This window comes from Rattus rattus, chromosome 5, assembly GCF_011064425.1.
Source record: "Rattus rattus isolate New Zealand chromosome 5, Rrattus_CSIRO_v1, whole genome shotgun sequence".
Taxonomy (NCBI): Eukaryota; Metazoa; Chordata; class Mammalia; order Rodentia; family Muridae; genus Rattus; species Rattus rattus.
Window position 1 is genome coordinate 51,815,244 of NC_046158.1, and position 144,179 is coordinate 51,959,422.

The following is a 144,179-nucleotide window of genomic DNA, read 5'->3' on the forward strand; positions in this document are numbered from 1 at the left end:
ACTTCCTTTGACGATGAACAGCAATGTGGAAGCGTAAGACAAATAAATCCCTTCCTCCTGTGGTGGTTCCACCATGCTCTGTCCGTGGGAAGTGACACTGTTAGGAGGTGTGGCCTTATTGGAGGCTGCATAGCCTTGTTAGAGGAAGTGTGTCACTGTGGGGGAAGGGCTTTGAAGTCCTGTAAATGCTCAAGTCTGGCCAGTGTGATTCAGACTCCCCATCCCCCTGGCTGCCTGCCGAAGACAGTCGCCTCCTTGCTGGGCTTGAATCAAATGTAGAAATCTTGGCTCCTCTAGTATCAAGTCTGCCTACACGATGCCACGCTTCCTACTATGATGATACTGGACTGGACCTCTGAAATTGTAATCCAGCCCCAATTAAATGTTTACCTTTATAAGAGTTGCCTGGTCACGGTGCTTCTTCACAGCAATGAAACCCAAACTAAGACACCTTTTAAGGGGAATTTCAAACAAACCTCACCAAGAGTGATGGCTAGCACAGAAGAAGTCATGGTATCCAGCCACATGGGCCAAAGTAACTGGAGAAAGAGAAGGAGCCAATGTTAGCTCCTTTCCCCTGATGGTCTACTCTGAACATTGAAGCTAAAAGTGAACCTGACCTAATAGCACTGGGTACAATCCCATGTACTCAAGGGACCAAGGCAGAAGACCACAGGTTCAGACCAGTCGGCAATATGGAATGAATGCAAGGCTAGCCAGGCAACTAAACAAACAAAAGAGTAAAAAGGAGGCTTAGGATATATAGTTCAGGGTTCACAGCTTACCCAGCATGTTCAAGACCCTAGCTAGGTTTAATCCCCAATTCGGCCAATCGATCAAATTAAATAGCATGGTTGTTCTACTAGATTGAAACCAAAAGCTGTTGGGGTCAGAGGGTAGAAACCGGAGAGATGGCTCAATGATGAGGCACTTGCAGAAGATCTGGGTTCAATTCCCAGTACCCACGTGGTACCTCATAACCATCTGTAACGCCAATTCCAGGGAAGCAGACACCATCTCCTGGCCTCTGCAGGCACCAGGCACATGAATGGTACTGAATTCATTCAGGCGCTTACACGTACTCAAAAAATAAAAAATAAGTCCTTTTTTAAAAGGTTGAAATAACGGACTAAGTGCCTTAGTCCATCAAAGCTATTAAAATAAAATACCACCTTCTGGTTAGCTTATAAACAACAGAAAGTCATCTGCACATAGCAGCAAAGGCCGACAACCCCAGCTACTCAGGAGACTAAGGCAGAGGAAGCACTTGAATTCAGGAGTATAAGAGGTTTGGGTGTTACTGTGAGATTCCATCCCAAAAAAGGAAAAAGAGGGAGGTTGCTCACAAAGACTCCATGGTGCCCTTTTCTTACACAGTGGAAATAATTACCTCGCCCTCTACAGCCTCTTGTATGGAGCTGCTAACTCCAGCCATGAGATCTCTGCTCTCATGGTTTATTTTCCCTGAAAAGTTCTCGTCTCCTAACCTTACAGGCTGAGATTTTAAACATATTGACTTTAGGGGAGACTCGGATATTCAGACCATAAACAAACACTTAATGGTGAGAAAGGTGCTATGTGAAAAATATTCTTATTTGCAAGTGGGGGATCAAACTTGTAAATCAAACAAAGAAACAAAACTTTTAAGTAGCCAAAATATTGATTAAATTTTTTGGGCCGGAGCCCTTAGAAACATCTTTTTTTCCCTCTCTTGTTGCTTTATGGGTTTTAGGGCATCACGGATGTCAGACCTCTGTGAATGAACCTCTGTGTTCCTCCAAATTCAGTATTGAAAACCTACCCCATAAGAGATGAGGTTCCAGATGGGATTAGGCAGAATCCTCGAGGATGGATCTGGTGACCTCCTTAAAGAGATTGCTGGGTATCCCATAGCTCCTTCCACAATGTGAGGATGAAGTCCCTTCAGATACCCGTGTCTCAGTATCTTTCCTTAGGCTCCACGTCCTTCAGAACTGTGAAAAAACCATTGCACTGGTCATAAGCCGGTCTCAGTTGTAGCCCTACACCTTGAGTGCCTTTAAAGCAGTCCTACTAAGTCTTATATTCCACTACCAGAGCCTTGTATCAACCACCTTGATACAGTCAAGAACAGAGAAGGACATCGAACACATGTTTGGATTGAAATAATTGAATTCTATATCCTCAAGAATGAGACAGATGGACTTGTTTGTTGGTTTGTTGGTTTGTTTTTAAGTAACCCAATCCCTAAGCAGAAGTCACTTCATCTGGTACTCAAGCCAAAGCCAGTCATATATTCCAATACTGAGGGCAACTGAGTCAGGTGTTAGTCAAATTGTAGTCAAGTTGACGGGTGGCTGTGTGATGGCTGTTGGGAGCGATGCCCTTGAAGCCCTCCATTATTGATGTTATTATTATGGTTAGAATTAAGTATGACTGGGTTCATGGAAAATCCCCAGTCAGCTGCAGAAGACTAATACAAATATGGTGGTCAGGATGAATAATGATATGATAAAGCTCTGACCTTGCTGAGAAATACATGTGACGTCAAGATGCCCAATGTGATGACCTATAACCTTTCTAAAAAACCAACATCCTGCTGACCAATAGATATGACAAACCTGTGACCTTTCTAACATCCTGTCAACATCAGCTGACCACACGAATATTGTGTCCTTGGCCTGCATAAATGTTTCTTACTTCCTCCCTCCCTCTGTTACCCCTGTTAAGGTATAAATTCAGCCTTGGGAAAAAATAAAATTGTCTCCTTGATCAGACTCTTGTCTTGGCATCCTTCTTCGTGTCTCTTGTCCCCCATTCTCTTCCAGGTACCCTCAGCACTCCCTCGTTGACAGATGGCGAAGACTACGACAAATGGATCGTCTCCTTATCGGTTGATCTTAAGATCTGATCTCCCTCCATCTGTGTCTCTTTACTTCAAGATCACACCGATTGATACCAGAGAGAGCTAATGGCTGATGATAATGTGTTTCTTAAAAAGAAGTATTTGCATTGTGAATAAGGACAGTGGAAGAAGAATGGTTTTTCCACCGGGAATAACATGGCTGCTGAAACAGGGAGATAAGGAAAGAAAATAGCTCTTAGCCAATTTCTTCTTCAAGTTAGCCTTAGAAACCAAGATAGTCCAAACGTAGTGCCCATTATCTCAGACGCTCTTTTTCTATTCTGTGTATGCTTTGGAAATAATGTCATCCATGAATATAGTTCAGCAAATGAAGTCTGCATTTACTAAGTTAGCATGCATCAGGAACCTTGCTGCATAAATGCCCCATTCATTTGATCTCTATGAGGAAGCTCTTACTTTTGTTAGAGATGAGAACGTCAAGGTTCAAGGAGCCTTGTGGTCAGCTTGGTAAAGCAAAGGTTTAACCTCAAGTCTGGCTGATGACTCCCACTCACTGTAACAGGACCATGGTTCACACCCCCTCCTGGGCTATGGAAATTTGGTTGCAGCCTCGATTAGACTACAGTGTTTCCAAGACCTTTGTCCTCATAGTACATATTAAATAATACCTCCTTAATCTCTCTGCCATTTAGCAACTTGGCACTTCCTTTAGGCATTCCATCTCATTTGATTAATAATATTTCAACAAGCAACCATCATTTTTCATTTTATCAAAAAATAAACTGTTGACTAGAGTGGTTAGAACTAAGTTAATATGGTCAGAAATGATGAACACTTTGTAGGCGAGAAAGAAAGGACATGAACTCTGGCACACTAAGTAATACAACAGGGACAAAGTTAGGGTGTCCATTCCCATGCAAGCAGCCATGCTTGTGAGAACACTATCAGAATCGGGTCTACCCATACATCCAAAGCAAAAGTGATAAACAGAGGCCCGGTCAGCTTTAAGGAGCCCACATCTTTCTCCTTTGGAATCTATTTTTGGCTCATGATGAACAGATTAAAACATTCCAAACTCATAGCAGGACTTAAGTCAGAATCCAAAATATTTCTTTTCAATTTCCACAATGTTTTTCTCCTTTCAAAAAAGTTTTTCACTTACTTAAACGCCTGCCTACTCCTGTGCTTCCTCAGTTAGTTTCCAAAGTACAAAAAAAAATTGTATACTCATTCTTGTATCCCTTTCCAATTTTAGATCTCTCCAGTGTATCTGTTTTTTTAAAGCTATATTCTTGGTTAAGGGGAAATTAGATGGTATTTGGCTACAGATCCAAGGGAATACAAATTCTAGCCTTTCCATAGGGACTAAGAGGCAGAAAAGACACAAGGAGAAATGGTGCAGATGAGATGTAATACCACTTCCTTATTAGCCAGATGTGTATGTCTTAGATGAATCCTATTTCCTACAGCCCACTGCCGACCATGAGGAAACCCCTCTGGCCATTATGCTATATTTATATTCCAGGAGTAATAGCGACAACCTTGGATTCCATTCCTGGAAATTCTCCTGCTGTCGACCGGCCAACACATACCAAATGACATCTTCAGAGAGCATAAAACTGAAGTTCAGTATATAACTTCTACTGTGGCTACAGTAGAGCTAACACTGTGCTCGCCCCTTTTAGTCCACTCCATCCCGTGGGCAGCTTCAGGCAATTGTAAAGGAACCAATGAAGCTACTGGAGGAAATGTTCACAAGATGGGGTTGGGCATATGTGAGGGAAGATTCTTCCTCCTCCAATGAAACAGACAGATGGGACTGGAGTGTGAACAGCAATGAGAGTGCTGAGACGCTTAAATGCAAAAGTCAGGGGTTCAAGTAGAGCCCAAAGACTTCAAGGCTCCTCATACCAGTCTACAACTTAACAGATAGAAAGCACCTCTTTTTCCCTCCACAGAAAAGATAAGCGTGAGAAATGCAATATCTACTCTACAGTGTTCTCTTCTTACCCCTCCACCAGGTCTACACATCCTTCTCCCGGGTCTAGCCTGATAACTGTAGTCCTTGGCCTTCATCAAAGACAATTCTCTATACAACAGTTACAGAAAACCACAAACACTCAAAATGCAGAACTGTGGAACACAGTCTTCACAGATACATTTAGAAAACACTCCCACATAAGGCTCAGGGATTATTTTGGTAGAAGGGGAAGACAAATTGGAATCCCAGGGGATCGGAATTTGTTGTAAGAGTGTGTCTCTTAGTGACGTCAGAAGTTGTATCCACAAAGTCTCACCAACATGAATGCCTAAACATAGGTTGAATAAGGATAACAGCAATGCACCATTAAACAGCAATAGAACGCTAAAATGTAGACAGAGAAGAGCCCAGGAGGTCTCTACACAAAGGGTTACAGGCAACTCAAGACTGCTCAGAGTGGGAAAAATAGCCTTCCCCAGGATAGAGCACACCAACGGATCATCCCTGAAAAATACATCTAAGTAACTTAGCACAGTCTGAGCAAGTCGTATTTATATATTTAAGGAAGACGTGTATGCATACATATATGTATATTATACAATAACAATCAGTGAAAGAAAAGTCCTGAATTTGAAAGAAGAGCAAGGAGAGGGATACATGTGAGGGTTTGGAGGAAGAAATGATGTAATTAGATGGTAATCTCACAAAAAGAAGTAGATAAAATAAATAAAATTTTAAAACTGTAAAAAAACAATATCTCTTTTCAGCCATTTCTCAGCCACCTGGTTCTCAAATGTTAAAGAAATTAGATACTATGATAATTCAAGATGCAGAAGGACCCAGTCAAGTCTGAATACTGAAAGTCTAGTAGTTGAAGCTCATACCCTGCAAGTTTTAAGTAACTGGTTTTGAAGTTCTTTTGTGGCTAATCTTCTACAGAGATTTTCCCACCCTCTATCTTGGTAATTCCCTGTACTAAAAGCTGAAATGTATCCAGTTCTCCCTTCCAAAGGAACATGGTGTACCAAAGATACTTATTATGTTAAAATCTGTTTGTTCATAAGCAGGAGACTCAGATGTTTAAATTACCATTTTAAAAAGTTAGACAATGGTATTTCTCCATGGCCCTTATGTCCCTTGGAATCACAATTCTGGAGAGCAAAGCCAGGTCATTTGGACATATTTCCTAGAACTTAAAATAGGTTTGAATGTCTCTTAATAGAACATCAGGAGAGATACCTTGAGTAACAGACTGAGTACCCACAGATATTCTCTGGACATACTATGTAGTGTTCCTCTGTGACAGAGAAATGACTCCATGCCCTCATTGTCCCCCAGCCTGTGTCCACTCTCCTAGTCTTTGGAGGCATTTGAGTTTGTGAACCCTGTTGCCTTACTTTTTGGAGTGTTGCATTTTAGGAAAAAAAAGAAAAGAAAACTAAAACTAAAATAAATTAAAAGTCTAACCAAAGCAATTTGTCCCATAGGTCCATCTGTGTGATTTCTGGGATCTCAGTATCTAAGAACAGCCACTTTTGAAACACACTCTAAAACAAGCCAAGTTCCCAGACTTGCTCTAGAATGGTACTGCTCAAGGTGTGGCCTGAAAGATCTATTTTTAGTTAATGTGTATGAGTACTTCGTCTGCATGTGTGTATGTGTACCACCTGCATGCCCTTAGAAGCCGAAGAGGGACTTAGATCCCCTGAATCTGGAGTTGTGAGTACCATGCGGGTGCTGGAAACTGAAACTCCTAACAGTTGAGCCATCCCTCCACCCCAAAGTGCGGCCTGTAGACCAGGCATCTGAATGTCACTGGAGAACCTCATAGACATGCCAGTTCTCAGACTGGAACCATGACCACTAACAACAAGTCTAGAGATCGAATCGGGCAGCCTGTGTTCTCAAATCCCTTCAGGTGATTCTGATGTGCGTACTAAGTTTCAAAAATCACACATAAGGCTTCAGAATTTTCTGGAAACTGAACAAAATCCCAGATTCATGTCTAACAAAGCCCAAGGTGACATAATCCCATCCCATCACAGAATCCCACTTTGAGCAGCACAGCTCTGAACTTCAGGAATCTGAAGAGAGTGAAAATTCTCTTGGGTTGAATTGCCGACCGATGAGAAACTTTCAAGTATGGGACCAGGCCTGCCGCATTTTTCAAAAGCTCCTCACACAATTCTAATGCACAGTTAACTGGATAACAACCTCCACCGGGGTCTTCAGCTCCCCCAGGCCACTGAGGTCCTCGTTCTCCACTCTGGAAGCATTCTGAACCCCTTCCTACCTTAAGAGTTGGAGCCAATGAACTCAACTTGTTTTAGTCACTTTTCAAAGTGCAATCTCTCATCAGCTCAGTGAGATTTGTAACAACAGCTGTTGTCCAACCCTTCTTGGAGTCACATCTGACAATAGTGTTATTTGGGGATTACCACTAAGGTCGGTGCCAGTGATGTTTCTGCCAGTAGAACTTGCAGCAGTGAATGTCACATACTCTCAAGAAAACACAGTCCCTGGCTGAGGACGAACACAACCTAATAGTCTCAGTGTCACAGCAAGGCCCTTCCAAGCAGCTTCAACAGTGACCAAGGAGATGTTAAACCCATTAACCTAAGTCAGCACAGGTACTGGGATGGCACCAGGGGTCAAGGCACATGGTACAGGAGCGTAAGACATCTCTGGGCAACCAATTCTCTGGTCTTGAGGAGATGGTCTCCCACTATATGAAACCACTGTGGTGACTTTTGAAGAGGAATGTGGGTAAAGGATAATATTTGACCAACACATTTATAGACCCAATGGCTAAAAATCTGTCTTGACTCAAGACTGTTTTTTTCCTCTGGAGTGGCATCATCAAATTGACAGCTCATCAAACAAAGGGAAGCAGAAGAATGGGAAATGCATATTCATGTGTAATAACAAACTAAAAAGACAATGCAGGAGCAAATATTGATAGACAAATATTTTCCTAGAGAAAGTGGTATGTATATCTTAGCTTCATAAAAATACACTTGAAAGATGAAAAAAACTTTGTTTTTTCCATTTTGGCTTCATTAGAACAACAAGAGGCTTTGTGTCTCCCATCAAAGTACACCTAGACCCTTCTGTCATGTCTGAGAAACTATTGATTCCTCTATTAAATTGTGCTATATGGAAAAATCTTGACAAGAGCAATATCATTTATTAGACTAACAAATATGTTAGTTGAACCAGCTTTGGAGACTTCTAAAATCCATTATACAACTGCAGCTCTTTTTCAGAGACCAGGATGTATTACAGAGACCAATTCTCAGGACACAGGATGACTAATTTACTGGCACATTCCAAGAGACCATTATATCTTAAGAAGTATAGAAAAATTATAACCTTCAACTTTGGAGAAAATCACCAACAGCTGATGTGTCTGTACTGAAAACCTCAACGAGCCAGGCCCACAGCTCCGCGTATTTCCACACTCAGCATTTTCAAACACGAAAGAGGGAACAGGAAGAGGAACAATGAAAACCAAAGTGGACCAGAAACCTGAGCTATTTTTGAGCTGATTAATATGCATGAGGTCATCAACCCCCACCCCACCCTCACCCCACCCCCACCCCCAGCACTCTCTGTTCATTCTGAACTTTCCACATAACCCCGGCCACCCTTTCCCTGTTTCACTCCTGTTTTGTTTCTCTGATGGACAATGCACCCACAGAGCCCCCTTTAGCCCCTAAAATAATACACCCTAGTCCTAGATAAACACGTGATCCTCCCAGAGCTCACCTTATTCAGCCTCTTCCCTTTGTAGAGAAGGGAACTGAAGCCCAGAAAGGAAGCAAGCCTTACCCTACAAGACATATGAACACCACGGCGAGGCCAGCTCCCAGTGTCCGTGCCTCTGCCTCCCAGCTAAATAAACTTTGCCTGCTGTAAACCCGGACAAAGAAATCCCACCCCATCTTAACTTATAACACTTCTATGGCTACCTAGAACCCTCACCTGTACATCTTGACTGTGTTAAGACACTCATCTCTCCTCTACAAACAACAAATGCTGCTTGGTCAGTGCCCAAGGTTGAAACAGACAACCAAGTCCAGAAGTACAGCCAGCTCCTCTGAACCATGGGCTTGGATGGGGGGAACGGTGATCTTTGAAAGAACTGGCTTTTGGAGGGAGTTAAAAGATATCGGGGAGTCACTCCAGAGCACTCAGCCCTTACCAGTCCTCTTGGCCTGCAGACAAAATGGAGCTTCCTCCATAAACCTCCACGGGGAGCCAGAAGAAAAACTGCAGTACCTTTATCCACCCCAGGGCAAGAGAGGGGCTTGCCATCAGAGTGCAAAAGTCCGCCTTGGTAGTCAGCGTTCTTTGCTAGTGTAATAGCGGCTGGTGTGAGACAGAAGATGCAGGTAGGGGACTGAGGAGAGGGAAAAGGAAAAGCCTCTGTGAAAAGAAGAGTCATGGTAGAGAATTCTAATGTTCACCCAGAAGCAGGTCCCTGTGCCCGCCAGGACTTTATGAAGGGACTGCTCGTCCAAGCCTTTAGGTCGGTCCATGTGACCAGTTAGGCCAAAGTGGGCAGCAGTGATGTGCAGTGTCTACTACAAGCCCCTACATGACACCCTACCCGGATCAGGGACAGCAGAAGCTCCTGCTGTAGGAGGCAAGCTCTATCAACACTTGGAGGACTTTGTCACCAATGCTGACACCAAGTGTCACCCAGATCTCCAGACCATTTTGCTTCAGGAACAAATAAATTCTACTTTGTCAAGCCACTTAGCTTGAGAGGGTATTTATTACTAAAGCATACCCTGGCCTCGGCCAGTTGACGGAGCAAGGGGTAGGAAGCAGAGAAGTGGTTGAAAATGAGAAAGAACAGAAGCCAAGGAGAAAGAGGGAGAGAGAGGGGAGAGAGAGGAGGAGGAGGACAAAGGGGAGAGCCAACCATAACAACCCCTCACATAAACTGCCTTCTGTTAAAGCGACGGAGACATGTGTTTCATAACAACTCCCAAGGGAGAAGGCGGTGCTCAAGGGTCACCGCTTCAGACTGTGACGCTCGTGTGCACTCGTCTTTCATTTGAGTCACACCTAATGCAATACACACACACACACATTAATTATTCATTCTCAAGCACCCGCCAAATGCCGGGTATCACAAGACAACAACAGAAGAGACCAAAACACAGACGTGGTCACTGGCCTTATGGAGCCTATAAACTACTGTTTCCTCCCCCTTTAAGCTGTCGGGAGCCCCTTCCAACTGCACCTGGCAGACGGACAGAATGATTAAAAACTCAGACGGCAGACAGTGATAAGTTTGGGGCAGAGCTCCGGAAGCTGCTATGGTTGGTTCTGCAGGAATCAGCTAATTGGTCTGGGTGCGTTCAGGAGTTACTTCTCAGCTGCTGCGAGGAAGTTACCTGACATCAATATAACTCTGTGAAGGAGAGCTTCGCATAGCCTCACAGTTTCAGAGATTCAGCCCTTCCTGGTGGTTTCAGTCCACCATTTAGCCCACTGAGCCCAGGGTGTGGCAAAGAGGAGCAGCTCATAGGATAGAAGGTCAGGAAGCCGGGAGGTGGGATTTCTCCTTTGATTCTGTGCCCTTGGTGCATGGGACAGTGCTCCCTATCTCTTCAGTCAGTATTCTCTGGAAACATCCTCACAGACACTCACAGATGTGCCACAGCAGTGCAGGTGATTCAGTCAAAACCGCAGCGAAAATTAATCACCCAGGAGCCTCCAGCACCGTGGGTCAATTTTCTCATCTCCAACACAGTGAAGTTAGGTGTAATGACCTCCACACCACTTCGAGTCTAAAAGTCTATAAAGTCTAGTAATAATAACAGCAATAGCGACTGATATTTATTGACTACTTATTACATGCCCGGCACCCACTGAGCCTGGACTATTGCATTTAATTCTTTTTAATCAGTCACCACAGGAAGACATTATTTTTTTCCAAGCTTGCAAATAAGGCTTAAGCAGGGAGGAGACCTTTTAGGCCCATAGACCAGTAAGTACCACATTGGGACCACGACCCCGTAGGAAAGCTGGCAAGATCGTGAGCCCACACCCTTAACCAGAATGCAGATGGCTATCACCATCAAATGTGTCCTTTACTGTGGTCCAAAGGAAATTAAATTTGGGAGCTGGAGAGAGATGGTCCAGCAGGTCAAGGAGCCAAACCTGAGTTCCACCTCTAATATCCTCAGAGTAGAAGAAGGAAACTGACTCCCGCGGGTTGACTTGGACCTCCACATACGTTGTGACACGTGCACGTCCACAGGCATATAAAAAATATGCAATAAAGAAAAAACAATGCTGTTTAAATGTCCATTCAAAAAAATAAAACATTCTTCTAGAAAACTTAAGAAAATTTAACACGGGAGACAATGCAGCTGGGTTTTGTGGGTGTTGGGTGTTTGGTTTTTAACTTTCTCTTGGAGATATCAATGATACGCCGCCCCCCCTCCCAGGTCCTAAAAGAGAGCAAGTGCCTGTGGAAAATGTTGAGTCATTGATTTACAATCTCTGCTTGGGAAAGAAGCACTTTTGTGTGAGATGTGCCACATTCCTGCCCTGTGTTCATCTTCCTGCCTCATCTAAGGCCCAGGGAAGACAAGGTGAGCTTCCTTTTTAAACCAGGCCCACCCTTCTCAGTCCCTGCCACCTCTGGGGCAGGACAATCCTTCGCTGCCCTTGGATGGGTTGGATTGCTGGTAAGCTGTAGTCTGGGCTCTCGGGTCTGAGGGGCCAGACAGCTCTTACCTGATGTACAGCCACCATCACTCTTCATTTCGGCCTCCGTTGGTTACTTGTGTTCCTGTCTGTCCTAAGAACTAAATAAGAAAACAAACCAACAAACAGGTATAGACATTTTTCTCTAGGCTTGTAATGGAAACTTCAGGCCGACTGGGTATTTGGTGAATCTTGGAGATCTAACTTTTTAATTTAAAAGTTGTTTCGAAAGAGCCCTTGAGTAGAAAGTCTAAATAACTGCCTGCCAGTTCCAACTAGCCTGCCTGGGACCCCAACAATGACAGAGGCTATGCGACTGTCGGCAGGAATGAGACACCTTCCAACACAGAACCCGGAGGCTGGGCCACTTACACACAGTGCAATTGAACAACGTATTCTGCTGGGGAGATGCCCCTGCCAAAGGCTATCACGCACACTCTCGCGCTCATTCTGTTTGTCGGGAACAAGTGACTTTACAATGCTTCCATGGGCACTGAGTATTTTATGAACACAAGATCTCATGTAGAATGCAGACTGTACAGCTGGTCTTGAACTCAGATGATCTGGGAAACAGGAAGTGTCCCCCTCCCCTCAGATTATCCTGTCAGGTGAGGAGAGAGCAGCAGCTGATCTTGATGGGTGCTCAACAGTCTTATACACCGGCCCGTTGCTGGTTTGTTCCCTGGATACTTTAGGCTCCTTAGTCAGTCTGTTTAATCCAGGTTGCTTAGTAACACAAAGAGATTATGCACAGGCTATGTGTGTCAAAAGCCTGTCTATACTCCTGACCTGGTGGCTTCCTCACCCTCAGCTCCACCTAGCACTACATCATTGACCCTAGAGAATAATGCTCACCAAAATATGTCTATGCCTAACATCCCACTCTTGGAGTATACAACCATTCATCTCTATGAAAACCTCATTTCTGATTCTGGATGCTGACACCCATGATTCCTTCAGATGCTGGGTCAGTGTTGCAGGCAGCGTACCCAATCCATGCTTCACTAAGTTCACACTCTGCATAGCTCCAAGGGGCTCCTGTGCACCGCTCCAGTTATGAAGTATGTCCTTGTGAAGTTCACCTCCAGTCGGGGTAAAGACACAATATAAAGCACATGTGATGCACCAGATGCTGCTGTTATGAGGAAAATGAAATGAAGTCGAGGGATTAGAGATCGGTGCGGGTCTTATTTTTGATACAGTGATGAAGGAAATTTTTTAAAAAGTGACATTTGGACAAAGGCCTAAAAGGGATGAACTCAGAAGCCACACCCATACTTGTGGGAAGAGTGTCTCAGACAGGCAGGAGAGTGTCAGAAGCCCTTGGGTGTGATGTGCTCAGAGCCAGTGTGGCTGGAACTGCACATGCAAGGGCGATGGGGAGCGGCACAGTGAGCGAGCAGAGAGTCGAGAGGTGACGTAACCCATCAGAGAATTGCTAGGTCAGCCCGGGAAAGGCCTCGAAGGCCACAGAGGGACTTGTGGCTTCTAATCCAAGTGGAAAGAGAAAGCAATGGAGACTTCAGAGATAAGATTGGCCGGATCTGAATTAAATTCAAAGAAAACATTTGGTTATGTCTACATGACATGTACATGAACGTTCAAAACCTTGTTCTCTGTAGACAAGCTTGAAGACAAATCTAAATGTATATCATCTGATAAGGGAATAAATAAATGTAGTATATCCATACAATGCAATGGTTTCCAGAAATTCTAAGGAATGAAAGAATCGTGACTTATGTGCATAGGAGAAAGAGGCACAAAGATTGCCAGGAGTCTAACCTGGGCTATAGGATGAACTTCAGGCTAGACTGGGCTATAGAGTAAAATCTTGTCTAAGAATTGAAACAATGGAGTTATCCTATAATAGGGAGATAATACCTCCTCCAGACATCATAGACCATCCAATGAAAAGTCCAGTGCCACATACAAGTTACCTCTTTCCAAGTTGTTGGTCCTCTCTTGTTAGACTCTTACAAATATTACAGGCTATTGTCATACTCATATTACACTGCAGAACTGGATGATCAGATCCCACATAATGTATCACAGGACATGGAGAAATCAAGCTGGTACCAACCCAGAACCTTCATTCTGGCTAGAGTTCACAGTGCTGGGCGGGTCTAAGGATGCTACAAGAGGGGGGTATCATCTACAGTTCTACCAAGCTGTAGACTACAGCACCCATTAGCCTGTCCAGATACCAATAGCAGCATGGCTGTTACGGAAGTAACCAACCACTTTGAGTGGACTTAAAACCCACTCTACAAGATAGAACCCATGCCTGGTACCATTAACCAGAAAGAAACCCATGGCTAGCTAAGTCATAGTCTCTAGGGTAGAACCTGATACTATTATTCTGTTAAATGGACACAGCTTGAGCTACCTAAGTTCTTATCTTTATACAAAGCTAACTGTGTCTCTCAACCCTCATCAGAAAAGATTCTTTTTCTGGTAAATGCTAACACAGAGACCACAACTGATCAAGATGAAGAGAAAAAGATATTTTGGAACACAAGAGAAGAGAGAAGCCGATGGCATCAAAGACTCTGACCGTGACTGGAGCCTAGTTTATGACAAAATGAAAGAAGCTTATGACAGCATGTTGGCCATTCAGGTCAAAACGTTAAATGTGTACGATTCCAACCCACTGAGGCGACATTTCAAAATGTAAGCCAAGGAGATATTAGTACATATTGTTTCTCACACTGTTATTCTAATAACTTAAAATACTAACGTTAAGTTATTTTAATAAAATAACTTAAATAACTTTAATAAAATAAAGTAACTTTAATAAAATAAATTGAAAGTAAATGAAAAGTCTATAAACAGGGCATTTTAAACAAATTAAGTGGAGCCGGAGAGATGGCTTAGAAGTTAAGAGCTGCTATTCCAGAGGACCCGGGCTCAGGATCAGCACCCACAGCTCACAATTGTCTGTGACACCAGCTCCTGAGAATCCAGCGTCTCTGGCTCCCAGGAGCATTTGCACTCACGTGCACATAGCCACCTACATACGCATACATGTAATAAACATAATGAAAATAAGCCATTAAGCCAGGTGGTGGTGTCACATACCTTTAACCAGCACTTAGAGGCAGAGCAGGTGAATCTCTGAGTTCAAAGCCAGCCTGGGTCTAGAGAGGGAGTTCCAGGACAGCCAGGGCTACATAAAGAAACTCTGCCTAAAGAAAAAAAATAAAAAAAAAACAAACTTTAAATAAACAAATTAAGATATATCATTCTGTGTAGATACTAACCAATCACAAAATATAGTGATGTGATTCTAAATTTATTAATATAAAAAGAAAATTAAGGTATATTGCTAAATGTGCAAGAAAAATTTAAAACACACTACTGAGATTTATAAATTTAACAAGAATTTTTAAGTCCACAGCATCTTAGATAACTCTATTTGAAATATAGAAAGTCACGTATGCCAATTCTCAATTTTAAGATTATTTAACTGTGCGTGTTTATGTATGTGTGTACGTGTGTGTTCATGCGTGCACACGTTCTTGCATGTGCACTTATACACCATGGTATATCTGTGGAAGACCAAGGACATGTGTAAGTCAGTTCTCTCTTCCTTGTGGGTCCCTGGGATGGGAGTCGGGCTGCTGGGTTTGGCAACAGTGCCTTTACCCACTGAGTCATCTCGACGGCTCTGGAGCGGTAATGCCTAAAACCCCACAACGCAGCAGGACCTACAGTTGACAACAATTATAGTTCAAAAAAGCTCATGGAAGGAATTTATAATTTTCCAAACACAGAAAATTGAGGAATGGTGACTTACGTGCATTGAAACGTCATGATGTACCTTGTAAGTATATGAATTACCATGCATTAATTAAGAATTTGATTTTTAAGAATAACGGTCAATGGTTTCTCAACAGCTGCTATGACTTTACCTCAGCCGCCAAAGCCTGGCTGTCAATGGAGGGTGAACTTTGCCACATGCAGGTAGAAGTACCTATCTCATTGCACTGAACGGCTGACTCAGGATTCACAGTCTCTGTTGCTATGAAAAGGCATTCACAACACACAAGCAACCCTTTAACTCAAGGTAAAGTTCAGGTTCAAAGTCCAGCATCCAGGGTCTCTCCAGTTCAGGGACTCTGCGATTCTGTGATGTCCCTACTCTGCCATTGACCAGATGACACACCTGTGATCACAGGTGGCACAAAGCCACTTGTACCAGATAGCCCAGACCCTTGAATGGCCCCTGAAAAAAATCCCTTTGTCCTTCTCTCCCAGTATGTTGTGTTTTCTTCTCCCACCCAACCCGGTGGGAGAACTGGAGTACAGTCATCCTTCCATATCTGTGAGGGATGGATTGCAAGACCTGCTCCCCCAGAGATACTGAAATATGTGATGCTTGAGTTGTTCATATAAAATGATATGTTTGCATATGGCCTACCTACTTCCTTTTGTAGGATGACTACAAGTCATCCCTGGGTGACTTACGGTGTCTAACTCAACGTGAATACTATGTAAATCATTGTTGTACTAAATTTTGCAGAGAATAATGGGGAGAACAAAATGTCTACATGTGTTCAATACAGATACAATTTTTAAAAAGACTTGCAGTTCTCGGTTGACTGAATTCAAGACTGATGATCAAATGTGTTTTCTACGGCACTAAAACTACTCATGTTCTATCGTGTAAGCCCTGCCCTCTGTTTTACTAACTGTTCCTACCAAAGTCAAGAAGAACTACCCGGACTCCTTTCTGTGAGCTCTATCATTAAAGGAAAGGTCACTGGCAGCCAGTGCTGTGCCCTCCAGAAAAATTTCACAGTGAGCGGCGCAAGAGCGAGACAGCCTGACCCAGACAGGTGGTTTCCGGTGATGTTCTTGTTGCTGAGGCTGGGGGAGGGAGCAAGCTCCTGCTAGCTCTGGTTCCCAAGGCTGTCTTTGCATAAATGAGTTTTGAATCCGAAGCGTTGCAGGAGTGTTGGTGCCTGGGCACTGATTCCTGTGAAAGGAGGGAGCCAACAGGGAGGGCTGTAACTGTGCCCGGAAACCGTTTCAAACTGTGTTACAAGCCAGCCCCGCCACACAGAGGGCCCCTACTCGGCTCTCTACGTGGTTCTGAAGTCTCTTCAAAGCGCTCAATTAAAAAATGTTGCTTCTATAAAACTCAGGGCAGACTATTACGGAGCAAACAGCTACCATGTGATTAGAAACACAGGAAATGTTCTGAGGATGCTTGGTGTTCTAAATCTCTTCCTCTGCGTCCCAAGTATGGTACCCAGAAAACGACGCAGCCTGTTACCTGGTGCTGTTGATTTTGTTTTCAAAATACCATGATAGAGGGAGCCTATGCTCGGCAGAAATGTCTGAACCTGCAGGAAACTGTAGAGAAAGGTCAGAGTGGAGAGCTTAGCGCTTGTTTTCCTCTTTGGTGTTTCACAGTGTGTTCCGTAGCCCATGCTTTCTAATTCTTGACGACGTACTTCAGACAATGCACCCAAAGCTTGAAAGTCTGACTTTTTTTTCATAACACTGATCTGTAAGCATTTCACCACATTACTGATGCAACACCATTAGCCCACAGTATTGTCCCGGGAAATAATTCTGTGATAAATAACTTCTTGTCTCTCCTGATGCCCGTTAGATCGCCTCCTGAGGACGGCTTTGCAGCGACAGTGAATGAGGAGTAAGTGGCGGTTTGGGTTAGTCAAAACGCAAAATAATTGTTAGGAATCCTTACTTAAATTCCTACAGTGTCCCTTTAGTCTGTTCTGCTATTAAATATAGTATCAGTTATTAACATGCTAGCAAAAGTAACTTTAATCTCCTATAGGAGCTTTCTGAGTTATGGATCTATTTCTTTATAACTCATAATCCTGTTAAAAGTGTCAATTGTTCTACCCTTAAGAAATGAAGCTTGGGGCTTTTTTTCTACTTTTTTTTTTAATTGCATTTCCCTGGTTTTCTACCACACACATAACACCAATTTTACAATGTTTTGTAAGATTTTCAAGTCGTGTATGCTTTGCTCCCTCACAGTTTTAGAAAAAGCCACTATAGATTGTAAACAATGTTTGTCTTCCTGCCTATTCAAGACCGAGATAGAGAAAGTTGAATTCCAGATCTTTAAAAAGTCTATTTAAGTCTATTTACACAATGAAACTTGTTTATGAAGCCATGTAATCACTTCTTTAGTTTTCCCCCTGTGATCTGCATGGACTTCAGGTAGCCACGCACTCCTCTCCCTAACATAGACAAGGGACCGCACCCACAGCACAGGTGACACTCGGTTTCGTTTAAAGACACCTCCTGGTTTGAAAAAGAAAAAAAAAGTGAAATTGATCGATGTTCCAACTTTAATGCATTCATTACCATCATGGATTTGATAAACAGCAGAGGTGCACAGAAGGGCTTTACAAAGCCTCGTGCACAGAAAGCTTGGGGAGAAGAGTTGACTTGGGCAAGAACCTTCTCTTGACAGGAGGAAGAAGGAAATCATTATAAATGTGATCCTGTGGGAGAAAAGACATCTCTGTAAACCAAGAGCGGGAAAGGAGCCATCAAAATACAAAACGTTCGGGTTGGGGATTTAGCTCAGCGGTAGAGCGCTTGCCTAGCAAGCACAAGGCCCTGGGTTCGGTCCCCAGCTCCGAAAAAAAAAAAAAAAAAAAAAAAAAAAATACAAAACGTTCAGAGAAAAACGAAGGCACAGTATTAGTGTTAGCCTTCCTCTGTGACGCCTGGCGTTACAGGAAAAGCACACTTCTTCCCAAAAACTCAGAGGAAAGAGCTTTGAGAGCAAGCAACAGAGAACTCTAACGTCTAATAAAGTCAAATACACTCACTTTCCAGTTTGGTCCCAGCAAGGCTCACCAGGCTTAGATTAAATACACATTGTAATAGTCGAGGCTTGGTGAGCAGTGCTCTTTAATCTGTACCTGAGCATTTTATATTTACTCATACACTGTTCTACTTTTAGTCTATTGTTTATACTTAAAGTTAAATTTATTTTGTATGCTCTTATTTTAACAGTATGAGTCTCTGGAGGAAAAGTTTTATTGACTTGGTTTCTAATATAGCGTTCTTTTATGTGTGTTCAGTAGATGCCTATAAGAATCTATAAGCAAAAGAATTCAGCTGGTGGCAGCGTACCCAGATCTTAGGCACGGTCTACAGAGAAGATAGTCACTAACGGGCTATAGCGACAAGAGCAAGTCTAGTCATTAGACGCAAACTCGAATCACCCTAAATACTTTGTGCCACAGGTAATGCCTGCTTCTTCCTCTGTTGCCATGGAGATGAAGGGCAGCTAGTAGGCCCTGTGAGTGTGGTTCCCCAGCTAGCCATGGCTGCACATCACAGTTGCCTGGGGATCTCTTGAAAGTTCACGCTCCGACTTCACTCTCCCCTCCCTGAAGTTCTCACTGGGTGTCCACACTGGAAGGATCATCAGCTAGGTTTTGCATATTCAACTCCAGCATTTTCAGGAAGATTTATTATCTCCAAATTATTTCCCAGTCTAGGGCCATCAAAGAGGGACATGATGTGTGAAACATTCAGTCGATGACATTTTCTAAAACTCTTACGGCTGTCCAGATGTTTGAATTGATTCAAATATTTAACAAAAATAGTGTTGCATTTAGATAGGAATCCAATAACAGATCCTATGCCAGCATATTCCTGCAAAACCAGGCTACTTTACCCTCTCCCATCCAACCTCTTTAGCAACTCATGTCAATGACTACAGGGGTTCCCTGAGCAATTTACAACATTAAGTAAGTTTGATTGCTTATTAATTGATTTGGCTTTTCTGGCTGTCTACCCCATGGAAGAGTCTATAAAGACATTTTTCCCATTGTAATTCTTTTCATTTTTTTTCTCATTTGCAAATAAATAAAATTAAGCACTAAGAGACCAAAACAGACCAGGAAAAGAGAGGGGTGTAACTACAGTGTTCTCCAAATGAACAGCCAAGCCCAGCTCTCTGCTCTGGTGTGAGGTTATGTTTAACCTTATTGAGAATTGGAATTCTCCCATTAATGTTTGGGCTGAACCTGTAAATACAAGAAAAGTAAGTGTCTGCTGCAGATTGAATGCCTTTTCCAGCAGATGAGAACACATTGAGAGTTTATAGCCTGTACTGCAGATTTAGGAACTCATTGCTTTTGTTGATTTGTCTACAAGGCTGGGTAACCAGCTCCTCGGAGACTAGCAGTATTAGCACCACATGGAGGCCTGTGAAGCAGGATTAAATTAAAGAATGAGCCTAAGTCTGTAAAAGTTTTGTACCCACAGAGGTATCACAACCGCTTATCTGAGTGAATACCATTTTGGCTACAGATGGGGTTTTTAAAGGCATCTCAGGTCTTTACTCGAGGGATGAGGCTTGGCAGGCATGATGCTGGCATCCCGTCCTACGGATAGACTGAGCCTCAACTCGGCTCATCAGTCCAAGGAGAGGGAGGAAAACCGGAAGTGAGTTCATGCCCAGTAGAATCCCCCTAGGTAAGTAGAGCCTCTCCACCCCCTTTCTCTGATGTGGTGGGCATTTGAAGGGCGTGAGGGGGCTTGTGCCCTCGCCCACGCTGCAGGTTCTGAGAGCACTCTTCACACCTCCCATTATCGCCGAACCCTCCGAGGTTCCCCTCTCCGGAAGTGAAACCGTCTCCTGACTCCCGGTGAACCCTGAGCCGAGCCACCTCTCCGCAGCACGCCCGTCTATGTAAAAACGCTTCGAAGAGGATATAAGCGGTGTAAAATCTTGATAGAACAAAATAAAATGTGCACCAATGTGCATCTGATAGATGTAGCAATTGATTTGTGGATTAGGTTTTTATTTTCAGCCCATTGAAAAGAAATAATGTATGGAGGCAATCTAGTACTAAGCATTTTAGAAAATCTATTTGAGATCATTTCTGCAGAAGCCCTGACAGTTTGTCATACGAGGGGAGGAGAGCAAAGGATAATTGTCTCCAGTCTAGTAAAACACAGCATAACCGCCATCACACTTGAGTGAGCTTATAGCCAGCCGGTCCCAGGGCCTCCAGAAGATAGAGCAGTTAATGTTCCCTTTTATTTCAGAGGTTATGTCACTTGTATCGCAGATTTATACCATGATACAGCAATTTCATCCAAACAGATGGATAATGGCGTCAAAGGCAGAAACCCGGTTTTTATTGAGTTTTGCAAAGATTGCTCAGATAGCTGCTCCAATTGCAAAGCCCCAGCAGTACTTCAGCTCTTAATCTTTGTAATCTCGGTGGTATTAAATTTCATCATTTTTGTTTGAAGGAGGAAAATTCTGCAGTAATGGCTTCCTAATAGGAAACACAGAGGCGGCAAAGCCGGGGGGGCTCTCGGTGCGGCTGCGCCATAAGCACTGCTGATTTATGGGGCTGTTTATGACAGAAAGGAAAATTATCTTCTGCAGGTATAAATCAGGTAAAGAGTAGGAAATTGAACTTAGATATCATCTTGTCAGATGCTTAATGCTCTTCCTCCTGTCACTTTGGATAGGCCCAATTTGTAGAATACTGCACGGGTAAAGGATGACAATTAACAGTGACAAGGCCGTAATAGATGAAGCCATAAACCCAGCCTGCCGGTGCGCCATGCTATGTATGATTTTAAGATGAAGTGGTGCCAAAAGTATATATTAGCTCAAACCAACCATTTCCTGTGTTCAGCAATACCCAGTGTGGCACTTGTTTGTCACTTTCATTGAGATCTACATACTACAGTTTACATATTAATGAACCCATAACACCTCACCTTTCCTGAAAGTCAAAGAACTTCCACAGCGGCTTATCTGTTGTTTACTTTATCAGAAATACGAGGACTGCTCGCCTAAGGAGCAAATAAGGAGGGCTCTCATTATGGTGATCACATTTCTGGTGACCGCCCAGAGGAGGGAAGGGAACATAAACTCTCCAGACCTTAAGAGGCAGGGGATGCAAGGGCAGTGCCTGGCGTGGGGAAGCGGCCCGCAACTTAGTCCTCAAAACCACTCTAGGTGAGCATTGGAAATCACGGCCCAGAGAGCCAGGGAAGAGCTAGTCTTCGCCATAAAGGTTGCAGAGGTTGGGGCCGAGGTAAGGGGAGAAGCTGACCGACGACCTTGGGGCTCGGGCCACCGGAGGCAATTATCCTCAGAGGTTATGAACAGGACCTGAACTCAAGTTACGGCGGTGGTTTTAGCAGCTATGTTAAGGCCAAATGGAGAATCTGGCTGCCAAGAACGGAGGGCTTCTTGTTGTGGGCTCTGTTTTGTTTTTCCTTCCATCAAAGCCTCACAGGATATTTGGTGTGACAGGGAGATTCTATTTAGAGCGAGCGAGGCACGGTCCTCCAAGGATCCCCCCGCCCCCATCTCCTGATTAAGTTTCCACAGCTGGTAAATGAGATTCAGTTAGACATTGGAGCCCGGTCAGTAAGCTGGCAGATCCAAGGCAAAGAACAGTTCCAGGGTTAGAAAATCTCCCTCAGCTCTGATAAACAGTAATGGCTAATAGTAATGATGTGCAAGAGAAAAATGAGTGCGTGCTTCCCCAGAAGAAGCCGATCTAAGGGATTCCGAGACGCTTACAAACACGAGGAAGTTCTAAACCGCCATTGCTAATAGGTGCCACTCCCAGAGGACTCTTGGCACCTGTTGCGATGTACAAGGAGAAATATTTCAACTAAAATTCCATGTCAGAACTCAGTCTAAGCACGTTGGTCTTCATCTGCCCACGTAGGCTGCCTATTAAATGCTACATCGACGTTGAAAGGCAGCAAGCAGTTCATACTCAAAGGATTACATTTGAACTACTGCTTGTTTGGAACCTATGTCTTTAAGGAAAGAATGTTCTGCACCTCAGACCCTCAGGCGTTCTCATCTGGTAAATCAAGATTTTAGTTTTAGGTATGCATTGGTACTTGACATCTGGCTTTAAATCTACACATTTCTCATTGCTGGACTGGTTTCCAACCAAGCATTCGTCTGCCTGACACTCAAGCATTTAGTTAAGTTCCTGATATCAGTGAACAGTTGGGAGAGGTCCCACTGGGAAAGCGGACAAGTGAGCAAGTCAGAAAAGGCAGGCCAAACGGAGAGGGGTCGGAGGGTTAGAGGTCAGTGCTCGTGAGTCCTCTTCCTTTGGAAAAGTGAGGCAGAGAGAGCAAGAGCAACGTCAATCACTCACAGTGAGGCAGAGGGGCAAGTCAGCCATTTGCAGATTGAGAAAGGATGATCATAAACAGGGCAGGGAGAGTTGCAAACGGACCAGAATTTATGGAGAAGCTATGATGACAGCCCCTTACTAAAGTAGGGCTGTGGGGAACGACCATCTACAGGACATCGAGTGGCCATTTGGTGAGTTTTTAAAGTGGAGTCAGAGGTCAAACTGCAGAAGGTGGAGGAAGCAGGAATAGACTTTCCCAGATGCGAGGGTAGGAAGAAAAGTCAAAGGAGTGGCATAGGAGAGGTGGAGAAGAGAAAGAATTCTGCGGGGAGGTTGAACGCTGAGGCCTCTGGGCTGGTATAGGAGTGGGCGGCTCAGGCAGGAGTTGGAAGAGAAAGGTCTCTGACAGGTCTTGGGATGGGAGCTAGAAGATTCTTAGCAAGACAAAAGGATCCATCTCTAGATATCTGTCAGATCACAGAGGTAAGGGATGCCAAGAAACACCAAAAAGAAACACAGCAGATGCACATTTGTGAAAGCACAGCGTGTTATGTTAGGCTTTGAGGGTCCAGCAATAACACCTAACTAAAAGCCAGCCAATAGAATAAGAATAGGCTGGCACTGTTTTAAAATATCTTCTTTTTAAAAGTTATTGCCTGTATATGAATTTTTGTCTGCGTATAGGTGCGCCTGCTCCCTGTGTGTGTGCTTGGTACCTGCAGGGGTCAGGACAGGGAGTGCAGTCTTAAGGTTGGGAGCTGCCATGTGGGTGCTGGGAATCGAATCTGGGTCCTCTGAGGAGCAGCCAGTGCCCTGAACCTCTGAGCCATCTCTCCAGCCCCTTTGAAATATTTTCTTGCTGTTAAGTAAACTAGCCTGGAAACTTCAGCAGTGCTTGGAGAAATTTGCAACCCTTAATTTTTTTTGTCATTTAAATGTTTTTTAAGATTGTTTTATGTATAGGGTAATACAGTAAGCCATCTCTCTAGCCCCAATTTTAAATGTTTAATGTAACTGCTGACGTGTTCAAGACACTTAGAAAAAATATATGTGACCAAGAATGAATGGTCACTACTAAATGTCAACAATTCAAGAGAAAACTTGTTTGTGGGGCTAAGGATCAAGCCTTAGGTGCTTGAGCGTGCTTGGCATGCTCTCTGTTGAGCACCACTAGAGCCCCTCACATGCTGTTGCTGAAGGATACTGTGCCTCTCAGGTACACACCCAGATCCTATGACCCTGCATTCTCACCAAGGCAGAGGATCTCCTTTCAGACACAGGCAAGGGCCTCAGCATATGCAACTAGAATGGAGTCAAAGTCTTTTCCTTATCTATTGAATTCAGTATCTTCTATCGGTGAGCAGGGAAGGCAGGCTCACAAACCATCAAAAGTACAGATAAGCAAATATGTTTAACTAACCTGCTACCGCGAATGCTACCGTCTATAAACTCTGCACAGCGAAGTCCGCTGAGAAATCAGATATCCCCCATGGCGCTTCACGTTTGTAGAGCCCGGCAGCTGGGCCTTTTCCATAGACTCTCCTCTCTTCTTTAATCTGATCACTGACACCTACGAGGAGATAGCATAAATCACAGTCATCTCTTTTCTTGGCAGTTTTCTCCGGACTTCTTAAGCTGTTTGGCTTCTCTACATTTAACTATTTGGACTAAGATAAAAGTCTAATAGAACTAGGAATCCTAATTTACAAAATAAATCTTTCAATAAGTCCAGTCTTTTTTTTATAAAGATTATAAAAAGTCTTAGAGTAAGTATAGAAATATAAGAAATGAAAATACTCCTGGCTTACCATAAAACACAAAGCCTTGTTTAGAAATTATGAGGCTAATAATTTCAAGGCCTGGATTAACGTATACTCCTCCTGTATAAAAGAGATGTGCACTAATTTGACTTTGTAAGGTCTTCTCATGCAACTCTAAGAACAAAACCTTAGGTAAACCTGATCTCTAACACTCATGATTGTGCCTTGTGTCTATGGGGGAAACTGAGCTAAGAGAGCTGGTTGGCTATTCAGAAAATACCTAACTGAAAATATAGTACTTGGCTTGAGCTTTGAAGGTTTTTAGATCTTTGATAAAAATAAAGATGAAATGAAGGAATCCTGGTTAGAATGGCAGAGGTAATATCAAGAACATCAGTTTGATGTGGATATATTGTTATCCCATCAACATTTTTTTTGCCTTAACAGAAAGGATTATAATCAAATTCAGTTAGTTAGATAGATAGATAGATAGATAGATAGATAGATAGATATAGATAATAGATAAAATTGTCAATGAATATATATTTTCTAAAAATATTCAAAGAAAAGGTTAAAAAAGATGTCTTTTCATGTACTAAATTCTGAAAATATGGAAATGCATAAGGCCCAGCCCTCAGTCTCACAGTTATGACACTCTGTGTGGAAAGGCATCAGCAACCCAATGAGTAGTAAGACATTCTTTGTCTGCCTTTAAAATGCTTTGAGCAACCAAAAGAGCAAAGCCAGACTCACAGCATCACACGAACTTCGTGCATCAGCAGAGTATGATATCAAGCAGGCACCCAAGCAGAAGAATCAGCTTACCAACAGCACGACATTTTCCCCTGTAGACCTTATTCTTATAATTATGTAATTACCAAAAGAATGAGAAAAGTGTAAGCTAAGTCCTTAGATTTTCATCAGGTGATAATGTTGGCCTCTCATCAAATCTCCAGATTTCCCCGAAGTAGGAATTATATCCAAGTAATACAGGACAATGAGTTAGGCACTTGCCCAAGATGACACAGAGGACAGATTTCAACTCTGGAAGGCTGGATCTATTCACATGTTGTTAACTGAAACATCACCACAGATATTTTAGTGGATGAGATGAAGGAAATGTGCAGGACAAACTCCACCAATATTACAGTTTGGAGAACATCTGGGTAACATTTGGAGGAGCCCTCAAAGTCATCAGGAAGGTAGTCATTCTCAAATATATGTTGTCGTCTACAGTGCAGCCTCTGGGGCACTACTGGTTATACCAGGGAAGCTGAATTTCTGTTTGGAAATTGTAGTGGATGGTTGCTGTGTTTTCCGCTCGAATTTTCCATTCTCTTGAGAACAATACCCCTAAGTTCCTTCTGAGCCATGTGTTCCATATAGGGACAGCCAGGTTTATACAAGACCCCCTTGGTATCTGAACTGAAGTGGTAATTGATGAATTTCACTGTGTTGTAGGTTGGCCTGGTTGACATTATTGACTGTTTCCTCCACCACGTAGACAGCACTGCCTATAACTGTTGGTATGACTCTTGGTAAAGCCAGCGGGTTGAGAGAAATACAGCTGGAAACTGAAGAGAGCAGTTCTGAGGGGATTTGGATACCTAGATACTATTGGCCCTGAGTTCTAGTCACGTGCCTCTTCTGCTTGAATTAAGGCATATGAGGCAACTCTGGACTTCAGAAATAGCCTTGTTTACCTTGAACTAATTTAACTTCTGCCACTTAGAGTAAACAAAAAAAATGCTCTAACACGAACATAAAACAGTCATACATAAAAAAATACTCAGAATAAACTTTATTAAAAGTTGCTGTGTCATTGGATGATTGGGTAGATTGGTAGGTAGGTAGGTAGGTAGGTAGGTAAGTAGGTAAATATGTAGGTAGGTAGGTAGGTGTACAGACAGACCAATGGATGGACAAATGCCAGATTGATAGACAGATGATGGATGGAGATAGATAGATGGATAGATAGATAGATAGATAGATAGATAGATAGATAGATAGATATGCAGATAACTAACTGATCAGGAAACTCTTTTATGAAAGTGATTAGCCACTGAAAATTCAATTATTTTTGCCAAACTTCATCTGAAACTCTTAGGGTTTCTCTGCTGCCAGGACTTTTGAGTCAGGAAATTCTATGAACGAAAAACCATAGCTACTTCCTCAATAGCCTGAGCTCTTAAGAATCTGGGAAAGATACATTCTGAATCCAAATGGTATATGAGCTCCAATTCCACAGTAAAGAAACCGACTTTTAACTAATCATGGCCGAGTATAAACCCCACGTGTGTAGTCATTAGTCTACAGCAGTGCCCTTAGTCTTCAGAGGCTGTGATTTCTCAAAGCAATACGAGAACTCTATTTCGAGGTAGTCTTCCTGGATTACCACCTATTTCCCTGAGCATTCATGATGGCACCCAGTTTTTACCACGGAAGCGAGTCTGGAATGAGCCAAGCGCTGGGAGCCAGCGTTGCTGATGAAGCCGAGTGATTGAGCTTAAAAACCATTTGGCATTAAAACGGTATTGGATATAAAAATGAAGATAGGTTTTTTTCTTTCATTATTTATGAAACTGCCTTTGACAGGTACTTTTACTAAGTTATATGCTGTTTAAATTTTATATATAATTTACCTACAAAGTAAAACTTCAAATTATGGGGGCTGGAGAGATGGTTCAGTGGTTAAGAGTACTGGCTGCTCTTCCCACAGGGCAGCTCACGACGGCCCGTAACTCTTGATCTAGAGGATCTAACGCCCTTACATCAACATACATGTAACCAAAGCACCAATGTACATAAAATAAAAATAAATATTTTTAAAACTTCCAAATATTATCTGTGTGATTTGGCTAATTTGTCTAATCGATTCATAAATGTAAGTATAAAAGACCACTTTCCTAAGTCTAAGATCTGATAATAACACCAGTATCATATGCTTTTGTATATATTATGAACCTGATTTTTTAAATCAAAATTTTAACTTAAAAAACAACCATCACTTAGCCAGGTAGCATTTTATTAGGAAGAAGAGGGAACAATATGCAGAGATTCTTTAAACTAAATGCAATTATTTCTTCTTTGAAAAATAGAGCTGTTGTGGCGTTAATAATGTTGGTTGTCTTTTAAAACATTTGTTCCCTTTTCAAGACACTCACTGGAGGACTGTACATGAGCAGGAGGACTGTACATGAGCAGGAGTTCAGGCGCTCCTCATGCCTTCAGAAAGGCTGTCGTGACAGAGCGCTTCCAAAACTCCTTTCCTCGTGTTCTGTGAAGCCATCCACACAAAGGTTTCAAAACAATCTCCCAGGTTCCCCAGAAAATACATAGATCAGATTTGAAATATCTCCTATCGACAAAACTGTACCAGTATTATCTTTACTAGTGATTTCATAAATAAATAAATAAATAAATAAACAAACAAACAAACAAACAAACAATCCCAAATCTTTTTAAAGCACCACTTCCAGCCCCCCAGACAGAAATGTCACATGCGTGGCCCAGATGGCTGTGGCGTTTGTACTGTTTCCCTGTCTCACATTCTGAGCAAACACAAAGGCTATTTTCCCCAAAGGGTTCAGAGGGCATACGATTTCATTTCTTCAGAAAATTGTTTCTCAGGATTTCAATCTTCTTAGCTGAGGATGAGAAAACATAATATCAGAAACACTTATTCCTCTTATCTACCATATTTTCAAAGCATAAATAAAAGCTCAGTGTACATTGAAGACAGGTGGACTCCAACTCGGGGGTAAAAACAGATACGCTGCAAAAAGAAGTTTGGTAATGGGAGAACATTTAATTGCGAAAGGTTTAAGGGAAGATCGATGCGAAAGCCAAACCCTTTAAAAATATTTTTTTGAATTGTCAGTCTCATTTTATTCAAATGGCATTTGATTTCTCTAAATCTGGGGTTAATGAGACAAGCGACAAAAAAATTAAATTGGATTTTTTTAGCAATGGGGATTCAAATGAACGCCGTTTGGCCGAAGCGTCTTCTTTTTCTATTTCCGAGCACAGTGGTGAGCTCTCCTTTGGTCTCCAGCCTCATTACACTCTTATTCATAAGACATGGTATAAAAACGTTAAACCTCAAATGTTTTTAGAATAAAACAAACCATGCATCTATGAAAAGATGAACGTAATGGCTTTCTGTAACACGCCTGCTGCACTTCGCAACTGGCCTTGCACGGCCCTGGCTGAGCAATCCCCATTAACATTAATACGTTCTTAAGCTTCTACTGTTCTATCATTTAGGCAATAATTCGAGGATCAATTTAATTTCATGGGAATGTCACTATTCCAGGCTGACTTTGTGATTCTGTCATATAGAAAAAAAAAATTTAGTTCCGATCACCTAAGATTTCCTGGTGACTCTTTTCCAGAGTAAGGGACCACGGCCACACTCGCGCATCTATTGCGTGTCCGTCACCCCTCACGTCATCGTGGACGAAAGTAGATGTAAAATAGGATTGCTTCTGGGGTATTGATACCATCTGTCTTGTCTCTGCCTCCAGCTGATTTGCAAAAATCAAGACAAACTCGGCCATCTAGAATCTTGCAGCTGGTCCCTGAAGGAGCTCCAAGGTACTTAAGAGCTACAGCTACACTGTTCCATTATGGCTGCCATCTTGGGTTAAGGCACTGCCCTAGTAGGTCTCTTACAATGCATTGATTTTTAAAATCAGGAATGTTAGCAAAGTGTGTCCCACGTGGGGTTACCTTTAGATATCAGGCATTTCGTCTGTGTCGAGGTAAGATCACACTCATAGGATCACGTGAGTACAATCGCTCCAGGCTCTTAATTATGAAAGCAGCAGCAGCCAGAGCGAGAGTCTTGAGTGCTAGGACAGCAGCCCGTGGGGAAGGAACAAAACTAAGATTCGATTTCAGAATTATATTCCATAGGTCTGGGCAACTAACTATATCCTTAGCACCAAGAAGTGCTTGTAATGATTGCAAGAAAATTCTACTCCTACACTTTACACATTCTCATTCACGGGCAAGGGGAAGGCGAAGTAGGAGCATTACACTAAGACTCAAGCTTCGTGAAACTTCTTGACTTTGATGAGATGCATGGGGAGGGTATAACACATGCACCAAACAGACACAAATGCGCATGAAACTCAGCTAGGATCTGATATAATGACAGTGGGTGGTGCTCTCAACTCTAGACAGGTCCCCTAAAATAAAAGCCAAGGAAGTCTCGGAGTTAAACCACACCACGGAGGAAATCCCTTAATGGAAACGCTACAGAAAACACCCTCTTCTCAATAGCCCATGCACTGTCTCTAAAATAGACCACATTTTAAATCACAGATCACCAGAAATTGAATTTTATCAGATTACACTGCAATAAAACTAGGCTTCAATAGCATGAAAAAACTACATGCAGGTTGAACAATATACTCTTGAAACAGCCAGTAGATTGCTGAAGAAACCGTGGAAGAACTTAACAAGGATGAAGTGTAACTTACCACAACCTGTGAGACACAGCCAAGAACAGCTAACGCAGCGGTGAGTGTGTAACTGGGCGTGCCTGCATTAAGAAGGCAGAGGGATCACAAATAAACAGATTCACGTTGGGCCCAGGAGTCCGAGAAAAACAAAGCAGTAAGCGTCAAGAAATACAGAGCAGAAGCTACCGTCACGAAGACACACACACACACACACACACACACACACACACACACACACACACACACACAGAATCCATAGAATTATCCATTTCATCCCCTTCCCCCACCTCATCCTCTTCCCCTTCTCCCTGCTTCTATGAAGATGCTTCCACTCCCACCCACCCGTTCCCACCTCAGTGCCCTGGCTTTCCTCTACAGTGGGGAAACGAGCCTTCACAGGACCAAAGGATTCCTTATTACAAATGCTCAAGCTTTGGAAGTTTTATGTTCTCAAGTCTCCCCACCCCCACCCAGATTAATTTATTTATTTACTTTACATCTGGATCACAGCTCCCCATCTCCTCCCAGTCCCCCTTCTCACACAGCCCCTCCACCTTCCTCTTCTATGCCTCCTCTGAGGGGGGCAGGAGCCCCCACCCGGGTACCAACCCACTCTGGAACCTCAAATCACTGTGACACTGTGTACATCTCCCAATGAGGCTAGACAAGGCAGCCCAGTTAGGGGAACGGAATCCAGAGGCAGGCAACAGACTCAGGCAGTGCCTGCTCTAATTATGGATAAATAAAATTATCCATAGAATCCAAGAGTTCATTCTGCAACAATAAATTCAGAGACAGAAATGAGGGGTTATCACAGATTCTCGTGAAATGCAAATGACATTTGGATTTTGAAACTTTGAAAGTATTTTTGCAATAGCAAGGAAACGTCACTGTCCTAAATGCCCACCCACAGAGGAGTGGATAAGGAAAATATGCTTATATACAGTCCTAATTTACATAGCTATAAAGAAAAATGAAACCATGACATCTGTAGGACTATAGATAAACTGTACCAAGTGAAGTAAGCCCCAGGCAAGAACCAGTTCCTGGCACTATTAATGATACTCCATTATGCTTGCAGACAGGAGCCAAGCCTAAACTGTCCTCTGGGAGGCTTCACCCAACAGCTGACTGAAACAGATGCAGAGACCCCAGTCATTAGACAGAGCTCAGGGAGTCTTGTGGCAGAGTTGGGAAGGATTGAGGGGCCTGAATAGGTTAGGGACTCCACTGGAAGACCAACAGAGTCAACTAACCTGGACCCTTGCGGGCGCTCAGAGACTGAACCACCAACCAAAGAACATTCACAGGCTGGACCTAGGCTCACCCACACATGTATAGCAGATGTACAGGTTCTTCATGCGGATCCCCCAACTACAGCAGGGCTGCCTGAGTCTGTTGCCTGCCTCTGGATTCCGTTCCCCTAACTGGGCTGCCTTGTCTAGCCTCATTGGGAGATGTACATAGTGCCACAGTGATTTGATGTTCCAGAGTGGGTTGGTACCCAAGGGGGTTCTCCCCCTTCTCAGAGGTGTAGTAGAAGGGGAAGGGTGTAGTGGAGGGGCTGTGTGAGAAGGGCGATAACATTTGAAATGTAAATACAGAAAATATCCAACTAAAATATAATTTAAAAAAAAGAACTGGGGAGAAGCAATGTAATTATATTTCAATTAAAATGTATAAAATGAATTTTAAAAAGAAAAATAAAAGAATGTAACTGAATTAAAAAAACAGAAATCAACAAAAAGTAAGCCTATTAATCTATTCTCACAAAAGTCAGCATCCTGATTTTAAAAGTACTATAAAAATAATAATTTTTACTCTGAGGAAAAAGTGAGTACAGCACCACAGTAAGACAATAGGTAGGAGTAGGCAGTTTGAATGAAGGGCTAAAAAGGGAGAATTGGGACTGATTTGAAGAAACAAGAGGATATGCCTAAAGGGTACAAAGAACCACAGAGCAAGTCCGTCTGAGACTAAGCACAGGGCTGCTATTCTCTTAATCGTTAGCTAGAAGACTTAAACTCTGTGTTCTTGTGAAACCCGCTACAGGAGATATCTAAGTGTCCTATGTGCATTAGTTTTTTTGACAATCTAAAAATGAAAGAACCCTAAACAAAATAGTCTCCAATATTAACTAGCTTTTCTATTTTAGAAATGCTTCATTATAGATACTCCAATGCAGCTGAATATTTTTTACACTTCTTTGTGTGTGCACACGCACTCATGTACACACCACTGCACACATGTGGAGGTCGGAGGATAACTCTTCAAAACTGATTCTGTCCTTCTAGCATATGAGTCCCAAGGATCAAACTCAGGCTTTCAGGCTTGGTAGCAAATGCCTTTACCCAATGAGCCAACGTGCCAGATTTAATTTAACTTTTGAATGATGAGTTAGTTGAAATAACTATAGATATTATAGAAAACAGTAAATTTAAATAGTAATATGTGAGCGAATATTGCCCGTTGTCTCAATAAAAGGACCATTCTCTGTTTTAGGATTCCATTATAAACCATAAAAACTTCCGAAACCTGGGCTATTGCCGAGGCTACTGGTTGCTCTCCACAGACTGATGGTAAAGCCCCATTGCTGAAGACAGCGCCTGCATGTCTCAATGAACACATCGAAATCTAGCTGGTGCTCATGTAGAGCCTTCACCCCTGCTGACCGGAGTTCACGTATTGGAAGGTACTTTGCACTCTAGCAGAGAAGAAAGAAAGACACCAGCCCTGCTACAAAGTTTCCAGTCTACAATGCCACAGAGACTGTGGCAGAATGCACCGGGCACCGTCACCGGGCCTGCGGGCCTGCGGGCCTGCACAGGTCTAAACCGGATCAGGTCCCAGCACTGAGATGGGGAAGTAGACACAAGCTCCGATTCCTGATTCTAAATCTATCTCCAATTAACAAGAGCTCACAGAGGAAAACTTCGTTTCTCCAAGGAGTTTCACGCGACACATAAACCACGTAGAAGGGCCGGCCCATGCCCAGAAGTAAATGCCAACACAAAATGAACTCAAAGGTATTTTTGAAGATTATTTCTTGTCTCATATTGCTGTCTGGACATTTTTTTTTAAAACCTTACTGCTATTTTGCTTGTATATTGTGGTTTTTAATTTTGGATTTTATGGTATGTGTGTGTGTGTGTGTGTGTGTGTGTGTGTGTGTGTGTGTGTCTCATATTTTCTTTCTTTCTTTAGTTTGTTCTTTGCATTTTTATCCTGCTTTTTCTTGTCTTTTTATTTGCCTTAAGAGAATGTGAGAGAAAGTGTGAAGTTGGAAGGGTGAAGAGGTGGGGAGGAGATGAGAAAGAAAGAAACTGTATTCAGAATATAGGGTATAAAAATAACTCTATTTTCAATTAAAAATTAAATTAAAAAAAGAAACTCTAGCATAAGGCAAGGCATGGGAAACATGAAACTGTAATCAAGACATCTATTAGGGGATGACCATAATGTGGAGAAACGCACCCAAGAGGATGTCTTCATTTATAGCCCTTTAAAGATACATTCGTGAGCGTCAACCTTTCTACCTTTTTGAAATCGTTCAGTTAATGCATGAACAACAAACAGTCCGTGTTCTAATCCATTGCTTTGAAGAAAGAAACTCTCCCCAGACCTCGTCTCGATTTAAGTAGCCGCCCTGATAATCTATTTTACTCAACACAAAATAAAAGCGGTGGTTGACTTCCATAACTGCCTTTGTTCTGCCTTGTTGGCCCCCTTTTGCCCTATTTGAACAGCACTGTATCTCCTTCAGAGTCCATCCTTAATGAGGTTATTTACCTTGCATACCCAATGAGACTGTACCTTATGTAATAAATTCTCTGCTTCCAGGTATGTCTGAGGGGGCAGCCCATTCAGCTATTAAAAGGTATAACCTTTTAGCTGAGATTGGTCTTACAGCTGGACACAACTTCTATACTGAACTTCCAATTTTTTAAAGATGTCACCATAGCACGCAGAGGTGTTTACATTTACATACACTGGTGGATGGGCCTTGCAAACACCCACTTACTACAAAATGACTTTTAAAAGCTCATTTGCTACCACATGTATAAATGTTCTTGCTTATGTATGTTAATGAAATACACGTGTGCTAATAATGCAAGCTGGGCATTAAAGAATAATCATTTTAGAACATTAGCATTGCTATCAATTATGTGTGCTAATGAAATGCATGCAGCTACAATCCATTTGGACTGTAAATTTCCTTTCTGTCAGTAATGGTCTTTCCCCCTCCACCCAGCTGTTTACCAAAAGTTGTAACATTGACGACTTTAATTTCAACTCCTATTATTACCACGGTGAGATATAGCAAGCTGAGAAAGATCTGAAAGTCTAGAAGCAAACAAAGGATAACGCACCATTCTGACAATAAATTTAGCCTACCATCACTGATGGGGTGGTGATCAAGACTGTTAGTAGTTGAGGAGAAATGGGGGAGGGGTTCGGGTACTTCTTTGAGTCTATGTACCATTTGAATCATGTACCATGAGCCATACTATTTGAAGATATTATTTTAATGTATTTTAAATAAATATATTAAAAATAATTATTTTAATTAAAAATTGTAATACAAATTTTCCTCAAAATTCTGACTTTCTCACCTTTTGTCCTATTTTATTCTCTCTCTCTCTCTCTCTCTCTCTCTCTCTCTCTCTCTCTCTCTCTCTCTTTGAAACAAGTTCTTACCCTATAGACCAGGCTGGTTTATAACTCATAATGAAGTCCAGGTTGGCCTCAAAACAATGCAAAACAACCTTAATTCAGCCTTAGACAATGAGACTATAGGTGTAATCCACCATATCCCTGGACTTTCATACATCTTTCCCTCACACCCCCAGGGGAGTGTGTGGATGCAACCCCCCTACTACTGTAAATTATGCAGTTGAATTTCCCACATTTGGGAAAACTGAAGAAGTCAGCACATCTTGGGTGCAATGGATAAATCGTGGCCTGGGTAAACCACCTTCATGATTATGGTTTCTCCCCTGCCCTTCCAGAGAACCTGGGTTTCATTCCCAGGACCCACATGGTAACACTCTGTAGCTTCGGTTCTAGAGAAGTCAACAGCTTCTCCTTGCCTCTGCCAGCACTAGGCACCAGGCACGCACATGGTACTCATGCAGTCACAATACCCGCATACATAAATAAAAAATTTAAAAGACCAACAATCAATAAATAGGACCTCATAAAACTAAAATGCTTTGTACAGCAAAGGACACCATCACTCAAGTGAAGAGACAGCTTACAGAATGTGGGGGGGAAAATCGTTATCTCTGACAGAATATCTAAAATATACAAACTCAAAAAATTAAAATCAAGAAACAACTCAGTTTTAAAACCAGTTGCATGGAACTAAGCAGAGAGTTTTCAAAAGATGAAATACCAGTGGCTGAGAAACTTTTTTTCTTTAATGTTCAACATCCCAAGCCATCAGTAAAATGCAAATTAAAATTACTTTGAGATTATCCCAGCTTGGATAGATAAGATTTTTAAAAAATAAATAAAAATTTTAAAAAGCCAGTATGGATGAGAGGCAGAGGAACATTCATTTGTGGTTAATGGGAGTGCAAGCTGGTGCAGCCACTATGGAAATCAGTATAGAGATTCCCAAAGAAACTAAAATAGATCTACCATACGATCCAGCCATCCCACTCTTGGGCATACACCCCCAAAGACTAACATGTCTATCCATGTGCCTTGTTTCTCTAGATGCAATAACCAGGAAATGCAAACAGCCCAGATGTCCATCAGTTAATGAATGAACAATGAAATTGGTATATTTACATAGTGGAATATTCTTCAGCAGTTAAGAAAAATAAAACCTGCCCTCGTGGCAATGAGCAAAGAGACACCTTGTTGGTGGTGTTATTCTTACGTCTGGCAAGGGCAGCACAAATGACTGTCCTTTGTTCATCCTAACTGGATGTCTGGCTTGGTGGCCACAGCAGTCTTATGCCTAGGATTCATAAAAATCAAGTCAAATCAAATCCAAGCAGCACAGCACAGGAGGAGGAAGACAGACTAAGACATGCCCTGCAATGCCTAGCACATTCAGGCCATAGACAACCATTTGCCACCATGCCACACACACAGATGGAGGATGTCACCCAGGGGCCCACTAGTGTGTGGCCAACCTGCAGTGGGAACCCCCACAATGTGCAAGTGTGTAGTGGTCAGATGGGACAGACAGAAGCGGAACAACTTGAACATTACGAAGAGACATGGAACTGGAGACTCGAGGGTAGAGAAGAGCTTGTTGTGAATGACCATTCCTGCCACACGGATGGTGAGGTCCCAGCCCGAGCTGCCACTGAAGGCCATGTCTGAGACCAAGGCAACAGAGCAGCAGGGGTCAGTGTCGATGTCCTTGGCTCATATTACTACTAGAGAACATGGGGATGTCCCTTGTTAGGGTAGCCACCAGGGACCACATGGGCTGTACATAACTGGTCTTTCTTCTCCATGAGTGCAGTGCTCTGGAGAGCTAGCCCCATCTCTCACCAGCAGCAGAACTTGGAAAGCAGGTAATGTGCTCCCCCAGGCAGGACACTGGGGTGTGGGTGACCTGGTTCCCGAAATGAGTGTGGGAGAGCGGACCCTGCCACTCATCTGCTGTGCGGTGGCACAGGCTCAGAGATGTTGCCCCCACCACCACTCCCTCCAGCAGTCAAGAAAGCTGCTTACTGGGTCATGAGCTTGGGAGAGCTAGCCCTGCCCTTCACCATCTGGCTCTGGTTGAGCAGGAGTGAGTGAGCCAGCCTGGAGGACAGAGCATGGGAGAGCTGGCCCTGCCACTTGCAGGCTGCAGCAGATCAGAGACCTTGACTGGGCAGCACAGTGGAGCTGCCTCAGGAGGCACAGGTGCAGGTAAACTGGCCCTGAGGATATAAGAGCAGGAGAGGTGACCCTGCCTCTTCCTGAGGGCTTCTTTGGGTGGTCTAGCCAGAGCAGTGCTGAAGAGCTCACTTTGGTGGTGTGGGTGAAGGAGAGTGGGCAGACTGACCAGCTCAGATCCAGGGCTCTGAATTGGCCCACTCCAAAATCTGTATCATTTGTGAACAGGTTGGGACCAATGAAAGGGAAGGGCCAGTCCTGCTGATCCAAAGTTACAGGATCTCCACTACACCAGGCAAGAACGGGGTAACCAGGAGAAGTCCCAATGAGGATCCCATACTGAAGCCAGAGATCTTGATACAGACTCTGACTCATTGCAGTGAACCTTTGCAAGTGAGTATGAGTGGAAAGCCGGAATAATGTCTGCCCTGGCAAAACAAGAACCCTAGTGTAAAAGTGGTGTCACAGGAGTGACCAACCACCTTCTAATTAAATCTAATTGGATTTAAATTCCACTCCCCAAGACAAAACCCCTACCTGGGTACCACTGTCAAGTCACTAATGTGCGGTTAGACAGGTCATAGGCTCTGGGGGAAGAACATACTATTATTATTCTAAGTGGACATAGCATCAAACCAACTCCTAATTACTCACCATTATACCCATAGACTAATGTATGTCTCACCATCATAGAAATTGATTTGCCTCTGTTTTCACAAAAGGTACACAAAGTCGATAGGTTGGGAAGCGGGCATGGAGCTGAAAGAAGCTGGAGGAGGACTTTTTATTTCTGCAAGAAGTTTATATCAAGCACTGTTAATAAGTGAGCCATCTCTCTAGCTCTACAGAATTTAAATAGGGTGAATGAGCACCTCTAAACAGAGGCAGAATGATTGTTGTGAGCCGACACCCAAGAACTGAGGTCCGAAAGGAGTCATAATCTTATAAAAGTCAAAAGTTAAGGTACAAATTTGGTCTTTGTTCACTCACATTTGTGGTATTAGGGATGGAATCCAGAGCTCTACACATGCTGGCAAGAGCTCTTTACTCTGAACTACATCTTGTGCTGTATCTTTTTAATAGTGTGAATGGTTGACACAAAACACAAGAAAGTTCTCAATATAGGTTTACTGGAAGGTGTTTTTAAGCATTTGTAATTTTAGCTTTCAATTAGGAGTCTCTTTAACTTTATTTTACATTATAATTCTTATGTAATAGCTACCCTTAAACTATGAAAGATACAATCCTCTTAGGGAAAAAAATGGGCCAAATGTTTGAGAAATAATATATATCGAATCTGGTGATTCTATGAAGCACAGCATAAAATTAAAATAAGTTTTTAAAAAAAAAAGTCCCTGACTTTTGGAAAAGATGCCATTCCCTGCATAGACTGACTGTCAGGTCCTAGGACCGCTCATGAGAATGTCAGCAGACGTGGTTGGAAAAGGGCTATTCACTCCTCCTTGCTCTCCTGAAGTTCTTGGCAGAGCTAGAGTCTCATGCTTATCCATCTATCAAACATCTGGCAACAATCTGGCAAATACGAATTTGTACAAAGTATGTGCTTTGCAACTACCACAGTACAAGAACTACATTTAAATAGGAATTATGAAAAACACATGTAAGTGCATAAAGAACTAAAGGGAAGGTTGATCCTTGACCCCGAGTCAACAGAACGCACCAAGCACTGCAGATGAAAGTGGTGGGTGAACACAATCTAGTAACCTGCAGATGGCATCCAAGAAGGTAAGGTGCAAGCGCCAGGCACTCAGACTTTACAGATTCACAGATGACACCGAGAAGGCAACTGGCCATCACCTGTTCCTCTAAGTGAAGCTCTGGGGTTGAGGTTAGCAGCCATCTATACTCTTCCCTCCTTAGCTTCTACTGTACCAAAGCAAAGGCCTGGTGGCACAAGAAAATCTAAAACTAAAATTTTACCATTCTAGCAAAAAGTTTAAACTCTCAATGTGGTGAATATTGATATTGGAGCACAGTGTCATATCAAAAAAACAAAATTCACTTCAACTGTGGAGAACCACATTTTGCTATGCACTGTGATAAACAGTTGAAACTACCTAAGGAACACTGATTCCCTAGTGAACATCCAGACAGTATAGAAGTCTGCAGTTTTTGTAAAAAACAAAAAAAGCAAACGAACCACACACACACACACACACACACACACACACACACAGAGTGTGGACTGAGAACATACATTTTGATGAGATAATGAATGCATAATTCTTTTTATGCTTTCAGTGAATATCTTATTGAAAATGTGTTCCCTTGTGACTGGTCAGTTGTTTGGTAGTTTGGTTGATTGGTTGGTTGGTCGGTCAGTTGGTTGGTCAGTCAGTCAGTCGGTTGGTTGGTTGGTTGGTTGGTTGGTTGGTTGGTTGGTTGGTTGGTCAGTTGGTTAGTTGGTTGGTTGATTGGTCAGTTTGGTTGGTTGGTTGGTTGGTTGGTTGGTTGGTTGGTTGGTTGGTTGGTTCGTTTTTCAGACAGTTTTCTACTCTGTAGTCCATTCTAGCCTTGGAACTGTAATCCAGACTGGCCTGGAACTTTCAATCCTCCTACCCCAGCCTCCCAAGTCCCAGGATTACAGGCTTACAACATCATGCTTGGATGAAAGACAATTGATTAAATGACACAGAATCAAAGAATGTAAAGGTTTTAGAAATTTATTCAACATCAAGAATGGAGATGTAATTTATGTATTTGTGCACAGAGCAACTTCAATCATCTTTTGTGTTTATACAAACTAATTCCATTTTGTGCTATCTTAGGAAAGTTCTAGGGAGTGTTGCGAGCAGAAAGAATACAGTACTTCTTATTACTAAGTAGAGAAGCCAATAGGCAGTAGACTAATCTTAAGTTTCTTAATCTCTGCAACGGAGCTTCAGAAACCCTAATCAACAGATTCTTTGGCAAATGCTTTACTTCTTCAAATACTGAATAACATATTGCTATGAGTCATTATCACAGTATATTTTAATCATTTTAAAGTACATTAGATAAAGGAAAATGTTAGTAAAAATCTACCCTTATCAAATGCTTAAGAGCAAAGGAGACATGACATACTTACACAACAGATACCTAAGTTCAGATCTTGCCTCTGCCACTTACCAAGAGATCTTTCATGAGTTACTTAACTTTGAACATCAGTTTCTTTATCTACAAGATGGAGACAAAAATTTATTCCAAAGAATCCTTCTAAGCTGAATGTAAAAAGTCTTACAACAGGCTGGATAAATATTAAGTACTCAATAACAGTTCTGCACCATAGGAAACTAACACAGCCAAGTGCACATAGTCAGACATTTAAAACAAGTGACTTAAGTATTACCCCTACAAAATCTCATATATACTATATATAAATCTGTCTGCATGGTCATCTCCTAAGTGGTGAAATTAATTTTCAAATCTATTACAAATCGTCATAAATTCTCAACTTGTGAGGTTTCTGCAGTAACTGTTCTTTGTTGCCTGAAAATTCTAAACTAGACTAGCATGCGTATTATAGCAGAATCGCTTCTAGATTTATATCCAAAGCCAGCTTTAGAAAACTATTTGAACACACTTAAGAAGCGGTCTCCATAGAGCTCAGTGGTGAGATGTCCAAAAAGTAGTTTAAGAAATCAAAGATTATGGTGTCATATTGAATATAAACATAAGTACTTATTAGAAGACAAAAGCTTTGGTTTATTTCTCTTAATTAGAAGAATTAATGAGCTGTGCATGTCTGTATATGAGCACATAAAGGAAGGCAGAGGAGATATGCAAATGTGGGGAGAGGACCTTCATAGCGCCAGACAAATGGAGAGTGCTTGAAGCTACTAGAAGTGATCTGGGCTTCCTAATTCTTAACTCTGTGCTGTTCATAAAGCATTCCTTCCTCCTCTCCATTTCCTGGGTAACAAAGGTCTCTAGACTTTATTGCTCACATAAACTCTTCTCCTCAGACTGATTCTCTCCCATGTTTAAAGCTGAATTAAAGATAACTCTTTCCCAAAAGACTTACTCATATAAAAATGTTCTGAATTTGAAACTCAAGAGTGTTAACTGAGATCTTGTGATCTTTCTTTAACAGTGATTTGCTATAGGCCATTGCTCTCGATTTGGAATTTATTTTAAAATAGTAAATGTAGATAAAAATAATATTAGAAAAATTTGATAGTAAATTTAAAAAACAAGTAAAATGAATAAAAATATATTTCTTTCAAGTTCTTTACATGTGCAACATCATACACATACACACAATTATCATAGATAAGATCAAACCATATGCACTATGTAGCACTGTATCCACTTTTCTCTTAATACTGAACCAGCATTCCTCACATTTTAAATTTTAAAAACTATTTTTAAAGGTGTTACTCTCTCCTTCCATTCTAAACATTCTGGTATATTTTTTCACTATAATAAATACTTCAAACTAAAAAAAAAAAAAATGCAGGAAATTAAGGAGGGGAAACTGGGGTAAGAATGGAGACTATGCGTCCTTGCACCCATGTCCTGAGCTGCCTATATGGGATGAGAAAAGTCCTTACCATTGGCAGCTGCTCTGTGTCTGTAAGAAGTTGAAGGGCTGCCGTCTCTTGCTGGTGGCAGGTGTCTACAAGGCCCCAGACAACAGCAAGTGGACTATGATGGATTCTAGAAAGTGCTAACAGCAGTTTCCTATGGAAATAGCTACTTTGGTTTTGTTTTTGTTTTTTTTTTTTTTTTTTTTTTTTCGAGCTGGGGACCGAACCCAGGGCCTTGCCCTTGCTAGGCAAGTGCTCTACCGCCGAGCTAAATCCCCAACCCCGGAAATAGCTACTAGAAGCCAATTCTACTCCCACATAGAGAATTAGCTTGCTCAGACCCAGATTTGCTTTAAGAATATAGCTCCATATACAGCTGTTATTATGTAATTTATAAAGTGTACAAACTGAATGGATTAAAAACTAAAAAGGAATCCCATGGGAGAGAAAACAATGTGTCAAAAAGAGAAAACTGTCAAATAGCTTTGCAGAAAGTTTCAGAGCTGGGGATGAGGCTCAGTGGTAGAGCGCTCACACTAGGGATGAGGCTCAGTGTAGAGCGCTCACACTAGGGATGAGGCTCAATGGTAGAGCGCTCACACTAGGGATGAGGCTCAGTGGTAAAGCGCACACACTCGAGATGAGGCTCAGTGTAGAGCGCTCACACTAGGGATGAGGCTCAATGGTAGAGCGCTCACACTAGGGATGAGGCTCAGTGGTAGAGCGCTCACACTAGGGATGAGGCTCAGTGGTAGAGCGCTCACACTAGGGATGAGGCTCAGTGTAGAGCGCTCACACTAGGGATGAGGCTCAATGGTAGAGCGCTCACACTAGGGATGAGGCTCAATGGTAGAGCGCTCACACTAGGGATGAGGCTCAGTGGTAGAGCGCTCACACCAGGCCTTGGATTTAACCTCCAGTACTGAAAGGCAAAATCAAAACAGAAAAAGACATGGATGAGAAAAAATTAATTTTATGGTATGATTACAGAAGCAGAAGATTCCTAGGAAGGGAAGAACTAGAAACAACTAAAGAATAAAATAGAATAGAATGAGTAGAAATACAGTATTTACAACCAAATGTATTATGCTTCCTCACAGTACTCCTCAAAACTTAACTGACACACTTGAAGGTGTTCTTCCAAACAAAAGTAGTCACCAATAAAGCCATCATGAGTCCAAAAACACACTGAACACACTTTTACATCCATTGTACCACTTAATACAGCATTACTTCTTTTGGGCCTAGCAGAGTGGCTTCATCCATGAGGAAAGTTTACAGAATTCCCTATTGTGTGAAGAAAGATCCACCCAATTTTAAACGATACTAAGTAATCGTTCGGTAGTTAGCATTCTCCGTGGCACAATGGCCTCCCTCTTTTGATTTCTGGTCCTCTTAGGAAATTAAATGAGATCTGTGTTCTCTTCCCAGAACAATGTGTGCACACATATAAAACTGTGCAGAAGCATTTCCAGAGGCCTCTGGGCTCCTTGAGTCCCTGTACCAGGGAGTGGGGGTTGAAGAGAACGAGCGAAGTGGCGGTCTTGGAGCAATAAAGACAGGATGGGAACTACTGCCAAGAGCTTCACCATTCTGGGCCACACTGGCCTTCTCTCTTTCCATTGTCTCCCAATGAATGAGCCTTCCAAGAAGTCACATAATTTCCTCACATCATTCTGTTGCATAGTCTCATTTCTGTCTCCCATGCCTGGCTCATAGGTAGCATTCATTAAAGGGGAAATGAATGACGAAATGCACACGCTAGGACAGAAGTCCTACGGATGGCAGAACCTGTATGCAGCCTGTATTACCACAAACAGGTCCTTGTTACCACTAAATACTCTTTCAGCCAATCACTGACATGTATTTAAAAAAAAATTGGTAAAACTTCTTTGAGTTGTGTCTTAAAACTTATTCCTAAAACACAAAGTAGTATATTAATAGTAGTATATTAATCTGTTACCAGAGCAATAATTAACAATTTTTATTAGTGAACAAGTAGATCTTATGGAGACCAAGCTTGTGCTGGTACTAAATCATAAACTATTTGTTTATTGTATAAATTACAACTATTTCCAAAAATACTAAACTTCACAAATTTCACAAATGGAAATTTAATGCTTTAAAAAAACATTTTTTTTTGCAATAATTGCACGGAAGATGGCAACTAAAGCACTATTCCAATACACTAAAGGTAATGGCTGCCTCTTCTGCTCATGTCATGTTGATGTATGACTGTGAAACAAAGGTCAACCTTCCACACTCATGCATTATCAAATTTGAAAGCACAATATTTGATTCTGACCAACCTTTAAACTGCCCACAATATGCCCACAAAAAGAGATGGAGTTTTACCTTGGTTTTCAAAAAGAAAAAAATGAATCCATGTTTTGGAAGCAGAAGGGTCAAGAAGTCAGTGGCAAGGTTAGATGTCAACACCATGAATCTCACAGTGTCTTAGCTTATCAACGAGGTCCAGTACAATGATTACAAGCAAAAATTGCCATACTAATGAAGACAAAGACCTAAAAAATTAAATAGTCCAGGTCCTCTGACAGAGGGCAGTACTTGGTGGGCAATAAGGGAAAATTAAGGACATAAATCACGCTTTAGAGCTCGTAAAACTTCACAGTGCACAAACGGTCTGCACACCTGGGGAACGGACTGTTGGGGACAGAAGTGGCAGCTGCCAGACCTCTCACTACTCATCAGGAGTGCAGCAGCCTGAAACTGAGCATCTTGATCAGAAGTCATCACTTTCATGCTTCTCTTCCAACTCTGCATGTACTACGATCCTCTGACAGACAATTTAGTATTCGAGTGGCATATTGGATTCTAAACTTGGGTTTGTTGGGTGGACAAATTGGTCTTATCAGAATCTACTGAAACCTGAACCATTTCTGCTCTCTCCGTCAGTGGCCAGGACGCAGCAGGAGGGGGAGGGCAGAGAACAGCGGAAAGCAAACCTCTGCTTTTAGTAGACTATGGTTTGTTGTTATGTTGTTTATTTGGGGTGGGAGCACATGTGTGAAGTTCCTGTGTGGAGGACAGAGGAAAATGTGAGCTGAACTCAAAGTCAGGCAATGGCAGCAACTGGCTTTACCCACTGAGCCATCCTGCCTGGCTGTTGTTTTGAAAAAAGCTGAACTATAGGAGATTACCATAATTAAGGGGAGAAAAGGTTGGGATATGAGCTGTTCTCATGAGAGCTGTCTCTCTCTAAGCCAGCCCTCCATAAGGACGAAGCCATGTTCAGCTCGAGCACCGATTATGAAGCCCAGTGGCGAGGAGCCACACGAGTTCGAGCCTGGCGTCTCTCGGGGGCTGCTCGAGCTGGAGATGGACTCAGATCTCAAGGCGCAGCTGCGGGAATTCAACGTCACTACGGCCAAGGAAATCGAAGTCGGTGGTGGTCGGAAAGCTATCATGATTTTTGTACCCGTTCCTCAGCTGAAATCTTTCCAGAAAAAATCCAAGTCCAGCTAGTTTGTGAATTGGAGAAAAAGTTCAGTGGGAAGGAAGCATGTAGTCTTCATTGCTCAGAGGAGGAGGCTGCCCAAGCCAACTGGAAAAGCCTTACGAAAAATGAGCAAAGGCGCCCCAGAAGCTGCACCCTGACAGCAGTGCACGACACCATCCCTGAGGACTTGGTCTTCCCAAGTGAAATTGTGGGTCAGGGATCTGTGTGAAACTGAATGGCAGCCGGCTCATAAAAGTTCACTTAGACAAAGCACAGCAGAACAACGTGGAGCACAAGGTCAAAACGTTTTCTGGTGTATACAAGAAGCTCACAGGCAAGGATGTTAATTTTGAATTCCCAGAGTTTCAGTTGTAAAGAAAATGACTGAATAAAGTGTCATTCATACTTTAAAGGGGAGGGAGGGTTGGTTCATGAACAATCAAAAAGAATTCAGATTTTCAAAAACTAAAAGGGAAATGTGCTGAAAAGGAACAGCAAGAATCCATACACAATATTCAACCAAAATAGGTCTCAAGAATATCAATTTTATTCCAGTTCATACTCAATTTCAATTACAGGACTCAAAGTATTCTACTCTGAAAAACCATACACTGTAGCTATATGAATACAGAGCTGAGAATAACTTTATTCCAAGTATATTCGATTTCTTTTGAAAGATTGTTTTTATAAAGCAAACCATTTCAACTTTTAAAAAAAATGCTCCCCTTTATTAGAAGGTGAGCAAAGCCTTTGGAAGTCTTGCTAATGGACAGTAAAACATGAATAGCCAGTTTCAGTTTTAGGAAACAGCTTATAATTCATAAAACACACATTGGAACATCTTAATAAAAGCACAGGAACCATTCCTTTCCTCTGTTTTGCTTTGAGGTAAGAACCCAAGTTTAAAATCTATATACTAGCCTATATATAGAAAAAGAAATATCCTTAAATTATCCTGTGTAAAAGTGTGTGTGTATCTGGGCCCCACTAGGTCCAGATGTCAAAAGGTAGAAATGTAAGTTCTAAGACAACATCAGTCAGTGTCAAATGTTAGAAACAGGGAAGTGAAAGTCAGTAAGTCAGTACAGGTGACTCTAGGGGCAGGCTGAGCACTGTGAGTTTAAAGGCCAGTGTGGTCTTCACTGCAACTCAAGGCCAGCAAGAAATACATAGTGAAACTGAGTGTATATGTATGTATGTGTGTGTGTACACTCTTACATACGGATCTTTACATATCTCCTAAGAAGTAGGAAAAGGATTACCGAACTCAAATGATCTTACCGCAATTCTTAAACCCAACCTAAGTAGCAGGCTCTCTGAGCACTGAGCAACTCTCCCACCGCATCACATGGGTTTAGATCATCTTAGTTCACCATGTCATTGAGGTTCTATGTCAGGCACCAAGAGAACAGAAACAATATATCCTAGCCCTCAACTAGTGCTTTGGGCAGTTCTCCCTCTCTAGTCCCAAATCTATCATTCATAGGAATTTCAGAGAGAAACAGCACACCAACCTCTTGTGTAACAGGAATCTAACTTTCTGATTATTTACATAATGTGTCTGTGCCAAGTTCTGGTTTACTTTGGTTTGAGGTCAAGAGGGAGACAAGAACCCAGAAACATAGTCTATGTCCACTATTCCATGAAAATTGAGAAGCAGACCTATCAAGCCACCAGGTATCTCCTGTACAAATGATGTGAGATACCACACGACCATGAGAAACTCAAGGGCTTTAGCCTAAGTCCTTCAGCTACCGAAGGAGCGCACACAGGTAGTAAAGAAAGCAATTTTAGTCGCCATGTTTAAAATCTATTTGCAGCTCTATTTCCAGCTTGAGGAAATGAATTCCGTCTCCATGGAACACTTGTCTCTCCTGAAGTCACTGGAAGGTACCTAGATCATAAGCCTGACCTACAGGTGGGCATTATGTGCACCAAATGCCCTGCCTGCAACACCCTTCAAAACAGACGAAGAAGTATTTATTTCCATGAAAATTATTTTTTTCTCAGTTTTACTAAAGCAAGAGCCAGGGATCTGGTAAAAACCTTCAGTAGCTAAAGATTTGGCCTCTTTTCACAGAATTCTGGACTGAGGGAAGTTTTCAAGAATACTTTTTAATCTTCTCAGAGTGCTTCCAACATTTATCAGTTTTGAAGCCAAAGGAAAAAGGCAGGGATGGCCAGCGTGCGCCTGAACCCAGCTGTCACCACCCCTTGATGATGGGTGACAGCGGCAGGCAGCCATATCCAGACCTTACGCAGGTGCTGCAGACCCGAACTCAGGTCCTCCTGCTTACACACTTCTCTCAGCTCCACTGCAGCAATTTTAGAGAGTATCTTATTTTCACATTGATTTCATTAGTGTGTGTGGGCACACATGTGCCACAGCAGGCACACAGAGGTCAGAGGACAGCCTGAGGAGGTCGGTCCTCCTCTTCCTCCGTGTGGATCTCGGACATCAAATCAGGTCATCAGACTTGGCAATGGTACCCTTACCTGCTGGGCCATCTCTTGGGCCCTAAGAAGGTTAAAGGTAGTAGGTGTTTTTTTGTTTTTTGTTTTTGTTTTTTTTTTTTAAAGTTGAAAATGCCCTAAAAAGGTGAAAGGTAGTTTACAAAAAGGTAGTAAGGAAGCTGAAACACATCAATTGCCTATGGATTGGTGCAATTCAATAAGGTTTTAATTCTGCACTCGTTTTAGTTGTTCTTGTTTCAAAGACACTTTTCCATATTTATAACTGTCTGTCTAAATTCGGAATATTTTTATCTGTTGGCCAGAAATTTAATAAACTTGAAATAAGTCAAATTCTAAAAGGTCTCAATTCCTGACCATTTCTGTACTGATTATTACTTGGTACTTGAATTATTTTTGATAGTTCATTTGTGAACTGTATCTAATGTCTTCTACAATTTTTATGCCACATAGAAACTCGCTAAATTTTTTTCTGCTAACTTCCTAGAGCAGTTCCATTGCCCACAACCACTCGAAACTGCTGTCCTCTTCAGTCTACCCTTCAAGTAAAGCTAACTTCTAAAAAGCTAACATGTTATATACTAATTAAGGTAGGTACTGTCAGTTGGAAACAGAAATAAAGTTGTTAAAGAAATCATAAACATCAATATTGAATCAGTGAAAAATTTGAGCTTCAATATAAATAGTCCTTCATTAAATCTGACTTGGCTCAGATGCCCACTATCCCTGACCTAAACCTGACAATCATTTAACATTCTGGAACTCATCATATATTACCTAATGACAATCATTACATAATTAAAATCCAATATTATATATCCAAACAAATATAATCCAAACAAAATGGACAAATAATATAAACGTAAATGTTTAGAGGAGAGCAAGGCACAGCATTTCTTGGGAATGATTCCAGCACCCAGGAATCTGAGGCCTTAAGTCACAAAGTCAAGGCCAAGCTGGGCTACATTGCAATATTCTACTGGGATATAGGGGGAGAAATTGGGAATGAACACTTTGAAGACAGAGGGAAAGAGGGACTATATTTTAAGTTCTGGCTTGAATACTTACACTATTTGGTGAAATGACAAACAAGTTTGAGCAAGTGTTCTTTTTAAAAAAAATACTGACTTCACAACGCCATGGCAGTAGATGGGTAAAATACACAGCTATGAAGCCAAAGAAACACCAAGCTAGAGATCTGAATTCATACACAGACAGTGGTTAAGTCCCTGGGCACTGATGAGAGCTCCCAGAGAATGAATGTATAGCATAAGAACTACAATAGGTGGAAGCCAGAGAACACCAACATTTAAGGATGGCAGAGGAAGTCTTCAAGGGACACTGAAAACAAGAAGCCAGAGAAGACAACGGCAGTACACATCCAGAACCTAAAGGGTAAAGGTGTCTCAGAGAAAAAGAACACTCAGCCAAGCCACTCTGCCAAGCAAGAGCATGGCTAAGTACCGAGTAGTCCCTGGATCTGGCACGTTATTCACATGAGATATAAGCAGGGCACTGCTAAGACTCTCCACATACAGAGAGAAGAAAAGCAAATCCTGAAGACAGTTGATGGGAAAACAAAATACCCTTGCAGTAAGAATTCAGAGCAAAGACAAAGTGACCCAAAACAGGACTAAAAGGCAGAGGGTTAGCTTCAGACAGGGAGAAGAAGAGGGTATCTGTCAGACAAAAAAAGTTAAGCTGACACTTGAGGTAGAACGGGCAAAGCATAGGCACAGCCCTGAGACGAGAGTCCCAGAGCCACAGGAGAAGGATGTGGGTAGGAGAGACGGAGAGGGAAGCTAAGCTCTGTCTGCAGCCCACACTGGGGACATGACGACAAGCTGAGCATTTGTGGACAGGGCAGTCCCCTCAAATAATCTTAATAGTCGGAAATGTGGGGTCTCGTTCACTTCAGCCATTGTCTACTATAACATCAGAAGAGGAGTCTGTTTTAAATACACCAACGATTGCCTATCTGTTGTGCTAATTTTACTGAGCTCCTTTTAAGATTTGGATTTTTATTTGTAGTTATGTGTATCCCTGGGGACGAGAATGCACATTAGGCTAGTGTCTTATAAGGAGGCCGGGTAGAAGGCATCAGATCTAGACCTGGAGCTACAGGAGGGAGGGAGCCCTCCAACTGTCATTCTTAACACTGAGCCCCCTCTCTAGCTCCCCTGTTACATTTCTTTTGGGGGATGTTTTTATATCTTCTTGGTTTCATCATTAAATTCCATTTCTCTGAGGTACTCATTTTTGAGCAGTGCATATCAGGCATTTTAACTCCTAACAAGGTCCGTCTCTCTCTCTCTCTCTCTCTCTCTCTCACACACACACACACACACACACACACACACACACACACACACACACACCCCTAGTAAAATTTACAAACAGAAAGGTCACATGAAGCTGGAGAAGTGGCTTAGTGGCTAAGGGCCCTTCCTGCTCTTGCAGCCAAGTTTGATCTGTAATTATCATCTCAAACGACCCAGGTATCTGGCCTCCAGATACCTGCCGACACACTGGAGACAGACATTTATGCAAGGGAAACATTTATACTCATAAAATGAAAATAAACACATCTCTTTTTTTAGAAGATTATATTCTAGTTTCAGTTCTCCATCTCTTTAATCTATCATTGACACATGCATATGACATTAATGCAGAAATTTTCTGTTCAGAGCAACTGAATTGAATGTTCATAGTTTTCTTTAATTGCTTATCTACCAAAGAAATGATCTATGGCCCATCCATAATAATAGTAATAAATTCTACCATGAAACCTACTATCTATTAATTATCCAGCAAGAAAGCTAGGCACATCATATAAATTATTTTTAACTTCCCAGTACCTATGGAAAACATATTATTCTTTTCACTTTACAGATTAAATTAAATAAATGCAGAGAAGTTTGCCCAAGAGTGCAAAGCTGACATTCAAGTCCAGTTCCACATGCTTGAATTTATGGGCACCAAACTAAAATGCCTCAGAATAGTAACAAACAGGGTTCTTTTATATATGTCAGACGAAATATTAAATTATAAATATAAACTTTTAAATGATAAGTATATTTAGTTTAAATAAACATTCAATAGCCAAAAGATTAGCCAGATACACTATCGTAACATGTCTCCCCTATGATGTAAATTCACATCAGCTGTTTCAATATAAGACACATAAAGGAAGCTAGGACAAATTGTCATATTATGTTTAAGAATAGTTACATCAAGAATCTTCCCACCTGATGATTGGTATACATATCTAGTGAGTTTCATTAAATTTAACTGCCTTGTCTTCAAAACTGTATCTATTTCTCTCAAAGTTAGAAACTACCTATGACATAATATGTTTCAAAATCAGAAAAATTTAACTTCTGATTAGAAACACTAAACCTCTTATGTCACCGATTTTGAAAGTCTAAATGAAAAGAAGAACATAATTGGTTATATAGTTATCACACAGGGACTTCTCCCTACCAAACTGTTTTTTCAGATAGCCAAGTTATCCATCAAGACACTATGTGAGAAAGTCTAGAGATTTAACAAAGAAAAGACGCTGCCAGGTCGTCTTTATTTTCCTTAACAAAACATACACACACACACATATAAAGGCCATTTATATATCATCATTATATTACAAATATAAATAATACCAAGAATTCAAGTACAGTCAAGTGCAGATGTATTTCCTATTAATATGTAAACATAAACTAACTATATACATCATGTGCCTTTGGCCCAGTTGTAAAATAAAAGACATCAAAGAAATACTGCACTTGACTGTTGAGTTGCGTTCTTATTGAGAATCGTACCAATGCATATGTAATTAAGGTTACAGCTTTCAGCATCACTTAATGTAAACACCTAAATAGATATTTCCTTCCCACTGGCAAATATCTCCAAAGTCAAAATTTACTGGTGAAGTATTCAAAATCTTAATTATGTTTCAATCCTTAAACACCATGGAAAAAATTATTCCTAGCCAAATTTATTCCTATGTCAAAACTGGTATTATTTACAGGTTATACGTGTAGACAACAAATTTCTTTTTAAACTTTAGAATGCACAAAGCATCTATCAGCCATGTCTCTGCACATTAACTGATACCATGTGCTTTTACTTTTAATACCTAATGGTAGGGCTGGGATACACTGAACTTGCAGGGCAATCTCATTATGAATATTAAATGTATATCTAGAGAGCAAATTTTTCTTGAGTACCACAAAAAAAGCAGTAACTGACGTCAACGCGACTACAAATATCCAGTTGAAGGCACAGGGAAGTATTTACTACTTTGTCACCACAGAGTCTTCACTCAGTTCAAGATTAGAAACAGAATCAGATCTGAGAACAGGTGACTTGGCTTCATTTGTCGATGTTTCCTCGTTCTCAGTCTCTTCTTGGTTCTCTTCTGGCCCCTCTGGACCAGATGTTTCTTCAATCACTTGGTTTGTCTGCTCTGTAACTGGTATTTTGTCATCTTTCTGCTCAGTACTATTATCAAGATCATCTTGTTCTTCTAAAGAGTCTGAAAAGAGAGAAAGACATAAGACTGCAGGGATATCCAAATGTCGAAACTGCTAAATGAGACAAGTCAAAGATAAACATGCAAACATACTAAAAACCTTAGAGTGGTCTAACGTACCTTTTAAATTTTCTATGATAAGTACTTATACTCACTCTGTAACTGCAGGAATGAATGTGAACTGAATAACTGAAGGAATAAACCCATGCTTTAATACTTTCATACACAGGGTTGGGGATTTAGGTCAGTGGTAGAGCGCTTGCCTAGCAAGCGCAAGGTCCTGGGTTCGGTCCCCAGCTCCGAAAAAAAAGAAGAGAAAAAAAATACTTTCATACACGATAAGGCTCTAAGGATACATCTACAAGCACAATGTCCAAAACCCAAGGCTTCGACAGGGTGAGATGCTCTTAGTGTACTGATCTGTGAGAACTTGACACAAACTTGAGCCACCTGGGAAGAGAGAACCCAACTACCTCCATGAGACTGGCCTGTGTGCCTAGGGCATTTCTTGATTACTGGTTGATGTGTGAGGTCCCAGCTCACTGTGGACAGTACCGCCCTTGGGCAAGTGAACTTGGGTTGTATAAAAAAAGCAAGTTGAGGAAGTGATGGGGAGCCAGTGAGCAGCACTCCTCTGTGGCCTCTACTTCAGTTCCTGCCTCTGACCTCTTGCCTTGAGTTCCTGACCCAACTTCCGTCAATGATGGACTGTGACCTGGGAGTCAGAGTTGTAAGAAGAAATAAACCCTTTCCTCTATGGTTTGGGTGTTTGGTCACAGCAAGAGAAAAACCTAACAAGAACAAAAGTTGAGAAAAAAATGAACATACAATCACCCAGGTTACTGAACAGAAAATCACTTTTCTTACACCTAAGCAAAACTGTAAGCAATGTATAAATGTATACTTTTGTGTGTATGCATATATGCACTAATACATATATCTATGCATGTATGTAGTATGTATGTATATGTAGGTAGCACTCTCCCAATTCTACATACATCTCTATTACTCAAGATGAAGGAAGTGAAGATCCACATTTGCTATCTGTATGCTTATCTCCCCTTATCCCTATCTAAGTGCTCGCCATTTAAACTTAGAGATCAGAATATGCTGCATACTTTGTGTGCTAAGACAAAGAAAAGGGTTTCTCTATAAACAGAAAGTCCTTACCTGAAAATCTACTCCCTTTAAATTCTATTTTTGAATTTTAACTTAAATCACTTAATAATTTAATAATAAATTTACTAATTAAACTTTCTTTAATTCTTTAAATTTTAAAAAATGAGACAGAAGAAGTGAGTGATAAAAGCAGATACTTTGAGTCTCCCATTTTCAAGTCAAAGATTAAACTTAGCTTTAAAGTATTTTTTCATAGTAAATCTAATATTCTTGTGAGCAAAAAAACAATTAAAGCACATGAGCTTAGGAAGGGCAAATTTTCCTCATAATGTTCTTTATGGATTAACTGTGTGTTACTGATACAAACAAAACAAAACAAACCCTGGGGAAGGCCAGCCTGCTTAAGAAAAGATTCTAGTTAAATGCCTTGTAACATAGTCAAAATTTCACAAAGTAAATAGTTTTGCAAAGAAATTATGCATGTTATGCACATACTGTATAGAAGTATTAGAAATCCATGGTTTTAGCACAATAGTTTAATAAACACAAATCTTGTTTTTGACAGAACTTGTAAAATATTTTGTAAGTATTATCTCCTTAAACAGCTATCCTAGTCTCCCCACCTACAGGAGCAGTTACGACTACTCTCTTCTTTTACAGAATAAAAGCCTGAGACTCCACAGTTAGGGGCAGCACATAATGATGTCTTACTGTATGACAATCCAAATAGCTGATCACAAAAAGTAGTGTGGAGCGCTCATAAATCATCCTGTGACACAGAGTATGGGAGCCCTGCCTTGTTATCATACGGAACTTAAATGGCACTGCTGTACTACTTGAAATCGTCACAGAAAGGATGAAAAGTAGTAAGTCACTCAGGTTTAGTTAAATAGGCAGGACAGAGAGGAAGAGAGAAAGGGCAAATAAAACTGAATATAGACAAACCATTTCTGCTATAAAAGCCAACAAGTTCTTCTGCAGGAAACTTACAAACTGCCAAACATTCGTAATACAAGCCTCACAGAACTCAATCACAGAATTTTAAGAGTCATGGTTTTCTGGCCATGAAACAATACTTACTTGGCAAGAACTTTGCAATTTGCTTAGTAAGCCTTCTGAAACCAACCTATTAAGTCATATAAAATGGAAAAAAAAATCCTAATAACAGGACACAACTCACAAACAACCACTAGCTAAATTGTAAGAGAATGACACAACAGCAAAGGGGTCAAGGTTCAAAGTTTATTATATTAAACTTTATTAACTTCAAAACTTTACCAAGTAAAAGACAATTTAAAAATTCTGTTTGTATAAAAAAGCTAATACAAAAAATGGAACCATACTACTAGAAATTTCAAACATCTGTAATACATGAACGAAGAAATAATGTGTATATCAATTATTAGAAAATATGAGTTTCCAGTCAAAATTATATTTTAGAAAATATATAAAAAAGTAAAACTTGGTGAAATGATGACTAGGGCTTGAAAATAACTGATATGTCTATCTATTTATAAGGACTTTCTTCCCTTGGGTTCATCTGTAGGAAAATAATCTTGATAAGAACAACACACACACACACACCCTGACACGTGATAACCGATCAGGTGCATAGTATTAACAGATCTAAAACAATTTCACATCTAAACATTAGAGCATATAATAAGACCGTGTGTTAACCATCTACTATCTCAAAATATTTATTTCTATGGGACTAGTTTGATTAGTCTAACAAAAAAAAAAAAAAATTGGGGGAATTTGTTGTTGTTTGTTTGTTTTAAATATCACTACAATTTAAAATAGTTTAGAAATATAAAAAAAAAGTTTAAAAGATGTTAGTATTTGACCATAAGATACCAAAAAAGACTCAATATAGTAACCTGAATGACCTAATTATATATGCAAGAAAAAATAATTCAAATCAGGTTTAGCTTCAAAACAAACAACAAACAGCATACCATAACGTAATAAAACAAAAACAATACATCGCTCTGTTTCATTCCCCACTCCTATCCACTACCCTCCACTCCAATATTACTGAGAGCAGCATTTTTCCACCTAATAAGAACAATTGGTAATTAACTGTTCAGGCTAAGCCTTAGACAATTTAACTCAAAACTTGTTTCATCTCTAAACATACACATGCAAAAACATATAAGATCCTTATCTTAGCTCTCGATTTTTCTCCTCGCTCTTAAGAGAATTACAATTTTAGTCTTTAAGTTCACAGGTAGCAAAGATGGCATTTTTCATAAGATTTGTCAATATTTTTAAGGAACAAAGGCATAAATTCCACCTCAATTCATAACAATGACTCAGTTAATAATTCCACTAAATGATAACCAGTTTTTAAATCTGCGCGCGCGTGCGTGTGTGTGCATGTGTGTGTGTGTGTGTGTGTGTGTGTGTGTGTACTAAAATTCAAAACACAGAGTACTATTTAGCTATTTATCATTGGTTAACAATTCAATTAAACAAACAGCTTTATTACATGTCAATGAAATGATTCCTAGTGATATTCTGTTATATTATAGAATCAGTGTCTAGCCCAATCGTCATCAGAGAAGCTTCGTCCAGTATCTGATGGGAACAGATACAGAGACCACAGCCAGACATTAGGCAGGGCTTGGGGGAACTCTACAGAAAATGGTGAGGAAGGATTGTAAGAGCCAGAGGGGTCAAGGATTCGAGGAGAACGTGGCCCACGAATCAACTAAGTGGGGCTCACAGAGCTCGCGCAGACCGAAGCGTTCACGAGTCTCTGTGCAAGGCCCTCTGCCCACACTGCCCACACGATGCAGTTGTTTAGCTCGAGGGTCTTGTGGGACTCCTAACAGTGAGAGTGAGGGTGTCTCTGACTTTTTTGCCTGTTCATGAGACCTTTTTCTTCCTGCTGAATTATCTCGGCCAGCCTTGATATGAGGGTATATGCCTAGTCTTACTACAACTTGCTATGCTGTGTTCAATCAATACCACTGGAAGGTCTGCTATTTTCTAAAGGGAATCAGAGGAGGAGCAGTGGGTCTGGGGAAAAGGGAGGTGCTGAGAGACTGGGAGGCTGTGATCGTGATGTATTATATGAGAGAAGAATAAATTTTAAAAAGTTTCATTGCAAAGCAATAAATGACCTAAAACTAAACCATTATTCGAAAATGTTTAAAAAATGAGTCAAAAGATAAAATTATATCTATCTAAAACAAACTACAACAATATACTATTCAGAGAATTCAACATAAATAAAGATTGAAGCTTTGGTGAGAAGCCTGATACATACACAGGAGCCAATGACATTTTCATTATCAAATAGTATAGTTTCCTAGAGCATAAGAGAAATAATGAAAACAGAATTCTTATTCATCCAAAATAACCTAATAGTAACAGTACTCTGCATATAAGAAAAAGTAGGTATCAGATTTCCAGAAAAATTTTATATTATATAAAGCTTATTTAACAATTTTTGCCAATATTGAATAGAAGCCATGAATTTTCATATTATCCTGTGAATGCAAGCTATTTTTAACTAAAGCAATTACATGAGCTCTAAACAAACACAATTAACTGAGAAATGGAAACAATTTTCAAACATGGTAGCAAATGACAAATCACTAAACTTATAACTTAAGAATGCAGACCTCATCGCTCTGATTACCTCTATGAATAGAATGCTATTCGTTTGAATAGCACAGTACTTTGGAAAGCATTTTCTTTATCATCATTATTAACAGTGCTGGGGTGATGCATGCCTGTAAAAGCCAGAGGCCAACACTGGGGAGCAAGTTCCTCCTTCCCGCCTTTCTGTGGACTCAAGGGATTCAAACTCAGGTTATCAAACCTTCGTGGCAAGTCCTGTTACTCACTGAGTCATCTTGCTAAGCCCAGTTTTGAGTGGGGGAAAAAACCAATCAACCACTTTAATATCAGTTAGCAGAGTTAATTTTTACGCATTTATATATTATGTATTATTCACTATCACTCAATCATAAAAGGAGATAAAGATTTTAAAAGCAGGTCCTTTTGGCATGCCATACCTAGTACAGATTTAGAAATAAAGCAATTAATGCCCCTCATTTCTTGTGTTTTTGTTACATTATCAAAGTATCTGTATGTACAATTCTAGAATGAAAAAAAATTCAAGGATTAACAGTAATTTCTTCTAAGTCGCTGATGAAAACTTGTCAAGATTCTGTATGCTGTTCTAAAACGTGATTCCGAAATTTTAAAAACCTTATCCTATATGCAAATTCTACTATCAGAATCCAGACCAAACTTCAGTGCACAGACATGTAGGACAGAGTGGGAGGAGGAATCCTCAGCTCTAGCTCACCTATATAAATGTTTGCTGACATTTGTTGAAATAAAAACTTCAGAAGGAAGTTACCTTTGCAGAGTACCTGTAAATCCAATGATATCATCTGTACAGTTTCTGCTATTAAGAAGCTATTTCAATGTTTAAAGATACAAAACGAAAACAAAATTTTCTGACCAGTTCTCAATTTTCTACAATGCTGATGAATTTAGAAATCAGAATTTTAATCTCCCAGCTACATTGGCTATTCGCACAAAATAGATGACTGAAAACACAGTCTTAATAGCTCAATTTAACTAACTACATGGTGTACTACCAGTGTTTAAAATAAATGCAGCTTCCTTTGTCCACCAGAAATACTTGGCGTTGTTTACAATAGGATCCAGCTTTAGACTGATATTGTGTCGTAGTGTAACAATAGGAGTCTTGGCAGAAAGTTTCTGTCTTCTGAAGAACCAAACAGAAAAAAGATGGCTAGCCACTCTGATGAATCCAAAAGAAGTGTGAAAAAATTACTACTTTAAAAACATCCTTAATGAAACAGAATTTCTGCTTCAGCTTTTAGTATTACGGAGTCATCAGACCCTGCTTCAAGTTTGGTCTTCACCTATTAACATTACCTTACTGGGGTTCACTTTGAGCCAGTTAGACTTCATTCCGGAGATTTCAGATAGAAAATGAGACATCTGAGGTATTGTTCCTCCTAGATTAGATGAGAAGGAAAGGTATAGCTGTATGTTGTTTGCTAACTATCCATCTTGACCTTAGTAGAAGAAATAAAAAATAGGACGCATTATCAAGATTTATATTTTGTTGGCTTTTTTTCCTCTTTGAAAAAAAAAAATCAAACCAAAAATACTATTGGTTTTCAAGCATTAACTTTGGCTTTCATAAGCAAGGTTACTCGTGGAACAGACTTCAGTTTTTCCTCTAGGCATCTTCAGTATAAAATCCTTTATTCTCAGTTCCAAGAGGCCGCAATGCCAAGGCAGATGGTTTGCATGTGTCAGCATGCAGCTCAGAGCGTGACTTAAGCAAAAAAGAAAAAGGTTGACACTGTGCTTGGAGTTGACGCTGCAGACTTCCAGATGAAGACGCATTCACTCAGCGGTGGAGGTACACAGGCTCAGTCACAGCTGTCTGTGCTCGCGCTCACACTGATACTTGTTAGTAAGCCAAAGCCAAGCCCCAATTCCACACCTACTTTGGGGTCATTCTTCAAAGTTAAAAGAAAAACTTGAATCTCATACTAACCTTGTGATATCTAAAATATTCATTGTTTCACATAATCCAGCTAAAGCAATTTAAATTCTTTTATGAAAATAAATCAAACATGTGTAAATGATAAACATATGTAAATGCTATTAAATTTGTGAATTTCCAGTATGTTTTTATATAATAGGCACAGCACCAAAATATTAGTCTATTTCATAATTTTAGCCATCTTCACAATTTAGAACTGAGTAACAAAAAAATTGAGTGATACTAGTAATAAGATACAGTTGGCAGTTTTCTACTTCACCTTGTCCATTTTTTCATGAAACTTCTTTAAGAATTTTTAAGATAGAGTTGCAAAATGAATTCTAAAATACAAGTTCTGATCATCTTATGTCTGTACCACAAAGTGACTCCTTTATCACAGGCAACGTTAAAGCTCATGGGCCTCTAATAATAAACTGTCCAAATGAAACCCAGTATCACTAACCCAGTTGTCCACAACATGCAAAGATGACTTTCCAACTCCTAACTTTGCTGATTTCTGGCCACTTCTCCCAGTTTGAGTGGTAGACACACATGTACGCTACGCACACATATTCTAAATATCTTGTCCTTACAGCAGCTGTTTCAAAATGCTTGAGTTAGGTACATCCAAACGACCCCAGAAAAGCATCACTAGCTACTCTCTCACGCTTCACAAGGGCTCATTCCAATGGCGATGCTTAACCATCTGGTCTACGCACAGCTGATCCAAACGGGGTCTGCATTTGGAAACTGACGCATCATAGCAGTCACAAAGGAAGCCATCAGAGCATCAGCGGACATGTGCATGCTTAAGACTCTCATAAATTAATCCACTGTCATCTTTAATAAATACTGTGCTTAGATTATTAGGCTACACACATTACCAAAACAAACAGCTAACATATTTATACCTTCAGTGAGCTGGTTTTCTGGTGAGGGCACACTTTCTAGTAACATGGGACCAGTTGAACTTGAGCCTTCTACTGCCTGCCTCTTCTCAAAACTAAACTCTGGAAGCCGTGGGGCTTGAGGTCTCGTTTTTCTTGCAGGATTCAAGAAAAAACAGTAGGCACATCGAAAAGCTGCATAGGAAATTTTTTAAAAGAAAAGAAAAATCAATCAACCAAATTTCAAAAATTTATCAGACAACTCACAAGATTACGTTTATAAATAGCCAGACTCAAGTAATAAATTTATAACATGAATTTTTTACCTCATTATATAATAGGTGTTCAAATCAACATAAATTTTAAAGTATATTGCATAATGACTATGAGAATGTAAGTATTAATTTTAAAGTAGAAAAGGTATAAAAAGTTAAATAGTGGTATAATAACAAAATTATATAAATAATAATTATTTAAGTACTTGAACTTGTATTTCTAGTCAATAAAATAATTATATATTTTGAAATCCAAAATTGTGTCCAAGATGTCATGTGTCAAATTTCTGAAGCTTAATTTATCATGTGAGCATTTACTAGCAACTGCATGTGAAAATAATTGATGACCTTAACTGTCTTAACCTAACCTTAACGCTTAGATCTCACCCCCAATAATTAATTCAGACTCCTGGAGATAGAAGAACATCTGAGAATAGCTGGCCTAGAGGCTGGGCAGTACAAGAGAGAGCCTGCGCTGTTCTCTGCTTTGTTTTTAGTATTAAATAAGAAGTCAGTGTAGTTGGTCCATATGTATAGGCAGCACCTAAAATAAAGTGGCATTACATGGGCTTGTTCAAGAATGATAGAGTTCAGAGCAAAATGTTTACACCTAACTATCCACAAAGTCCTTACCAATATATTCAAATTCTTCCTTCAAAGCCATACCATTGTGAGAAAAACACTGCTGACATATGAGGGCGTACCTGTATCACAAGGGAAAATAACACTCCAGTTACAAATACAGATAAAAGCTTACAGGAGAGGCCGCTCAGCTGAGCCTTAATAGATGAATGTTACCAAATCATTAGCAATCAGTGTGGAAGGCAGTTTAAGAGTTGGGAGAATAGCTCAGTGATAGGGTGCTTGCTTAGCATGTGCAAGATTCTGAGTTCTTTCACCAGCACCTAATTAATTAAATACTTAAAAAATAAACACAGAGCATAAAGCATTTAAAAGTATACACACACATAGATATGTATTATGTATGCATGTATACATATAGACATCTGTATATACATCCAATTATACATGATATTAAAAATAAACTACGGAATAGCTGAATATGCCCTAAGTTCACAGAAACAAGTTTAGTAGCCGAGGGCTTGAGTGATGGATGGCTCAGCAGTTAAGACCGCAGCACATGCTGCTCTTCAGAGGACTTGAGTGTGATTACGGCACCCACACCAAGCACCTCACAGCCACCTGTAACTACAGCTCCACTGGACTCATGCCTCTGGCTTCTGTACGCACCTATATTCATATACTACAATATAAAATATTTTTTAAAAAAATTTTTTTCAAGTTCACCAACAGTTTTTTCAATGTTTTATTCCTGGGGATAATGGCTTCTAAATTTGTGATTAGATAAGACTGGAACTGATGGGGCCTTCTTAGAGATTTATAACAAATGTTATAAAAAATTAAAAATGGGGAAAAAAACAAGCCCTAAAGAATCTTGAAAAAAATACATTTAATTCTACATAATTGGGGCCAATAGTAAATTTTTATATGCTGTGGTTCCTGTGTGTTTCTCGCTTATCAGTAACACTTACATATTGCTCTCACTTTCTGTTCTCTAATCATTATAGAATCATTCATTCTGTTTTCAATAATACACAGCTTATAGAAACATTAAACTATAGTCCCTTTATGAAACTGATACTAGCTAGTAAAGCTGTCGAATGTGTCCTCATGGATTTTTTTGAAAGTCTGCATAACGGCGAATGCCCTGCACACTCATAACTACTGTCCTGGAGTTAGTAAGGACCAAGTAATATAATAACCTGAGAAACATTTGAAAAAAGTAAAAGCTAAATGGTGCAAATTGTTTTCACTACTAGTGCAAGGGTTTCCATCACTACCAACAACAGTGATTCGTATTCATATAAAAACCCACTGCGTATAAATAGTTTGAACAAAATAATTCAATTCTCTAATATAATAGCATAACTAAAAGTACAAACACAAGCCAAACATCACATGCACACATGCAGTAGCCAATGTTTTTTCATGTTTCTTAACTACCAGTGTAGCAAACATTACCTGTTCTGTGGACCATCACCAACTAAATATTCAACAATTCTATCCAGAGCACCTCGTTCTCGAGGGAGAACGGGTCTTGCTAAAGGTGGGCCTGGAGGATGAAGGCCTAGCAAATAAATAAAAACACATGAAATTTGTATGTATAAGATATACAAGATTTAATTCAACTTCCAAAAGCAGTCTAAGTATGTTAGAGCATTTAAAAGATTTTAACAAAGCAACGAAATACTCTTATAAATCTCTGTACAGCATTAAGTATTCATTAACACTACCATACCATAAAAATCTACTACATATGTACTACATTGAAACTATCCACATAATTCATTAGGCTATGAGACCATGTTGGGCTCTAACTAAATTAACTAACTAACTAAATTTTAAAATAGCCTACTCCTGAAAGCCTAGGATACTGATTTGAAGACTTCCACTTTGGACTCAGGTAACAGACCAGGTTTATCTTCTTAAGACTGTGAGAGAAATATATGAAGAATTTAACAACACGTGTGTCAAGCAATACAGGTTAAATTTCACTTACAAACTAAAAGCCAAGACAAGTCCTTGAAGCTGCCCCAGTCTTTTCTTTTGTTGGTTTGTTCTGTTTTTGCTGGGTGTTTTCTCCATTAATTTTACATTGATTTCTTTTACATCCCAATCACTGCCCCCCCCCCCCAGCCTTTTCTTACAATTTGTAAGCAGAGGAGCTAGAGCTGTCTCCAAGAGTTGAGAAGACAGCGCTGGAATTCTGGGGAAATCAATGCAGCTCAAATTCATGACAGTGCCAAAGAAGAGGGTTAACATGAAGGGGAGAAACCCCTCCAGAGGGATTATGAAAACACTGAGCAGGTCACAGACCAGCCCAAGCACCCACGGAAACTATCTGAGAATAGAAAATTTTCCATCAAAAAATTAAAGGAAACTATTCACAAAATGATTGCCTATTTCCAAGAGTTAAAGAAGAAAAGCTTGAAGAAGAGGAAGAGGAGGGAGGAAGAGGAGGGGAAAGAGCACACCTGTTAAATTTGCAATGTCTGGCATTCAAAAGATACTAGCCATGTAAACAAACAAAAATACAAAATATAATAAAAAATAGAAATTGTTTCAGATATGACTGAATTGGCAGGCAAAAGTACTAAAATACTTATTATATTTATATTCACGCTTAAGACTCTAGTGGAAAGGCGAGGTATATTAAGACAGAAAAGAACTAAAATACCAAAACTAAACTTCAAACATGAAGCCTACAATATAGAGTTAAAAAAACCAACTGATGGGATAAACAAGCATTTAGACCTTGAAGACACAGCAATAGAAAACATACAAAATAAAACAAGACTGAAAACTAAGGGGCAGAGATCAAGTAAACAGTTCTCTAAAGAAAAATAATACATAACTAAGAAATACATATTTTTCCAAATTTGAAAGTTTTAAAACTACATATCAAAGAATCTTAACAAATCCCAAAGACAAGACATAGAATTTTGCACCCCACACTCCCAAAATGAGCAAGCTGCTTAGAAGTAGGCCAAAGGGTACATTACAGAGGAGAGGAATAAGAGTGGCAGCAGACTGTCATCAGGCACAAGCCAAAGGGAAACTTATCTTTAACGTTTTGAAAATGAAACCTCTCAGACTAGAATATATATCCAGCATAAATATCTTTTTAAAATGAAGGCAATACAAAATGAGGTCTTTTTCCAGATGTTCAAAACTCAAGAATTTATCATTGGTCAAACTACATTACGAAAAAGTCCTTGAGGCCAAAGAAAGTGACAACGGATTAAAAATATAATGGATGTGGGCTGAACTGGAGCTTGGTGTCTGTTAGCTCTCCTATTAGCATGGGTGGTTCCTGCAGAGGCACTGGATTTGTTTTCAAGGTCCCACACAAAGGCTCACAAGCATCTGTAACTCCAGACTCTCTAATGCCTTCCTTCTGTCCTCCATGGGAGCTAGAGTCACAAACATAGGCAGAGCTTGGGGGTGAACACCTTTGATCCCAGCACTTGGGAGGCAGAAGCATGTTTACTCTAGAACTCAGAGCAAGTTCCAAGCCAGTCAAATTTACATAGTGAGACTGTATAACTGATTAAAGAAAAAATAATAGGGATATTTATTATATGTATAGAAATTAAACGTAAAAATAAAAGCAAAAGGGAAATGAAAAGTAGCAGACTAACTGTAAAAAGTGAAAAATATAAAAGTAATATCCCCAATAATATCTGAACATCCAGTAAACTTTTTTAAAAATATTAAATAAATAGCACAAAGTTCAGGAAAGGAAAAACCTAAGTATATTCTGTCAGACCTTTAAACCTGTATGCTAGACGGCCCTGCATCACTTGAACAACTGTGTACAACCTCAGTACAACCACTGAAACCACATGCCAAGACAGTGTTAGCAACAATGCGGCAGTAAAAAAAGGTTAAATGTAATCATAAAAAAAGTCAATTCAAAGAAAAAGAGAAAATGAGGGACAGGGAAGCACACCCATAGGACTAATGAGTTTACTTCATATGGAACATTTAAACTCACACTCACACACAATCACGGCATCAACTCTGGTGTTCCAGACAGTCCCATGATGAAACAGTTTGTCTGAATAAAAAAGCAACTGTTCACTGCATTATATGCTCTCTGTGACTTTTCAAATAAAAACAGGGAAAATAAATAAATTTAAGTAAAAAATTATAGGAAATATATAAATATGCTAACACTAAGTATAGGAAACCATGGATGACTATAAACCTCACAATGACAAAGGCATCAACTTATCAAAAACAAGGGCCCAGCAAGACAGCTCGGGGGACAGAGGTGCTTACCAGCAAACCTGATGACCTGAACTCAACCTCTGGAACCCACATGGTAGAGAGAACCTAATACCCCAAGTTGTCCTTGAGCCTCCATACACAAGCACACACCCATGCATGCCCACACATAAATGAATAATGTGACACTTTTCACTGAAGGACAACATACCAAACACGTAGGTGCATCCTAACAAAGCTTTACACACATAAAACAAAACTAACAAAACTTTAAGAAAACGACAAATATAAAATTATAGTTGATGGTTTTAACAATTTTTTATCAGTAATTTGATTAAATTAAATCTGTAAAAATTAGGAAAAAAGAGAAGACTTGAACACTACTACTACCCGCCTTACCTAGCGGACTTGTATACCTGCTCTGCCCAGCAGGAATAAATACATGTTTATTCGAGCAGACAGAAAGCAGTTACAAAGACATGACATAATGGGTCTTAAAACAGGTCTCAATACATTTAATCAGTTCCAAACAGCACAGTACATTTTCTGACTACAGAAGAATTAGAATCAGCAACAGAAAACAGCTTAGAACTCAACCAAACATTTAGGACTAAGTTATATCTAAATAACTCAGTACGCAAAGCAAATCAAAACAGAAATTAGAAAATACTTAGCTAAATAAAAAGTAAATGAATAAAAAATATTTTTAAAAACCTATGTACAGCTAACAGAGCACTGAAGCAAACATTCTACCACTGACCTACATTCCCAGTTAAGACTTCAAAGCATTTACATAACCCTAACTTGCTGGAATATTTTACTTTTTTACATATTTAAAGTGAACATGTCCACAAAGCAATGTGGGCACATAAAAGACTTTATTACAATATCTTAAGCTTTCTGCAGCCTGGTAATAACTTGGTTAAATAACCTGGTAACTTTAAAAATAGTGTATCTTAATACTCATGCTGCATGGGCAACAGTAAACAAACATCAAAAGCAATTATTATAGGGATACTGAGCATTTTTACAGTTTGGCAACCCATCAAGTACCTGCTGGTTATTAATTTTCAAGCATATGGGAGCACCATGATAATATAAATTAAATTGATTCTCTTGCAAATAGGTTAAAATAAGAAAATGAATTATTAACCTTCTCTATGATAAATTATTTAACCCCTTCACATCTTTTGGCAATGTGCAATACAAATAGTTCTTCCACAGAAGCTAATTACAAACTTGGGCAAAGCAAGCTTTGTTTATACACACATGAAGTTTAATCTACAAATGCTTGTACAGCACTATGCTACAATGTGTAATCCTTACAACTATGTGTGGTTAAGTTGATTGCGAGTTAAAGACTCTTACCAAAGTTCTTACATTAAACAACCAAAACTTGAATTTATAAGTTATGGGTATCTCAAATTAATTTTAATCCACTTAACTTTCTCAATTTCACACAATATATGACTATTTTTATCATTATACCTAAAAATGAGGCATTATTAAAATCATCTTAAATGCTGTAAAATTTTTATGCATTTCATTTGTAGTCAGTTTTTTAATTTGTAAATCAATAGTTTCCTAGTCTTTTATAATCTCAGTTGGGTTTGTAAAGGAACATAAGCAAGAATCTACCATAAGTAACATTGTTTTTTTATATTTATATAAATCCTTTAATTACCTACCTGATTTAAGTAGTATCTAGTCTCAAATCATAAACTCTAGTTATATAGTAGTAGTCATGAAATATTATAGTACCTGAATTAGAATTAAATACCACAAATATAGCTTATTCTTAGTTAATAATCTGACATTAAATCTGAAATACACATGAAATAATGACACTGCTAAAGCAGAGAGTAAATTTCCACGACCCCTAATCACAGAATAATAAAAACAAAGTATGCTATACCCCTGAATAAAATCTACAGGTCTATACACACCTAACAGAACTTAAAGGGAACCTATCAGAGAATGCCTCAGTTCCATGACTTAGAAGGAAAAGAACCTACTAGCTCCTATTTACAAAAGTAACATCAGGCAACACAGTGCTTGGATATTTTTCCTGAAATATGGTAATTGTCATGTTTTACTGTCTGTATGAGAAATTAGCAAGGAATATAAGTACTTTCTAAAGTGTTCCCCTCTATCCCTACCGTATATAAATCTGGAGCCATTCTAAGAATTGAATATAAAAAGATAATGCTACACTGTAGACTACAGAATGCTACAAAGTTTTATTGCCATTTAAACAAAGAAGCCATAACAGTTAAATGAGCTCAAGAAATAGGTTTTGGTATCACAAGGTGCCAGCTGTAAAGAGTTATAGCTAATTGAATATGGAACTCCTGCTTAATCAGATAACTGCTCTGCTATTTCCAAATGAAATGCCATTTCCATACTGTCTGAAAATGGCCCACTTTATTGGTAACCAGAGAAAACAATATAAACTGTAAATAACATTAAGTGCTCTGTTTACCCATTCCAGGAACTGAAGTAGCAGGGGATCCAAGGCGCCTGGGTAAGGCTGGAGCAACAGTCCTTTCTGGCGGTCCCCCAGGAGCTGAAGCGTCCTTTGATGGCCCAGGAGATACTGGAACTTGTGGAGGAGGACCCTGATTAGAGTTTGCTGGTGCTGGGGAAAGGTTTCTTTGAGCTGCAGTTCGCTGACGAATCTCTGAGAATAATAAACATATTTTAGACTTAATGTCCAATATACCCTATTAGCCACAACCATAAATGATTCTGGCTAAAATTCTGTGGCACTAAGAGACACTGCATCTGACCACTTATAATGTTAACTCTACGTAACACCAAAGGTAGGGGACTCTTTCTTTATGAACACATAATTCAACTGTACATTTACACAGCAAAATTTGATTTGCCTATCTACTGACATTTTAAAAATAAATTCGATAAAATCACCACTCGATTATTTGTCACATTTTTTTTATAATAAGCCCTCCTCTGATTAAAAAAAAAAAAGGAAAAAACATCAAAATTAGTGAAATTTCAAACAGTTGATTTGCTTCAAAAACTAAAAATAGTACTTTCAATAAGGGACTATATGACATATATTCTGGAATAATAAAATATTCCAAGTAGTCATAAAAATGCCATTAAAAAATTTACTTTACTATTTTGCTACCTATTTCTTCATACTGTGGTTATCTTTTTGCCATATTTATTTGTACTAACACATGTAGAGAAGGAAAACTTCCATTTTGAATATATAGTGCTTTGTCATACTGGAAACTTAGCTTTCAGCTCTAAAAATTACAAAATGCTCTGTAGTAGACTAGTCAAATGTGTTACATTTAAGTTGCTTCCTGGTTTTGTAGTTTTCTTGGATAACAGACTGCTGCACCCTGCCCCCCATATTGTCTATAGCTGCTTTCAAACAGTTACAAAGTTGCAAAAAGGACCATATGGCTCTCAGAGCCATTTACTAACTAGCTACACTGAATATTTCCTGATTCCTACTAGATGACATAAATGAAATTCTAACAGTCCCTTTTACATGTTAGTGGTAAATATCATATAAAGAAACCCTTTATAACTTTAATTCTGCATATCATATTAAACTGTCACGAGCCTAAATCACTTGGTTGAAACTACAGAAATTATATGGTTATTGGCCTAAACAGTAAAAGTGCATGAAACACTTTGGATGTGGATTCTACCTGACAGTTTTTTAAATTTTTCTTTGTTTAGACAGGGTTCATATATCACAGTCTGGCCTCAAGCTCCCTACGTAACTGAGAATGACCTGGAACTTCTGATCACTCAGAGGCACGCGGCATCAGGGCTAGCACTTCACACAGACTAGCAAATGCTCTACCAGCTGAGCTTAGCCTTAGAGTAAAGTCTTGCCAGAAGGAAGACTTACTATTTCATTAATAATCAGGCAACAAAATTCACCACCAAGTGGTAACATTTGCATATTTATTCTAGTTTTAAATTCAAATTTTAAACCAATAGAATCAAACTACTATATTAGAATAAACAAAAGAAAATTTAAACGTAATTATAAAACATTTTATGACAAGAAGATTATATTTGAACTTTTATCTCTATTTTTTATTTCATATGCATGCTACCTTTACTAAATCAATGACATCTCTTAATTTCACTTCCTCATTATGTAGCCTAGGTTACATGGGAGACCCAGGATAAAAAGGAAGATCAAAGGCTGAGGCTATAGTTAAGTAGTGAAACATCTGCCAAGAACGTGCAAAGCCCTGAATTCAATCCCTAACAACAGAAAAACGAAAACTAAAAACTAACGTAAGCAGCCTTAAGCAATCTAGTTTCCACAGTGACTACTGGAATGGAAAGATGGCTTAGCAGTTCACAGATTTGCTGCCCTTGCAGAGTTCAGTTCCTAGCACCCATATGGTAGCTTGCAACTGTCTGTAACCCCAACTCCACAGGCACCAGGAAGGCATGTAGCACACTTGCACAAATAAAATGTGTGTATACATATGAACATACATATGAACATACATACATACATACATACATACATAGGATAAAAATAATTTTAAATTAGTTATTTTATATTTAAGTTTTGCCTCTATGAATGTAGGTCCACTATGTGCAGCACGCCTGGTATCCTCATCAGATCCCCTGGAACTAGAGCTCCAAATGGTTGTGAGCCACCATGTAGGTGCTGGAAACAGAGCCTAGGTCCCCTGTGAGAACGAGCTTCTCACTACTAAGCCATCTCTTCAGACCTTAAACATTCCTTTAAAGTACAGATATTAGGGAGATTGGAGAGATGGTGGTTTTGCCATAGGACCTGGGTTTGAGTTCCAGCACCCATGCTCACTCACATGCTCTGTAACTCCAGTTCCAGGGAATGCTCTCTTCTGACCTCCTTCACAGATAAACATGCAGGTGAAATTAAATAAAATTAAATAAAATAATAAAATACAAATATTAATATACATATTAAATATTTCACAAGTTATTTCTTAGTTTCTTTAGTGAAAATCTAACTGCAAAAAATAAAATCTGCATCTGTAGCATTCTGTTAATAATTCTTGAGATGGGGGTTGGGGATTTAGCTCAGTGGTAGAGCGCTTGCCTATCAAGCGCAAGGCCCTGGGTTCGGGCCCCAGCTCCGAAAAAAAAAAAAAAAGAAAGAAAGAAAAAATTAATTCTTGAGATGAATATTCTATAATGAAAATAATTGTAACTTTATTTTTTGAAACCTACCTAGGAATTTTCAATAGTGACTTGAATATCAACTCCCAGCTTATGGAAGCTATGGCCTATTCACAGAATTATCTCCTTAGCAGTAAGAGATGAGACTGTGAGCAGACAGTTGCTTGCAGATTCTCATGGAAAGGGTAGCATGGCTAAAGCACTACACTACCAGGCACTGTTTATAACGCCTCTCAAGAATCTGGGTAGATAATCTGGGTGATCTACTGATGACACATCCTGCCCTCTACTTTCCAAATTTAATCACCATCAAACTACATCAATCCACCCTTGAGTCTCAGTCTCAGTCAGAGTCAGTCAGTCTCCCCCCCCCCACCTCTCTCTCTCTCTGTCCCAGTGGTTCTCATCTACCTAATGTGTGACTAACACATTTCCTCATGCTGTGGTAAACCCCAACCATAAAATTATTTTTATTTTGTTACTTTATAACCGTAATCTTGCTACTTTGATGAACTGTAATGTCAATATCTTATAAGAAATGTATCTAACCTGTGACTCCTGTAAAAGGCTCATTTGACCCCCATATGTTGAGAACCACTGCTCTCTTCTCCATCCTCACATTGCTGAAACTGTTTAGTGCATGCCCTCCTCTCACATTTATACTGGATGATTTATAATCCAAAGTCTCAGCTTTGTTCTCTGTTCCACCCACTCTCCAAGCTTAAAGCCATTTTCTTGAGTTAGATCTCATCTTACAGCCATCACAATGGCTAAGAGCAGCAAAACAAATTACAACTCAAGCAAGCAAGGATATGAAGTAGGAGGAACACTTGTCCACTCCTGGTGAGACTGCAAACTTTACAACCACTATAAAAACTCAGTGTGGCGAAGTTCCTCAGGAAGATGGGAACCGATCTACCTTAAGATCCAGCTATACCACTTTTGGCATACACAAAATACTCATCCTTCCAGAGACACTTGTTCAACCATGCTCACTGGTCCTTTGTTCATAATAGCCAGAGACTGGGAACAACCTAGATGTCCCTCAACAGATGAATAGAGAAAATGTGGTACATTTATAATGTGGAATATTACTCAGCTGTTTTAAAGAATGAAATGATGAAATTCCCAGGTAAATGGGTAGAACTAGAAAAAAATTCTCCTGAGGTAACCCAAGAAAGACAAAACTGTTGAGTCAATGATAACCAAGCTATAATCTGCAGAACCACAGAGGTTAGGTATAGAGTAAGGGACAAAGGGGACAGATTTCTCCTAGGAAAAGGAAATAGAATAGTTATAGATGGATGGGAGACCTGGAACAGGAGGATCAAGTGTGGATGGGGGAGAAAAAGAAGGATGAACAAGGGAGGGAATATGAGGAGAGAAGCTAAAATTAAGGGCCATTATGAAGGTAATCTAAAGGAATTGACAAATAATGGAGGGAAAAAGCCCCAACTGAAAGCTTCTTGGCCAATTGGGTCCTATGGGAACCCCCAAAACCACAGGGTGCTGCCAACACTGTAAATTGTTCCTTACACACTCGTGGCAAGGCCCTGCTGCTGAAGACAGTACCTACATGACTCACTGTGTGTGGAAAGTCCAAGGCGGTGCCTACACAGGGCCTTCACCCCTACAGACTATCACCTTTGGTACAGGAAGGAACTATACATGCTACCAAGTGAGAAATGTAAGAACCAACCCAGCTTACAAACCCTTTGATTTACAATGGTCTCCTGCCTGCGAGATGGTAGTATGATGGTGGGGCAAAGCTTAAGGGAATAACCAATCAAAATCTGATTTGACTCAAGGACCACTCCACAAGATGAAGCCCATATCCTACACTGTGTGGTAACCAAGAATCTAAGACTAGATAGCTCACGGACCTAGAGAGAAACCAAATACTACTGGTCTACTAAAAGAACATAGCAATAAAATGACTTCAATTGATATTCTGCTATACCTAGTGCCTTGATCAGCCATCATCAGAGAAGCTTCCTTCTATAGAAAATGGGAACAAATACAGAAACCAACAGCCAGACAATATTCAGAAACCGAGAGACTTAAAACATTCAGCCCTAACCTGGCTCCTTCTATCAAATCCCTCCCCGTTAGGGATCAGGGAACCCCCATGGAGGAGGAGGAGGAGGATACAGAGGCAGAGGGTATAGAGGACACCAAGCAGCAAGGCCTTCCAAATCAGCAAGAGTGATGTGCATACGAACTCAGGGAGAAGCAGCATATCTGCAGTCCTTCAAGGCACCAAGTTTTGACCTTCTATCACTGTCCATGGAATGATCCCTTTACTGAAGAATATGCTCTCAAACCTGTTCTCAAAGAAAAGTACTGTGCTTTGCTTCTACCTTCTACGGTGGGCCTAAGTATACCAACTATTTCCATGAGCATACCATATCCCTCCAATGAAGAGCACGTAAGTAGGAGCTGCAACCTTATCCCCTCAAGATATGATGAGGTAACTGCAAAGAGCATAAGCCTAATAAAGACCTGCGAAGATGATCCACTTCCTCCTACATTTCCATTAAAATTCCAACTCCCCATTACTCAACCCACACAGCATGATAAACAGAATACCCACAACATCGACAACAGCATTCCCAAACCATTTAAAACTGAAACTAAAATTACAAATCAGCTCAACTTTTCTTTGCTCACTACACTGAAAATCTCAGACTAACTAGAAGGCTCTCACCTCACTGGCCCTTGTTCTGGCACTTCAAATTAAGCGTGTGTCTTGTATGTTATTTCTTTATCTTAACATTTATTTTTTTTCCTCATGTTGATGTCTTATTTCTAGTCTGATTTGTTTTTTAAGTCAACTCTGTACAACTTACACCTTGTAATTGATCAATATCCCATTTGATAATTTTTAGGAAACTTTAAACAAAATTTGGAAATTCTAAAAAAAAAGAAGTTCCCATTTACTTTTATCAATTGACATACTAAAGGTAATTTAATCTCTAAGACTAAGACTATATGATTAGCACTAGGAAAGAGATTCTGGATTGCACACAGTGGAAGCAAAAACAAGATAAACTACTACACATAATGTCATAAACAGAGCTAATAGAGTGCAGTACAGAGTCTCAGACAACTGGGGTAAGCGAAGTGATGCACTGTAGACAGGACTCTTGCTACTGCAGGTGCTTGAGACGAATACTGAAAACACATGGAGAAAGAACTCTCTGCTATCTATATTAAATATATGTGGCAGTTTTAAAATAAAGACTTATAAATATAAAAAATAGGTAAACAAATCCCTAAATCTGCCTCCCCAAAAATGGGGTGGAGGTTATCTATATGCTTTTCTCTTGAATCTGCATTCTGTGACTGTTTGCCCAAGAGAGTACAAGTATGCAAATTCCAACAACTACTTGTCCCTGGGACTCTTGGCTTGAGATCCGAGCCATTACAGGAGGACATTTACATCTATGTGGACAAGAACCAACAGACAGCACCAATGTACCAGCCATGCAAGTAAACCATCTAGCCCCAACCAAATAGCCACAACTCAGGGTGGAGACCAACCTCAGTCTACTCGACAAAACCAAGGGCAAACTCAAAGTCTGTCTGAGTAAAATACATAAATGTTAAAACTAAGTTTTAGGACCAGTCATTTATTATTGATAGTTATAATGGTACAAAATTAGCAATTAAGAACTATCTTTTTATTTTATTTCTTGGATATTTTGTGTATTTACATTTCAAATGTTATCCCCTGCCCCCCCTCTCCTAAACCTACTTCCCCCTTTCCCTGCTTCTATGAGGATGCTCCCACTCCCACCCATCCTCTCCAACCTCAACACCCTGGCATTATGCTGCATTAAGGAATCAAGTCTTCAAAGGACCAGGGGCTTTTCCTCCTATTGATATTGGACAATGCCATCCTCTGCTACATAGGTGGCTGGAGCCATGGGTCCCTCCATGGCAACTCTTTGGTTAATGATTTAGTCCCTGGGAGCTCTGGTGGGTCTGGGTGGTTGATATTATTCTTCCTATGGGTTGCATACCCCTCCAACTCCTTCAGTCTTTTCTTGAACTCCTCCATTGGGGTCCCCTTATTCAGTCTAATGGTTAGCTGCAAGCATCCTCATCTGTATCAGTAGGGCTCTAGCAGAGCCTCTTAGGAGACACCCATATCTGACTCTTGTCAGCAAGCACTTCTTGGCATTAGCAATAGTGACTGCATTTGGTGGCTGCATATGGGATGGAACCCTAGGTAGGGCAGTCTCTAGACAACCTTTCCTTCCATCCCTGTTTCACTTTGTCCCTGTATTTCCTCCCGTGAGTATTTTGCTCTCTCTTCTAAGATGGAATGAAGCATTCACATTTTGGTCTTCCTTCTTCTTGAGCTTCATATGATCTGTGAATTTTTTTAGGTATTCCAAGCTTTTGGGCTAATAGGCACTTATCAGTGAGTGCATATCATGTGTGTTCTTTTGTGACTGGGTTATCACACTCAGAATATTTTCTAGTTCCATCCATTCACCTATGAATTTCATGAAGTCACTGTTTTTAATAGCTGAGTAATAATATTCCATTATGTAAATGTATCACATTTTCTGTATCCATTCCTCTGTTGAAGGACATCTGGGTTCTTTCCAGATTCTGGCTATTATAAATAAGGCTGCTATGAACAGAGTGGAGCATGTGTCCTTATTATATGTTGGAGCATCTTTTCAATATATGCCCAAGAGTGGAATAGCTGGGTCCTCAGATAGTACTATGTCAAATTTTCTGAACTGCCAGATTGATTTCCAGAGTGATTGTTCCAGCTTGCAATCTCACCAACAATGGAGGAGTGTTCCTCTTTCTCCACATCCTTGCCAGCATCTACTGTCACCTGAGTTTTTGATCTTAGCCATTCTGACTGGTGTGAAGTAGGATTTCAGGGTTGTTTTGATTTGCATTTCCCTGATGATTAAGGATGTTGAACATTTCTTTAGGTGTTTCTCAGCCATTCTGTATTCCTCAGTTGAAAATTCTTTGCTTAGCTCTGTACCCCATTTTTTAATAGGATTATTTGATTCTCTGGAGTCTAATTTCTTGAGTTCTTTGTATATATTAGATATTGGCCCTCTATCGGATGTAGGATTGGTAAAGACCTTTTCTCAATCTGTTGGTTGCCATTTTGTCCTATTGACAATGTCATTTGCCTTACAGAAGCTTTGCAATATTATGAGGTCCCATTTGTCGATTCTTAGTCTTAGAGCATAAACCATTAGTGTTTGGTTCAGAAAATTGTCCCATGTGCCCAGGTGTTCGAGGCTCTTCCCCAAGTTTTCTTTTAATAATTTCAGTGTGTCTGGTTTTATGTGGAGGAACTTGATCCACTTGGACTTGAGCTTTGTACATGGTGATAAGAATGAGTCAATTTGCATTCTTCTACATGCTGACCTCCAGTTGAACCAGCACCAATTGTTGAAAATGCTGTCTTTTTCCACTGCATAGTTTTAGCTCCTTTGTCAAAGATCAAGTGACCATAGGTGTGTGGGTTAATTTCTAGGTTATCAATTCTATTCCATTCAACTACCTACCTGTCTCTGTACTAATACCATATAGTTTTTAATCACTATTGCTCTGTAATACATCTTGAGGTCAAGGGTGGTGATTCCCCAGAAGTTCTTTTATTATTGAGAATAGTTTTCACTATCCTGGATCTTTTTGCTTTTGTAAATGAATTTGCAAACTGCTCTTTCTAAGTCTATGAAGAACTGAGTAGGAATTTTGATGGGGATTGCATTGAATCTATAATTGCTTTCAGCAAGATGGCCATCTTTACTATATTAATCCTGCCAATCCATGAGCACAGGAAATCTTTCATCTTCTGAGATCTTCAATTTCTTTCTTCAGAGACTTGAAGTTCTTATCATACGGATCTTTCACTTGCTCAGTTAGAATCACACCAAGGTATGTTATATTATTTGTGGCTATTGTGAAGGGTGTTGTTTCCCTAATTTCTTTCTGAGCCTGTTTATCCTTTAAGTAGAGGAAGGTTACTGATCTGTTTGAGTTAATTTTATATTCAGTCACTTTGCTGAAGTTGTTTATCAGGTTTAGGAGTTCTCTGATGGAATTTTTGGAGTCACTTAAGTATACTATCATATCTTCTGCAAACAATGATCTTTTGACTTCTTCCATTCCAATTTGTATTCCTTTGACCTTTTTTTATTGTCTAATTGCTCTGCTAGGACTTCAAGTATTATATTGAATAAGTAGGAACAGTGTGGGCAGCCTTGTCTAGTCCCTGATTTTAGTGGGATTGCTTCAAGTTTCTCTCCATTTACTAGTTTGCTGTATATTACTTTCACTATGTTTACTTATGGGCCTTGAATTCCTGATCTTTCCAAAACTTTTATCGTGAAGGGGTGTTGAATTTTGTCAAATGCATTCTCAGCATCCAATGAAATGATCATATGCTTTTTTTTTCCTTGAGTTTGTTTATTTAGTAGATTACATTGATGGATTTCCGTATATTAACTCATCCTTGCGTCCCTGGGGTGATGCCTAGTAGATCATGGTGAAAGATCGTTTTGATGTGTTCTTGGATTTGGTTTGCAAGAATTTTATTGAGTATTTTTACACAGGTATTAAACTGTCTTATTGGCACAAATCAGGTCGCATTAATCCTTTGCCTTAAAACAATCAAAATTCAAAATAAAAAACAAACTGACAACAGAAGTCTTATAGTGATCTACATTCTAGAAGGCTCTATCAGAGATGGATAGAGCTGCTATTCTCTTGCTGTCTATTTCCCCCTCTCTCAGTCTAGCCCAGACCTACTGGGCTTGCTTTTTCTAAAGTATTCTAGGCATGTTCTCGTCTCTGTGTCTTTGTACTTACTGTTTCCTGGCTATGCTATTCTTCCTTCAGGTATCTACATAACTCATACCCTCACTTCTTTCCTGTCTCTAACACACTCTCAGTGAGATCTTCCCTAGTAACTCTACCTAATAATACTATCATCTGCCCTCCTGTAGGTATTTCCTATTCATCAACCTTTATTTAACTCTATCAATACTAACCTATTGTCTACCTCTGTACAACATGGAAAACAGAAAGGCTGTCCTTTTTGTTTACTATTGTATCCCCATCAGCAGATGGACACTCAGTAAACACTTGGTGAAAGAGAAATAGATATTAGTACATATGCTGGACAGTTTTATGTCTACTTGATTTAAACTGAAGTCATTTTAAAGGGAAGCTCGACTGAGAAAAACGCCTCCATAAGATCAAGCTGTGGGCAAACCTACAGGGCATTATTTTTTTCTTAATTGGTTACTGATGGTGGAGGGCCCAGCCCATTGTAGGTGGTGCTACTCCTGGGCTGGTGGTCCTGAGTTCTATAAGAAAGCAGGCTGAGAAAGCCATGATGGGCAAACTAAAAAAACAGCACCGCTTCATGGCCTCTGAATCAGCTTCTGCCTCCAGGCTCTGGCCCTGTTTGAGTTCCTGCTCTGACTTTGATGAACAGTGATGTGGAAGTATAAACCAAATAAAAATAAACACTTTCGGGATTGGGGATTTAGCTCAGTGGTAGAGCGATTGCCTAGCAAGCACAAGGCCCTGGGTTCGGTCCTCAGCTCTGGAAAATAAAATAAAATAAAATAAACACTTTCCTTCTCAACTTGCTTTTGGTTATGGTGTTTTATCATAGTAATAGTAACCCTAACTAAGATAGTATATTAGAATTAAATTCAGTCCTGTATTTCGAGATCTTGAAAATGAAAAGGGTTAGTCCTTAAAAAAAAGCTTAGTCCTGTATAATCAAAATCTTGAAAGAAATTTCATTTTTCATCTTTCTCAAACACATATTTCTACATGATATAAGAGTTTGCAGGAATTTGAATAGTAACAAATTTCATTTTTCATTTCCATCCAAGCCTTATTGCTTTTTAATATGAGACAGAAATCTTTCCATCTTCTAGCCCATGACAACGCGAGCATCTAAGCAGCAGATAGCTCTGTTTAGTGTGCACATGCACAGGTCCCGACTTTTTTACTCTTTATGCTTATTCCTTCCTATCAAATGATAATCATTTTTAAAAAAGATCAAACACTCAATAAAAATTCCTTGCCAAAAAATATTAGGGAAAGATATTTCAAGGTATCAAAAATAAAGAAACATCCAAAACCCCTTCCAGTTAAAAGTCTAAGGAGAAAAGACAACTAAACATAGCATAAAATTCCAATGGTGTCACAGAACAGAAAGGATAAAGAACAGCCTTTACCCCTCCATAATGGAGCAGAGGGCTATGAATATGCCTTCCTGTTATGGTAACAGGAGAAGCTTGGCACAAGAACAAACAGGAACTCTACACTGTCTTTGCCATTTAATAAATCAAAACTGTTCTTTAAAAAAAGACATATACTTGAGAAAGATGGCTAATAATCCAGTAAATATATTTTTAACTTATGTTAATGAGTGTTTGATCTTTAAAAAATGGTTATCATTTTATAGGAAGGAATAAGCATAAAAGTAAAAAGTTGGGACCTGTGTGCACACAAATCAATACTACCCTCAAAATTTGTAACCAGTCTAAGCACAGTAAACATCATTAACCCAGTAACACAAAATTAAAATATCGATTATGCACACATCAGTTACAGCTCAGCAACTGCAAGAGAGATGGTGAAGTGAGAACAATTAAGTAAGGGATCTTTTTGGAGAGTAGATCTTTCCAAGGGCCAAGGATGAATGCTATGTATGTATTCAGTACTTATTCTTTCTGTTAACCATAAAGCAAACTAAAAGAGAGAGAAGGGAGGAAGAGAGGAAGGGAAGGCTAGCATGCAATGGGGCAAAAACTAAAGACTCAGGACTAACAAACATAAAATCAACGGCTCTGTGACTACGTCACCTATAAAAACCACAGGAAGCAGGAAAGGTGGCACACACCTGCAAGTCTGAGGCAGGAGAACTGACAAGTTCCAGACTGGTCTGGGCTACAGAGCAAACCCGGCTCAAATAATCAAAAAAATAGGAAACTAAATATTAAGTAAGATTAAATAGCACAAGTATAATTTTCAAAAAGTAGAATAAAATTATAACATAACTTAGAACTTTTAAAGGTAAGAAAAAATCCAAAACAGTAATTATATGCTAAGAATAAGACAACCTAGAATATACCCAAAAGAAATACTATTTTTTATTTAAAGTTGTAAATTTTTTGAAGGGGATGGGACTGGGAAAATAGTTCGGTAGTAAAATGTGTGTAGTAATACCAGAATTCAATCCCCAGAACCCACCAAATGAAAACGGGGGCGTGGAGCGCCAGGGCTGGGAAGCAGAGGCAGGCTCCCTGGAGCTCCTTAGCCACCAACCTAGCCCACGTGGAGAAGCTGAGAGACCCTGCCTCAGAAACCAAGGTAAACAGCACCTGAAGAATGTGACAGCATGGGGGTCTTCTGGCCTCCACAGGCATGTGCATACACATGCATGCACAGTTTCACACACAACAGCATCCCCCTACACATACACAGTTATTAATTTTTAAGGTTAAAAACTGATACATCACTGAGGTATCTGCCTATTAAGTATTCAGCACATTTTAGATGTCTACTAATTTGCAGTGATGGAATTTACACATGTATGTCATGGTGCATGTGTGGCAGTCAGAGGACAGCTTGCAGGAGTCAACTCTCTTTCCACCATGTGGATCCCAGGGATAGAACTGAGGTCATCGTGCTTGGCACCAGGTGCTTTACCCACTGACTCGTCTTGCTTGTTCCTTCAATGTATGTTCTTAAATGACTGATCATAACAACTAAATATGAATTCTCTAAGACTAACCAAAAGCAGTACAAGTATCCAGAGCAAATGAAAACAGCAGCAGCTTTTCTATAATTATGATTCAGTGTCAGAAGAAAAATTTTATTTGGTTCTTGAAAGTTTCTAAGTAACACTTAAATTATCAAAATAACTTACTTTAACTCAATGATAAAATACCTAAGAAAGTTTTTTAAAGTAACAACCACAGCTTCCTGTAAAGTACATTAAGAAAGATATTTGCCATTTTTGTATTACTTATTCAAAAGATTTCTTTTTTTTTAAGATTTATTTATTTATTTTATGTACAGCATTCTGCCTGCATATGTGACTGCAGGCCAGAAGAGGGCACCAGATCTCATTTCAGGTGGTTGTGAGACACCATGTGGTTGCTGGGAATTGAACTCATGACCTCTGGAAGAGCAGTCAGTGCTCTTAACCACTAAGCCATCTCTCCAGCCCTTCAAAAGATTTCTTACACACTATTAAATGGTTCCTCCAGTCAAGCTAACCAGCCATATCCATCAGACCAGTTTTTCTCTATGTGGAGAGAACACATAAAATCCAGTCTTTCTAAATTTCAAGTAAACAATACAGCATTGCTAACTATAAGTATCCTGTACATTAGCTGTCTAGGCATATATTCACCTATATAACTAAAGTTCTATGTCCTTTGGCCAGTCTCTCCCTATTGCTCTCATCAGCTCTCTCTCTATCTTGGGAAACAATTTACACTCTGTTTCTATGAATTCAGGATTTTTTTTAAGAAGTAGTACTATATACACAAAATTGCTTGGGTCTGGAGAGATGGCTCAGGGGTTAAGAGCACACTGTCTGCTCTTCCAAAGGTCCTGAGTTCAATTCCAAGTAACCATATGATGGTTCACAACCATCAGTAATGGGATCTGATGCCCTCTTCAGGCACCGAGGTGCACATGTAAGTAGAACAGTCATATACATTAAATAAATAAATCTTTTTAAAAATGCTTCAGATAAACAAAACTTTTTCTATGATTGCTTAACAGATGTACAAACTATACTGATTATAAAATGGGAATTTCACTAGAAACACACATAGTTTATTTTAATGGTATATGAACTTTTACTTTTACCAAAAGAGCAGCCAAAAAATAAAATAAGAAAGAACAAACTCAAAATCCTAGTTATCAAGGCCAAGAGAGTAAATCTTCCTACTCAGCAATATCAATTAGAAAACCTAAAAATGTAACTCATTTAATCTGCATGGACCTTGTGGATATTTATAAAAGATTACCTTCGCAAAGTCATAAATGCTACTGGAACTTTAAAACCAGCCTCCAATTCTACAAGGATGAGAATTGCAGTTTTCTATTTATTTAATATTCTTCAAGACCACAAAATCTTAAAGACTTACCAGATTCTAGTGAAAACAAAAATATAAAAATTAAAAGCTGATGCAAACTTTTATCCTTCACATTCTACTTTAGGAGACTTTTTACGTAAGCATTTAAAATGACTTCTGGGGGCTGATGAAGTAGCTCAATAGGTAAGGCACTTAATTCCTAAGTCTGAGAACCTGAGTTCAATCCCTGTAGCCCACACAAAAGCAGAAGGACTAAGTCAACTCCACAGAGCTGCCCTCTGACCTCTACATGAAAGCCTTGGCACATGATACACACAATAATAATAAAATGACTTGAAAATTTACATAATACGTAATGTAATGGTGATGATTTGTATGGCAGATAATACAACTTCAAAAATTTGTTGTTATATGAAATTCAATTTTCTTTTTTTTTTCCTCATTTTTTAAATTATTTTACTTTTTTACTCTTTTAGAACAGACTTCAGCCTTGGCAAAAATCTTCATTCTCCAGAAGAAAATCATAAAAATGAAAAGATATTAATAAGATATTTCTTATTATTTACAAAGTAAAATGTAAAATATAGGTGAAATAGTTAAATTTTCAGATTGAAAGCAATTATATACTTTAATCTCAATATTCAATATTCTAATTTATCAATATATTCCCACAACACAAAAACGAAATAAAATTAGTGTTATCTACCCAAAGTAATATGTCAGATTACCAAGTATAAATTAAGATAAAAACATTTAACATTTTACATTAACATAAAAGTTTAAATTAACATAAAAGCATTTAACTTTTTACACACCACCAACACACACTTGTAAACTCACTTGGATAAATATGGATCTTTCCAACAGCAGCAGCAGTGTCTACAAAGTTATTTACCTTGTCCTGGCTTTGCAGTTGCAGCTGCTCCAGCAGATGGCGGCTCAAACTCCTGTCAATTACAATAATGTTTAAATTATACATTACCCTATTACAATGTATACGTTGTAATGGAAAAATAGTGTTATCAGTTTTACCTTTGCTTTCTTTGAGTCTGGATCAAACCTTTCAAGAATTAATTTTGCTGTCTTATAAGTTTCTTTTTCCATGACTTCTTCAAGCTACAAACAAAAATTTCCATCAATTATTGTATTTTGAAACATGTACTATTTATTTTTTATAAATCTATTCAAATTGTATTAAAGTATCAATCAGAATTAAGGAAGATAAAGTCACCCCCTCCTTTTTGTACTTATATCTAGCAAATGTATCTAAATTGATAGATTTTCCTGCAATCAAATAATAAAAATCCAAGCTTTTAAAATAGTGTCTAACCTCTAATATGTTACTTGTATTTTAACAGCTTTACTGCAAGGAAATACCAAATATCGCTAATTGTTTACATATAATGAGGAGAATAATTACATGCACCAACTTCAATAATGGAATGTGCAAAAATCTATCAGCCATCATTATTGGAAGTTATTAGACATGACAAGCAAATGACAGGCAATTCCTCAGATTTATTTCCTCACAGCACTTAATGCTATTAATTTAAGAAGGTCGTTAGCCAAGAGCTTTACAAAATAAAATCTCTGTGCCAATTAACTGCTGTCAGCATGGATTTTAGATTATTTATTAGCAGAAGCAATTAGCTCGCTGCAGACATGGTGGGAACTGTAACTGGGAGAACAGCCCTGGAATCTGCTCAAGTGGCTCAGAAGCCTCTCCCCGCCTCTTCTCTTACATCCAAACACCTTTAGAAGAAGTCAATCGCAGAATTTAAGTTTTCACTGACTTCTAGGCTCACACTAGGTAGGGACTGTAACTAAAAGCCTCACTGTTGTAGCACTTTATTTACAATGCTCTTAAGACACTTTATAAGCCTAATACAGGGGTTCAATTTTAAAAGTAATCACTAGCAAATATCATTCCAACAGTTATAGTCCAGTATTAGAAAAAGTTAAATTTTAGTACAAGACAGTCAGTTATGACAAATAATTAGCGTGCAATTTAAAATGCTTTGGGAAAAATTGGAACATGACTCTTTCCTTCTTGGTGACCAATAACCACTTATATTCGTTATATGTCCTGTTCATTCCAAGGACACTTATCTTCAAAAGTGGCCCTCACCACATTTACTTAGTTAAAGCATATGTTTCAAAGAAATGCCTTGCCACAATTATAGCTAATAGATTGCCCATTAAATGTTAAAATTTAAGAATCTCAGTTCTTAGAGGAATGATTTATAACTCTCAATTTAGTAAAACTAAAATATTTTACTAGTTATTTCAAAATTATAACAAATTCTCAAGCAATTTCAATTTTCTTATATAAAATTCATTTTGGACTAGTGAAAAATTAGTAATGGAGGTAAAGAAAGAGCATCATGCAATACATCCCCAAATCAACATCATCATGAAATATTAAAGAACTGACTCTCTCATTAGACTTTACACCTATACTATCCAGTAGACCTCAGTACTGACAGATATGCTCCTACACTGGCACGATAAAGTCACGAAGATGAATATGGTAAATGGACACTTAAAATGTTGCTTTGTGACCTAGAAATTAAGTTTGTAGGTTTATTTCACTATAAATAATGAAAACGTAACTAGTCAAATATGACAAGTAGTTACTGATTTAGTCAGCATAGCTACAGATAAAATCTATTGCTAGGTTTATGATTAGCATAATACGAAAATGAAGTCAGTCTCTGAAAAACACTGTGGATTTTCTCCTACATGTGATTCCTAAATTTGACACCCACACAAAACCATGTCTATGTCCATGACATGAAGACAGAGTGACTGTCTATGGGAACGAAGGAGAGCAATGGAGGCAGGGCCACAGGGACTCTGAGAGGGCATGTGTTCAATGGACAGTACATACTTGCACCAAGTGACCTATGTAACATAGTAAATATAACCAATCTATGTAGGGGAAGGCTTTAAAAGATAAAAAAGGTTTAAAGTTTTAAAAAGATTAGATACAATGATAATCTTTAATGGAGAACTCAAAGTCAAAATGCTATTTCAACAACGCTATTCCTAACAGATCAGTAAACGATCACTTGTGTGTCTGTATTTCATTTACCTTAAATAAGATTAAATTTTTAAACAGTAATAAACCAATCCCATTCTCCCCTTTATGATTTCAATTTTATCTAAAATTATTTTTATATAATATATATCCCTGTCATAAAATACGTGCCACCACAGGCAAGTGACCAAGGGCTAAAATCTCAAAAGCCAGAAACCAAAATAGATTGTCAGTTTGATTACCTCTGCTACTTGTCACATCAACAGAAAACTATATACAATATATTACACGCTAGACAAAAGTACATGAAACTGACCATATATACTTTAATTTCATTTTATGAATTTCTACATAATCATACAGTCAGCAACTATCACTATTTCCATATTTAATACTAAGAAAATAGGTAAAATCACTAAGACAAACACCAAGATTAATTCGCTTATTAAAGACTTTAGATGTCCGCCCCCCTTCTCTCTCTCTCTCTCTCTCTCTCTCTCTCTCTCTCTCTCTCTCTCTCTCTCTCTCTCTCTGAATCACAATACTAAGGAAACCTAAGAATTAACACGATCCATGTTTCTTCCATTTGGGGCTCTAACACAATCTAGGTACTAACCTTTATACCCTTTGTGCCTCATTTAGTTCTCTGTTGGGAATTATTTACCTACTTCCTGTCTCCCAATTAACATATATTCTCATAATCTCAAAAATCCACACACCTAAACTACTTTTTCCTGTATATTAACTCTTAAATATTCATAATTTAATTTCAACATTAAAGTGCTATCAAAAAGTATTCCTTGGAGAATCACTGTTATAATATATAAGCATTACTTACCCAATTCTTAACTGATTTACATAAATTAACTTTAAATAAAATTTAACTTACTATCTTTTTCTTCTGGGATTTTAAATCATCCAATGCTTCATCTAGAAAAGGAGATTTAAATCACATATTAAAGTGAAGAGATACAAGAATCATCATAAGTACTATATGTGAAGCAAATGTAAAAAAAGTTCATGATTTCTCTAAATTTATGCCATAAGTAGAGATAAAAATTATCTTAATTTTTACTCATACATTTCATATTCTTCCTGTATTATATATTTCAAGATTCAGAAAAAATTTAAATGGACTTTATATAGGCAAAATTCTTCATATTTTTCTCAGAAATGATTCTTTTACTTCTCCTTGAACATTTCATTCTCCTTAATTTACAAATACCAAATCTCCTTTTACAGACTGATAATAAAAATATTCTTTGTTCATAAGAAGCATATTGCTTATTTCAATAGACTTTTGAAAATCTTTTATTATACCTGAAAATTTCCAAAGTAGTATTTTCAAAATTAAGTAGCTTTTCAAAATTAAAGACTGCTAAAATTTACATGCTTATTTTAGTTAGCATAATGGAACATGAGCAATCATTTCAAAAGATATCCCTTAAGCCAGGTATGGTGCTGCATTTAATCCCAGGGAGAGTCATAACAAAAAGATTTCTGTGATTTCAAGTCCAACATGGTCTATAAAACAATTACTAGATGTCAGGGCTACAAACTGAAACTCTGTCACCAAAAATAAATTTTTAAATAAAAATAAATAATTTTGGAGAAAAAATAAGGAAGGGTTAGAGAGATGGCTCAGAGATTAAGGGCACTCGCTGCTCTTGCACAGGACTCAGCTTCAATTCCCAGCACCCACATGGTGGCTTACCGCCACCATGCATTATCCCGGTTCCAGGGGATCTGATACCCTCTGACCTCCACAGGCACCAGATATTCATGGTGCACATGCATACATGAAGGCAAAACATTAAATAATTCCTTAACAAAAAGGATCCATTTACAAATGTATTGTTTCTATTTTTCCGTAGAAATTCTTAATTAGCAAAAATAAAAAGTAACTCCTGCAAAGTTGTTATCTCGCCTCCACATGTGCACTGGACCAGAGTTCGGTTCCCAGCTCCTACACTGAGCACATCACAACTACCTGTAACTCAAGTTCCAGTGATCCGATGACTTCTTCTAGCCTCTACAGACACCTGTACATACACGTGATGTATTAACACATATAGGCACAAACATATATGTGTAATAAATAAAGCTGTTTCAAGTGAAAAAAGTGTATTTAAGTAGTGTTTGTTAGAAATTAATTACATTTAAACAGAAATACATTTAAATAAGTAGAGAAAAAAATGTGAAAGAATCAAAGATGTCTGCAAATAAGTGGTTATTTGGGCTAGAGCACATATCCTAAACTAGACAGAAGTGAGATTATAGGCAAGGAGCATACATCAAAGGCCATCTATTCATACAACTTACATACCGAAGCAAATATCTTCAAACCATGTAGTACTTATAAAACTACTAGAAATGTGATATTTTACATTAATACTTTAATCGTATATCTAAGTATGATAATATATTATATTTTTATTTTTATTTCTCTAAAATATACCTCAAAATAATAAGCAGTGAAGAAGGTGAAGGCAAAACAAAAGAAGAGAGAGCATGAGTTGATAACTAAGTCAATCACAGGTACAAGAGTTCAGTAGACTATACTTTTGTACAGTGGAAAAAAGAAACATACCATATAGAAAGTTCATTTCAGATAAACCATAAATATTTAAATCATATATGAGATAAATATATATCTCGTTGAACACGGAGAAGTCAAGCTGGTGCATAACTAGATAAAGGCTTCACCCCTACTAGTGTTCATGGTACTGGCACACTACAAAGAAAGGCAAACACCAACCCCTGCCTCTGCCTCCCAAGTGCTGGGATTAAAGTTACTACCGCCCAGCAAGATACTTTTTAAGACCTGAAAAATCTTTAAAACTTGCACATATATAAAACATACAGAAGCAAAGTTTTGTATTTATATATTTCACTTAAGACAAAGCTAAAGGGTTGTGATGTTAATGAGAGTAATACAATTAAAAGAAAAAGCGAGAGAGATGGCTTGGTAGTTAAAAGCACGCGCTGCTCTTCTAGAGGACCCAGGTTTAATTCCCGGTACCCACACATCTGTAACTCGAGATCCATGGGGACGCAGTGACCTTGCCTGGACTCCACAGGTACCAGGAGTGCACACGCAAGTAGAGCCCCATGTACACAAATGAAATGGATAAGAAACAAGCATGTATGTACTATATTTTACTCTGTACCAATGTTGCCCACAAAAATTAATTTAACAAATACAATTTGCTTTTACTTAAAAAAATGTTTGTATAGAAAAAAACTAAATAAAAATTGACACATATTAAAGACAGAACTTTCTTACACTCATGACCTTTGTTATGTAGGACAGCAAACAATCTGACACACCACACTATCGTCTCTGGCTTATAAAACACCACACTGTATGATGAGTTTATTTACTATAGATTTATAAAAAGTATTCAAACTTACTATTTCTCTCTGTTCTCTTGGAAAAGAAGAAAATAAGCACAGTTCTTAATGTCCAGATGCTAGAAAGGAAGCAAAATTCAAAATAAAATCCATCATTACAAGAGGTGAATCAGAATCTAAAGGCAAAAATCAACAGTTCCAATAGAGTTAGGCATTTCTCCCTATGTATTGAGAATCAAAAATCACTGTTTTGTTAAGAAACACCAGAGGCTCACTAGATATTTCAATAGATGAGCTCTCAACTAAATTCCACGGACATTCATAGAGTTCCTCCTGGAATTATAAAACCACCTTTCTATGTGTGAATGCATTTCTCTAGAGAAACCATAGCTTTTGTCAACTTCTATAAACCCCCCCAAAGCATTAAGAACAGTATTATAGAATGCTTTCTTTTATTAATTCTATTCTATTTTTATTTATGTGTATGTGTCTGTGTGTTTATATGTACATATGTGTGGGGATGCCCAAAGAGGCCAGAAGGTGTGCAATCACCTGCAACTGAAGTCCCAGTTGTAAACTAACATAGATGCTGGGGACTGACCTCAAGAAGGAGCAGCACAAGCTCTCAACCACTGAGCCATCTCTCCAATCTCAAGAATGCTGTTTAAGTAAATATTGGTTCCAAAAACGTTTCCTATCTGTCCCCTTGTGTTAACAGGTAAGCATGTTTTGCTTTTCCAAACAAGAGTATTATTACATGATCCCTACCGTTTAACACTGACGAGATTTTCATTATTCAATAGAATAAGCTATCCAGAGAAAGAAATTCAGAGGGGGAAAAAAACCTTACTTTCAAATAATAAAATTTAGCTAAATAACGCCTTTCTAAAAATTTCTAGTAGTAACTCTTTAGGCTTTTGCACTATTAATATATCCAATAATATTAAAAGAATTAAGAGAAACTCAAAAAATAATCCTATCTCAAGGTTGTCAGAGTCATCTCTAATATAAAACCAGGAAACTCTGGGCCTGCCAGATGGCTGTGGGTCAATGTGATGTGACTACCTGACAACTTGATATCAACCACCAAAAGCCACATGTAATCAACCCCACAATTCTGTCCTCTGTCCTCCATAGGGTCTGCAACCACACACACACACACACACACACACACACACACACGTACTACACACCACACACAAATGAAAAGATTAAAAATTTAATGAATCATAACAAGCAATGAAATTGTGTCAATAATACTAATAAAATCTCCCAAATCAAAGAGACCCAGATGGATTTACTACTAAATTCTACTTGACTTTTAAAGAACAAACATCAATGCTTCTTAAACTACTCCATAAAATAGAATGGGAAATAACATTACCAAAGTTTTTATGAAAGCAGTATTATCTTGATACAAAAAGCAGAAAACAATTATAGGACAGTCTTCTTAATGACCACAGAAATATAAAAATTCAATGAAATATTTAAAAGCATCAAAAAGATCATCTGCCATGCCAGCTGATTTTGTTCCATAAATATAGGGATGGTGCAAGAATATATACAATCAATAAATATAATACACCACATTAATGGACTCCAAGACAGAAGTCATATGATCATCTCAATAAACACAGGAAAAGCTTTTAACAAAATCTAATACCCTTTCATGGAAAGATTTTAAAAAGCTCTGAGGAAGTAGTAATAAAAGAAATAATAAAGCTATATAAAACAAGCCTATAGCCAATACTATACTAAGTGGGAAAAAACTCAAAGCATTACCTAAAATCAAGAGCAAGAAAAGTTGTCTACTATCCTACTCTGATACAATCGAGTGCTGCTTAAAGTCAGCTACAGCACTCGACAAGAGAAGAAGACAAAAAGGGTACAAAGAGAAAAGGAAAAGGCCAAAGTCTCCTTATTTGTATTTGATATCTCTATACATCAGAGATCCTAAAACCTCCCTCAATAAACTGGTAAACATTTTCAAAGAAGCAGGATACAAAATTAACATTAAATATCAGCCTTCCTAAGTACAAAGACTGACAAAGAGTTGGGAAAACAATCCCATTTACAATTGCTTCAAGAAAAAAATTAAATATTTAGAATAAACTTAGCCACAGAAATGTATGACCTCTACAGTAAAAACATAAAACTGAAGAAATTTAAGAAACTAAAAAGCATGATGATATCCCCCAGACCCATGCTCATGGACTAGAAGAATTAAGATTGTGAAAATGATTATATTACCAAAAGCAATTTACAGACTAAGTCAATTCAATCCCTACCAAAATTCCAACATCGCTCCTCACAAAAATATATGGGTGTGTACATGTGCCTTTGTGTGCACGTGCATGTGCACTACATGCGCATGTGTTCACGTGCGCATGCGCAGGCACCAGGGGTATCATCATACCTAATTCCAAATTATACTACAGGGCTACAGTAATAAAAATATCATTAAATGGGCACCAAAACAAAGCATATAAATCAGGGTGATAGAGGAGAAGACCCAAATATAAACCCACACAGTGGCAATACCTACCTGACTTTTGACAAAAAAATGACAAAAATATATATTGGAGAAATATAGCCTTTTCAGCAAAAGACACTGAAAAAAATTGAACATCCACAAATAGAATAGAAGCTATTAATTATTTCTCATATTGTAAAAAAAAAAAAAAATGAAAACCAACACCTGGAGAGGTGGCTTAGTAGCTAACAGCACTGGCCGCTCTACCGGGAGGAAAGGAGTTCCAATCCTAGGGCCGTATCAGCAACTCATAAGCACCTATAACTCCAGGGCCCAGGAATGCAAATCTCTCTAACGTCTATAGGCACATGCGCAACCAAATATGCATGAGCGCATGCACACACACACTAAAACATCGATTCCAAGTGGGCCAAAGAACCTTTATAAGACCTAAAGCTCTGAAACTATTAAGAAAAAAAGACTTTCTGAATAGAAATCTTGTATAAGAAATCATGACAACAATTGACTAATGGGATCTCGGGAAACCAAAGTTTCTATTCATACAGCAAAGAAAAACAACTAAATGAAAAGACAAGCTACAGAATAGGAGGAAAATCTTTGCTAGCTATACATCTGACAGAAGATTAGCATTTACAATATACAAAGAACTCAAAAATGAAAACAGTAAGAAATCAAACCACAAAATCAATAAATGGGCTAGAATAAAAATGAATAGGACAATTCTCAAAAGATGATACAAAATGGTCAATAAACATAAAAAATGTTCAACTCAATAGCTATCTGAAAAATGTACCAAAAGGCCATAATTCCATTTTCTTCCTAGTCAAATCCGGCAGTCACTAAAAAGCAACAACAAATTCCTCTGACAAGAATACAGATAAAGGAACCCCAGACATACTGCTAGTGAAAATGTGAGCTAATCCAGCCATGTAAATCAGCACTACACTAGGAAACACTACAGATAGATCTATCCTAAGACCCAGGTCTCTCAATCCAAGGTTCTACACATCATAGAGATGCTGGCCCATAAGTACTTACTGTACACTATTCATAACAACCAAGGTGTAGAATCAATACCTAAATGTCCATCAACAGAGAAGTTAGTAAAGTGTGGCATACATACATAATGGAAGTTTTCCGTCATAAAGAAGAACAAAGTATATGTAGCTTTCAGGAAAATGAATGTAGCTGGAGATAATCATATCAAGGGATTAAGTCAGTGTCAAAACGACAAACACGCTGTTTCATTTATTTTATATACATAAACTACCAGCACCCTATACAACGAATATACACTCACAAAAATTAAAACACAAAAGATACATTGTCTGGATAAAAATTTAGAATGTAAGAAAGAAACTTAGTTCTTTACTCCAAAATATAGCATTGCTATTTAGAAACTTCAAAAAGCCCTCTCACTACCACAGCTGACGGGATGTGACAGAGGTGGTGGTAAAGATAAGGTCAGACAGAGCTCAGATTTGGGTCCCTCTCTCTGTTTGTTCTCTCTTGGATTACCGAGCCTGAAAGTCAATGAGTCTGCAGTAAACAACTAATGAAGGGCTAGAACTTGCTAAACAATGTGTAAGCTTCAGAGCAGATTTGAAAAAATTACCCACAATGCCTAAAACTATACCAGATGTCCTCGGCTGTATTTAGGTTCGGAATCTACTTTCAAAGTGGCAAAACGACTAGCTCTGGCATGATTTATGACTGCTGGTAGTTTATGTATATAAAATAAATGAAATAGCGTGTTTGTCGTTTTGACACTGACTTAATCCCTTGATATGATTATCTCCAGCTACATTCATTTTCCTGAAAGCTACATATACTTTGTTCTTCTTTATGACGGAAAACTTCCATTATGTATGTATGCCACACTTTACTAACTTCTCTGTTGATGGACATTTAGGTTTTTCTTATGTCATACAGCATTGCTACACTGTCCAGAGTTAGCTTGGCCTTCCATGTTTTAAGCCCTGTTGCTTTCTTTGCTTTACTACTGTTGTATTTTGGGCTCATTATTAGAGTAAAAATTAGAATTAGCTAGAAGACTGTTATACCTTGGACAACCAATCTGATAACCAAGAGGACCACTAAGTGACTGACAGGTCACATATTGTAGCATAGATACACTAAACAAAGGAACGACTGATATTCTGGACAGGGCAGTGTGGTATAAATACCATCACATTACTCAGATTTAAGTTGTGGCTCTTTTACTTCTAGAATTTTCATTTAGTAATTTTCAGATTGTGGTTGGCCACAGACGACTGAAACCATAGAAAGCAAAATCATAGATAAGAGTAACGACTGTACTCTGAGAAAGATTTAGAGAAAAAAAAAAAGTACAGAGAGGCATGAAATAGGAAAGGGATTGAAAGATTCTAAGTACGGGCAACCAGATATTTTCGTAAATGAGTATATAAGTTTTAAAATGTAGCTCTAAGAATTGAGATATAGACTCCTCAAACCAAAGCTGCCCCCATTTCTGGACAGTAAATCTTTTCACTTCTTATCAGAACTGCTCCTGAGAAAATCAACAACAAACAATGATTCTTGTTATCAACTTTCCAAGATTTACAAAGACCTTTGCTCTTAAAAACACTTTTATTTGCCATTCTTTACTCAGACCCAAATTCTACTGTTTAGGGCTAAATTACATGGAATTATTTTGTATTTTATAATAGAATTTAGGAACATAATTGCAGGAATTCAGACATCTATGCTCTACTTACCCCAGCTAAGGCTTTCTCTACTAAATGAAACTTATGAAAAAACAGGGACACACACACACACACACACACACACACACACACACACACACACACATCACACCCTTCTGGGTTGAGAATAATAGCACATTCTCCATTCTCACCCAATTCCAGCCTGAGAAATCACTCAAACAAGATAAAAATAAAAATTTAATCTCCTTTTCTGGTAAAAATTGAGTTGTTGCTATAAAACCCAAACTTCAGAATAGTCACAAAGATGCCAGCAAGATAAACCTTTCCAAGTGTAAAATCTACAAGTCAAATCATGTCAGCAAAAATGATAAGAAATATAACTAAAGAAAAGAGGTAAAAAATAAATTATTCAGAAATGATCTATTTATAAAAAGCAGTATTTTGATGACAAGGAAGGAGAAAAGAGATTCTGCCCCATGAGAAAATGCAGTTGCCTAACTTCACTGGCTAGGAAAAGATAAAATTTCCTACAAAAATCGAGATAAGGAACACTCCAGTCAGTCTAGAACACAGGTGAAGACATTCCATTAATAATAAATAAATCTCCCACAAATAACTGGCACAAAATAAATAAGTCTTTTTTATTATAAAACATTTTTTAAAAGTACATTATATTTCAAAACTAAAACTAACTCTTATCAAGAAAGTGAACTTAAAACTAGAAATTCAAAAGGAGACTGTCATACTGGATCATAAGGTAAAATCTAATCCTTAATATACACTAACTTTGAAACTGGTTTTTCAGACTTAAAATAATGGAGACATACCAGGGACAAATAAAATAGAAGGTGCTACGTTAACACCACCAAAAAAAAAAAAAAAAAAAAAACTTAACTAGAGAAAGATCACTTATCTTTTTAATTTTATTACCACAGATTAGTTGTATAAAATAATGGGTTTCATTATAACATTTCCTTACATATGGTCATACTGTACTTTAAGAAGATCTATTAAAATCGTTTTTAAAAGTACGGCTCCTTCCTAATAAGTCAGCCGCTAGGCAGCATCTGGGGTGAGAAAGACCAACCAACATGTCATCCCTATACAAAAATCAATTAAAATGCATTAGAAACCTAACTGTGATGTGTTTCTTTTAAAACACTTAGAAAAGACATAAAAGGAAGCTCTGGGGCACATAACTAAGCAAGAGGTTCCTAAACTTGCCAAGTAAAACAAGACCCATAAAAAGAAAAATGGCAAAACATGGAATAGAAAATTAACTAAGATCAAAATATTCTTAATAGCTTCCAATTAAAGTAGGGCTATATGAAAAGAAAGAGGAACGTGACTGACTACCTTTTCCAATTCCCTTGCTTAAATGTCTTCCCCCAAAGTCCCATTGTAAGAGAAAACAATAAAAAGTTAAAAATTAAAAATTAAAAAAACATGGAGAAAGCCCATGGTTAACTCCTCTGGGAAGATCAACTTTTATAGTAAATTCGTTTCTGAAATTATAGAGAATAAAATGTTTAGAAAGTTCCACTAAGAAAAAAAAAAGAAGAGAGCAGGATGGCAGGAAGGAAGGGTGAGAGGGAGGGAGGGAGGGAGGGAGGGAGGGAGGGAGGAAAGAGACAAAGAATACAGATGACTGTTCATAAATGATACAATAGGCTGGAAGCGTGACTTAAGTGGAAGAGTGCTTTGTCTAGCCTGCAAGGTGCACTGGTTAAATCAACACACACACACACACACACACACACACACACACACTCTCTCTCTCTCTCTCTCTCTCTCTCTCTCTCTCTCTCTTAAAAGGAGAAGAGCCAACTAGAGCTGAATGCACTTCAGTTGCCAACTACTTACCTAGCATGCATGAGGCCTTGGCTGATCTTAAGTACCATATAAAATTAAAGGGGAAGAAGGGGACATTCACACATGCTGTGAAGCAGGCCTTTAATCCAGCCACTCAGGAGACTGCAGTAGAAAAATCCAAAGTTCCAGGCTTTGTCCAAGCTAAAGGATGACTTCAAGGCCAGCCTGATTAACTGAGCAAGACCCTGTCTCAAAAAAAAACTAAAAAGAGGGTTGGGGATGTAGCTCAGAGATAGAATGATTGCCTAACACATACACAGCACAACTGGAAAAAAGTGTGTGTGCGTGTGTGCGCGTGCGTGCGTGTATCTGTGTGTCTGTGTGTCTATGGAGCCAACTCAGGCAGACATGTGACACGCTCCTATATTTCCATCACTCAGGAGGATTACTAGTTAGAGGCCACCCTGGAGTATATGTACTGAGACACTATTTCAAAGAAAACAAAAAAATCAATTCCTAAAGCAATGCATATCTGCCATAATATGACTACAAAAGTCTAAGTCTATCCAAACCTTCCCTCCCTGTGACAAAGCCTAACGGTGTCTATGAACTAAACACTGCATTTTGATTATAATTTAGTGGGGCTAGAGGACAGCAGAGTACTTGCCTAGCATATGTGAAACCCTAGGGGTTTGAGTTTTAGAATCAGGGGGTTGGGGGGGTGAAAACTCAACCTTATGCTAGGAAAATACCCTAGCAGTAGAGCATTTGTTTAGCATGTATAAGGTCTTAGGGATGATCCTCAGTACCAAAAAAGCAGTATTTAAATTTCAAAAAGAATTGAAAAAAATGACTATCTACTGAACCTCTATGTTCTAGAAAACAATAATGGAATCTGAAGTTTATCATTGTCTATAACAATGAGAAGATGAATTAAATTCTCAAGACATCTTATATAAAGCATTGATATTCTACCACATAGGGTAATTTTGGGATAGCTAGGACTAGATTATGAGTGTTGATCTTTAGTATAGACCTCTTTAGTATAGGCATCCCCAAAAATGTGAATAAAGGTAATTATCACATTTTAGAGATTTTGAACATATCAGACAAATTTCTAAGTGGTCTAATAAATATAAAAATGTGAAGAATAAAATAATAACATTTTATTGTTTCTTCCACTTTCAATACTTGGAAATAAATCCTAGTCTATCCCTTAGAAATATTCCCAAGAAAAGAAGTCCAACTAAGCTTAAGCAACAGCTCACACTCCAAACAAAATGCTGTACTTATAGGATCTTACTTGCCACGATACCACTTTCACCCCTGTATTTCATTTCACGCTGACTGTCACTGGGTGAAAAGACATCTATTCTTTGTTTCATAACTTGGCCTGCGCTCACTGAACTAGGAGCTGCAACAGTGGAGATAACGAATGAGAATGAGACAAAGGGAGGGAGAGATGATTCTGCAACGTCTCCAATCACAAAGCACTAACTGCAATGACACAGAGTAGTCCAAGACACATCGTAAGAGAAAACGAAAAGGTCTGTTTAATTAAAACAAAAACAAACGACCATGGAGGAAGCCCAGGGTTAACTCCTCAAAGATCAACTTTTCATAGTAATTAATTTCTGAAATTATAGAGAATAAAATATCTATGAAGTTTTATTAAGAAAGGAAACACTACCAAGTGGTGGCACAAACCTTTGATCCCAGTGCTTGGAAGGCAGAGGCAGGAGGATCTCTGTGAGTGCAAGGCCAGCCTTACCTCAGACTGAATTCCAGAATTCACTGGGTTACAAAGAGAAACCTTGTTACAAAAATCCAAAAAAGGAGGAAGAGGAGGAAGGAAGGAAGGGAAAAGAAGAAGAAAGGAAAGGAAGGGAAAAGAAGAAGAAAGGAAAGGAAGGGAAAAGGAAAGGAAAGGAAAGGAAAGGAAAGGAAAGGAAAGGAAAGGAAAGGAAAGGAAAGGAAAGGAAAGGAAAGTGAAAGATGGAGAGAGGCAAGAAGGGGGTAGGAAAGAAAGAGACGAAGACTACATTAAGACTGCTTATAACTGATACAATAGGCTGGAGGTATGACTAAGTGAAGAGTACTTGTCAAGCATGCATGGGGCACTGGGTTAAGTCACCACAAACACACACACTCAAATGCTTCCTGGGCAGGGAAGATGATTCACTGGGCCAAGGCTCTTTACCATAGATCATGACAGCACAAATTCAATCCTCAGGACCCACACAGTAGAAGAAAAGAATGGCCACCCATAAGAAGTCCTTTGATCTAAAACACACACATATGACGCACGCACACGCACACACAAACACATACGCACGTAACTGTTCTAGTTTCCTTTGGACAGCTGATAAAACTCTCTAACCAAAAGCAACAGAAGACAGGACTGCTTTATTTAATTTATACTTAACACATCACAATCCATCATTAAGGGAAGTCAGGGAAGGAACTCAATGTAGAAACCATGGAGGAACTGTTACTGGCTTGCTCCTAGCCTAACATTTAGCAGCCTTCTGATACAGCCCAGAACCACCTGCCTAAGGAAGATACTCCAACAGTAGGCTGGGCCCTTTTAATCAATTAGCCATCAAGATAATCCCCAGAGACATGTACACAGGCCAATCGATCTAGACAACCCTTCAAATGAGACCTCTCAGATGATTCTAGGCTATGTCAAGTCGATGCTTAAGTACACTTGAACACGCAATAAAGTTTTTCTAACTTTCAAAAATGATTCAGGCTAAGATAAGAGTACAGCTCAGTAAAAAATGTTTAAGACATGGTGCACTGATTCTATCCCCAGTATCACAAATAATAAGTGATTTATTTGTCTCAAAAGTAATTCTTATGATTTAGTGACAGATCCAGCAAAGCACAATTTGGAACAGCAATTAGAACTAGCAGAGTTCTAATCAGACATTTATAAATTATCTTTTAAAATCAGAAATTCAACCTGCTATGTTGAACTGAATGTCATGTTAAATTATTTTTCCTACTTTTATTGAACTATTTAAATCAACTAAGTATCTCATACTTTTAATCTTATTTTCTCCCTGCTTTTTATGAAAAAAATAGAAAAGAAGCAATGTAAAAGAGCTCAGCATTATAAAATCATTTCTATTTTGGAATTTTAAAAGACCCAAAAGATTTATTTTAAAAAAAGGGGGGGGGGAATAAAGAAGTTAAGAGCGAGGCTGACAGTACAGCTCAGACGCAGAGCTCTTACCCAGCATATGAGGAGGCTCAGGGCCAACAACCAGAAAACTAACTGCAATGTTAGACATGAACTCAACTTCAGGTCTCAGAACTGAGCATGCACATAAATGTGTTTACTCTATACATGCAAAGTTGATTACCATTGTAAGTTTGGGAATTCAAACTAGGAAATACGCCTTGCACTAAAGATTAAACCAAAACCTAACCTAACACTCTTCATGCCTTCTTTTTCTATATACCATTTCTTCCTGTCATATCCTATAGTTTTAATTTTCAAAATATTTCTAAGTTATCTATTAACATCTGGTGCTACTGGGCAGTCCAATTTGCCTTTATCTTTAGATTAAATGTATTAAGCCAAGCATGGCAGTGCAAGCCTTTAATCCCAGCAATCAGGAAGCAGAAACAGGCAGATCTCTGCAGGTTTAAGGTCAGCCTAGTGTACACAGTGAGTCTCAGCCTGACCATTGCCACACAGTGAAACCCAGTCTCCAAAATGAAACAAAAGACCTTATATAGCAGCTTCCTAGGTATTTTACTTTTGTCTCGATAAAACGTCGTATGTGTGACCCTCTTAATGTACTCTCTATCTTGCTATTCTTCCTCTATAGAAGCTTCCCATTTCACCTACTTTGAAATAGGTTTGATTTTTCCTTAACATAAACCTTGCCTGATTCTCGAAGTTCATTTCACAGCATTTATCTCTCCATCACACATTACAAATATGCCTGTCATCTTGGCCCCTCACATAAGCTATATACTCAAGTTCTCAGTCTACATATTTTCTATTTTCTATTTTTAGAAGCACAGTCCTTCAACAGTTAAGACTTTGTTTTTAACAATGTAAAGCATACACTGAAGTAAAAAATGCAAGCACTACCAGAAAACATATAGAATAAAAGAACTACTTAAAATCATACCATTAGAAAGAATGGCCACTAACATTTTTTTAAATAATCCTTTATGTGGAACTTTATGGGTATATGTGCCACTATGTGCTCCATATAATCTTCATAAACTTCAACTTTTTTCCATACTTGTTCTTCACACTTAATACTCAATTCAAATACCACTTCCCAAAAAGAGGCCTTCCAGGACCCTTGTAAAGAAACTATTTTCAATCACATCACTTAACTTCCTTCATTGCACATATTTCTCTCTAAATTAACTGAACATCTTTGCTAACTTATCTCTATTTTTTATCTGCCCATTCACAGAGGAATGCAAGTTACATGGAGCAGAATCTTACCACTACTTAACACACTGCAGATGCCTAATACTTAATAAAGAGATTATGGCTTTGGTAACCTTGTGTGTGTGTGGTACTAGGAGCAAAACCAGAGCCTCACATATACTAGCAAATGTTCTACTAATAAGCTAGAACCCCTGTGCCTTCTGTATTTTCTACTTTTGAGATAGGGTCTCAGTAGGTTGCATAGCCTGAATCAACTCCCCTATAGTCAAAGCAGGCCTCAATCTTGTGATCCTTCTGCATCAGTTTTTCAAGTAGCTGGGATTACAGGCCTGACTTCAGTTAACTATTATAAGCTACAAAATCCTAAATTTTTATCTTCTATTGAATTTTCTCTAAACCTCATACTCATACTTAGCCATCCGTCGACAATTCCAATAGAAAATACAATGGATACCCAAACTTCCTCCTACTCGTGTTACTCACTATTTTGATGAATGATTGCGCTCAACCAAATATCCCAAACTAAACCTGAATTTTACCCTTGACGTGATTCCTCCTCTTCACCCCAAATCCAATTACTAAGTCTCTCAATTCTACTTCCTAAATCTCCAATCCATCAATTTCATTCAATCCATCTGCTCTTCTCCCACCCACCAAATACAAATCATTCATCATTTCCCTTATCAACTATAATATCCTTCTAGCTTCCTACTCCAGATCCACTCTTACTTCCTCCTAATTTATTACAAGCTACACTCTCAGTGGCTATAATAACATGATGGTTAATCTTGTCAATTTAGCTAGATTTAGAATCTCTTAGAAGACAGACACCTGGACATGTGTAAGAGGCTCAACTAAACGTGAACAGACCCATACTCTGGGCTGGGTCCCAAACTTAATAAAAAGGTAAACACAAGTGTAGCAATAGCACTCACCTTATTCTGTATCCCAACCATGCGTGCAATGTGACCACACACTCCTACTGCCATAGCTACCACTATTCTTGCTGCCATGTCATACCACTTCACACACAACCCATTCTGCAAGTCTCAAATTCAGACATCAATTCTTTAAAAGTCTGTAGTAAACAATCCCACTGATATCCTTCTTCTCAACGCAGCCTTTGGTTATATAACCAACCACACAGTAATCTAGACAACTGCTGTGAAGAACTGTTCAGCTATAACCAAAGTTACTGATGTTAAGGTGGGAGATTCTTGTGGATTACCCAGGTAAATCACAGAGTCAGATGTTGACCAATAATCTAGTCTGTATTTCCTCCCTCCAGAGATTCTAAATAGACCGCTGTCTCATCCCTACAGACTCTGGCCTATGAGAGTCTAAACAAAGACCCAGTTAAGCTGCCTGAATTTTAAACTTCAGAGCGCTGATATAATGAATGAGTGTTGCTTTAAGCTGCTTAACTTGAGACCAATTGAAAACTTACAACCAAGACTCTTTTTAGACCCCCACACTAAGCCTGAATTGGGGCCCCTGTTCTCATAGCACTTGCATTCCTGTCCTAACATTAATCATATTTATTACTTTATATGTAGCCTAAGATCTACAGCCAATGATTTTTCAATTTTGTTCGCCATATACAATAATGATCCTATGTCTACACAACTGCTATCCACATTTTGCTAAATAAATGAAAAAACTGTTCCCCAAAATTTCCAGTTGAGATACACTTCCTATAGAGTACCAGATTATGAAATACTTAAGAAATTATTGTTTATAGCAATAATTAAAAAGAGAGGAGTCAGGGTGAAAGATACCTCTGTAGAGTCATCTGGACACTTATTTCAGTTTTACAATCCTTCCCCACTCATTACCTTCCCCCACTCCATGTCCAATCCCTACAGGAATCATGGCTCTCTATCAGAAACCTATATATTACTAGTAACAATGGTGATATCCCTCAGGTATACATTTGGTTTATAAAGTAGAAATTATCCTAGAATTTAAAAAATAACAATTATCCAACTGCAAAAATAATCCAAATTTATTCAACCTGAGACACTAATATTTTATAATAAAAAATTAAAATTATCTGGTCAGAAAAGAAAAGATCAACAAAAAATACTTACATCAAAGGAAAAGCAAAGAATGGGAGTGTCATGACAAGTCTTGCTATAAATTCATCAGGAAGATACCACAAGTACACAATTAAACATGTAAACAGATAAAGAATTGAAGAATAGATAATTAATCTTCCAACCCATAATTTTTGCAATCTCTGATTTTTTTCTCTAAATTCTTCCAATGCTTGAATTTCCTGTTAAGAGAAAAATATGCATATTATGAAATCTCATAAATTATTTAAAAATTAAAATTGAAAGAATTAACATAACGATTGCATAAGGTTCCTAAAATTCAATGAAATACAATGCTCTAATATTTTAAAGCAAAACATATGGAATAGTAAACTAAAAATGAAGTTAAAAACTAAGTCTGTCCCAACTTTTGAACTGAAATATATTAAATACTATTTTTAATCTATCAAATTGGCAAAGACTGGAGAAATTAAATTGGCATCAGCAAACACTTATGGAGTCAAGAAAATAATTCTTCACATTCAGCCTTTAAAAATCTGACAAAAAAATAATAATAAAAATAGTAGGGCCAAGTATGGTGGCATACACCTTTAATCCTGACACACAGAGGCAGAAGCAGGTAGATTTCTCCAAGTTTGAGGCCAGCCTGATATAAACAGACAGTTTTAGGCCAAAAGACAAAATAAAGTGAGATTATCTAAAAAAAAAAAAAAAAAAAAAAAGATTGAAATTACATCATTTCACAATCTATCATTTATTTCTCTGAGGGGGAAAAAACATTATAGATAAGAGAAAAATGCTAAAGCTATATATAGGAGTATTGCACAGTAGCCTGCAATCTTTATTACGCTGTTACATTGATTTACCCCATGCTTGCTCTACTGCACTCTAACAGGTTCTATTACTACTTAACACAGGCTTCTTAAGTCACTAAGAGACTTTAGGGTTTGTTTTTTTTTTGAGATCATGTAACACTAGAGTTCTCAGGATGTCTCTGTAGCAGTAGTTCTCAACCTGTGGATCGCAACCCCTTTCAGTGTCACATATCAGACATTCTATATATCAGATTATATTATATATAAATTCATAACAGTAGCAGAGTTGCAGTTATGAAGTAGCAACAAAATAATTTGATATTGCCGGCTCTTAGGCTCCTGCTCGGGTTTTAATAAAGTCTAAGGCTGTCTGCTGGGGATGTCCCTCAGCTAGACCATCAACCTCCTTGCTGCTGCTCCCCTCCCCCCCTTCAGCTAGACTCCCCTGCCAGGGACACCAGCTCTTTATTATGCAAAAAGTCACACCAATCAGCAACAGGATGTCACCTGTCACCTGAGCCTCCTCTCCGCTCAGCACTGCCCTTTTGGCTCTGAGGACCGGGTGACTTCCTTGGCTGTTTGCCATTTCTTTTTGGGCAGGTAAGGGAACAACAGACATTTACTCATTCTGCTTGCCCAGCACCTGAGGCACGGCCATTAACAACTGAGAATACAGACACAGCTTCACAGCCAGTGCATACAGTAGTGTGGGTTATCCCAACAATTGTATGGTTGGTGTCACCACAACATGAGGAACTGTATTAGAGTCACAGCATTAGGAAGGCTGAGAAGCACTGTTCTACATCATGTTTAAGTTCCCACGTCTCTTCTCCAATATAAAATTATTAGAGAAATATTTATTTAACATCTAAAATAAATTAAAGTACATTAGAGCCAAAGAACATACCTTATCTATATTTTCTAGAACTTCTACTGTTGAAGGTTTTGCCTGTTTTAGAAACAGAAATAAGACATGGCATTAAAAATTATTACCACAAACATTTTGTTAAAAACACAGATTTATATAGTCATTAATGAACATTTTAATTCACAAATAGGTTTCTCAATGTTCCAAGCTATATGTCTACCTGTTCATAACTATAATGGAAAATTATAGTTACCAAACTATGTAAGATTCTTAAAATAACTTTTCCTGAAACTTGACTTTGATAGCTCTACTTTTACCATTCTTAACCTCAACAGAATAGATTTTTCTAGAGAGAAACATATTATATACCAAAAGATTCATGAACTAAAGATGGTCTAATTCAGTAATGCTCAGGCTCAGTGCCAGCAGCCCACTTACTGATTCAGTATTGAAACCCCGAGAGCTCCGGAGATTAAAAGAAAAAAAATAGACTACCTTCACTGTGATACCTAAAGTTTCAGAAGCGATTTTGTTTGCTTGATTGATTGTTTTAAATGATTATAGATGTGTGCCTGCCTGTATCTGTATACCATGTGCATCCATAGTGCCAAAGAGGCCAGAAGAAAGCACTGAATCTCCTGAAGTTGAAGTTAGCGTCAGTTGTGAGTCACCAACTAGGTGATGGAAATTGAGCAAGGGTCCTCCAGAAGAACAATCAGTGCTCTATCCTCTGAGCCATCTCTCCAGCCCTAAGTACACGGCTTTTGAAAAAATGAAATTTTTAAAGAATATATAAGGATACTTTATAGTAGCAGAAATTATTTGCCAAAGGTATTTCTATATAAGCCACAATAGTTTAAATGGCAATTGAGAAAATATTTACCAAGACAGTAATGAATACCAGTATTTATATCCCTAGAAGAGTTGATAACATAAGATTGAATCATGTAAAGTTGCCATGTCTCTATGTCAAAGTAGAATATCAGCAATTTCATATAATTCAACCAAATAAGAAAACAAAATAATGATAATTTGATTCTCAGCTTGTCATAATTTTTTGTTGTTATCGTTGTTTTTATCTTTGCTTTATTTTGTTCTTTGAGACAGGATTTCTCTGTGTGACAGTGCTAGCTGTCCTAAAACGCACTTTGTAGACCAGGCTGACCTCAAACTCAGAGATTCACCTACCTCTGTCTCACAAGTGCTGAGACTAAAGGCATGAGCCCCCATGCCTGGCTCTGTCAAAGATTTGTAAAGAGGAGTCATTTCATTCATCTGTGGAATGAAATAGGGGGATCCCATAGAAGTAGAAAGTAAAAACTCTAAGGAAACTATAGGTACAGAGTTGAGGACTTGAAAGCTTTGGGGGTCAAAGGATACAAAATATGTGGAGTAAGTTCTACAAATGTTACAGCATTGTGACTAGAGCTTATAATGATAACTGTCTTCTTTTTATGAGTTTATTTCATTTTAAAGTATGCATATACATGTGTTTCTGTGTGTAGTTACATGAGTTCAGCTATCATGAGAAGCTAGAGGTGCCAAATCCATGAAACTGGAGCTCCATGCAGTTGTGAAAAAACTGGTATGGGCACTGGGAACTGAACAGTCCTTTGCAAGAACACCAAGTCAGATACTCTTAACCACTTAACCATCTCTTTAGCCCTGATATACTATATTCTTGAAAAATACTAACAGACAGAATGTTAGATTTCTCATCACAAAAAATATAATTATGTGAGCTAATGCATATGTTAATTCACTATCCCTAAACAATGTAATGTATACACTTTAAGACATCATGTTGCATACAGTAAATATGCTATTTTACCTATGGATTTTTTTAAAAAGAAAGTCAATATAACACAAATCTAAAACATGAATTTAATCGAACAAGTCAAGAGCTAAATTATATACCAAGTACTACTGGACTCTTATTATGATAAGGAATAAGGAAAATTAGTTTGTCTTAGACTACATTATCTCTTCTTATAGTACAATTTATCAATATAATTTATATTTTATATCTCTAAATTTGAGATACTTTCTCTAAAGGCTTATCTTATAAAATCTGCATTTTTATTTTGTTCAACCAATAACTCTTAAAGGCATATTTCGTGTGGTATCAGTAAATATGTGACATGCTAATAAGAGAGCAAAACAAAACAAACAAAAATTCCTTTAATACCAGAAAAGACAGGAAAAGAGCCTTGTGAGTTCAAGGTTGCACAGTGAAACCCATCTCCAAGTTAGACAGACAGACAGATTAGATAGATGGTACAGTACACAAAAACCTTAAGTATGGTATAAAATTTTTAATTTCAACTACTTTTAGAATAAACTTGGAACTTGGGCAATATGAGAAGAAAAGTACTTGCATAAAATACACAAATAAAAATAAATTACTAGACATATTTGATACTCATAAAATAGAGCTACCAAAATAATATCCAAAAAAGTAATTCTAATGGAGTTAAATGAAATTAAATATATAATATCACATTAAAGAGCACACTCCAAAGGATAACTTTGTGAAAAATCTTTATAATACTTTTATGTCAGATTTTAAAAACTAGCAATAAAAAAAACTTTTTCTTACCCTCCATCGAGAAAATAATCCACCCATCTTTTATTTGTAGAAACTTGGCACAATAATAAATATCATGAGTTGTCCAAAAGAAGTCACAGCTAAAACAAAGTAAAATATTTAAAATTTTTAAGTTAAATACACAGCACATTCTCTCTAAATTTTTTATGTTGCAATATTACATTAAAATACTGTAAATTATTTGTTGGCCTTCAACTACATAAAACTTGAATCCAGATAGCCATTAGAATATTCAAAGTGAGGACATACTTAAAAGTAAAGACAGAGTTGGAAATGTTTTTAATGATAAATCACTTTAAAAAGTATACACATACCTACAAATTTCCTGTTTTTTTTAAAATAGTTCCTCTATGTTGTTCTTGTTATAAAATAAATAAATAAATAAATCCTTCAATAAGGTGAGCCTTAACTGTTTTATAAATTAAAGTGAATAAAGTCAACAGTTTGTCACAGAACAACTTTTTAGTGTAAACACCTTGGAGATAGAAAAAAAAATTAAAGAACAAGAAAGTTAGTGATTTGCCCCACAGCACATAAGAAATAAGTCCTAAAGTCTCTCTATCTTCAGACGACTGCTGCTCAACACCCAGTTAAGCATGTGCTACTAAACTTATGACCCTCAAGTAGTGAGTTTAGTTCAGCTAGCTGTGTACTCTTTATCTATGATTCGTGAATGTTATATACAGACTCAGAAATAGTATATCAAATCAATTTAACAGATAATCATTTTATAATTTCTTATTCTTTTAAGTTGAAATGGTAAAATTATACCCTCCAATTGATATGTTATCAGGCTACAAGTATATGATTATCAGTGTGTGAAACTACACTTAATACACACATACATTTATTTTCATAGGTATATCTCCCATGTCTTAACATAAATATAATCACAGAATAATTACCAGCACCCAGTAAGAACTGCAATACTATTTATATGTCCAAATTAACTCAAGGCATGCCTATTTTAAGAGTTTCTTTTTTTAGAAAAGTAATGAATGAATAATTATAAAGTACTTTCATTTACAGAGAGATTCTTATGGGCAAAATATTATCTGTTCTAAAACACTCTGAAGCATACTAACTTAATTTTATACGCTGCAATTAAGTTGCAAACTAAATATTAATCTGGTAGTATTATATATATATATATACACACACACACACACACACACACACACACACACACACACACACACACACACACACTCCTGCTCAGTATTTTAAACTCTAAAATGTAATTATGAGATATTCTGGAACTCTAATGAGCAAAAGTATAAATTCTGAGTCAAGATTAAACAAAAAAATCTGAAGTTTCTAAAAATAATCACAAAGAATGATAGAAGTAAAGAAATTCAGATGATCACTTAATTTTTACTTGTCTGCCATCCCCCTATTTTGGAAATGGCTTGTGATAACTGACAATGTTTCCTGCACAATTAGATTACATATTTCCATTTCTAAAAGAAATGTATCCTTCCAAGCTTGTAGCCACCACACCTTGAGACCAAATTCTCTGTTTTGGTTGGATTTTTTTTTTTTTTTGAGACAAGATTTTCCTATATAGTCTAGCCTACCCTCAACTACTTTTCTGTTTCAGCCTCTTGAGTACTGACTAGCATTATAAACTTGTATCATCATGCCCCACCTGGCTTAGGCTGACCTTTTACTGTTTGAAATTAATAACATCAGTTACACACTTGGTACAAGATCTCTAAGAGGCCCTAAAACAAATGATTCCCAAGAATATTATCATTTATATACTATCCCCTTCCACTTCACAAATTAAGACCGAGGCCAGAGAAGTAATATGCTAAGTTCCAAAGTACTAAGTAGTAAAGCCAAACACATTATTTAGTTTTGCTTTTTTTTTTTTTTTTTTTTTTCGAGCTGGGGACCGAACCCAGGCCTTGCTTCCTAGGCAAGCGCTCTACCACTGAGCTAAATCCCAACCCCTTGCTTTTTTTTTTTAATGCAACCAATCATTCCCAAATGATAAAATCTGAAATGGAAGATATTTATATAGTAGCATAGGCAGGAATCTATCTATATAGGCTAGAATGTCTATGTACAAGATCTAGATAGCTGGGGATACTGGTCAGAAGTAGAACGCTTGCCTAGTACTGAGGATCCCTGAGCCCCATCCTCAGCACCATAAAACAGAAAAAAAAATACAAAATTCAATAAAATATAAGAAAGTACCTTGAACTTCCTCAAACAGTTGGTAAGCAAAGTTACTAAGCTGGAAAGTGAGTGATAACAATAGACAGTGTTTATGGCAATGTGTCAGGTAGCCCAATCTTTTATCTGATTAAATCTGAGTGCTTAAATCTGCATTAGAGAGAAGCTAAATGGCTTGCTAAATTTTTAGGGTTCCAGTTAGAACTTTATATCAACTAGCCTAATATTTTTAAATGAGTATATGAAATATACTCATAATTAATAATAAATACCTATTTTATGTCAGTTATTTGTTTGGAGAATGTTTTGCTGTTTAAAAAAACAAAAACAAACAAACAAAAAAAACCCCAACTGATTTAGCCTCCAGGCTCCCTGAAACAAGAAGTTGTGCTTTTAAATTTACCCTCTGAGATATTAGTAATAGTCATTAAATCCATGCTTTCATATTCATAAGCGACAATCAATTCTTGTTGTTCCAGAAATGTTTCTATCATATTCTAGTATTATTAAAGCTGATTTCTTCAATGCACATACGACAGTATTTTTAAGACATGAATCACAGTAAGATTAGATATTTATTGTCTACAGCATTAAGTTCATTTCTCTACCACACCCACTGCTTCTGTCCATTCCACCTTAACTCCAATTCTGACTGACCATCACTTACTGTAAAACAATGAGCAAAAAAAATTAAACACTCTTATTTCTCAATTTCCTCATTTGCAAAAGACAGATAGTTAGAATTCTCAGATGTTGAAAGGCTTGCCTGTGTCCTAACTTACCCTAGTTATAGACATGAGACATTATTACCCATAATAAGTTGTTCCTCTTGCTGTAGTTACTGCCATTTTCTAATCCATCTCAACTCTCTGGCCCAGTAACTCTAGCATTTCTTTCTGGAGCATAAATCACTCACTTCCCTTTAAATGGACCTCAAGCAGCTTGTCCCCAACAGGTGCTGTCTCTTTCCAACTCTGATATCACAATGGGACTTAGCATGTGTGACCTTAAGGGCTGAGTGCACCTAAATGTGTTTTTTTTTTTAAGTTTTATTTATTTGTTTGTGTATGAGTATTCTGCTTGTGTGTATACGTGCACCATGTGTGCCTTGTGCCCAGAGAAGTCAGAAGTGGATGTTAGATACCAGAAAACTAGAGTTACAGATGGTTGTGACCCACCATATGGATCATCTGAGTGCTCCTAACCTCTCCAGCCCTCTACCATACTATATGGTATTTTCTACTGTTATTCACACTCAGATTTAAGTGTCTTTCTTGAATTCTCAACTCATTTTAAAACAATGGGATAAGGATTGAAAATATGGTTCAGCCATTTACTAGCTATATGATACTAAACTTAGAGAGTTCTTAGACTCTCTAAGCCTTGGCTAACAAAGCAGTTAAAATAGTTACATTCCTTGGAATTGTATAAATTAAGGGAAATTACCACTTGGCACGGTGTTTAGCACATAGTATTTAGTTAATTTTAGCCATTACTATTGCTATTACCAAGAAAATGTGTAATATCTAAATGAAACATGTGCCTAACTTTTCATTAAATTAGCACATATTTTAATCATTTCATAATTTAAATGTTTGAAAATAAAATAAACTTGTGTTTTTACTCAAAGTATTTTTCTCATTTACCCTAGCATGGAAATAAAGCAGAATACCCTTCAAGCACATCCCATAATAAAAAGCTTGTAAGCCTTCATAGAAAACGACAAAAGAGGTTGGGGATTTAGCTCAGTGGTAGAGCTTGCCTAGGAAGTGCAAGGCCCTGGGTTCGGTCCCCAGCTCTGAAAAAAAGAACCAAAAAAAAAAAAAAAAAAAAAAAAAAATTAAATGAAAACGACAAAAGAAATGGAGTTTTGTGTTTTTACCTTAGATTCCAAACTTAAATATAAACTAGTCACCTTTACCAGCACTTCCACATTATACTACACAATTTGGATTTAAATGTGATTTGTTCGAAATCGCTTTCAAATGTCCAAATAGACAACTCTGGAATATCTTACACCAGGTCTATTACCAAAATAATAAATGATTAGCACACCTCTAAAAGCACTTTTAATATGAGATGACCACCACAAAATATAAAAAACTAAAAAAAAAAAAAAAATCTGACAGATTGCTATATGAAATCATACCTCTGTGAGTCACCTGTCCTTGCATTCTTCCAATATATAAACACCATAAACATTTATTAACATTATTACTATGGTGACCCCAATAGATGTCAAGGAACTTTTTAAAACTCTACTTTTAAATGAACCACTCTGGCTTAAGAAAATGTAATCAAAATCAACTCTGTTCCCCAAAGAAGGCACTATGATGACCTTTGGGGACTTGGTCCTGCCCTCCAGCTTGAACATATGCTTGAAACTAAATTTACTCACATCCACCACACCTTTAGACAATGTTGTCTAAGCTAAGACCGAGGCCACGGAGACAGAAAACAATAGGCTCTAGGCACCACAAAACCAGAAGCCAAAGGGCTGAAGAACAGAACACGGAAAACTCAGTGAGTCACAGGTGTTGCTTAAAACTGCTCGCAAAAAATAAATTGACCAATCCGAACTCTACGTCCGCAAACACATCATCAAAGAATTAAACCTACTGATGTCCCTTGAAGTTGTTTTTCCCGGGTTGCTCCTAACACCTCGTATCTTCGTCCTACCCCCTCCACCCCTCAGACTGGCCGCTGTCCCTGCTATTGGAGGGACAATGGTTGTGGAGCTGCTCCTATAAGTCGCTCACAATCCACGCCCACACGCGGACGGAGCTGCATGACACTGACAGTTTTCAGACCTGCTGGTCCTGCCAGCTCAGGTGGACGCGGAGGTGATCGGACCACTCCGGGTGGATAATTCAGCTAGGGATGTGCTTTCTGGGACCTTCTGACACTTCTCAACACAAGTGGGCCCAAGGGCTGGAGCTCTAAACAGCCACTGCGCGGAATCCCTGAGAACATACCCGGGGAGAACACCGGCCTTGGGGGAGACAAGAGCCGAGTCTCGTGCACTCCGGAGCCGCTAGGGTCACTGTGCAGGGCGATCCACGAGAGAAGGCGGCAACAGCGTACAGAGGGCAGCCCCGCGGCACGGTCCCCAGCCGCCGCCAAGCTCTAGGCCACTAGGCATGGGCGGAGGCACCGGGGCCGGCGCGCGGAGGAACCCCGCGACTGGTTCCCGCAGTCCCGAACGCCTCTGTCTACTCGGCCCTCCCTTCACCGTCCTACCTGAGAAAAGCGGGCGCCGCTTGGCCCCGGCGTCCACTCGGGGAAGCCTGAGTCGCCACCGCGTAGAGCTTATGCAGCAGGCAGCAGCACCTACTGATACAGCACTGGGCCCGGCCAATGCCTTCCCATCAAACCCCGCGCTCCCGCCGCCAGCCAATGGGCGCTGCAGCCGGCGCGCGCCGCTCCCCCATCACGTGATCCGGCCGGCCCAGCCGTTGGTGCCTCAGAGCGGAGGGTGTGGCCCGAGGATTTAGGCTGTGAGTCCTCTGCCGCAAGTATAGGCTGTCCGTCCTCGGGGCACCACAGGGTAGGGCGGTTCGGACTGACTCTTACTAGTAGTTGTTATTCTTCCTCTGCCTCCTTTTCTCCTGAACATCTCCCACGCCCCCGTCTCGCCGTGAAAAGAAATTGATCTTGCTTGTCCCAGACCTTCTGAGCGAGAGAAGAGTGGGGAGGGCAAAGGGGAGGGGCGTTGAAGGAGGAGACCGGTGTGTCTGGAAAAGAGCAGGTACCTGAGATCCCAGAACAGCTGTCATGCAGAAGGCAGCAAAAAAGGTTTACATTGCATAGCTCCGAAGAGTCCAATCCCAGCCAAGCCAGTGAAGACAGACATACATACATACATACATACATACATACATACATACATACATACATACATACATCACCTGGCCATACCCCATGAGGTCTTTTAGGCTTGCTTTTGTTGTTCTTGGACGTCAAAAAGGGTGCTTTCATGACTAGGCGCTTACCTCACCAGCATGAGAAGAACTTTAAATGTTAAGGCTGGTCTTTTCAGGCTATGGGTAGCAACAAAGGCTGGCCTTCCATCTTTACACTCTTAACCTCAAGAACAATCCACAAAAGCTCTAAATAACTGGGCCTGCGTAAAGCCATAGTGCTGTATTTTCCTAAGATTTGAAAATGACACAAAGAATGTTGTTTCCTAATCAACTGCAAGTATCAATAACAATTCACACTTGAAAGAGGAGGAGGGGAAACTAGAGCTCCGTAGGCATAAGAAGAAGGGAAACTTCAACAAAGGCCTTTGCATTCTATCCTGTGTTCAATCATTTTTATGGGTTTTTCTACTTTAGTTACTGGAAAAAATGTTTCCGATTTTCAAAGTGCAATAGGTATAATGATGGTATGGTTACACCGGAGACACCTGCAGAGAAGGAGAAGACATAGTATCTAGTTTGTAAATGGGGGGAGAGAGTTAAACTTTAGTGTGCAGTGTATCGCCTCACCAATGTGGAAGACAGACATTTCACCAGTTTTTATTTGGAAAATTAACCACTTTATTTCCCAGCCTTGATAGTTTCTAAGAACATAAAACTTGTGCTACTGCCTCTTGTCGCAGATCTTTCCTAAAGGGAACAGGAAAGATCATTTTTGACTCTTGCTAATACTTTGTCCTAGGGTTTTTCATTGAGCTATCAAGGTCTGTCATAAAGGGAGTTTAAAAATAAAACAGGACAGCAAGACAGAAAAGAACTAGCTGGGACCAAGAGATTCTAAAAAATCTAATCCTGAGTGAAAATTTTCTAGGGAAATTACATTAGAAAAAAAATGTAGTCTAGCCAGGTTTGAAAGGGAAACAGCCTAAATCATCTCCCAAATTTTTCAAAGTGTCATTTTTCAAATGAGGACACGTAAAGTAGAAAGATATGTATACTATAAAGATTGCACTATTCCATTTTGTCTTATAAATGGAGAGGTAAGACCTGCACCGAGGATATGGCTTAGTGATAGTATACTTTTATCTAGTGTATGCAAGGCTCAGGGTTCAGTCCGAGACAATGCAGGAAAGACAACTATACAAGGGATAAATTGCTAAACTACAGACTACAGGATGGCTTTGAGCATTTATGGACAAGGCCCTTTGTTAAGTACAAAGGAAACACAGTAGCTATAATAAAGCATCCAACAGCAGTGGGAGAAAACCTACAAGTTAAATAAATAAGTGTTCACGGTGTTAAAATGTATCATAGCAGCCAGGGATGATGGGAAAGCAGGTGAAGCGGCTGTTCTAACAAGTCCAAATCTCAAGAATGGCTCCCTACTAAGCCTAAACTGTAACAAGACTGTATCTAGAGAATACTTTGAGAGAGGAAACAAATGGTTCAAGCTGAGAGGATTTTAAGTGGTCTAATTTAGGGAGGGAGGATTCAATTTTCTTAGGTGTTACAAAAACGTACAGGAGGGGGGATTTGTCAACCTAGCCAGAAGTGTTAAAGTAAGCTTTCTTAAGGAAGTCACATTCAAATTAGATCCAAAAGATAAGAAACACAACGGTGGAAAAACACAGGGAATGCCCTATGTAAAGGCCTTTTGTTAGAAGCAGGCCTTGCAAGCCTAAGAGACTAAAAGGAGGCCATTGTGACTGGACAGGGAGACAGCAATACAACGTGAAACTGGGCACCACGCTAAAAGATCAGTTTTGGCCTTGTTTTGTCAAAAAACAAAACTTAATCCTTTTCTTGAGAAAACGGGAGTTTGATAAGATCAGAGCAGGATCATTCCAGCTACAGTGCGGGAGCACAAGCCTGGCCAATTAGGACGTCCTCATGATGGGAGAAGTTAGACACAGTGTAATTGAAATGAGAGCAAGGAAATGGAAATAAGTAGGGCAAATGGAACAAATTAGGAAGAAAAATGAGAGGCCTTGGTGACAGATTCAGATCAAGATTTAAGGAAAGAAACCTTTTTAAAAACTGGAGGTTTCTGGTGGGCCCGCTACTGAGGCCATCACTGAGATATAACGAACACTGGAAAAGAGCCAAGGTTATAGGGAAATGATTCGGACTTGAAGAAAGAGTTTAGGATGTTTTTATGACTTCAAAAGGAAGTGTAAACACTTGGATTTATGGGTCTGAAGCACCGAAAAGTCTGAGCCAGACAAAAATGTGTTACTTTATAATGTGCCCTTTTTTCTACAGGGGTAGGCACTTTCTTTCAAATGAAGCCGCTCTTACTCTAAGTCAGGTATTTCATCTTTACACTTAGATCAGAAAATTAAAAGTGGAAGTCACCATAGCAGTGTCCAGGTTTCTCTGAGAATCACGAGGGGCCCTTGTTAAAAATGCAAATTCTCAGTCTTCCCTTTGGGATACTTGTCTGATAGGGAGACTGAAACTTGGGTTTTTAATAATAAGTAGCACTGTTGATTCTTTTTATTACTAAGTTTGTTCAAGCTGTGGTCCTCGGTGCCACAGACTAACTGCATGGGAAGTGAGGTATTTCACAGAGGTGCTTACTAAACACAGACTCTTCTCACTGGGAACAAACTGCTGGAGCAGGCTGCACTCCCAGCACATGCCCTATGGAGGATTCAAGATTCCTTCCCTCATACTGTCTTGTCAGGGGCCTTCCTTTCCTTTTCTTTTGTTCTATGATTTTTTTTTTCTCCTTTCACCCAGCAGGTCCTATCTGTATCTATTACGGCTTCATGGTATGTGTTTTTATGAGATTCCTGATTATACCAATGAGTAGGTCTCTGTGTCTATATCTGCTTCTTCTGCCTTTGCTTGGGGTCTTTTCCTGCTGGATTTTGGTTTTTGGTTTTGTTTTCTTTTGTTTTTGTCCTACTCCAATGGATTTGTTTTGTTAGATCTTATATATTATTTTATCACCCCTTAGATGCTTGTTTTTTTTTTCCCATCTTTATTAAATTGGGAATTCTTATTTACATTTCAATGTTATTCCCTTTCCTGATTTCCAGGCCAACATTCCCCCTAACCCTTCCCCCTCTCCTTCTATTTGGGTGTTCCCCTCCCCACCCTCCCCCCATTGCCACCCTCCCCCAACAATCCTGTTCACTGAGGGTTCAGCCTTGGCAGGACCAAGGGCTTCCCCTTCCACTGGTGCCCCTACTAGGCTATTCATTGCTACCTATGAATTTGGAGCCCAGGGTCAGTCCATGTATAGTCTTTGGGTAGTGGCTTAGTCCCCGGAAGCTCTGGTTGGTTGGCATTGTTGTTTATATGGGGTCTCAAGCCCCTTCAAGCTCTTTCAGTCCTTTCTCTGATTCCTTCAACGGGGGTCCTGTTCTCAGTTCGGTGGTTTGCTGCTGGCATTCGCCTATGTATTTGCCATATTCTGGCTGTGTCTCTCAGGAGAGATCTACATCTGGTTCCTGTCAGCCTGCACTTCTTTGCTTCATCCATCTTACCTAGTTTGATGGCTGTATATGTATGGGCCACATGTGGGGCAGGCTCTGAATGGCCATTCCTTCAGTCTCTGTTCTAAACTTTGCCTCCCTATTCCCTCCCAAGGGTATTCTTGTTCCCCTTTTAAAGAAGGAGTGAAGCATCCGCATTTTGGTCATCCTTCTTGAGTTTCATGTGTTCTGTGCATCTTGGGTAATTCGAGCGTTTGGGCCAATATCCACTTATCAATGAGTGCATACCATGTGTGTTTTTCTGTGATTGGGTTACCTCACTCAGGATGATATTTTCTAGTTCCACCCATTTACCTGTGAATTTCATAAAAATATAGAACGCTTCACGAATTTGCGCATCATCCTTGTGCAGGGGCCATGCTAATCTTCTCTATCGTTCCAATTTTAGTGTATGTGCTGCCGAAGCGAGCACTAGATGCTTGTTTTTAATTATTTGTTTTTATGTGATGTGTGTTTTGTCTCCATGTATATGTGTGAAGGTGTCAGAGCCCTTGGAACTGGAGTTACAGGTAGTTATGGAGTCCCCTAGAAGCGCATTCAATGCTTTTTTAACCACTGAGCCATCTCTTTAGGGCCAACCAGTTTGTTTTCTAATCAGAGACAAGGGAGGGAGATGAATCCAGATAGGATGAGAAGTAGGGAGATTCGGGGAGGAAGGGGAAATAGTAATCAATATATACCATTATAGAAAATCTATTGTTCAATGAAGGAAAAAGTTATTGAGATACTGGGAATGTAGCTCGTTGGTCAATCACTCGCCTCGCATGTACTAGGACCTAGGTTACATCCATTACATGTTAAAATAACTAAATAAATAGACAAAAAAATATAATAAAGAATTTACAGCCATTTCTCCTTTTTGGGATTCTTTTTCTTTTATTAATTTGTTTTGCATTGTTGAAGATACTAAGCCTCAAACATGATAATATGCAATCTACCTCGGAATTATATTACCAATTCCTGTACATTTTCTCCATAAAATTGAAGAAACGTTTTTGTTTTGGTTTTCTTTTAAATAATTATTCTGTTTTGTCAGTATTTCCTATGTGTTTTTACCTGATTACATGATTTTCCTCATTATTCTTCATATAACAGATTACTTAGAGTTTTTTTGAGGAATGAAACAGACTTGCACTGTGAGAATAAATCTCACTGACTTAGCTATGTGCTTTTTTTAACATATTTGATATGATTTGGTAATAATTTGTTTGGAATTTACAAATTTAAATTCATAAAGAATGTTGATCTGGGGTTGGGGATTTAGCTCAGTGGTAGAGCGTTTGCCTAGCAAGCGCAAGGCCCTGGGTTCGGTCCCCAGCTCCGGAAAAAAAGAAAAAGGAAAAAAAAAAAAAAAGAATGTTGATCTTTATCCTTTCTTTTGTTATAATAATGACTTCCTCTGGCCTGAGCACTTAGACTGCCAAGTAGTCTTGATTTCATAGAAATAACAAACATTATCTCTGCTTATATATTATATATTACATACTATAAACAACTGGCATGTTTACCTCATGGGTGGTGTTTGTGCCATGAAAGCTCTACTTTCAGAGATACTTAAAATTATTAAGTATCTTAATAACTTTAAGATTAACTTAATTCAGAATAGCTTAAAATTATTTTAAAAATTAATTAATTAATTAAAAATACAGATTCTTGGACCCTACAAACAAGAATCACTAGGACTTAGAAAAGCAAGGGAAAGAAATGTGACAGGAAGATGGTGTTTTGTCTACCTACATATCTGTGTGAAGGAGTCAGATCCCCTAGAACTGGAATTACCCACAGTTTTATGTAGGCTTAGATGTTTTTCAAAACCTACTTTAGGGTTCTTAAATACTTCAACCTCCCTTTTAACCCACAGTCCAGAAGTAGGGAGAAAAGAAGGTTAATAGGAAAAGTAGTTTCTTGAGGCGACTCCAGTCTTTGTTGTCCAGAGAAGACACCAGCAGTTCAATTCAATAGTGTCGGCGCCTGCATCGACACGGTACCAAGAATCGGGCGAAAGCCTGTGGGATGAAAGAACACACACACACAGGTTAAGCCAGAAGAGGAAGAGAGCCTGGTTTCTTTATTGACCAACTATATATCCCAAGTACAGCACTTAGCAGGTATCTGCCAAGCACAGTGGGGAACCCTGGCTGAGACTTCGGTAACAAAGGACCGACTATGTGACCTGAATAAATTAGGGAAATAACCAGGAAGGCCAACCTAATTCTTTGACTCAGGTGAGAAGTACCTGGCCAGACTGTTCCCAGTTGGGGACAAAAAGCTTCCACATGCAAGGGCAGGGCTCAGACCTTGCTGGAGACCCAGAAGGGTCTTGTTCCGCTGAAAACATTCCATGAATGCAAACTTCTTGTGCCGTAAATTACAGGGAGAGGCTTTTGATCCTACAATCTAAGACTAAGGCCAAACAGTGACAAGGCAACTAGGCCCAAATCCAATTCGGCTCCCACACAATAGCACACACCAAACATGACTCAGTAGCAGTGGCAGGATTCAGCAGAAACAGCAAGGCTTTACCAAATCAGCACAAGTCAGCAAAGTGTGGCCAGAGTCAGCTGGATTATCACGAGAAGTTGTTTGGCAAATTTCTCTCTACAAGAGAATAATAAGGAAGACCAGCAAAGACCAGTGAAGCCGTCTCAAGTGCCTGTTTTCAGAAAAACATCACATGTCCTCTCACAAGGAAGCTTCCAGAAAACATCACATGACATAACTGAGCTGTTAAAGAAACCAGAAATGTCCACCTCAATGAGTCACATTGTGTGGTGCTGTGAATTGAACCCGAGTCCTCTGGAAAAGCAGCCAGTATTCTAAACCATTGAGCCATCTCTCCAGCCCCCCTAGACATTTTTTTTTCTTTGCAGTTTCACTGCCTAATAACTCAGCCTTAAATGATAGAGCTTAATCTCTGGTTTTTAGTTTTAAGTAAATATAAGCAAAATGAGTTTGTTTAGCATGTCTTGGAAGTCTTGCTGAACCTGTGCTGATATGGCTATAGTTTATTGACGTCCATTGCGGATTACCATATCCCACGAACGTACTATAGCATCTTATACTGTTAATGAGCATATAAGCTATTCCTTGATCTAGGCTATTATCAGCAGTTCTGTTGTAAAGGATTATTTGTGTCTGTACACTTAAGCATACCCTAGAATGGACCTTAAGCTTTTTCTCCTTGTGATCTCTCTGTACTTTAATGCAACTTCATGTATATAGCTGTGTAGAATAGGTATACAAATCACTGATAATAAGCCATAAAGTAATTTCATCTTAAAATACATGCTAAGCAATTACTAAAAGAAAATTTACAGACTAAATGAGATAAATGTTGTGTTTATTTTTAAATCTCGGTTAAGCATTTTATACTGTGGAATGTAGAATATTCTCAACATTTTTCAGAGTTTATTATAATTTTTATAATCATAAACAGGTCTATGATAATTAGTACAAAGTGACAAAAGTGTATTTAGGCTCTTCCCAATATTGTTTGAAATTTTGTCCTAATTCCAAGACAATTTATCTAATAGTCTTTGAGGCTTAAGCCAGCAATTCAAACAATAATTTTGAAAATCAAGCATTATAACATAATGCAATCTAAAAGCAACGCTAATTTGATACAAGCTGAGCAATGATGGTATGGAAATATTATAAACACTACTGCTTTGTGTAGTTAAAATATAGCATACTCTCTGGTTTTTGGTTTTTTGTAAATGGAATCAAAGTAAGTTTGTTTTCCAAAAGACCAGAAAATGTTATGTGTAGATTCAAAAGTACAACTGCTAGCGGCCTGCCCTCAGCAGCACTCAGATATTTCAATCTTCACCCATCTAACGGCATATTATACCAAACGTTCTGTCTTGCATCTCTTTGTAATGAAAAGCCCATCAACCACATAGGAAGGTTTCATTATTTGGTGCTTTCCCATCCGTACAGTGTGTTGTTGGTGTCTTCCATAATTACTTGTGTTAGTGTATTTCACACTGAGGAAATCTTATGCTGCTTATATGTTATCAGTGGTTTCCACTTTAATGGCTCATCTCTTCACTCTCCTAATACCTAGATGAGAAAAAATTGTGTGTGTGTGTGTGCGTGTGTGTGTGTGTGTGTGTGTGTGTGTGTGTGTGTGTGTGTGTGTGTGTGTGTGTGTGTGTGTACTGTTTTTGAGACAGGGTTTCTCCGTGTAGCACTGGCTGTCCTGGAACTTGCTCCATAGAGCAGGCTGGACTTGATCTGCCTGCCTCTGCCTCCCGAGTGCTGGGATTAAAGGTGTATGCCACCTCTGCCCAACTGGGAAGAAGTTCTTAATGAAGTCAATGTATCAGTATTTTCCTTTATGATTAGTAATACCTTTTTCTATTTCTTGCCTTTCTATGTTAAGACTTATTATTAATTATTATTATTATCATATTTATTATTTTGCTCTGGGATTATTTTAAGATTGAAGAGAAGGTGACAACTGTAGTTCTACTCAAGAACCCTAGTTCTTACTGAAATGTAAGAGCTATTAAGAGGCTTGGCCTGGTAGAAAGTAGATAGGTTATGGGGTTCCTGTGAAGGGCCCCAGGAGCTTCTGCCAACTTTACATCCCCCACCACAGGTCAAGATTAGGCCAAGTACCAGCTTCCTGCTTCAGGTCAAGGCTAAGCCAAATTCCATTCTCCACCCACAGTTCTTGGGAGAAGCAGGGGCATTCTTGAAAAATTGCAGAATGTACTGATACCACCTGCCCTCTGGTCCCAGTTCGAATGCATGTCATATGCTTGCTAGCCAATAGATTCAAAGGTCGATATGCTTAGCCAATGAGTTTAAACTGTAACCTTGCTGATGTAAACTGTACCCCTAAAAAGTATAAAAACTGCTTGTTATAGCCATTCAGGATCTCCTTCTAGTCACTCGCCATGAGGAACTGATTGAAGGTCGACCCCGATGTGCTGGAAAATAAACCCCTTGCATTTGCAAGTGAGACTCCATTTTCGTGTCTCACTAGGGGAGGGTCTCCCAGTAGTTAAGACTCATTTCAAGCCTTACACTACACTCCTCTCCATAGGGAAATAAACGCTTGTGAGAGATGATGTGCTCCAGTCTGCAGAAATATCTTGGTGTATTATTTTGAGCCTATGACAAGAGGGTACATCATAGTGAGAGTGTTTGGTAGAAGAATCTGCTTACCTTGCCTCAAGCAAATGAGAGGAAGAGGAAAAGACAGTGTTGGGTCCCCAGCGCCATCACGTGCACAGTCCAAGAGACCCAACTTCCTGCCACTGGCACTCCAGAAAGGCTCCAGTGCCTCCCAACAGCAACTCAGTCTGGCAAGCAAGCCTTTCCGGGACGCTTACAAACACAGATAACATTTGCTTGTAAATCAGAAGTCATATGCATGAAATACTTCTGACTTTGGTTTTCTGTTGATCTATTACTCTTTTTATATATTTTTGCAGAATTTGGAATGCTATTTGGCTTCGAATGTAGAGAACTCTCACAAATGGTATAGACTTGTAACTATTTTTCTGTTAAGGTCTCTCTAACTTTTAGGATCAAGGGTAGCCTAGCTAGGCTCACAAAATGAGTTGCAGAATATACTTGCTTTCCAAGGTCAACTCTCATTATTTTTTTTTTTAAACATTTTTACTACCATTTTTTAAAGATTTTATTTATTGTATATGAGTACACTGTAGCTGTCTTCAGACACACCAGAAGAGGGCATCAGATCTCATTACAGATGGTTGTGAGCCACCATGTGGTTGCTGGGATTTGAACTCAGGACCTCAGGAAGAGCAGTCGGTGCTCTTAACCACTAAGCCATCTCTCCAGCCCAACTCTCATTATTTTTGCCTTTTGTCTTATCTTTGGAATCAGAGTTCAAGAACCCCACCACAAAAGGGCTTGGATCAACTTCCTGTGTGTATATGCACTTCCTGTCATAGAAGCCGTTCTTTCTGCAATGCTGTATATGTCTACATTGTTCCAATACAAGCCTCTTGTTCTCCAAGCTTGTTTTCATTTTCATTATATTCCGATACCTTATAATAGGATTCTAAGACATTCTTGTAAGATTCTCACCTCTGGTTATTTCATAAAATAATAAAGTACTGCTATCAAGGAGATCTTCAGAAGAATTGAAACTATAGACCATTTAAAGGGGGAAATTCTAGACAACCTGCATGGAGCCAATTGACAGGGAGTATCAGAGGTGATCACATTCTAAGGAGGATTTGGTGCATCATTGATGGCTTTGGAGCCAAAGGGAAAAGGCAAGCCCCAAGGAATGCAGTTAGCCATTAGACGCTCACCTGGCCAACAGCTGGCAGATGAGTACACAGCCCTGGGTGTGGAATGTAAACTCAACAAACTGCCTGAGTAAACCTGGAAACACATTCTTCTCAGTCAACAGAAAGGAGTGCACCCTACTAATATTTAAGTAGCCGTAACCTAAAACAGAGAACCAGGTAAGCCACATTCTGTCTGGATTTCTGACCTACAGAACAATGTAATAATTACAGATGTTACTTCTAGGCAATAAACTTAGGGTTGGGGTTGGTTGATGGCTCAGAAAGTAAAGACACCCAATACCAAGCCTGGGTACCTGAGTGTGATCAAGTAACCCACATGCTGGAGGGAGAGAGCCAACCACACGTGCCGTGACACAGAAGCACATAGACGCGTATGCACGCGCGCACACACACACACACACACACACACAGAGAGATAGTATATTTTTACAACTTTAAAACATGGTAATGTGTTAATTGCAGAAAAAGGAAAAATCTTTCTTAAGGCAGATAGGTTTTTACATAGGATGATATTGGCAAGGTGCCACTGTGTGCAATGTTTGCTCATTGCCAATTTGGATGCATCCATCCCACTCCACTGAAGTAAATACAGTAGTTCCAGGTGAGTAAAGTGTTCATGCACCTTTGAAAAGAATGCCTGTACACTAACGCTGAGTGTATAAATGTCTAAGTGGACTGTGGAGCTGTGATTGGGGCAGGATACCCCACATAAAGGCTGAGTGATGGAGGCTGCAGCAGAAATGTGTCAGGAACCTGGAGCTGAGGTTCTCCAAGCAGCCCAGGGAAGCCACCACTCCCAGTGCTGCCAAGGGAAGCAACAGGATAGGAACATCAGTATGCTGGACTTGTGTAGAAAGAAGCCAAAGTTCAGCAGGCAGTAAACACCCAGTAATCAAGATAAACAAGTGTGGACAAGTCTGCCACACCCTCCTGGCCTCAGCCACACAAGCCCAGGGTTGAGAGTATGATTCCCAGCACACCATCGTATCAGAGATAAAGCTGTAAATGGCAGGCAAGACTCTGGGGAGCTACTGCAAAAAGTGGAGTTCCTCGTAAGCAGGAAAAGCATTCTGACTTGAACAACTGAGGTTGACAGCCTTCTTCCTTTGGGCAGAGCCTTGTACAAACAAGATGGGAGAAACCACATTCACCCCAGCTATAAAAAACATGGGTACTAAAATCTCAATTTCATTTTTCTAAATGTACCTTTATTCTAGTAACAGGTTTCTTTACAATATGGAATTTTCTTATGTTTTTATTTGATTCTCTTCCCCTGCATGTACACACCTCACTTCCATACACACCTCCTATCCATTCCACCGCCATCTCTGCTATAACTTCCTCCCAGGATCCCTCTTCCACTTTAGGATCACATGTGTTCTGTTATCCCACACACACACACCTACTGCCTTAAATCCTCTTTCCCCACCCCACTTTCTAGTTTCCTGCCCAATACCCCCACTGATTCCATACCTAAATATACATACTAACACATTTTGACTTTGTTTTGTCTTAGTTTGTAACTCATCCGAAAAGGCTTTCACAACCCCTTTCCCTGTTTATACAGTATTTCCCCCTTGTTCCCTTTTGTTTCCAACCACTCACTTTCTGTACTGTTTTATGGCCCTTCCCCTATACCTAAACTATTTTCTTGCATAGTTCTCTTGCCTCTTACCATCCACTTTCTGTGCCATTCAATTCCTTGCTCCTTCATTTCCGATCCTCCTGCCCCTTTTTACTTCTTAACCATTCCCATAGTTTTCAAAACACTGAACTAAATTTCACCCATTCTGTTCCCTGGGGTCGCTGTCTCTGAAACGTCTCTGGGAGTGAAGTAAGTGCCTCCTTTTGCAGGTCAGCATTGGTTCTGCTACCAAATCATTGTATGTGTTACTGTGCTAAGCTTCCTTCCTAAAACAGTGAGGGCCATAAATTCAGTTGACAACTCACCAGGAAGAATTGCATAATACAAAACCAATAGAGTGGACAGTGATCAGTGAAACTTGGAGGATGCATTCATCCCAACACAGTGGCAAAAGACAACAAGAAACAGCATCAGAAAACAAAATGCTGTTCCACCTTTACAAGGCAGCTCTTCAGCACTAGAGACTAAGGCTAATGAGCTGGAATTCCAAAACAAAAAAAAGTTTTCAAATCCTACTTTTTTTTTTTCTTTTTCTTTTTTCTTTTTTTCAGAGCTGGGGACCGAACCCAGGGCCTTGCACTTGCTAGGCAAGCGCTCTACCACTGAGCTAAATCCCCAACCCCCAAATCCTACTTTTTAAAAGTGTCAGTGACCACATAGAGAACTCGACAAGCAAATGAATAAGTAAATCAACTGGGAGCCTCACCAAAATGTTAAGCACGAGTGAATAAACATGGAGGTGAAGTTCAAAGTCACAGAGGAAATTTTCAGGAAGAAAACAGACTCTGTAAAAGAACCAGACAGACGGGATGTAAATGCAAGATCCAATAAAAATAATACAATTGATAGTGTCAAATTAGAAGGGATGATGAAAAAGGAATGTGTAGGCTTAGATTTTTCAAAACCTACGTTTAAAAAGGGTTCTTAACCTCCCTTCTAGTCTGCTACCAACCAGAGGCAATGGAGAGGAAAGGTTAATAGAACAAAGGAGGACAAGGACCTGTTTAGAAATATTTCTTTGGAGCAAATCCAATCTGCCTTGCCATCGTATCAGCAGTTCAGTTCACATGAATGGGCAGGGGTAGCTCGATCCACTCTCAAACATCATCCATGAACCAGCAACAGCAGGTCCAGGTAGATCCAGAAGAAACTGCAAGGCTCTGCCCATTGGCCCAAGTCTGTGGCAGCAGCAAGAAGCCGCCAGACCACCAGCAGGTTTTTGGTGCCTTCCTCTCTATGAAGTCACAACAAATGATGACCAACAGAGAATGGTAAGGCATACCGATACCACCTACCGTCATTGTCAGTGAAAACCAGTGTCAGCAAAGCCCAAAGAGGAGTAGCAAGTACACAATGGCAAGGTGAACCAATGCTGTCCAGCACCATCCTCTGCCTGATGGGCTGTAGTTATAGCTTCCCCAAACATCACATGTTCTCGTAAGCATCTGCTCTAGCAAAACATCACATGACCTTTTTCCAGGCTGTCTCCAGAGAAACACCACGTGTCTCTCCTTAGCAAAACATCCTCCTACATGTCTGCTTCAGCAACACTGTCTATGTAAGAAGACAGTTTCCAGAAAAACATCACATGACAACAACCGAGTCTCCAAAGAAACCAGAAATTTCCACCTCAAGAATGGATATTGGAGGTGGAGGACAACATTGAGGTAACAGTGCATCTATAAAAACCAGAATAATTAAGCATGATCAAACCTTCCAAGAACTTAAATACATTCAGAGACCAAACCTAAGGAATCTACAAGATGGGAAAAGGAGCTGAGGTAAACAAAAGCATGAGCAATTTAGGTATAAAATTATAGCAGAAAATTCCCAAGTCTAGAGAAATAAATGAACATACAAACACAAGAAGCATTCAGAATCAAAGGTACAAGAGGCTGGAGAGATGGCTCAGTGGTTAAGAGCACTGGCTGGGGGCTGGAGGGATGGCTCAGAGGTTAAGAGCACTGGCTGCTCTTCCAGAGGTGCAGGTTCAATACTCAGCACCCATGCGGCAGCAAACAGCCATCTGGAACTCCAGTTCCAAAGGATCAGACGCAGTCCCCTATCCTCCCTGGACACCAGGCAAGAGAAGGTAATCAAATACAGGTAACACAGAGCAAAGGAGGGGCTACTTGTAGGAAGATGGCACAGAACTGGGAAGGCAGTGGAGAGAAAGATAAATAGGAACAAGTTATTTGGCTGGATAGTGGTGGCAAATGCCATTAATCCCAGCACTCAGTAGGCAGAGGCAGGCGATCTCTGAGTTTGAGGCCAACCAGGATGGCCAGGGTTACACAGAGAAACCCTGTCTTGAAAAAAAATATGAAAATACTATAATAAAACACATTACTTTGGGGGTTGGGGATTTAGCTCAGTGGTAGAGCACTTGCCTAGCAAGCGCAAGACCCTGGGTTCGGTCCCCAGCTCCGAAAAGAAAAAGGGAGGGGGGGAACCACATTAATTTGTTTGCTAACATATATGCATATATAATATATATTATATATATACACTGTCTCTGTACCCCCTCCCCCCCCCTCTCTCTCTCTCCTCTCTGTGAGTGTGTGTGTGTGTTTTGCTAGAAATGGAGCTAGAAATGATAGAGTAATCACCATGCAGAAATCTTGAATTTGCTACTGAACGATGCAAATTATGATGCTACTGTTGCTGCTGCTAATGATGGTGGTGGTGACAGTGACGATTCTGATGCAGCAGCTAGGCATGGCAGTTCACACTAGAAAGGCTGAGACAGGCAAACTGCCACAAATTCAAGGCCAATGCAGGCTACAGAGAGTTTGAGCCAGTCTGAGCAACCGAAACCCTGTCTCAAAAAGAAAAAAAAGAAAGAAAGAAAAGAGCTGGAGAGGAGGCTCTAAGTCAGAGGTTTTAACAGTTGTTCCTGGAGAGAACCAGAGTTAAGTTTCCAGCACTCAACTGGCAGCTCACCACCGCAACTCCAGCTCCAGGTGATCCTACAGAGGATCCTGGCTTCAAAAGGAACCTGGCACACATGTGGTGCACAGATACATACGTGCAGACAAAACACCTATGCACATAAAAATTTTATTTTTTAAAAAAAGGATTATCAGAAAATGACAAAGAACTCATGAAGTTAGACTCCAGAGAGTCAAATAAACCTATTAAAAAATGGGATACAGAGCTAAACAAAAGAATTCTCAACTGAGGAATATCAAATGGCTGAGAATCACCTAAAGAAATGTTCAACATCCTTAGTCATCAGGGAAATGCAAATCAAAACAACCCTGAGATTCCACCTCACACCAGTCAGAGTGACTAAGATCAAAAACTCAGGTGACAACAGATGCTGGTGAGGATGCAGAGAAAGAGGAACACTCCTCCATTGTTGGTGAGATTGCAAACTGGTACAACCACTCTGGAAATCAGTCTGGAGGTTCCTCAGAAAATTGGACATTGAACTACCCAAGGACCCAGCTATATATACCACTCCTGGGCATATACCCAAAAGATGCTCTAACATACAACAAGGACACATGCTCCACTGTGTTCATAGAAGCCTTATTTATAATAGCTAGAAGCTGGAAAGAACCCAGATGTCCCTCAACAGAGGACTGAATACAGAAAATGTGGTAGCTTTACACAGTGGAGTATTACTCAGCTATTAAAAACAATGGCTTCATGAAATTCATAGGCAAATGGATGGAACTGGAAAATATCATTCTGAGTGAGGTAACCCAATCACTAAAACCACGCACATGGTATGCACTCACTGATAAGTGGATATTAGCCCAAAAGCTCAGAATACCCAAGATACAATCCGTAGACTACATGAAGCTCAAGAAGAAGGATGACCAAAGTGCAGATGCTTCAGCCCTTCTTAGAAGGGGGGACAAAAATATTCATAGGAGGAAATACAGAGACAAAGTTTGGAGCAGAGACTGAAGGAAAGGTCATTCAGAGCCTGCCCCATCTGGGGTTCCAGCCCATATACATACAGCCACCAAACCCAGACAATATTGCTGATGCCAATGAGTGCATGCTGACAGGAGCCTGATTTAACTGTCTCCTGAGAGGCTCTGCTAGAGCATGAATAATACAGAGGCAGATGTTCACAGCCAACCATTGAACTGAGAACAGGATCTCCATTGGAGGAGTTAGGGAAAGGATTGAAGGAGCTGAAGGAGTTTGCAACCCCATGAGAACAATACCAGGGACTAAACCACTATCCAAAGAGTACACATAGACAGGCCCATGGCTCCAGCTGCATATAAAGCAAAGGACGGCCTTGTTGGGCACCAATGGGAGGAGAAGCCCTTGGTCCTGCCAAGGTTGGACCCCCCCAGTGTAGGGGAATGTCAAGGTGGGAAGGTGGGAAGAAGGGGTGGTTTGGTGGGGGAGCAGAAGAAGGGGGGGATGGGATAGGAGGGTTATGGATGAGAAACCCAGAAAGGGGATAACATTTGAAATGTAAATAAATAAAAAAAAACCAATTTAAAGAAAAGATACAAAGTGTTTATAGCATGTACTAGTTGGTATTTTTTGTGGACTTGACCCAAAATTAGAGTTATCTGAGGAGAGGTAACCCAGTTGAGAAAAGACTGGCTTGTAAGCAAGTCTCTGGGACATTTTCTTAATTAGTGATTGACGTAGGTAGTGCCAAGCCTAGGCAGGTGATCCTGGGATGTACAGAAGAGCAGGCTGAGCAAATTACGAGGAGCAAGCCAGGAAGCAGCATTTCTCTATAGCCTCTTAGTCAGTTCCTGTCCTAACCTTCCTGATGATAAGATGAAAGATACCCTTTTCTCCCCCAATTACTATTGGTCACGGTGTTTTATCACAGAAACAGAAACCCAGACTAAGACATAGCATAAACCCAACAACCTGGGTTTGATTCTTGGATATCACCATGGAGAGAGAACTGACTTCAAAAGTTGTCCTCTGAACTATACACGTGTCACACATACATGCATATGCATATTTTAGACCTCACACTCATGCACATACATGCACATACTCATGCTTACACACACACACACACACACACACACACACACACACACACACACACACACACACACACACGCAATAAAGCCCTCAAAAGAATGATAGTTCAACATCTAGACACCAAAGCTCCAGGGAGCTTCCCAGATTTCCACACTTAACAGAGATTGTCACAGGCTGACAGGCAAAGGATAAGAACCTAAAAGAAACTAAGAACCTAATAAAATCTTCATTTAGAACTCTCCCAGACTCTGCTCTGTGCATGTATAAAAGATGTATATACTGTATATATAAAAGATGTTCAACTGGTTTTAATTTGTAATCTGCCCCCATAATCAACCATAACCACCTCTTTCAGCATGATTTCTGTTAATCTTTCCAGTGAATTATAAAGCAAAGCATGATTATTTGGGGGGCGGGGAGGGACCCTGATGCGACTGTAGAATTCCAAAGCTTGGATGGGGTCGGCAGTCTAGAGGACTATGGTCTCAAAGCTCAAAGATTGGCTGGTTCCTCATAGGTTGGTCCAGTAGCATGTATCAGAACACAGATCTCATCTCTCCTGTAGGTAGTCGTTCAGCGTTGGGGGTGGGGGTCTGCTCTGTTCTGTTTTGTCTGGCTGAGCTGTTGTGTTTGTCTGGGTTACTACCTAACGTTTAGTCTGACTTTAGAGATTTATAGTCGGCCGTCAAAGCCGTTGCTATGTAGCTTTGGGTCTGCTCTGCACGTGTGCAACTCAGAAGTGAGAGCAAGTATTATATTGGTTTACAGACAGAACTGGAGAATCATCCTCAAGCCTTTATCTTCCAAGATTTTCCCCTGACACCTTGCAGTCCCCAGGGGTCCTTTGCCTAATCTTCTGGCTAGAAAGAGGATCCCTCTTCCTCTCCTAGCTGCCACTGGTTCTCACAGTTGGGGCCACCCACAAAGGAACAGAAAGAGATAAAAGAATAGTTTTCAGAACTATGAACTCTATAAGAGCTAGTGCACCCGTTTCTCAACTCCTCTGACCAGAGAACAAGGAAGAACACAGACACGCCTCTGCTGTCTGCCTTTTTTTTTTTTTTTTTTTATTATTATTTGCTGTCTGCCTTTGATTAGCCAAGAAAATACAATTACCCAACGCAGTCTGTCCTGTAAGCATTCCTTTCTCCGGCCTTCCGGACAGAAATTAGAATCTCAGGATTGTAACTTTGTAACTGTCTGCAGCACGATTCCTGGTGCTCTCAGGAGCCTCTGGCTTAAGACCGTGAGTAAAAATCGGAAGGACATGAGAAACTCACCCCTGATTAGCTCACCTCTCCAGTGTCTCCCACCTGCCTGCTTTACTCTTTATAAAGTCTCCAGATAGCTGTTTTATGGGCTTTGTTTAGAGTATTTAGGGCTAATTATCAAACAGATATCCAGTATCAGACATCAGGAGCTTGCTGCCTCTTTTTCTGTGGTGGGGAAACGCTGAATGAAGATCAGCCTAAAGGACTCACGTGATGAGTGTGCACTCCAGGCTGCGCTCTACTGCAGCTCCGAGCTCGAAGTCTTTGTTAATTGTCCTTTTTAAAACTTAGTATGCATACAGTATTAGGTTTCATCATGGCCTTTTCAACAAAATTTGTTTTCATTAATTCCCCATCCCTCAGCCTGTACACTCTTTGATAACCTCTTGATTTGACAGTGATTTTTAAAATCTCTTCTAAAGAAAAGCATTCTTTTCTTTCAAGTTTCAGTTTTGCATTCAGAATGGATAAATGTTTAGGAAATATTTAGGAAAGGAGAGTGCTTTTGGGATCTTGTATCTGAACTACAATATTTCTGGTCTTGGGCTGACAAGGTGGATTAGTACGCAAAGTTGCTTCGGGTGCAAGCCTAAAGGCCTAAGCTTGATTCCTGGACCACATGTAAAGGTGAAAGGAGAAAACGAGCTTCACAGAGTTGTCCTCTGAGTGTACGTGTACACACACACACACACACACACACACACACACACACGGTTTTATTTTTAATTCAGGGCTTTATCATTTCGTACAATAATTCAGCAGTAACAGTATTTAAATCTGTGACCGTTACTGTCCATCCTTAATGTTTTTGCTGCAGTAACGCAAGTTTTATTATTTTTGCTCTGCTGGATTATACCAAATGGCATAGAACGTTCAATCCTTTTCCAGTGCATATGTCTATGATCTGCTCTTCTCATTAATTGGATTACCACACAACCAGAGAGCCTCCTGCATGGGTCTCTGTGAAAAGCTTCTCTTCTAGTCCTGCTCTGGTTTCATTCCGATTTGAAATCTTCCGTTTTCCTAATTTACTCTCGAGGTTGGAGTGATTTCTGCCAATGCCTTGTTTGCCTTTGTAATTTTTGTTCCATGTTCGACTTTCTGTAAGTTTTTCTTAGTTTTTTTATAAGTATTTTAGAGACATAAAAGAAGGTTCCCTTCATGCAGTAATGCAAACAGCAATTCCAGTTTCCTAAGCGACTTGCTGCAATGTTCCAAAGTGTCCCTCTCAGTCGCCGTCCAAGTGCATGTCAGGTCTTTATTAACTTTTGGAGTAAGTTTTTATTGTTGCTGTTTTGTTCTGGTTTTATACTGGGGGTTTTCCTTCCAAACCTTTGAAAAATAAAATTTTGAATCTTAAAATATACAAATGGACCTGACCTTTGTGCTGCAAGACTTGAATGACTTTAATGGGTGGCTCCTTACATTAGACTTCATTTAAAAATAAAACGAAACACAATGAAAGAAAGGAATCATCTTGGTGTGTATGTTTAACATACCCCATATGAGGGAGCCTGCAGAGCAAAAGAAGCCCATGGTGGCTAACAACTGTGAAGGTGGGTTTTCTTCCCGGCAGACAGAGCCCCATGTGGTGTGCATCTTGCATGCTTATTAACATCTTTAAGGAGTGCTGGGAGCTTTCCCCCCATATCACAGATGCTGTGCTGTCAGAGGACGCTCCATGAATGTTTTCAACCATGAGTCAATATTGTCCTAACTGTGTTCCACGTTCTTTTACTCTTGTTGGGTTTATTTGGTCGTTTGTTCATTTGTGTGTTTATGAAGCCCTGGCCGTCTTGCAACCCGCTATGTAGACCAGATTGGTCTTGAACTCACAAGGATCAGCTGCCTCTGGGTCTCCAGTGCTGGGATTAAAGGTGTATGCAACCAGACCCCCACCCATGCTCCGCATCCTTGAATAAAGCTGGAGGCCAGTTTTTCATTGGTGACAAAATTGAAAATGACTCATAAGCTTTTTAATCCCAGCAGTAAAGCCTAATGATGCTCCTCATGACAGACAGAATCTATAGTTTAGGAGCAATAGTTGGTATTTGCTTATTTGCTGAGCCTTTCATTTTGTGTATGTGTGTGCGTGTGTATACATATGCATCTGTGGGTGTTTCACATTAGTTCAGTTAATTCTTCATAAATCACTATTGTTTCCATTTGGAACATCTTTCCTTCACATTTTATGCAAATTATTAACCGAATTCAATAACTAACTCTAGGATTTGCATTGAATTTTAATTATTTGAATCATGTCTTATTGTCATAACTTCTGACAGTTCTCTGTAAGACATAATAACTTCAACTGTCCTCAGCTCTTCAAAATAAAAGGGAAAGTTAACATCTGTTCTTTGATATATCTATGACTTTTTGTGCTGTCAAAGACTTTGAGGGTCTTCAGTGTACCCTTTCTATCTGAAAACCTACCCAATATAAATAATGTCTTTCATGAAAATAATTTATAATAAGACAGTATTAGTCTGGGAGTCATGGCCCATGCCTATAATGTCAAAAGTTGAGAATTTAAGGCAGGGGGATTGCATTGAGTGTAGCAACAGCCTGGGTGCAGAATTAGACCCTTTTCGACAACAACAACAACAACAAAAAAAAAAAAGATTTTCTAAAAGTATGGATGTGTAATGGAAATGCTGCGGTGCGGTAGGGATGATGGGGTTGGGGAGATGATCCAATGCATACAGCACCTGCCTTGCACTCATGAGAACCAGTTTGGATTCCCAGTACACCCATACATGCTGGCTGGGCCTGGAAGCCCATCTATAATCCCAATGCGGGAGGGAAGTACAGGAAATCTAGGGCTGAACTGGCTTGCTAGACTAGCTATAGAAGCCAGCTCTGGGCTCAAAGGAGAGACTTGTCTCAATATACAGAGAGGACAATAATCAAGGAAGTCATTTGTGTCAGCCACTGGCCTTCATATCCATGCACACAGACACACCTACACATACCCACTCACACAACACAACAAGACACACAAAAGTAAAGATGTTAAGTGAGAGTAAGGATCCAGAGAAACTATTTTGCATAATTCCTATCAAAAACAAAACCATCATTGTGAATGCTGTATGAGCAAGTACTCTTGATAATAACAAATTTTCAATTTCACTACATGCTAGTGAAAACAGAATCTACAATTTACAACTTTACTTGTCCGATGACTGAAAGAATTTTCCAGACTAGTTTCTGGCTCCCTACGGTGCAAAGGTGGTCTCTATTCCATCCACTATCAACCTATCCTAATCATAACATCTTACCAGAGGCAGTTGTAGTGACCCACGCCTTTAATCCCAGCGCTCGGGAGGCAAAGGCAGATGGATATCTGAGTTCAAGGCCAGCCTCACCTACAGAGTTTGTTCCAGGATATCCAGGACTACATAGGAAAATTCTGTTTCAAAAAGGGGTTGGGGGTGGAGAAAAATAAAAACCAAATGGATAAATACCACAACAGTAAGCAAGCTGACATGGTGTGGAGCTGGAACATCATTAGAAGTTATTCTTCCTCTGAAGAGGCAATAATTATCAACGTGAATACAAACCATGGAAATACAATCCCACTGCATTATAATGTCACAGCCTATTCCCATCCACCTCTTACCTGGATCCACACAGCATGTCCACGGTTCCAGACTCACACCAGCAATGCCAACTGTGCCCAAGAAAAAGCCAGAAACCAAAGATACAACAATCTTCAACGGACCATACTGAAAATTCCTTATTACCACGGGCAAATTTTGCAAACAGATTCCTAGGACCGAAGGGATGGCTTAAATGTTAAAGACACTTGCTGCTCTTCCAGAGGACCCGGATTCAGGTTTCTAGCACCCACCTAGCAACAGCTCACAACTGGAACTCTAGTTCCAAGGGATCCAATGCCCTCTTCTAACTTCTGTGGATGTTAGACACACACACGGTGCACATACATATATGCAGGAAAAAACTTACATGTTTTAAGTATAGAACTGTTGTTTCCCCCACAGAAGTTTATGTTGCTTTTTTTAAGGGGTCCTAAATTTAAAATTTTTACTTTAGGGTGAAACTACCCATAGATTTTAGGTGTTTATCAGGTTTTCTTGCTGCTCAGAGTATCCTATTTCTTTTTCTCTTTTTTGGTGAATCCATACACCACTTTCACAGAGTGGCTCAGATATCTAATTCCCAAGGAAGGGCCTGGTATATTTAGAGACTTTAGTAAATGACTAAGTATCAATATGTGATGTGCTATTTGTGAATCAGAAGCAAGTTCTTTGACTACTTTGTCTCAATTTTTATTTATAAACTGTAGATAAGAATATGCACTTTCCTGAGTGATCAGACGCTTTTAGGCAATATTCGGTCAAGCCGTTCTTTGTCATTTTAATTTGTCTTCTTCGTATCCTTTGAATGTTGTCCAAAGAGTACTTGAGAGAGCCTTTATTCAGGCTGGAGAAATGGCTAAATGATTAAGACTACCTATTGCTGGGGTCGGGATTTAGCTCAGTGGTAGAGCACTTGCCTAGCAAGCGCAAGGCCCTGGGTTGGGTCCCCAGTCCGATAAAAAAAAAAAAAAAAAAAAAGACTACCTATTGCTTTCACAGTAAACCTAGGTTGAGTTCACAGCACCCACATCTGGTGGGAACTTAGTTCCAGGGCAATAAATGCCCTCTGGTACCACGACCTGCATGACTTTGTCAATGACCTGACTGAGCTGATGGAAGAAAAAGAAACAGGAGATACATATACAGAAAAGGTGGTATTAAGTGTGCCACGTGCTTTCACGGAGAGGCAGCAGCAGCCTAGAGTTTTCATAGCATGAAGGAGGAGGCAGAGGGTTATCTAACTTCCGCAGAAGGTCTCTGTAAGGAAACCTACTCAGGCAGCTATCATGCTGGAGAAGGAAGCTGTGGTTGATACATCCAACCACATTGATACATTGTCAACATCCAGAAGGAGGAAGCAGCAGTCATTACTTTTTACACATTGTGTCAACATCCATACTCCACCAGCTCCAACTCGCCTTTGGCAGGGCTTGAGGTACTAATAATGTCTTTGTGTTTTCAGGAGGATTGTTGAAGGACTTTGAACCGTCTGGCTAGTCAAGCCATTGAGTGTCACTAGTAGCTTAGAAGATGGAGGTCTGGTGTGTAAAGTTTCAGAAGAAAATTTAAAGATGCCATTGGGGCTATTTGCTATTTTTAATTGAGAGCAGCTGAGGATTGGCACTGTGGGAGGCCAGGGAAGGCCCAGGACTGAAAGGGACAGGCAAAGAAGTTGAGGTTTGGCGCCATGAAGAGAGCCTATGAGACGCTATCAGTGTAAGTACGCCCAGTGGCAGCAGAAGATCCGGTGTTTTGGAGATGCCAGCAAAACAAATCCTAAAACGAGTTTCTTAGAGGAAAGAGGTCAGTAGAGGACATGATGAAAAAGATGCCTTGTGTCAGTCCGTCCGTCTCTATTTGCTACCTGGCCTCCATGAGGTAAGCCACTTTGTCTCAGCACACGAACTTGCGGCCACGGTTTTCTGCCTCACTGCAGGTCCACGGAAACGGCGCAAACTGATCGTGAACTAAAAGCTTTGACACTGTGAGCTAAAATAGATCGTTCCTCCTTCAAGCTGTTCTCCCAAGTGTTTGTTGCAGTGATGGAAAGTCTACTATAATGATTATTCATGAGAAACATTAACACAACAAAATTCTTTTGTGACAGGATCTCAATATGTACCAACCCTGGTTGGTCTGGAAGTGCTATGTAGATCAAGCTGGCTTTGAATTCACAGAGATCTGCCTGCCTCTGCCTCCCGAGTGCTGGGATTTAAGGTATGCACCGTTGTGCCCAGCATAATATTAAAATACCGTAAACTTAATAAATAGCATTATTAGTTCACTTTACAGATCCACCACCAGTGTGGATAAATCTTATAAATAAACATAAACAGTTTTATTTTCTCCTGTGACATTTTCCTGTCAACAGTAAAGCATTATACTTATATAATTGTTATTAAATTTAATCTTACTAAAAAAGTGTAGCCTTTAAAATGTATCAAAAGATTTAGGACTTCTGTGGTCCACTTTTATTGTGTGGAAGTCACAGTGTCTTAGAAGTGTGAGATTGGAAAAAAGCATTTTTTAATATTATTTGGTCAGCTAATCTTTCATTTCCCTATACTCCAGCTCAAGACATAACTCTCTCCAGTTATAGACAAGAAATACCAGTTAGTCAGAGGTCAATGCAAGGAACTGTGTACTTCCCCAGCCCCTCCTTGCCCTACATAATGACATAGGCATCTAAAATTGAAAAGAAGCTAGCTCAAGGCATCACTTAATCCAGACCTCTCTCTTCTTGCAAGGTTCTGCCTAAAATGTCTAAGACAGATGGTTTGTCCTTAAAATTCACCTGAGACAGAGATTCTAGCACATTACCCTGGAGCCTTTTCTAATGTTTAATCACCATTACTGTCAGGTCAGTTTAAGCTCCTTCCTGCTGATTTTTCCTCTGAAGACATGGGAAACAATTGGTCAGCAGCCCCTTTATAATCATCTTCCCAATACAGCATGGCAGTTACCAAGGTGCCCTGCCGCCTTGGCTGTTTTTTTCTTTCTATAGTATGTAATTTATCTTCTTCCCATTTTAAATATATTACTACTTCATCTTATTATCTAGGTTATTTTTTATTGAACTTTTTCATTTGTTCCGTATCACTCATAAGTGGCTTTGCGGTAAGTTTTTCTACTGTGAACTATTTTATGTGCGCTTTTGCGGAGCAGGGGAGAACCATACATTTCGTGGTTTTGGTTTTCTGTGGTGTTTGGGGGTAGAACCCGGGGCTTTGAGTATGTGCCCCGCCACTGAGGCACAACTTGAACGTTATACTTTCAATTATTCACTAAATAAATACTTATCTGGAGCTAGTGAAAACGGCAAATCTGCTCTCATATAGCATGTTCTAGTAGAAGAAAATAGCAAGAGGATTCTATAAAGTATACCAATTTTTAGTAAAGATAATACATCACTGGGAAAGTGCAGAGTTGCTGTGATAAAGATGCAGGAACAGCACAGTGGCTTGAAAATGGCCTATCTATGGGTTTGGAGGGATGGCTCAGTGGATAAGAGCACTGACTGCTCTTCCAGAGGTCCTGAGTTCGAATCCCAGCAACCACATGGTGGCTCATAACCATCTGTAATGGGATCTGATGCCCTCTTCTAATGTGTCAGAAGACAACTACAGTGTACTTATGTATAATAAATAAATAACTCTTAAAAAAAATGGCCTATCTCCCTGACATCCTATTTCCCTGACGTCTTATTGCAAGGTGAATATCCTACATCAAGACACTCAGCTCCTTGGCATCATCCAGGGACCCTACGGTCCCTGTCACTTTGCATCAGCATTCTTTCGGTCCTTATTGTTATCTCTCCAATCACCCCGAGCTCCAGCCATCATAGTGGAGAAACACAGTTCCCATAGGGCAACCTAGGCTCAGAAGTGCCACTTACTAACTTGCCTTTGCAATGGCTTTTCCCTCCTTGCCCGCTTCTGCTTCCAACAGCAAACATCAGACTGTCTGTCAGAAGCACACTGCATTCCATTCTGTCAGCCCTGGAAGGTGACTGGAATTTACTTTCTCCCATTCCACATTGCCTCAAGGCGGATGAAGGACCAGATTCTCCTCTAACCAGGACCATTCTGGACCCAACTAACATTCCAGAAACGGGCCCCACTGGGGGAGGCTGAAGACACGTATGAAGGAATCAGTCTGGATTCATCCTACTTTTCTGTCTCCTCTTCCTGTCTTACTTTCCACATTCTCTGACTGGTTCGCCCCTCCCCCGGAAAATGTTTTTGTTCTCGAAATGCTGAGACTTGAATCTGAAACCTTGGACATATGGAGCAAGTACTTTGCCACCGAGGCACCTATGATCCCAGGAGGACTTTTTTTTAAGTTATGGGTGTGTTGCCTGCATGTATGTATTTGCATCATGTATGTGCCTGCTACCTGATGACTGCATTGTCCAGAAATAGGTACCAAATCCTCAGAAATGGAGTTACAGGCAGCAGTGATGGAGGTACAGGCTGCTGTGAGCTGCCGTGTGGGTGCTGGGAACCAAACTCAGGTCCTCTGCAAGAGCAGCCAGTGCTCTTAACCACTGAGCCATCTCGCAAGCCCTCTTATTAATTTTTTTATTTTACTTTTAATTATATGCATGTGTGTATGTCTCTGCATGTATATGTACATGGATTTGAGTGCTCACAGAGGCCGGAAGAGGGTGCCAGATATCCTGGAATCCCAGCAAATTCAGTTCCCAGTATTTACAGGGCAACGGTCATTTTTAATTACAGCACCAGACACCCAGTTACTTCTTCCGAGCAGCAGAAGTAACCAGGCACACTTATGTTGGGCAGACATGCATGCAGGCAAAACATACACATAAAATAATCTAAAAATTATTTGTAAAGAACTTTAACGGCTTAAGAATACCATTAAGGGGCTGGAGAGATGGCTCAGAAGTTGAGAGCATGGACTCCTCTTCCTGAGGCCCTGAGTTCAATTCCCAGCAACCACATGGTGGCTCGCAACCATCTGTAATGGGATCCGATGCCCTCTTCTGGTGTGTCTGAAGATAGCTACAGTATACTCTTATAAATAAAATAAATCTTAAAAAAAAAAAAGAATACCATTAAAACACCTTGATAATGCTAATAGGTTACCATACTTATGTACACAGAAGTACATTGAGTGTGAACTATAAGAACAACACGAAGCTATGTCTGAATATAATAAACAGCCATGTGAAGGAGTCTAAGATCCAAACCTAAGCTCAGGTTCTGAATGTCTTCATACTACGTCTACACAGCAGCCAGGCTGCAGAGCACTAGGAAAAGGATTGTTCACGGATGGCTTTTTATTGCCATTATCAGTTCAGGCAACCCCAAAATCCCAGCACTCCCAGGCATTAGTGACTGCCTCAGCTTTCTGGAACTCACACACAGGGGAATTTCATCCAGTCCAGCATGTGAATATTTCAGAATGTTCCAGTTTTCAGTTAAATTATACTTTCATTTTCTGGGGTGAGTTTGCTTGTCAGTTTGTCTGTCAGACTCTCTGTTCTGTTATATATATCCCTTCTTCCTACCTTATAAGGTATTTTAAAAAGATATTCCAGCACTGAATTTCAACTTTTTATATTTGTCTCAACAAATGCAAAAGCCTATAGTTCAGGGACGCACTAAATTTACTTAAGACTTTTTCACACAAATGCCAAGAACTGTATCTGCTAATAAGCTTGACCCAGCTTGGAGACCATACCCAACCACATAGCATGAGAACACCAGATATACGACAATAAATATTTTTGGCACGGTTTCAAAGCTACATAATGCCAGACATAGACATGTAAAAGTAAATGGCAAGAGCTACAAAGATTATAAAAGGAATAAAGTCACAGTTCGTAATTCATGCAATTATGATCAATAGTGAGTTTAGACAGCCATTCACGTAATAGGAGCCACATGTCGGAGTATCAGGGATCTTACCCTGAAAAAGATAACAAATACTGAAATCGGTTTTGAAAGTAGAATTTTGTTGAAAGCTTGTCAGTGTGTTTTTGCAGACTGAAGGAAAGTCACCTCAACATGTTTTACTCTTTTCTATTGAGGTACCCAAATTCTTCTGTCACAGACAAATAGTAACAAATAGAAAGCTCAGACTAGAACATCTTTTAAACATTGTCACTGTACATTCTGTTGAAATTGGGTTGGGGAGGAATATTATTCCCCTATATAGACTGTGGGGCTCAGAGCCAAAGTGAACAAAATCCACAGCGAGCTCACCAGCGTCTTAAGTAGAAGGTGATTGTATAGGGCTGGCTTTGAGGGAGGAAGATTCTAGCGTTGTTCCGTTCTAGTCAGAATATTTCATTTTAAATCCAGGAACATAAAATTAAATCACATCTGCAATGGATTTGATTTTGCAGAGATAAAAGACACGCACTTTTTGTGTTTAACCTGGGCTTGGTTTATGGATTAGAAGTGGTCAGCCATCAGGGCGGGCTAATGAGAGCAAGACTAAGGGAGAAAGCTAGGGAAAGGGAGATAAATGAAAGTGTAGTAGCTGAGATAAACTGTCAGTCCCTTAGGCAAGGGAAGCCAGAACACCCGTGAGCAGTGAACCTGAGCTCAGCTCTCAGTCATGGCTAGAACTGAAAATCGTTCATTTTCTGGAAGGAATTTTAGCAAGATTGAAAAGGATAGTTCAGTGGGTGGGTGGGAAACAACCATGTTTTAAGATGCTCTGTTCAATACTCTACAGGACTGAATATGTGGAATTTTTATTTTGTTATGTAAAGTTTTACAAATGCTTCTCCTTCTTCTTAAAGGCAGTGTAAATGGATAAGGTGCATAACAGCTCTTATTTCTTACTTCCAGCTTTTGCCAGAATCTTTAAGAGCACTCTCCAGCAGGGCACTGTGGTGAGCGCTTGAGCAAGCCATCGGTAGTGATCTGTACTTTTTCCTCGATGCAGCTACAATGCCGGATAGCAAAAGACACTTTCCCATTGAGTTCAATTCCCATTTACACATGGATCCTTTTAATGGGTGGTGAGAGTCTTGATGTAGGACTTTTAATGGGCCCGTTTACATTTTGCAAATCTCTACCTTTGAAATAAAATGCAGTGGCCCTCCCATCTGTTGACAATTAAGAGCAGCAGCCAAGTATAAAAGAGTGGACAACTTTTAATGGGTGTTTATAGATTGGAAGCACCGACCCCCTTTTAAATGAAAGAGGCCTAAGAAGAAATAGTAAGTGTTAAGGATAACCATGAAATTCATTTAACCCCCCAAGCAGAAGATCTGTTATCAAAGAATTGACTGAATTCGATATTTTCTAATCTGAAATCCTCAACTTTGGAAAAGGACTTAGGAAGAAATTCCGCATTTTGAAATGTCTTGATTATAATTTCATAGCTACTGAAAGGTCAAAACACAAGCCAGCAGGAAGACCAACCGTGAGGTATGTGATATAAAAACAAATATTTCCATAAAATCTTTGCCCTAGCAGAAAGACAAACTCTTAGTAGGTTCGGGGTGGGAATTTGGGGAATAGTATGTTTTTTACAGGAAATACTGGTTAGGCTTTTTATATAGGGGGTTCTGCATTTGTGAAAGGATAATTTGCTCTAAAATATGTGGGCAAGCAGCCTAAATTCTCTAATTGAGTAGTTTGCTCATAACCCCAGGCCATTAGGTGAATGTAAACTGTTACAGGCTTAGTAAGAAAATAGTCCCTTTAGGATTTTGTATTTGTATGCGGTTGTGAGCTAGGAGTGACTGTTTCCAAAATCGTGCATTAAGGAAAAGCAACCCACCCCCTTTTTTTTTCTGAGTTTGCAAATACCAGCTTTGAATGCTCAAACTAAAATCAAGCTAAAGGTTTCTCTCTCTCTCTCTCTCTCTCTCTCTCTCTCTCTCACACACACACACACACACACACACACACACACACACACAACAAAGTAACTATTTCCAAGACCAAGTCTCCATGATAAATTTTGTGTCAGTCATCCAAGACAAATAGGGGCATTTAATCGGCTAGCTGTTGGTAATAAAGGGATATGGTCATGTTCTCTTTGATACTACCATTCAACATGGCTCCTGTTTTAAAACTCCCTGTCTGGGCAACCGCCAAGGACTTTAATATTTAGACAATGAGTACCGGATTTAGGAAGATTCACGAAGAAACTCAAAAGAGATTTGCCTGTGTTTCGTTTGGCAAAGCTCTCCGATGGCACACACGCTGTTTATCCTTGCCTTCCTATAAAGCAGAGCAGACCTTCCTGGGCCGCTGTTAGCAGTCAGCCCTGGACTCTTCTCGCAGTGGATCTGAGCTTCAACCATCTCCTTCCCTTCTGGTCTCAGACCCTTGCTAACATTCCATACATTCACTCTTGTACATGGCAGGGCAAAGAGGTCTCATGACATAGACAACATAATAACCCCATGAGCTATAAATGTAGAAGAAATGCAATCAAGGGAGGGAGATATCTGACCAAGTATTACATTTAACAGACAGACTCACCATCGAAATAATCCATATCTTTTTTTGAGACTCTCGTTCCTCAATGAAGCTAAGTCTGGTAAGGTTGTGAGTATTAGTAGTATATTGTCTTCTAAAAATCGAAGAGCATAAAATTCTTCTTAGTAGTTAAATTCTAAAAAGAAAAATCAGAGCTGGAAAGATGTTTCACGCTTAAGAGCACTGGCTTCTCTTCCAGAGGACCCAGGTTCAATTCCCAGTGGCAGCTCTGTAATTCCAGTTCCAGGATCACAACCTCCACACAGGCACACTTGCAAACAAAACACCAATGCACACAAAAAAATATGATGGAAAAAAGATTAAAGAGGACAGACAGACAGCGTCAGAATTAGAGCCCGATGTCTGTCTCTTCCTCCTGGACAGTGCTGAGTGTGTAACATCGGCTGACTAACTTTTTACTTGGCCACGCTCCCTGGTTTCATTTGTGTGCTTTGTCTTAAAAGGGTCTTGTTTCAAAACATTACAGCAGACCTGAATTACTGTTACTAACTTGTTTGACTGGGAGTTTGGAGGAGAAACTCACAACGATGTCACGTGGGGTTCATGCCTCAAAAATAAGAACACTTTAAAAATACAAAAGCAAAATTATTCTAAAATAACTTTCTAGAAGCAGGGAGTCACAAATCACACACATGTGAGTGTGCTAAGCAAGAGGAGGCTCACACACATCCACGCCTGCAGGGCGCGGTGGTGCGCACCTTTGGTTCTAGCACCAGGGAGGCAGAGTCCTATGGGTCTCTGTGAGTTTGAGGCCAGCCTGGCGTGTATATGTGTGGTGATTTACACGCAAGCCAGGGCTACACATGAAGACCCTGTTTCAAAACAAAAACATCTTTGCTCTACCAGGAGGCTATGTCTAAGTTCTTTAGTGTGGGTTCCAACTCCAGCACGGTAAAGCTGCAAAATAAACTAACAGAAGACCTTAAAAGAATTTACAAAAAAAAAAAATTTTTTTTTCCAGGACAGCTTTTTAAAGTTGTTTTTTTTTTCCTGAAGAACCTGCCAAAGATAACGTGGTTACCCTCTTTTTTGGGTTGAGACTGAAGCTAGAATACTTACTGGAGTTCTTGAGAAATTAAATGTGCAGGGATCGGATGCTGGAGGAGACACAACTTGACTTAGGTAACAATCAAATAGAAAAAAATAATTCATAGCTAAAATTCTTTCCTTACACTCTCATTTTCAGAAACAACAAAACAAGTGAGGCTGAGTTACTGCCCGTCCACTGCCCACTACGCTGCAAAAAAAAAAACAAAAAAAAAAACAAAAAAAACTACTGCTCTATGTTGTCCAGTTTTGTGTCAACCGACACAAGCTAGAGTCATTTGGGAAGAGGGAACCTCAACTGAGAGAATCTTCTGAAAGGTTGGCCTGTGGGCAAGCTAGCGGGGTATTTTCTTGATTGATAATAGATTGGGAAGAGTCAGCCCATTGTGGGTGGTGCCATCCCCCGGCAGGTGGTCCGGGATGTAACTGTCTAAGAAACAGAGCTTGGGTCAGCCTGGTCTACAGAGCGAGTTTCAGGACAGTCAAGGCTACACAGAGAAACACTGTCTCCAAAAACAAAAACAAAATTAAAACCAGGCAGTAGTGGTGTACGCCTTTAATCCCAGCACCCAGGAAAAAGAGGCAGGCAGATCTCTATGGGTTCAAGGCCAGCCTAGTCTACAGAGCAAATTCCAGGACGGACAAGGCTACACAGAGACACTGTGTGTAAGGGATTTGGGGAAAGGGGGAAGAAAGCAGGCTGAGCAAGCTGTGAAAAGCAATCCAATGAGCAGCACACGGCCTCTTCCACACGGCCTCTGCTTCCGCCCCTGCTTCCGCCCCTGCCGGACTGCTCTTCCTGCAGCGTCGTGATCAGAATGTGACTGAAACAAAGCTTTCCTCTCCAAGTCGCTTTTGGTCGTGGTATTTTATCACAGCACTAGAAACCCTCACTACGGCATCTTTCTTTTCCGATCTAAAGAGAATTGGCGGGGGTTGGGGATTTAGCTCAGCGGTAGAGTGCTTGCCTAGCATGCATAAGGCCTGGGTTGGTCCCCAGCTCCGGAAAAAAAAAAAAAAAAAAAAAAGTAAAGAGAATTGGCTCATCGCACCACAGTTTCTTCCCCATTACCAACTGGCCAACCCACGGCATTTTCTTTCATCCATGACAGAATGTAGTATGTGATGAGTCTTATTCAACACTTTCTCATGATAGCGATAATAAAAGTAAACACATCTAGCGAGGAAGGCCACTCTTAGGTTCTGTCACACACCAGTTTGCCGACATTTTATGCCAGCCTCTGAACACTATCAAGAGCAGAACAAGAAAGATGGTTTTCCACTGAGAACGAGCACACTCAGAGTGACTGAAAACAAAATTTTAACAAGGAAAAAAAATTAAATCTAGACGAACAAAAAATTAGAAACTTGTAGATAAAAGAGGCTTCAGAGGGTGCTTTAAACTCTTAGAAGAAATGGTGTTGTCCTATTGTGTGCCTGGGCACGTTCTACATCTGTTGTTTCCTGGTGGGAGGGTTCGAACCCAAGGCCTCGTGCATGTTATGCAAACGCCCTACGGGCTGAGCCGTGACTCAAGCTCAGTAAATACTTTCAAGTGAACAAAGACAAAAGGAAGAAAAGTCAGTATCTTTGCGGTGCAGTGTCTAAGTTGCAAAAAACAAACATCTCAGGAATCTGAGTATTTGTCTTTGGATAGTTACTGAAATACATCTTAAAACGAGTCTCTGGAAGACGACTGTGGGAATCAGGGGAGAGGATTTCATCACACTACCCTGTCTTGGGTAAGTTTGGATTTTCTGTGAGGATACACTTAAGAGACATAAAATAAGATTCCTGAGGGTTTGGAAAGTGGATAGGTTGGTGTTTGCAGAATTCATAGTTAATTTAGAGAATCATCGTAGAATCTCTTCAGTGGAGATGATCCGTGGGCAAAGGGACAACAGCGTGGCATCTGCTCTGTCAGGTGAGAACAAAGTAAAAAGGTGAAATGACCAAGAAGGGGATGCAGGAGGGAGGACAGGGTGGCATTTTAAGCGAGGTGGCTATTTTACTGTTACAAGCCTTTGTTTTTCTGACGCTTGGCCACCTCATTAACCTCCGTGTCACTCTGAAGTATTTTGCCATGCTCTGATGATTAGATACTCACTTGCTAACAACACAACGTTTTAAATGCAGGCTCTTCCCGGGAGTCATGGTGAATTAATTTTCAATTAGTTTTCATTAATGAGCTTCACGTTCATGAGCCTAATTGCCAGCCCAGCTTCAGGAAAGGGAACAAGTGCTTTGGTCAGGTGTAGGCTGGAGGACTGTTAGAAGACAGGAGAATATCCTGGGTTCTCAGACTCCAGCCAGTGTCTAGAAGCTCAGAGTCGGAAGTTACAGCCATGTAACACACACACACACACACACACACACACACACACAC

The 144,179-nt window shown here is 39.4% G+C and overlaps 1 protein-coding gene, 2 non-coding genes and 2 pseudogenes across 6 annotated transcripts; 2 read left to right on the forward strand and 3 right to left on the reverse strand.

Annotated features, from left to right (window-relative positions):
- Positions 1-34,768: 34,768 nt before the first annotated feature.
- On the reverse strand, positions 34,769-34,923 carry LOC116902542 (annotated as a pseudogene).
- Positions 34,924-35,756: 833 nt separating this feature from the next.
- LOC116902564 lies at positions 35,757-35,902 on the forward strand. Its single transcript, XR_004388160.1, has one exon. It is a non-coding gene; the product is annotated as a small nucleolar RNA SNORA48 (small nucleolar RNA).
- An 8,583-nt stretch (positions 35,903-44,485) lies between these two features.
- Positions 44,486-45,161, forward strand: LOC116900839 (annotated as a pseudogene).
- Positions 45,162-49,820: 4,659 nt separating this feature from the next.
- Lnpk (lunapark, ER junction formation factor) lies at positions 49,821-110,401 on the reverse strand. 4 transcript variants are annotated; one of them, XM_032903509.1, is made up of 14 exons: positions 110,281-110,401; positions 104,851-104,939; positions 102,291-102,332; positions 100,602-100,789; positions 87,153-87,211; positions 84,628-84,668; positions 81,731-81,814; positions 81,594-81,645; positions 66,883-67,080; positions 61,632-61,737; positions 60,222-60,292; positions 59,338-59,508; positions 57,805-57,887; positions 49,821-51,762 (listed from the first exon to the last, which is right to left on the reverse strand). In XM_032903509.1, exons 2-14 carry the CDS (start codon positions 104,875-104,877, stop codon positions 51,754-51,756), a joined length of 1,131 nt encoding a protein of 376 aa, XP_032759400.1. In that variant the 5' UTR covers positions 104,878-104,939; positions 110,281-110,401; the 3' UTR covers positions 49,821-51,753. The 4 variants fall into 4 exon arrangements, with proteins under 4 accessions (XP_032759400.1, XP_032759398.1, XP_032759397.1 ...); XM_032903507.1 differs by lacking the exon at positions 57,805-57,887 and adding an exon at positions 107,392-107,412; XM_032903506.1 differs by lacking the exon at positions 57,805-57,887.
- Positions 110,402-114,770: 4,369 nt separating this feature from the next.
- Positions 114,771-114,875, reverse strand: LOC116902463. Its single transcript, XR_004388081.1, has one exon. It is a non-coding gene; the product is annotated as a U6 spliceosomal RNA (small nuclear RNA).
- Positions 114,876-144,179: the final 29,304 nt, after the last annotated feature.

Coding starts and splice junctions, on each gene's coding strand:
- Lnpk (XM_032903506.1), bottom strand. CDS start 104,877: ATGGGTGGATTATTTTCTCGATGGAGG. Junction 102,333..104,850: donor GATTATTTTCTCGATGGAGG/GTAAGAAAAAGT, acceptor TTTCTAAAACAG/GCAAAACCTTCAACAGTAGA. Junction 67,081..81,593: donor AACTGCAAAGCCAGGACAAG/GTAAATAACTTT, acceptor TATTATTCTCAG/AGATTCGTCAGCGAACTGCA.